The sequence below is a fragment of the Carassius gibelio genome, chromosome B2 (genome assembly GCF_023724105.1).
Source record: "Carassius gibelio isolate Cgi1373 ecotype wild population from Czech Republic chromosome B2, carGib1.2-hapl.c, whole genome shotgun sequence".
NCBI classification, from domain to species: Eukaryota; Metazoa; Chordata; class Actinopteri; order Cypriniformes; family Cyprinidae; genus Carassius; species Carassius gibelio.
The window spans coordinates 22494309-22637908 of NC_068397.1; the positions used below are offsets into that span (position 1 = coordinate 22494309).

A 143600-nucleotide genomic window follows, 5' to 3' on the forward strand; every position below is an offset into this window, starting at 1 on the left:
ATGTGTTCAGATGGCTCCGAGTGGAGGTTTGTAATTGCATTGCATGCAATCAGAGGATAAATTATGGAACAAGACCATGAGAATGAGGAAATAAAAATGACAAACTTCAAATCGTGGGATGACGGAACTTCGACACTCATAAATATTCAACTTCATCTCTTTCCAGGTTTGGTTTTATTTAAGGGTTTTACAGTATGATGCCAAAGAGGGTATTTTTCTCCCTTATGCAATGCTGCGTAACTAGGTTAAGCCAGCTTATGCATGGTGAATAGGTGTATCTAACTGATGCCCTCCCATGGACACTCAGGGGACTGGAGACTGCAGAGGATGCTATAAGAATGCTGCACATATTCTCTGCTTCCTCTACTACAGGTCTGCGAGTGACCTGACAAGAGTCTTTCGCAAATTGACTGTGTCAATATCATGCAATCTCTGACAAATTTCACACTGTTATTTACTAGATTCCAGCACATCAAGGTCTGGTTTGAAATACTTTGTTCTTTCAGATCTTGCCTGAAGCATACTATAAGCAAATGGATAAAGTGCTGTGTGTGTACATGCTATGTAGAGGCTAAAATCTGCATGTTCGCTACTCAGAATGGTACAGTTTGCAGAACTTGGCTTAGTTTAGCACCCTTTATTGAATTCATGTTTTTTTTTTTTCAAGGAAGGCTAAACCAGAAGCATAATCATTATACACTGATTTAACATGATGTCTTACAATAATAATTGCAACACTGAAATCTAAGAATAAATATATGCACAGATCTGTCTTCGCCTTTTTGTGTGACAGATCATTAAAAAGTACATCCGTAGACATGATCGATAGTCCCCAAGTTTTTACATGTGTCGACCTTACCTTGGTCCATAAAACCATTCAATAAGTCCCAATAAAGACAATCTACTCAATTTGAAAATACAGATTCAACAAAGCACTCAACAGTTATACAATAACTGCATTATCTCTATTGCTGAAGGACCATTTTCAGTTAAATAAAAAATATTTCTGAAGTTTTCAATGCAAACGAGTTAAAAGCCAAGACCTCACACCCTGCATTCATATGTATAATTTGCGTCACGTTTACCAACATCGCAAAGTCTGGAAACAGAAGTGGATCCTTTTTCCTCTAATGTAAATCTATGTATTTTAGATAAATAAAACTGTGATATAAAAATACTCATTTACAACATTGCTGGCTGCTCTTATAAAGGCACTTTAACAAATCTGAACGAGGGATTTCCTCCAGAGCAACTTGAGGGAAAATCGTACCATCGTACATCGCATGAATCCCTTTTCCATCTTACCATTTTCATTTTGGATGTGCAGCCTTATATCTGACATGTCTTAGAACTGATATGACCTCTCCAGCATATCAATGTAATCCATCTTTGTTTTGAGTCTAGCCCTCAGCTCAGGATAATCACTTTGGGTTTGATTAGGACATCCTGTCCTTGTCCCTGTGGTGGTTGTGATCATTTGCTTTTGTCTGGCATCCTGTTTGGCATGTGGATATTCTGAGGGAGGGTGCGTGTGTCTGTCAGGCAGGTTGCTTAACTGGGATGTTGTGCCAAAAAGACTGTCCACTAATCCCACCTTGGGCGTGGGACCTTGGCTATCAATGACAGTCGGGCAGAGTATTCCGTTTTCGTGGAAGCTGGAAATGTCACCACACGGTGCACCGACAGTGACAATAGTGTTAATAGGGGAGCTGGAGATCGCCATGGTCCACTCCTTTTCCTTCTCCACCAGCGTTCTGTAGTGCGATCCGCTCTCTTTTGTCTCTGAGAATGGATGCTTCTGCCCTGACTCCTCCTGTCCGCTTTTGTAAATGGGGTTGCTGCACATGTGCGAGGAAGGAGCACCGATGCTATCGTACACGTGATTGGAAGGAGGAGTCTCTGGTAATGTGGGTGGCTGCTCTGTGAATATTCCACATTCCATCTGAATGCCAGCCAGGCCCACTTCCCCTTGCTTCCTAAAGGGTAGCTTATCACGCTTTTTAAGAGCATATGCACAAAGAGCCGCAGCAGCAAAGAAGGCAGACACGAACAGAACCAGAAGGCTGAGAATGAGAACGGAGAGGGGTATGGCACCTTTTGGCGGGTGCGGCCCCAACTCGGGATACGTGGTGATAAGATCACAATCTGTTTCAGCGGGAGACAGCGTGGACTGTCGGAGCTCAGGGCAAATCACTTCAGAATTCAGAGAGCGTAAATCTTTTCCTGAGACCTGCTCGGGGGTCTTACACACCACTTCTCCAACTATGACCACTAAGCTCAGCGTGTCCAGCCACTCTTTGAGAGGGATGATGTCACAGGAGCAGTCCCAGGGGTTCTGATTCAGGTCGATCTGGACGACAGCATGCAGGTGTTCCAGAACGCCGCTGACAGGGAGGCAATGAAAGTAGTTGTTCCGCAGGTTCAGGCGTGTCAGCGAGGTACCTGCGAACGCGCCCACAGGCAATGTTCGCAGGAGGTTGTTGTTGAGAAAAACGAGCTGCAGGGAGGGCAATAAACTAAAGGCAGCCGGCTGGATTTCTCGTATTTCATTGTACTCAAAATACAAATACTCAAGACTGTGCAAGCCATGGAACATATCAAGAGTTAACTTCACAATGTTATTACCGTTCAGGTAAAGGCTTCTCAAATTAGGGAGATTAACAAAAGCCCCCTCTTGCACGTAAAATATCTGATTGTTTCCTAAGTGCAATAAATCAAGACTGGAAAAATTCCAAAAATCAGACTTGTAAATTCTCTGAATGAGATTTCCACTCAAGTAAAGCTTCTTAGCGTTCAAGGGTCGAGGCATTAACTCAGAAATGTTCCGAAACCCATTTTCCTTACAATTGACTGTCAAGCCAAGGTCATTAATATGCAAGTTACAGGAACATCCAATAGGGCAAATGATAGGTATAGGTGGCCTTGTCTGGTATCCGGCTACAGGTGGCTGATTAGGGAACACGCTGCGTGGTGTTGGTGGTGTCTTTGAGGGCCTGAGTCTTTTTGTTGGCTTTGGGGGTCTTTCTCTTTGTTCCACAGAGGAAACAGTGTTTTGATTGGGAGACACTATAGACGACGGCTTTGTAGGCCTCGCCCTCCCCGTGTAGAATGGTAAGTGGAGAATCCCTAGAATTGACTCAATCTCAGCTTCATTCAATAAGGGACAAAGTTCAATGCGTTTGATTTCTCTGAGGTCCTTTCCGTGGAGGTGGAAAGGATACTCGCATGTGATCTCACCAACAACTGCAGTGTATGGAATCCGCTCAAGCCAGGCTTGGAGCTGGATGATATCGCAGACACAGTTCCAAGGGTTCTCCTCCAACTGGATCTCCATGAGACTGCGGCCGATATATTCCAAAATCCCTTTATAAGTCAACGTCTTTAGTCGGTTGCCTCTCAAGTCAAGGTGCGTGAGAGAGACAGATCTGAAAAGAAATGCCGGCAGCATGGGTATTAAATTGTCATTAAGGATGAGCACTCTGAGTTTGTGGAGATTTCGGAATGCCCCACTGTCTATTCTCTTGATAACATTATAATCGGCCTGAAGGTATTCTAAACTCTCCAGTCCGAGAAATGTGTCATTCCGGAACACTTCCAGTTTGTTTTCGTGAAGGTACAACCTCTTCAGGGAGCTCAAACCATTGAAAGCCCCAACATGGATATCCTGCAGGGCATTATTGCCCAGATTAATGGCCACTGCATTGTTCAAGTGCAGAAAGCTGTTGAAGTAGAGCTTCCGTAAAGAGTTTTTCTGCAGGTAGAGCTTGAATGGTCTAAGCCATGACTGTGAGACTTGGCTAATATTTGTAAATCCTTTGCTGTCACAATGAACATGAAACAAGCCTTCCTTCACTTCGCAGTAACAGGGCTCAAAGCAAGGCTCGTCTATTTCTTCTGAATCATTAAGTAGTGGGATAGGAGTCGTCCATCCAAGTGCAATTGTGCTTAGCAGTGTAACCCACAACATGCTTTCACCAAAAGCTGGCAAGTGCATAGCATCAAGAGCTCCTTCACTGCACTGAAAAAAATACAACAGTTTTAGTGGTGGGAATACAGAGAGGATGATGAACACTGCTCAATACAAATGATGTTGACTTTTGACAAGTTAGTCGTGATATGACTGTAGAACAGGGGAGGTTATCATCTATACAGTATGACAGAGCAGAATGCAGCTCGGCTGCTTTGACTGCAGTTTTTTTCTGCAAACAATATACTCAAAATATAGAATAAGGCTTCAATAACCAATGTCAGCAAATGCACTAGAGCTTAATATTGACTTAAAAGTACGCCTGCTGCATTTGTTACAGTGATATTGAGAAGAAGCAAAATATGACCTAATCCATTTAAAGGCATCATGGTTCTCTAGAGGTTTCGCTTTAGTTTCTAAATCAGCTAATGACTCTGGAATATCAATTTGACCTCCATGGAAAATATTTCTTTCTCCCCTCCTCTAGGAGCACCTATTAGCTAATGTGCACAGCAGGGCTCTTAGGAATGTGATGTTAATAAGACCTAGGTTATATTGATTGTTGAAGGAGTATATGTCCATACAGGTCATTGAAATAATGTAGCGACCTCAGGCCGCCACTAATGCATGCAAATAATTTTATTGCGAGCAAAATCTTTAGGGTAACAGAAATCATTATTTTGCAGTTGCTGTACTTTGAGGTAAAGTATGATTAAGAAATATATATATATATAAAAAAAATCATATTCATATTTTGCAACAACACGGGACAAATAAATATTTGTAAGACAAAAGTTAAACTGAAATCCAGCCATTGCTCTCTTCAGACCAAAAGATCAGATCCAGTTCTGAACAGAGTATGCAACACTGACATATAAGGAAACCATTCAAGCACTGCATGAAAAAGCTGAACTTATGGAAGCTGCATACGATGTTCATTAGCTAACCAAGAGCGATTCACGCCATTATATTACGCTGTCAGAGACATAATTAACACATAATGATAATCCAATGCGCTAAAATGTATTCTATTAGCATTCCCCTTTGTCTGCCTTTACCACCGCCCGCGTCCGGATCCATTTCAGAGGCATTAACTGAGCAGAAATGTGCGCTACTCACTCAGGTTACTGCAGTGGAATTAAAAGAGCGGAAGATGGACCACTTTAAATGATGCTGCTTCTTGCCATGTCACCACCGTTGAACCGTTTCTTCTTCTTCTTTTCCTCTCCGCCGCTCTCGTGGTGGAGGCGAATAGGAGAGCCAAAAACGTGACAGGACTGCAATGTCTCAGAAAGGTTTGCTTTAGGATGCAGGTCCGCTCCCCTGTCGAGCGCTCAACAGTGAAGACAGCGAAGGCTACAGTTCAGCACCACTGTGAGGACTGATGATGAGCGAGATCTTAGTACGTTTCGGTTAGAAACAGTATGGAAAACTAAACCGCTTCAAGTGCGCAAGTTGGCATGGAAATAAATCACAGGATGGCGTTGCCTCGGACTTCGGTTTCCAAGTCAGATGTATTGTACCGAGCGCGCTCGCAGCCCTGCGATGAAACGCTCCAAATATGTGAAGATGATGAGAATAATATGAACGCAGCAGCCGGCGCGCAACACACCGTTTCAGGTTCAGCGGGGCTTTTTTTAACGCTCGCTCTCCTGAGACACGTTTGTTGGATTCGCGTTGATTTACGAAAGAAAGTAGTTGAGATTTTTTGTACCCGTGATGCGTAACGCGGGTTATTTACTTTGTTGTGTCACAACATTGTCGTTTTATTAAATAATACTGTAACTGTTCCCAGAGCGATGGGGCTTCTTGGGTTACTTATCCATCATCCTTCGCGGTATTAGGACCCTAACAATTTAATGAAACCTTATTTCGGTTACCATGGAAACATAGTGCCATCTGCTATTGCACAACAATGTGGTGCTTCATACATGGGCATGCTGCTTATTTTGGAACAGAGAATGAACAATGTTGACTTGGTGCCCACTTTTGCTGATTTCTCATATGGCATTTCTCATTAATCTTATAAATCACCAGTTAATTACTTCATAATGAGTTTGTCATTTGACAGTGATATGCATAGAGAAATAAATGCGATTTCTCATTAGATCATCTCGGTTTATTGTGGAACACACCATCTTCATCTTCATGCTTCATTTTGAGCATTAACTACTAAATTCCTCACATATATCCAAGTAATATTCTAAACACACGAGCATATCGACTTTACTTTTTCCCTTTATTGTGAATTTCCCACAGGTAACAGAGAATCTGAGCTAAAGCTAGTTAATACTCTGTCTCAGCAGCTCTCTGTGCCTTTGAGCATTAAAGCATTTTCCTGAAGATCCTTAAAAAAATCTTTAATGCCGTCACACACACAGATCAGCGCTACAGATCTGAAGATGTTCCAGTGAATTAGCTAGCGACAGCAGCTTCCCTTCTCTTCTAAAGCCTGTTAAAGGTGATTAAAGCACTGTTTCTCCATCAAATTGCTGCGAGAGTATTTACCCAAGCCCTTTGAAAAGGAAAAAAGCTGGAAAAATACAAACAAACAAATCATTAGGAATTCTGGGGTTGAAATTATAGGAAGGCTTTACATGACTTTATTCACTATATATGGTGCTGGACATCCATTGTTCTGCAGCCATCACATAGCTAGGAGGAAGAAAGCACCGTGATTGACAAGATAGTAATGGGGTCCAGAAACCCAGACGTCTCAGAAAACTAATGTCAGATTCTGCTCTAAAGCATATTTCAACCACCTTCAAAGAAACAATTCAATCTCCCTTCCATAATAGTATAATAGCCATGCCATTATTTTCACACACTGATCAGTTTAAGCAAGTAATTGTGTGTAATTAATATTAATACAAAAGATTAGCTTTGTTTGAAGAATGATTATATTAAGGATGCACATGATTTTCACCACCTTTGACTAATTAACAAATCACTTCAAGCACTCTCATTCAATTATAAATCCCCCTCACATGAAACCAACAAAACCAAATGTCTCAATTTGCAACAACTGAAGAGACACAATTAGCAGTGCAATTTTTCCAGCAAAAAAAATAAAAATCACGAGATGTAATCTGGTGGTCAGGCCATTTGAAGCTCATTTAGCCTGAAGCTGGTCATTAATTACCCAGAAGATGAAGAGCGTCGCTGCCACTGAGGTGCTGGAGAGGGGGCTATCTGGATCCACAGGTGCTGTTACTATTTAGTTAGGCACACCTCGTGGATACCACAGAGCAATGACCTCTCTCCGCAAACACACGGACCACCACCAAGGACGGCCAGCCTTGAGTGATAACCAGTGTTAAGCTAATTAAACTACCCTCCCATTTTAATTAGTATATAAATCAGTTGCCATGGGAATCTGTCCTTTGGAGTCCCCATGTAAACTCCTGATAGATTAAGTGCAGTGAAGGAAGGGTGCTATTTTAGAAGCCCTTTTAATACATGCAGCAGTCTGCACAGACAGACACTAACACATAAATGCTAAAATTATAAATTTGATTTTTTTTCGTGCTGTTTTTTTATATTACAATATAAACAGATAATTGTATATGCAAATCATATTTTCCATTACATACTAAAATTTACAAAATAATCAGCCTAGCAACAAGACAAACACTGCAACAATGTTACTGTAATATGAACACATTAATACTCATGTGCTCTGAAAAAAAATAGCACTGGTTGAGTTACCGGATATACAGTGTTGCCATGGACGACTGCAAATAGTAGGAAATAAATGACTCTGAATGATGTGACTGAATCTTGTGTAAAATCATGTTTTCATAAAACCATTCAGGGCCATTCAATATAGGGTGACTAGAGTAAAGTAGGACACAATAGCTTAATTAACTATATAGTATGTGTATGTAAATCCATTAAAAATCAGCATTCATTTCTAATACAGAATGACACTTATATATCCATAAAACATTATTTAAAGATCCACTTTATCTGTATTCTTTCTAAATATTGCACAGCTGTTACTTGGTGTTATATTAATCATTTTGAATTTGAAGTTATTTTGCTTGGAATTATTTATTTTTTTCACTGACATACTTTTATTATCCTTGGCATAAATAAATGTTTGCACGAGGGCTTTTTCAGTCTCATTTGTTTGCCTGTTCGAGTGCTTTTCTGGCCTAGCATTTCCTTGTCAAAAGCATCTTGTTAAAAATTGAAACGCACCAGACCTAAACTCAAAATGTTGTGACACAGCATTTCGCAAAACAGGAGTAGTGCTCCAAGGGAAATCACCTCTTATCATGTGAAGCACCATACTTGAGATGCTAAAAGATTACATCAAAGGAGCAACACTAAATGACGCAGAAAGTTTGCCATGACGAGAGCTCCCCCTACTGGCGGAGACCGTCTCACTCATCCACTACTAAACAATGCAAGCGTGTTCACGGGCATGTAATACCCACACAGGATTATACAGGGAAGGAATCCAATGATTATGATTATCTCCACTTGAGAGCCTTCCAATTGTAAAATATAGAAACAATTAACCAGAATTAAATTACTAAGCACAGATTACCTGTTCTAAACATCAGCAAATAAGAACCTTGCAAGAAAACCATCTATTCCTTTCATCCACAGCAGAACTCATTAAACACATTAGCTATGACTTAAGCATGGTCTTATCCACAGCAGCAGTAATGTGATATGCGACTGAAAACACTGAGTTAGCACTTAATAGTATTATAACGACAGCTCAGCATTCCAGTATACTGTTCCACATCTGGTTGTCTTGGATTCAGTATTTATCAGTCTCCCTTCACATGGTATGTTGGTAAATAATTAGAAATTAATAAAGATTCATAAGAACGCTTAAGCTGTGTCTGTGCATGTCAGTTTACTGTACAGCCAATACAGGCGGCTGGTCAGCAATCTAAGATATAATAAAACCAAATAAAATAAATAGCCTTGTTCTAAATTACTAAATAGCCAGAAATATGTATGTATCTGAGATATTTAATTACAATTCCTTAAATCAAAATTATTATTTTTTTTACTAATTTTTCTGTCCATTATATTACATGTAAAACTTAAAAGAGTTAATATTGACTTTGACAAATATATTAGCATGGTATATGGTAGTATCTTAAGACAGTCTTATCATTACAGCTTTTCTAAAGGTCATATGAAGTCATACATGTATTTGGGAGGTTGGTGGATAAGGTCATTTTATTATTATTATTATTATTATTATTATTATTATTATTATCATTATTATTATTATTATTATTATTATGTATATTACTAAGGGAAGGTGTATATTTAAGTTTCCATGAGATCATCTTCAGTTTTATACTTTGTAAATGTCTTACCAATCCTGTACATCATTTTCTTCAGGATGATTTATCTTGGATCAGTTCCAAAATCAATGTTAATACACGCTTATACTTAACTTTTAAATAATATAGATATATATCTAATATCCCAATATAGTCTCAGGCATTTATTAAAAGACAGACAGGTCATTTAGACAAGGCGTCATTACACAATTCTGCCGCTAATTTAGTAAACGGTTCACAACATAAACTTATGAATTGCTGAGACAGATAAAACAGCATCATGTATAGCAATGATGTTGGCCAATCAGAGAGTTGCGTTTATCTACGCCTGTGACATTTGACCAATCACAACTCTTGTTGCATAGATGCTGAGTGCTGTAAGGTTCGGCTGACCCACCATAAGGATAGCAGGTATGAGAATGCGATGAAACTTGATAAACTTTGTTAAATAATGTGATGGACTCATCGGGCTTGGGCATATCATGTTTTAGATAAATTATCTAATGTCGTTTGTTATCCATAGCAAGGTTGGATGCTTTTGGTTTATATTAAATTGTGTTACTATGTAGCAGATTAGCTTCATTGTAGCATAGTGGCGATGATACAAATACATATTGTACAAATATATGTCTCTAAAGTTAAAATATTCTTTCACCAAAAGCCAGATTCCTTCTGTCATTCAAGATAGATTACATAATGTATCTATTTTAAGGTCATCCTGTTTCTAATATGAGTATCGTTTCTTTTAGACTGATAAAGTCAGTATTTCTCTGTTCGAGGCTGCGCGTGCGTTTCCCGTTTTGTAGCACGGTCATAACCCGCCCCTTTCACCTCAACTCCAGTGCTAAAGTAGCATCATTGCTCAAGATGCCCCAGACAAACAAGTTCAAAAGTGCTGCATCCAGCAGTGCTGCTCAGTCTGCTGGTCCAGACCGGGAAGAAGCCCTCAGAGACCCCAACGCACCTCCAGGGGACAGTGGTGGAGAGGACAACCAGGGAGACCCTCAAATTGTTAAATCTCCCAGTGACCCCAAACAATACAGGTATACAAGTCAACATGTACAGATTTTAAACGCTGTTAACTAGGTACTATTGGTCAGCATTTGCCTCATTCTTAAAGTAACAAGTCACTGCTTCTAAAAGATCATTTTACAGTATGAATGTTACAGTATGTTGGCACCTAAGGCCAGGAGTTAACAGAAATATGAGATCACACGAGTAAAACACAAGCTCTGGTTGCATCTCTTGAGTGTGTAACACAACACTGCAGGCAAGTGCTGACGACTTTTTTTTTTTCTTTCTCTTTTTGTCCAGATACATTGAGCTGAGTAGCGGACTGAGGGCTCTCCTGATCTCTGATCTGAGTGGTTTAGATGGGAAAACTGAAGATGAGGATGACGAAGATTCAGAAGAGGAGGAAGAAGAGGAGGCAGCAGGAGAGGAAGAGGAGGGAGACTCAGGGGAAGGCACGGATGAGGAATGTGAAGAAGAAGGGGACAGTCAAGATAGCGACTTTGAAGAGCTTGACGAGGAAGACGACAGGAAGAAGAAAAAGGGATCTGAAAAACAGGTTTGTGTATTGCTGTCTAGCGATTCAGACACTGATACTGGTTTGTTGTTGTTGTTTTTTTTGTTTGTTTTTTTGTTGAACCTTTATATTAAAGCATTTCTTTTCAAACTGTAATAATTCAATATCCCTGTGAAATGACTTCTCTAATCTTTTAGTCCACTTAAACCCAGCCCCTTTCTTACAATCAACTTAACTCAAATTCCGCTCTTCATTCATCCTGACGACAACTGATGGATACTCCCCACTAAAAAATGCTATATCAGCTGATACTATAGATTTGTGTGTTAAGTTGTCTTTATCAGTATTGGATTTTATTATGGATTTGTTTTTTTAATTTAATGGCACTGTTACGTGTAATAGTTAGCAAATCTCAAATGAATATCCATTTCCTGTTACTGTACACTATAATGTTTTGATGCCTAGATTCACTTGCAGCATTTAAAATGACTTATCTTAGTTTGTAGTGGTTTTCTTAGAGTAATGCAAAGCTATTTTATCAGTTCTGATCAATAATATGGCATTAAATTGGCCATTACATAAAAATATCAGCTAAAGTGTGTTACATTATTTGCATTTCAGTGCAGTTTAATGTTTTTTTTTTTTTTTTTTTTTCTGAAATAAGTCTGCAGCGGCCCTTTGTATTGGGGTAGGAAGTTTCAGTGACCCTAATGACCTACCTGGCCTTGCACACTTTCTGGAACACAGTAAGTCACTCATGCATTTGTTTTGCCATTACTGTATTCATTAATGCTTTATTCTCAATGATAATGTTTAACTGAAACGTATCTCTCTATTTCCCAGTGGTGTTCATGGGCAGTGAAAAGTACCCTTCTGAAAATGGCTTTGATGCATTCCTTAAAAAGCATGGCGGCAGTGATAATGCTTCCACTGATTGTGAGAGAACCATTTTCCAATTTGACGTCCAGAGAAAACGCTTCAAAGAAGCCCTTGACAGGTGAAGCAGCTCTTAAAGATGTGATCTTATCACATCACCTCTTATCCTGTCCAGAATACTTAACGCAATCCTGTTGAGTATTTTTCTAACCAAAGGCATTGAAATAAAAGCAAATGCGATTATATGTTTTTAACCTTTGGTTATACATAACCTTTAAAGCATCTCTTTTTAATGTTTTCTCAGATGGGCTCAATTTTTCATCTGTCCTCTTATGATTGAAGACGCCATTGACCGAGAGGTTGAGGCTGTGGACAGTGGTGAGTAAAGCATTTATATTACAGATTAAAATATGAGTTGATCACTCAACTGTGCAGTTTAACAGCCTGATGGTCTTTTTTGTTTGTTTGTTTGTTTGCTACAGAATATCAGCTTGCTAAGCCTTCAGACTCTCACCGTAAGGAGATGCTCTTTGGCAGCCTAGCAAAGCCCAACCATCCCATGAGCAAGTTCTGCTGGGGTAAGCCAATCATGTTAAAAACTGCTTTAGAGTAGCTCCTGGGTTTATTCTAAAGTTGCTTTTTTATGGTCTTGTGATTGTTTTTAAGGTAATGCACAGACCCTGAAGACTGAGCCTAAGGAAAAGAATATCAATGTTTACAAGCGGCTCCGTGAATTTTGGAAGAGATACTACTCTGCCCACTATATGACCTTAGCTGTGCAGTCTAAAGGTAGGTACAGTATGCAGGACTTAACTTGGAAATGGAATTTCTAATAGAAGATGATCCTAAAATCTCTTCTGCTTCAACCTTCACAGAGAGTCTTGACACCCTTGAGGAATGGGTTAGAGAAATCTTCAGTCAGGTACCCAACAAGTAAGCTCAACCAAAGCCCTTTTTCAGTATTTGTAAAATGTGATAATATAAATGTATTTAAAGAGTTTCTCAATGCCATTCAGTGGACAGCCGAAACCTGATTTTTCAGACCAGTTGAGCCCCTTTGAAACACCTGCTTTCAACAAACTTTACCGAGGTATGCCATAGAACTTACTACTCAAGTGAGGTTTAACGAAACTCTAGAACTCAGTATTAATATTTAGTTTATTGTTTGTTGCAGTGGTGCCTGTTAGAAAAGTACATGCCCTCACCATCACATGGGCTCTACCACCTCAAGAGAAGCTCTACAGGTAAACCAGTCATGATTGCACTCTGTGTGGCTCCTTTTTATGAAAAAAAAAGTGATCTACAATAAGGTTCAGTCATTTTTACTGACACGTATTCAAAAAACATCTTTCAAAAGTTCTGTTAAAAACACATCCGCAGTATACAATATATCCACATCTTTAGCCATTTCACTGGGACTTTACATATCGATTTTGTTGGTCTTTATTGGAATGTCAATATTATTTCTTTTTATTTTACAATGCTTAACCGATGCTCTTTATGTCGGTCCTCAGGGTAAAGCCTCTGCATTACATTGCTTGGCTGATTGGCCATGAGGGAACTGGAAGTATCCTGTCCATGCTTCGGAGGAAGTAAGTCCTTTCTCTCCTGATTTGGTTTTAATAAATGACAAGCTGGTTCTACTTTCATTGTAACTAATCTGTACATGCAGCATAAATTTTGCACTAACCCCAGAAACTGAAATTTAATCTCTTTCTCTCTTTCTAGGTGCTGGGCTCTTGCTTTGTTTGGAGGAAACAGTGAAACTGGTTTTGATCAGAACACCACCTATTCAATATTTAGTATCTCCATCACTCTTACTGATGAGGGCTTCCAGAACTTCTATGAGGTCTGCATGGGTCACCAGTCTAGACATTGCATTGTTTTACATTTCTTTGATCCTACACTACTAGTGCATGTCCAAATTATGCACTACAGTATCTTAATATCCTTAAGATATTATATTGTTTTCACACTTAATGTCATTATAGAAATATGGGGGAAGCTGAGAAACTAACAGCTTTGCTAAATGTGTGTAAAATAGGATTACAAAGCCTCTGAGGCACAAACACACCCCTTTGCCATCCTAAATTATAACAGACACTTTGGTATAAAGTTTAGCCCCACTAATCTGGATGGTTTTCTTCATTCAGGTTGCTCACCTGGTTTTCCAGTACTTGAAAATGCTTCAAACCCTTGGGCCCCAACAGAGGTAGGCCCTTCATGTGAAGTGTTTATCTCGAGGAGGATAATTGCAGAACTTTACACATACACTACATTAAATAATGTAGCTTGAAAGATATCACAAAACATTTGCTTCTCTTTGGCAGAATATATGAAGAAATTCAAAAGATTGAGGCCAATGAATTCCACTATCAGGAGCAGGTAAGGTTATTTGTCAGCCTATGAGTGCTTAGCCGTTCCTCACCAACAATGGAGTGTTTTTGTATTTCCAGCTTTTAGAAATAATTTAAAAAGAGTTGGATGGGAGTATTTGTTTGTAGACACTGCACTCACAGTGATGCTTTTACAGACTGATCCTATTGAATATGTGGAGGACATCTGTGAAAACATGCAGCTGTTCCCAAAAGAGGACTTCTTGACAGGAGACCAGCTAATGTTTGAGTTCAAACCAGAGGTACTTGCCCATCACATGCAGCACTGAATTTAGACTTTTGGGTACACAATTGTGTGATATATATATATATATATATATATATATATATATATATATATATATATATATATATATTAGGGGTGTAACGGTTCACAAAATTCACGGTTCGGTTCGATACGATACACTGATGTCACGGTTCGGTTCGGTTCGGTTCGGTTCGATACGTTTTAGATACAGCAAAATGTAAAAACATCTCAACTTTTCAGAATGCCGCAAGCGCACCGCGGGTCATGTGACAAGAACTAACCAATCAGCTTCATCCTTTCCCGTAACAACGTTGAGAGCTCAGCCAAGATGAAGGATCAGCTGATCATAGTTGTATATGGATTGCAATTTTGAAATAAATTTAGTAGCAGAGCTACTGCAAGCGATTTTTAGAGCTGCAAATCCATTTATCCTTCGCTGAAATTTCCGCGTCTCATGGAGAGAGCACGTCATTGTTGCTTAGCAAAGACAGACGCCTCATGAGCGCTTCTGCCCGAGCGCTTTGGAAAGGAGGAGAAAGACGCGCTTAGCGTTTTCCATGCGTTTTTAGGCACGATATGTGAACGGCCCCTAAGGCGCTCGCTCACTCAGCACGCGCTGAAGGCTCGTTGCAAAATGTCGAATGCCTTTAACAGACCAGAAATATAAGATCCTAAAATAACCAACAGGTCTGGTGTTTGGGTTGGATTCCCTGTAAGCTATAGTTTCTAAATGCTGCAGGGATAGTTTGCTGCGTGCATGTTTCTCCTTTTTTTCGTCTTTTCCCAGATAGTACTGACGCATATATCCCAGATATTCCCGCTGGTGTTTTTTTTTTATTATTTTTTTTTATTCCCGCTGGTGTACCCTGTCATGTTGCAGATGCGACATACCGTTGTTTTTTTATCCACCACTCTCTTGCCATCACCATTATAGCTTAAAGGGAATCCAAAGTGCACCCAAACACCAGACCTGTTGGTTATTGGAGGATCTTCTCATTACTAGTCTGTTAAACGCATTGGCTATTTTGCAACGAGCCTTCAGCGCGTACTGAGTGAGCGAGCGCCTGCTGAGTAGCCTAACATAAACATATAAGATGGTGTTTTTTTCTTCTTCGGGAGTGTCAGGGGCGTTGCCTGTTACGTTGTTTGGGTTATTGGGCTACCTTGTTGAACGCATATCATTATATTTCTCTCTCTCTCTCTCTTTTTTTTTTTTTTTCAAATATAATTAATTACTCCAACGAACCGTTCGGTATACATAATGCGTACCGCGTACCGAACCGAAAGCGTCGTACCGAACGGTTCAATACGAATACGCGTATCGTTACACCCCTAATATATATATATATAATTTTTTTTTTTTTTTTTTTTCGCTCTCAGGTGATCTCTGCTGCACTAAACCTCCTCACACCAGAGAAGGCAAACTTGCTCCTTTTGTCCCCTGAGCATGAAGGCCAGTGCCCGCTCAGGGAAAAGTGGTTTGGGACCCAGTACAGTGTAGAGGGTTTGTACAATTATTATTATTATTTATTTTATTTTTTCTTCAGTTAAAAAGTACCATATTCAGGATCAGAAGTAAAAAAAAAAATAATAATAATAATAAAATAAATTGGTGTCTTAGAATCTGTGTCCGTATTAGATTACTCTGGAAGTGAAAGTGAGAAGCTAGTGTTGAATTGTTAGAAAATTTGTTGATTTACTAAAAGATAAAGATATTTTCTAAAAGGTTTTTAACCACACAAATATATATTTAATCATTTTAAAACAAGTAGCGGTGGTGCCAGTTTAAAGTGGAGAACTTGCTGTAGATTATGAGTCCGTGTAGCCACTGCAGCTGTAGAAGGATAATTGATGCCAAAATTAAGAAGTACTTTGGTTCTGTAGGAGCATGTTGGTTTTGAACATGATAACTGCAGGAATTGATAGCTGATATTAGTATATTAGTAGATTGAGATTGTTGTTACTCAAAAAATAAATTGAGTCCAAGCACAACAAGCAGTTTCCTACTGTTTAAGTAAAAAAAAAAAAAAAATGAAATGCTTTTCCTGAAGCTGACATGTTTATTGAATTATATTATTTCCTTTTTCAAATCTACTTGAAATGTATTCATAATTAATCATAGGTTTATCTCAAGTGATTCAGGAAATAGCATTAAGCATGTTCCTCTATATTGTGCAGCTCTGGAGATACAAGCACTTGTTTGAACCATGTTTTTTTCCCCTTACAGACATACAGCAGCACTGGAGAGAGCTTTGGGCAGGAGATTTCGATTTAAACCCAAGCCTTCACCTGCCTGCTGAAAATAAGTTCATCGGTGGGTGTCTTCAGTTGATGTATTTTAATGCTGTTGCTATGTCCTGTATCTGTAGCTTGTTTCAAGACTGTTTGCAATTATTCTTTTGTCTCTTTTCACCTCCAGCCACCGATTTCACCCTCAAAACCTCTGACTGTCCCGACACAGAGTACCCTGTCAGAATAATGAACAATGACAGAGGGTGTTTGTGGTATAAGAAGGACAACAAGTTCAAGATCCCCAAAGGTGTCATTGTATTTTTCTCTACACTCAATATATATTGTGTCTCCGATGTCTAATAGAAAAATAGATTGAGTGGGAAGTACCGAACCTCTGTGCTCAATTACCCAGCTCACACTTCTGTTTTCTCTCTTTTCCTACAGCATACGTGCGGTTCCACCTCATATCACCAGTGGTTCAGAAGTCTCCAAAAAAGTAAGCTGAAAATCATGTCAATACATACAGTCATTCGAGCAGATCTTGTAAATGCTGAAGCCATGGAAAGCCCATCTAGCCATTGGTGTGTCTGCTCAGGTCTTAGGAATCACTATCTCCAGTTCATATTCTTGTTCATCCATTTACCTTTCCATCTGATTTTCTCTTTGTTCTCTCGTCTTAACTCCACTTAGCCTGGTGCTTTTTGACCTGTTTGTGAATATCCTGGTGCATAACTTGGCGGAGCCAGCCTACGAAGCTGATGTAGCCCAGCTAGAATATAAATTGGTTGCAGGAGAGCATGGTCTTGTCATCAAGGTTAAAGGTTTCAACCACAAACTGCCGGTAATTAACAGGCACAAATCAGATTATAAGAAGAAATTGGTGTCTTTTTTATTTATATTTTTCATATTTTTTGCAGTTACTGTTCAACCTGATTGTGGATTATCTCGCTGATTTCTCCGCTGCTCCTGATGTATTCAGCATGTTTGCAGAGCAGCTAAAGAAAACCTACTTTAACATCCTCATCAAGCCTGAGAAGCTTGGAAAGTGTGTCTTTTAAATTTGCCTTCACTCCACTTACACTTTATATATGCCTGTAGCTTTTCCACTCATTGCTCTCTTGTCTCCTCAGAGACGTGAGGCTTCTGGTTCTAGAGCACTCCCGCTGGTCAATCATTCAGAAATACCAGGCTGTGCTGGATGGGCTCAGTGTGGATGAGCTCATGGAGTTTGTAGGCAGCTTCAAGTCAGAGCTATATGCTGAAGGACTAGTGCAGGGAAACTTCACTAGCACTGTGAGTATACACTTATACACTGCTTGTATTTGTTTTTCAAAGAACACTCCAGGCTCAAAATATCCCACAAATGCTGCTGATAGAGCTTATGGTGTATTAATGTTTACTTAGAATATTATGTAATGCTTGTATAAGTAAAAAAGCTTTACGTTTACTGTATATAACTGCAGTTGTTCTATTATGAAATATAAAGAGCTTGTGATTTTATTTTATTTTTTTGAATCCGTAGGAATCCATGGGATTTTTGCAGTATGTTACGAAGTAAGCACTTTTTTACCAGCTTATTTTGTGTAGCACTTTCACTATCTAAAAAAAAAATGGAATCAGATTCACTCTTTTTTTTTTTTTGGTCACTTTCAGCAAATTGCAATTCAAGAAGCTGTCAGTAGAGGTCCCTGTTCTCTTCAGAGTGGTAGAGCTTCCTCAGAAGCATCATCTCTGCAAGGTGAAGTCTCTCAACAAGGGGGATGCAAACTCTGAGGTCACTGTGTATTACCAGGTAAAACTTGTTCAGTGGTTTAGATCAAACATATAGGCATATTTACTTTTTATATATTGCATTCCTAAAAAAAGCAGTGGTTGTTCCTAATATTTTTTTGGTATTTCTTTTGATAGTCCGGTCCTAAGAACCTACGTGAGCACACTCTTATGGAGCTACTAGTGGTGAGAATGAGTTTTGGTTGCTGACTACATAATGACGGGGGTATAGATTACAGTAAACGTTATTGTAGCTTTATCTATGTATAAAAAACGTAAAAGAACAGCTGCCCCAGGGTTTTTTTTAAGCAATAAAGTAAGTCCCTCTTGCCAGATTCAAAAGAAGTTCTCAGTTACTGCTCTCTAGGGCGCTGAGCACACACATCTTCATGGCCATAAGCTCAACTCATCCACTTTACTTTATACTGAAGACTGACTTTGGATGCTGTCCAGTTCTCTGTCTTTCTCAGCAGTTGCTTTAAAACACTCTAAAAGGTTGAGCTGGCTCTCATTGTAAAGTGTAATGTGCTGTTCTAAAAGTTCAACGATTTATTTATTTTTGCTGGTGAAACACTGCTGATAACAGCTTTTGGAACGACAAATGTCTATAACTGGTTTTGTCTCTTTTTTTTTTTTAAAGTTTGTATTTATTTTGTCTGCATATTAAACTAAAACTTCATTAAAGAAACATTTAATATAAATTTGAAAAACCATTGGCTAATTATTGAGAAATTTGCCTTATATCAGTTAAATTCAATATCCGACTTCTGTGCAGTTCTAATGCTGTGACAACTTCTGTTTTCTCTCTGTGGCTCCTGTTGTAGATGCACATGGAGGAGCCATGCTTTGACTTCCTCCGAACCAAAGAGACGCTGGGGTAAGTCTGTGGCACAGAGACAACATTAAGACATTATCTTGCTCCAGTTGCTGGTTTTAATTAGTTGTACTCCATCTGTTTTCACAGATATCATGTCTACCCAACCTGTAGAAACACATCAGGTGTTCTTGGATTCTCAGTCACAGTGGAGACTCAGGCCACGAAGTTCAAGTGAGCTCTCACTGTGCTTTCTGGTTGCAGTTCACTGCTGCATCAGAATTATCTGATTTATGTGCTGCAGCTGCTGCCTCTTGACTTCAGAATCATAATTAACCTTTATCTCCACCTCTATCTTGACTAAATTGGAGTGTTACTTTACACTGATTGGCTCTCTTTATTATTTCTGACATGAAATACAGACTACACTTAATGTTAACAATACATCCAGGTATTTACAACATGCATAACATTTTATTGCTTTATAAAAGTCTTATGAAATGCTGTGTAAATATATATCAGGGTTACCACTGTAATAAATATAAGGGAATTGTGACTTTCCACAATTCATATAGCCCCCCAAAAAGTCTTATAAGTTCTTGGAAATTAATGTCGTTTCTAAAGTATTTCTTTAGGTAGAAACATTTATATTACATGTTTTTCTTTTTTTAGATTTGGGATCAGTAAGTTCCTGAAAAGAGTATGACAGGTTACACAAATTGTAAGCAGCATGACTGTGTACAATATTAGTAATAATAATAAATGTATCCGGTGATCATGTGACACTGAATACCGGAGTAATGGCTGATGAAAATTCTGTACACAAAAAATTATGTATTTAAATTAAATGTATTTTTTATCAAATAAATGGTTTTGGTGAGCATGAGCAAAAATGACTTCCGCACATAGAAAATTAAGGTAACCGTTAATCTGAGCTCTAATTGAGGTTAGATTGTGCAAAAACTCTTTCTTTTCTTTTTTCTGAACTCATTTTCTGCCTTCTAGCACTGAGCTGGTGGAGACAAAGATTGAGGAGTTTCTGGTGAGCTTTGGAGAAAAGATGAACAGCTTGAGTGATGAGGCTTTTAAGACGCAGGTGACTGCTCTCGTCAAGCTGAAGGGTTGCGAAGACACCCATCTCGGCGAAGAGGTCGACAGGAACTGGACAGAGGTGGTCACGCAGCAATACGTCTTCGACAGACTCAGCCGAGAGGTGAGAAGCCCTGTTGAACATGGGCAAAGTCTGACAGTTCAGCAATGTGTTAATGATGAATTGTGGGAATATACTTGGACATAGTCATATTTTTTCGCTTGTACAACAGATTGATGCTCTGAAACTCATGACCAAGGCTGAACTCGTGAACTGGTTCATGGAGCACCGGGGTCAAGGCAACAGGAAGCTCAGTGTACATGTAAGTTTACCGCCACATTGCTCTCTTGAGATTCATCTCTGCATTGAATCTAATTGAGAGTTGCTTTTTAAAAATTCTTCCGGCCCTTTTTTTTTTTACTCCGTTTTCTTCAATTAATACCCCTTAATACAGATAGATAGATCCAGTCCCTGCTGACCAAAATCTGGCATCTTTCTCCATTTATATTATTTTTTTTGTAAAGCATACTTATATATATATATATATATATATATATATATATATATATATATATATATATATATATATACTTCACTTAAAACTTCACTTAAAACTTTGAGATATGTATGTAGCTGTGATCATTTTTTTTTTTTTTATCGTAATGGATGAAATTATAGCATTATTAATGTATTTTAGTATATATTGAAATTAATCTGCTTGATATTAGTCTGCTAAGTATCTTTTTTAACCATTTCAAGTTTTAGTATTATCTTAATTTTTCAGTGTTTTTACTCCTTTTGTGGATTTTAACAAAAATTCCCAATTTTTAAAGAACTTGTTTCCTTTGTGTAATGCTTGTTTGTTCATATTTTATTTAGTGAATATACTATTTTAGATGCCAGTCTGAATGATGAATGGTTTCTTTTCAGGTTGTTGGTTTTGGAGTAGAAGAAAATGATCCTCCTAGTGAAGTAGAGCCGGGCGCTGGAAAGGAAGAGGAGGAAGGCAGTAAGATGTCATTGTATGGGGAGGTTTCCAAACTCACCTTCCTTCCTGCTTCCACTTTACTGGCCTCTGCAACTACCATTACAGACATCCAGGCCTTCACTTCCACCCTCAATCTCTACCCTTACCACAAGATTCTTAAATAAACGAAAGCATTGACTCACTCTGCCAGATGGCACACAAGCACGCACCCCCTACCTCCATCTTCCATCCTTTCTTCTCATCTACTCTGTCATACTTGAGCAAGGATGAGCAGGGGCCGGCGGTCTCCCGATGCTCTCGCATTTGAGAAACGAGCTTCAGCCATGTGTGCATTCATATAATGAGCCCTGCTGTTGAAATGACATTGCTGTGAATGTTGTGTGTTTGTGTGGGCGGGCGGGCATGGACTGGACTCAGATTGGGGGTCATCATAAACATGACTTAGAACATAAACATGACTTTAAACTACTCAGAATTGTGTATTTTATCAATAGGTCTGTGGTGTTAAGTTTGTACTAATAAATTTATAATGTTCTGACACTGTGCTGAAAAGTATTATATATATTTGAATGAAAATGCTTTTTATGTGGCCAGTTGATGATGCTTGATGCTGAAGATGTGTAATGATGCTCAGCGTTGGGCATTTGAGCATGCAAGACCAAAATGATGCTTCTCTTACTGCTATAGCATCATTCTGCATTTGGAAGAACTTCAACCTGTAAACTGAGCAATGGCTAATATCGCTGCTTAAATTCAGAATTTGCAAATTTATATTTATTAAAAGCACAGTGAAGCTACTAATGGACTGCATTTGAACATCATCTTTCATAAATCACCATATAATTGTTTAAATGTTAAAACACAAACATGGAATCAGAATGTACACTATTTACTAAATACACGGTTCTGGTTTTGTTGTACGTGATTCATTGGTGCATGTAATTCTGAATACCAAAATATTTGTATTCATAGTCTTATATGAAAATGTAATTTTATTTATTTTTCTTTGTCGCTGAAGCATTTTTTTCTTTTCAGCTGACGTCATGGAGTACGCATACTGCGTATCCTTACTCCTCCAATCGCCTCGTTCCATTCTGGTGCTAATATTTTTATTTATTATTATTATTTATTCCCGCATCTTCGGCGCCTTGATGGCGAAACAAACTCGAGTGTTAAATGTAAGTTTGCTGTCTGTGTCAAATGAGAGAAAATACATTTCATATGTATGGATCATAGTACGGATGCAAGGAGGCTTGCTAATGTAACCAGTGTTCGTTAGCCAGATTCCCGATCAAAATGACTCTTACGAGACTTTTCTTTTAATGAATAGTTCAAAACACGATTTTTAATTTAATCATAATCTGATACACTGAACTGCAAATGACAATTCTTTTATTTTGTCCGTAACGAATTGAAGAAAGTTATCAGTTGCACAACTGACTGACAACGTTTGATTAAAGACACATTTATTTATTGTAAAACAAATAATAATAATAATAAAAGCAATATTTTAACAACATTCAAAATATGTGCACTATATTATAAAATGTAGGCTATCGTATAAAATGCAATGGGGGGTGGACATGATTCTACCACTGCACCAACAAAATTCTAGAAATCATCTAGGCCTAAAATAAAAATCAAATAAGCTAGTTGAATGTCCTGTTTTATTTGATTACAAAAGTAAAATGTGTTGAAAATAATGTTTCATGTTGAGTGACAAAAATGTGCCATTTACAATAGAATAGCAAAATATTATAATCATGTAAACTGCAATGTTGGGTGTAATTACTGTAATTTAATTAAAAGTAATTAAGGGATTTCTCTTTTTTTTCTGTAATTTAATTACACATACTTTGTACTGTGTATTGTATATACCCTTCTAACTAAATACTTTGGTGAGTTAATAAGAATATTGGTAACACTTTAGTGTCCAATTCTCACTATTAATTAGTTGGTTATTAGCATGTATATTACTAGGATATTGGCTGTTTATTATTACTTTAAAAACACATATTAATGTCTTGTTGTGCAAGACTTTATTCTAAATCTTTAATCCTACCCAATTCTTAAACTTAACAACTACTTTAAGTATTAATAAGCAGTGATTAGAAGTATTGAGGCAAAGGTCATAGTTAATAGTTAGGTAATAGTGAGAATTGGACTCTAATTCAAAATGTGACCAGAATAATTTATGTAGTTATCGGTTATTTATTTGAAAGTATATATGGAAGTTGTGGCCTAGTGGTTAGAGAGTTTGACTCCTAACCCTAAGGTTGTGGGTTTGAGTCTTGGGCTGGCAATACCATGACTGAGGGACCCTTGAGCAAGGCACTGAACCCCCAACTGCGCCGCAGCATAAATAGCTGCCCACTGCTCTGGATGTGTGTTCACTGCTGTGTGTGTGCACTTTGGATGGGTTAAATGCAGAGCACAAATTCTGAGTATGGGTCACCATACTTGGCTGAATATCACTTTGAAGAATTAAAAGAACGTCCCATTTTTTTGAGTAACTTACCCAACACTGGTGAACTGTACATGGATGTGATTTATACCGAATGTGATGTCATTTTAAAAAGCATTCCCTCAACTCTCCAAAGGTGACCTTAGATTCAGCTGGAAATACGTTGAGAATTGTCACAGTGCCAACACTTACCAGGCACCACATGTGTTCTCCTTGTCCAGGCATGAGGCACATAGCAGCACACAGCAAGAGAGTTGATCTCTTTGTAATCCAGAATAGCTCTTCTCCTCTCACCACCCCGCCTTTCATTGTTCTGATCCTGCTGTCCTGAAGCGCTCTGTAGAGGTGCGGTACACTGGCTAGAGTTTCATCAGTCTGCTGAAAGCTGCACAGTTTAAGAGGGATCACATTTTAAATATTTTGACTGCCTTGGCATTCACTGGCTGCCTTTTGTAGTTAGATGATTAGACATCTCACTCCTGCAGGGTGTCTTAATTGATGATCTGCATAAATGGGAGGAGTTGTAAGAAAGGAAACAGGTGGATAATATGAATAAATAAGGCAGATATATGTGAAAAGTTCTCCTGCTGCTCTACAGTGAGTTCACTCAGCTTTACTCATGGAGCTGTGAGTCTCGCTGCTCTTACAGATCATGTTAAATATAAGAAGGACATAAATTATATGCGTTCCAGGCAGCAAAGCACAGGGAATTAAACAAGAGCTTCTGTAAGACAGGTTAATTGTTTCTGGCCTTTCGATACTGAGATAATGGCATCTAATGCTAGATTCAAACAGCCTAATTTAATTCATTTAATAACAGATAAATTTGTAGTTGTAATTATAACTTTGTGTGTGTGTGTGTGTGTGTGTGTGTGTGTGTGTGTGTGTGTGTGTGTGTGTGTGTGTGTGTGTGTGTGTGTGTGTGTGTGTGTGTGTAGAATTGCTCTGTTATGAATTTAAAAAGCTGAACATCATCATCAGCGCTTGGTGGTAAGTGATTACATGTCATTTGGATTACGGAATCAGATTCCAAAGATGTACTTGTAATTAGATTATATTACATTCCTACAGTTACTTTTTTATTGATTACATGTTAAAATGACACTGTGTGTGTAATATTGTTTAGCTTTGAATATTCACAATGTAGCATGGCCATGTAAATGTCACGTAAATTAATATGCAGTCCATTCTTTTAAATTTGGAGACAAAAGGAACTCTCAGTCAATTATACCATGTTAATACTTTACTAATTTAACAACACATTTGCATTTTCACAGTTCTCTGATATCAGTTAATGGTCACTGACATGCAGGTCAACAAATAAAATATCTCAAATGTGGAAATTTAATTATTTGATTAATTTTCATGTTTCATGTTTAAATGCATTTCATGATGTTCATAACAAAGAATGGAATATATTTAATTTCTCTTTGCTCTTTATGACAATAACCCCATTTAAATCTATAAACAATTTAAACAATTGGGGTAAAATGTAATCTAAATGTAATCCAGAAGTCGTCCAAATATATTATTAGGCCTACTTGAAATGTAATAATCTAGATTACATTACTGAATATATTTGTCATCATGTAATTTCAAAATAAAGATGCTTAAATGATTCCATAAAGAGCCTTACACATCTGAAGAACCTTTCTGTTTCACAAAAGGTTCTTTGTGGCGAAAGAAGATTCTTCAGAATATAAAAGGTAAGAAAGAGATGGTTCTTTAAAGAACCTTTGACTGAATTGTTCTTCTCTGTTCATCACTGCGAAGAACCTTTTAAGCACCTTTATTTTTAAGAGTGTAACAGACTACAATTTGCAAGTAATATACCCAGCATTGATTATCATTTATGCAAAAAAAAAAAAAAAACTCTACACGTCTACAAAATATATATTTGTAATATTTGTATACTGTTACATGTTTTAAGAGTCTTGTTTAAGACCTTGACATGCTTATCGAGGTGGCATTTTAATTAAATCACGTCTAAAGACATAGTGTAATGCAGTCAGGAAGGAGGGAATGGCATTCCTGTGTCGTGTGTAATATTTAATTAGAAAGATGTCAAATAACAAGTATGGAAACTTTGAACTTAAGCACTTTCCCTACATTACATGCATTGCCACAGATGAGTTGAGCAGGCTCTTAATCTCCTTCATACAGCTTTGTTACAGATACCCTCTGTTGGTACTATTCTAATTTATGCAACAAATCCCTGCTAGCCCTCATAATTAAATCTGTCAATGATGTGGCACCTTGCTGTGTGTGTGAGCACACATGAATGTGCATGCATGCATATGAGGAAGAGTCTGTGATGGGATTTGCATATGTGCATGTGATTGTGTATTAATTTACGTCAAAACCTAGTTAATCTTTCCACATTTTGCATGTTGCCAAAAACAAATAGAGAAATACTTAAAGGGACAGTTCAGTTTTGTCCAGTCATGTAATATGAAATATGCAATATAGAATCAGTAGACCAAATAAATGTTTTTTAAAAAGTACATTTTGAAGATCTATCTGCCAGTTTCTTGCAACAACACTGATACATGAAAAAGTCTGTTACTTCTTAATGCATAATTTATATAAAGTGGTTAATTTGGCTTGGATATGTTATTATTAAATATAATAATATTATTGTTGTTGTATATATATATATATATATATATATATATATATATATATATATATATATATATATATATATATATATATAGTTATTTTGAGATAGATAAATAGCTACAGCATGAAGAATGTATTATGTAAATTTTCAAGAGTCAACTGTCAGTTGTAAAAATAAATGTAATACAAAAATTAGGTGTTGTTAGGTTGCCATCAACCAAATGGTTTGCAGTCTATTTTACTTTTATGTAATCAATCGATTCTTTTAAACTATGATTTCATTCAAGCCTCCTGATTTCTTGACTATTATAAACTCACAAGCACGTTTCTAAAAGATAAAGCCATGTGTCGTGAACGCTGTCACTTTTCTCTCTCTATTCTGTGGACAGTGGTCATGTGAAACATGACGCACGCTCATAGGCTGACGCTTTGCTCTCCTAACGTCTGTAAAGGTGTGGGTTCGTTTCCTGACCCTTTCCGCGCGTGCAGGATCATCTCCTCGCAGGCTGTTGCATCCTCCCGAGGGACAGCCTGCACATTACATACCGGTCTCTGATTCGCAATCTGTGTCATGCCACTCATTCATTTGCGAGCTCGGATGTGTTATATTGTCTCTCACAGCATACTCGCGGCTGTTCGCAGGGATACTACGGAATTACATCCGCGACAAATGATGATGTGACAGCCATCCGTTCAGACAGATAATAAAAGCTCGCTGTGCAGTGGACGCTGAATTTCTGCTAACGAAGCAAAGCCCCAGACGAGCCTTTCCATACAGTAGTGTGCACTACTGACAAGCATCAGTCATTTGGAATAATACTCTGCACGCTGCATTACAAACATTCTGGCAGGACGAGAAGCTGGTTTTAAGGTAACTGAAATGTCCTTCTATCCACGTGTGCTGAAATGGTCTGATTTTGATTTTGCAGTGTAATGGAAGTGTTCAAGTGCCAGTTCAGTCTGTAAATGTGTCTGGTTAAGGATCCTGGTGTGTGCTCTTTGTTTGCATGAATGATAATAAAAAATCTTACACACATATAGTTGTAAGCAACAGCCATGAAAGTGGGGACACTACACAGAACCATAGGATACAATACATTCATGAAAGTGAGAGAATCCAAAAATAGGTTGATGCTGGCACCAGTTTTTTATTATTTTATTAGCCTATATATATAGTCTATAAACACACACACACACACACACACACACACACACACACACAGTGTGGTTACACTATCCTGGATTAAGATATTTATTTAAAAGAAAAAAAAATATATACAATAAATGAATGAATGTTCTATTTATATAAAGTAGTTAAACGATCCTGGATTAATATATTTAAGTTGCATGTAATTTAATTGTATACTTTTTTTTTTTTATCTATCTCTGTTTTTATACATAATGGCTAATTCAGCCAGATTGATCAAAGAGACGATAGATAGATAGATAGATAGATAGATAGATAGATAGATAGATAGATAGATAGATAGATAGATAGATAGATAAACATTTTTGTGATGGTTGAGGATGATAGTAGTCATATAATTCACACAGAGCTGTTGCTTTTGGCGAAAAAAGTCATGTTTTCCTCAGGGGGAAAGCATATGTTTTCTGTTTCTAGTAGACATGACACATACACAGATGCTGTTTTAGTAGAGACATGATTTCTAGGCCAGTGATGATCTATCTGCCAAGGGGGCCTGGCGTGTTTGGAGCACTTTTTCAACTGTTTGTTTTGCTGGATTAACATGGCAAGCTCTCCAGCAGTGTGCTCTTGTGCTCTTGGCAGATGTCCTGCTTGAGGGAGCATGTTTGTTTGAGTCAAGCTACGGTAAACCACGCAGTCTGAAGTTTTAAAGCCTCACTGTTAGTTGCCTTGACAGGGGAGAGCCTATCAAGGGCTTTTCTGGGAACAATTCTTGTCTGTTGCAAGAAATGCAGTTGAAAGCTAAAGGACGATGACAAGTGTACATGAACATGACGTAATACCACTATGGTTAAAGGGAAAATGATGGAAGATTGTTAGTTGTTTACTGTAGTATTTAAAGGAATACTTCCAAATACCCAAAATATATCCAAAAATGAAAACTTGCTCACCTTCAGGCCATTCATGATGTAGATAAGTTTGTTTCTGCGTCCGAACATATTTGGAGTTATCACCTTTTTTTATCTAACTAACGGCTTGTGAAGTGAAAAACTGCATGTTTGGTAAGAAAGTGTTGTAATGCTAAATTTCTCCAAATCCGTTCCGATGAAGAAACAAACTCATCTACTTTTTGAGTGATCGTATCCTTTAACAGGACTGTAAACTTCCATAGACAATAAAGGAGACATATGACCCCTAATGTTCAGATAAGATGGCGATTAAGTTGGAATTCTAATGGTATAAATTGACAGGATTGCATTTATTCTTTTTAACAAAAAAAAAACCCGAATGATGATACTCGTCTTCTCTCTGTTCATTTTTTTAAATCCATGCAACTGCCCCAGATTTCGACATAAATATATTCTCTCCATACACAGCAGAGATGAGTGCTTTTTGAAGAGAACGGGGTGAAAAATCCTTCCTTCACTACCTACCTAAATGGCCCGGTGATGGAAAAATATTGTTATAGGAATGATATTTGAATAATTGAAAAGGGCCGACTTAAAATTGCAGGCTTGCCTTGATTTCAAGTGCAAAGTTAGAGGCTTCCTCGCCGAAATATTCATGCCATTATTTAAGAGTGGATAAAACAGGGGAAGGGATTCATTCGAAAATGATCAGAGCTCCTGCCTCTCCATTTCACAGAGTGAGAACCGGCTCTCATGGCTGTGGAGAAGAGATTCATTTTAATAATGAAGAAGGACATTCACCTTACTATCTCCCCACACAGTTGTTAAGTGACATCATAGATCAGGCCGACAAGCTGTGTCAAGAGAAGCCTCTCAGCATTGTGATCGCGGCGGTTTCTGTTTGTTGCTGACTTATGTAGCACACATCAAAAACAAATTACAATGTGTTTATGGTGAACAGAGCACTGAGTCATCTGCTTAGTATTGCTTGAGCTATCCAAAGTGAGAGCTTTAATACTTACTGCTGAGTTGGGCATGTGCATGCTTCATTGCGTTGGCATTTGCACTTTGTATGACTTGTAAACAGTGATTTAAAAAGCTCTCTTTCTAGCAAATTTATCCATTAGCATGCCACCTAATGTACTTGAAGGTTAGTTTTGAGTTTTTGTCAGTGGTCATGACTGAAATGTGGGAACATTCAAAAAATGCATTTAATTTTATTATTCATTTTGCGTTACTAATTTCTTGTACTGGAATTGTTGTCTTCTTATATATGTCAAGTCAGGACACATTTATTTGTATAGCACTTTTCATGATGTTAATGTTTATAGCTTAATATCTTTATGGCTTATCGTCACATTTAGCAGATTGGGGCTGGGTGATAATATTTTACATCTTACAATGATACAAGCAATCAAGCTTATATCTGTAAGCAATTCAAGCATATATATGTGTGTGTGTGTGTGTGTGTGTGTGTATCAGAGATGCTCACAAGTCTCTGAGCTAGAGTCCAAGTCAAGTCTCAAGTCTCTGAGCTAGAGTCCAAGTCAAGTCTCAAGTCTCTGAGCTAGAGTCCAAGTCAAGTCTCAAGTCTCTGAGCTAGAGTCCAAGTCAAGTCTCAAGTCTCTTTATTATATTAAGTCTCTGGTTATAATAAATGTTGCATCATGTACAGCGACCCATCCAAGCTGCTTAGAACACTGCATAGCTATATATAAGGAATTCAAAGTATGTAATATGTTATTATGACAACTCTATCTATTAGCATACAATATCAACTTTGATTTTGGTATATAATCAGTGTAAACAGGCTATTGCAACATGACAAAAACACCAAGAATGCTTTACTTTTAAGTTAATATCTGTATTTTGCATTTATGGATTCAGTAATGGCCTTCTGTCTGTCCTGGCTGTATAGCCGCACACCTCTTGTCTGGCTTAAGAATGAACAAAGCTACGCTGACTTATGTTATTCATACAATACCTATTCACAAATAAATATCAAAAACAAAGCCGGCTGCAATGAATTTCTGTGCAAAACAGCTTTTACTACAAACACTTCCACACAAGAACATTGTTATCACACAAGAACATTTTGATAGAGAACCAAAAATATTTAAAGCAGATAAAATTAGAATAAATAAAATGGAAATGTCTACATACTATTACTACTGTAAACTTTGCAAATAGGACATCAGCCCCTTCAAGTCAATGAACAATAACAAAGTGGGCTGCAATGAATATCTGTGCAAAACGTCATGGCTCCGCTCCTACCCAATGACAGAGGCACGCAGGTTTTTTTCCACTGCAGTACTCACGTGAAGGATGCGTGCACAACTAATAACTAACATCATCACGCTATAAAGGGTTGGCCTGCGCTGGGTGCCCCCCTCCCCCTATAACTGTTCTGTCTCGCGGAGTTGCTCATTTGTGTGCATCTGTGTGAAACACGCGCTCTGAAACACGCATAGGAAAAAAAAGCGACAGAAAGAACGGCTCCCCTCCAGCCGTGACTCGGCTCCCATCGTTCATGTTTATGAGCCGTTCAAAAGAATCGGTTCGTTCGCGAACGTCACAACTCTAACAGCGAGCTCATCTGACGTTTACTAAAAATTAACATTGTTCACGAGTCCCGGAGCTCGAGTCCGAGTCGAGTCTGAAGTCTTTCGAGGACGAGTCTCAAGTCGAGTCTGAAGTCACTGTTTGTGCGACTTAAGTCGCACTCGAGTCCGAGTCTCAAACTCGAGTCCCCATCTCTGGTGTGTATGCTGTAAATATATGCATTTTTGCCATTACCTATTAAAGATTCAGCTTAATACAGTGTATATTAATTATTTTTTTTTCCAGTTTGATATAAAATTATTTTTTGCCAATGTTTATGCCACAGTACTGTTAAATCAAATATTACTTAAAACTACGTCTTGCTATTATTATTTTTTTAGCAATTATCTTCTCCAAACCAAACAGATATTTATATAATATTTATGGAATAAAAACTATTATTTATATATGTGGCCCTGGACCACAAAACCAGTCATAAGTAGTACGGGTATATTTGTAGCAACTGCCAAAAATACATTGTATTGGTCCAAATTATCGATTTTTCTTTAATGCCAAAAATCTTTAGGATGTTAAATAAAGATCATGTTCCATGAAGATATTTTGTAAATCTCCTGCCATAAATATATCAAAACTTAATTTTGGATTAAGTAATATGCATTTCTAAGAACTTCATTTGGACTACTTTGAAGGAAATTTTCTCAGTATTATGATTGATTGAGTGTGTGTGTGTGTGTGTGTGTCAAGTAAGTTTAAAAAAATCTGTTCCCATTTTATTATTTTATTATTAAAGTTTTAGTTTAGAGTCTTTTAGTCTTCTTTACTCTAGCATTTGTACGCAGATTGTCTGTCTGTCCCCCTAAACCATGAGCCTCATGTCCATCATTTTTTATTGTCTCCTTTTGTGCTTTAAATAAACGCCAGTGAGTTAAGTGAGGTAGCGGCAATTGCTGAATAAGAACCCAGTCAGCAGCTGCTTTATAGCCTGACATCTGAAGCTGTCTCTTGGTTTGTCCTTGGGGCAGGATGTGTATGCTGGCCGTCCTTAAATCAGGCAACAGAAACCCGCTGGCATAAACAGGCCCAGCTGGAGAAAGAGGCTAAAACTAAAGTTGCAACATTATAGGTCTGGGGGTTTCATTTGAGGTTTCATTTCATCATGAACTCTATAAAATGTTGTGTTTTTATTCAATTTTGATTTTAAATTGGATGTCTTGATAAAGGGATGTGGAAAATAGAATACGAAATTGAAGCATAGCTCTATTTCAATCAGTCCAGGAGACATTGAAGTTGAATAACCCAAATCTTTAAAGTTGATAATGGTGAAATTAGTAAAATGAAGGTGGCCTGTGAACAAGCTCTCTCTGGTCATCAGTTTCTCAACCATCTCCAAAACTCTGACTGTCATTGTATTTGATACGATTTAGGTCAGTCACTACTGTGATTCCTTTAAACAGTTCCTTAAATATCTCTCAGTGACTGTGTCAGAGCCCATTGAGCTGATCTGAGTGCTTCTATACATCAGGTAGTGTTTAATATATGCATGTACTGTCAGTTAGTCACTTGATATTATAAACGGTCACTTATGCAATAACTTACAAGACAATTTTCCTGGAGCAATCTGGTTATAAAAGGGATAGTTCACCCAAAAATATATATTATGTATTCCTATTTTCTCACCCCTAATGTATTCAGTGGAAAATAAGAGAAGATATATTGAAAAATGTCTAAAATCTGTGGGGTTCAATATTTATTTATTTATAAAATTCATACAGGGTTCAGATGACATGAAGATGTGTAAATGATGGTGAAATGTTAATTTATTTCATAGATAGAATCAGTTATGGCATGTTACATTTATATTTAGTCATTTAGCATCCACTTTTATCCAAAGTGACTTACAAATGAGGACAATGAAAGCAATCAAAATCAACAAAAGAGAAATGATGCGCAAGTGCTATAACAAGTCTCAGTCAGCTTAAAATAGTACATGCAGCAAGTTTTTTTTTATAATAATATAACAAATAAAAAAAGGATAGAATAGAAAAAGAATAGAGAAGCTAGTGTTAGTTTTTTATTTAAAGAAAACAAGCAGTAAATGAGTGCAAGTCTGAAAGGGGCCCTTTTTTTGGAAGAATAAAATTATTGTAGAGATTGCTAGAGTTATAGGGTCAAATAAAGATGGGAGAGATGTGTTTTAGCTCATTCTTGAAGATGGGAAGGAGGATTCAGCTGCTCGGATTGAGCTGGGGAGGTCCTTCCACCAGGATTTTTTATTTAAAAGCACATATGTCTGAAGTAAAGAAATTTAGGTAAAGGGGTGCAGAAACAGTGGTTGTGTTTTATGCAAACATCAATGCTTTGAATTTTTTGTGAGCAGCTATTGGTAGCCAGTGCAAATTGAAAAACAGAGGTGTGACCCAGGCATGACCTGGAAGACCTGCCAAAAGAGCATTGCAAAAGTCCAGCCTGGACAGAAAATAGCTTGAACTAGAAGTTGTGAAGCATGTTCCGAAGTAAAGGGTCTGATCTTCTTGATGTTGAATGAAGCAAATCTGCAGGACCGGGCAGTTTTAGTAATGTGGTCTGAGAAAGTCAGCTGATCATCAGTCACAACTCCCAAGGTTTCTGGTTGTTTTTGAAGGAGTTGATGTACCTAAATGGATGATGAAATTGTGATGAGATGATGGGTTTGCTGGAACCACGAGCAGTTCAGTCTTGGCAAGGTTGAGTTGAAGGTGATGGTCAAGAAATGTCTGTTATACAAGCTGAGATGCAAGGAGTTATTGTCGGATCATCAGGATGGAATGAGACGTAGAGCTGATTGTCATCAGCTAAGCAGTGATATGAAAAGCCATGATTCTGAATGACAGAGCCTAGTGATGCCATGTAGACAGAATAGAAGTGGTCCGAGAATTGAGCCCTATAGCACTCCAGTAGTTAGATGTTGTGACCTGGACACCTCACCTCTCCAAGATACCCTGAAGGATCTATCTGAGAGTTAAGACTCAAAGACTGGAGTACGGTTCCTGAGTCACCCTTTGCCAATAGGGTTGACAGGAGGATCTGGTGGTTAACCCTGTCAAAAGCATTGGATTGATCCAGCAATATACGTACCAAAGAATTGGAATGTGCTCTTGCCAGTCTTAGGGCTTCAACAACTGAGAGCAAGACAGTCTCAGTTGAATCTCCACTTCTGAAACCAGACTGGTTGCTGTCGAGGAGGTTGTTCTGTGTGAGAAAGGAAGAGACTTGGTTGAACACAGTGTTTTTGCAATGAAAGGCAGAAGAGAAACCAGTCTGTAATTCTCTAAAAGAGATGGGTTAAGTGTGGGTTTCTTAAGTAGTGGGGTTATACAAGCCTATAATGTTAATGATATCCCATGTTAATGAGAGTGGTATCCCACAATGATATGAAAGGACTATTATTATTCATTTGTTTCCTGTTCTGGTCTAAAAGTCAGGGAACAATCCACAGTTTTAAAAAAAATAAAGAAAAACAACAAAGTGACCTGTGATAACAAAAATACATTAATATAAAACCTCTGACTTTCAAATTCTACTTTCAGCTCCCAAAGAGAAACTGAACAAGATCACTCTAAATCCTTTAAGAAAGCAGCCCACTGTAGGAGAATTCTCCACAGTGAAGAAGGATTATGAGAAAAATTACGCTGAATGGGGTTTGATTTCTGTCTCTTTTTCTTCTCTTATTATGCCCAGTGGTTTAAGTGTATGTTGTAAAGGCTAGAACTGCAATTAGAGTAAATGAAAGCTCGGACTGTTCTAGTAAGTGCCCTTAGGGCTGTCCATAGAGAGTGCAATCTCAGCTCTTTGCAAGTTGTTTTCTATTAGCGCCACGCTGCTGTGCTTGTTTTGTTGCAAAGCTGGTGTTATCATAAGGCATGAAAATTAGACTGTTGAGGGAAATTAGCTGTATAATAGTCAGACAGTGTTCAAATCATCAGAACTTGTCAAACGGGGTTCGTTCAGTGCTAGTCATTTATATTTAGCATTTTCTAAACCATGGGACATTTATTTTGTCCTATTTAGCTTGTTCAGTGACATGAACCATCTTGCTGCCACTTTAAATAGTGATATATGAGGTTATTTACACTGAGAAAACAACACTGCCACACTGAAAAAAACACCGTAGTTGCTCACCAGCATACTGTATTTTAATTCTGATGCTGGTGCCCAGCATAGAATGCTGATTTTTGATTTTCCTACCAGGCATCTTAGCTTTACCAACACAACTACCTTGAAATAAACAAGCCTGCAAATTCATATTGCAGACTGGTCTTTTTAGCAGGTTTTCCTTTCTAGCATTAGCTTAGCTAATCTTTAGTGTTTTATTAATGCTCTTTTTTGTTAATGCTGGTCTTCAGTTTGCAATGAGCACATGATGACACTTCTCAGAACTTCCCTCTAAGGAGTTTTGGACATCTAGGACTTTGGAGACATTAATGTGACTGACGTCTTCACACTAGACACTAAATTAAGTTCAGTGTTGATTTGCTGTCATGTTTGATGAGATTTGACTTTACTTTTCACACTGCAGACATATTTGTGTCGTAAACATGTGGAACGCCCACAGCTTTATTGGGCCTGGTGTGCAGTCGGAAAGATAAGAGGTCAGACAGAGCTGCCAGATAAAAAGTCCATAACTTTTCTGGAGCAAGGTCAGGGAGGACACATGCCACACTCTACCAGAGCTCTTGAGGGGAAGTGTCATCATGTGCTCCTTTAAAAAGAAGCAGAGGGGAAGCTATGGAAGTAAGAAGAGTCTTATTTTTGGCAAGGAGTGATATAGAGAAATTAGACAAGAAAACTGAGCAGGTGAGGGGAAGTGAGCAGGTGGTGAGCAGTTCTGAAGATCTAAATATGTCTGTGTTATATAATATTATATCTTAAATGTTTGGGTTCAGTAAGATTTCGTTTAAATGGCACCTATTATGAAAAATTCACTTTATAATTGTTTAAACAAATGTGTGTTGGCAGTGTTTGTACACAACCAACCTATAATGATAAAAATCCACACACTCTTGTCGGTGCCAATAGCCTAGTGGGCAAGCCAAGTATGTCGATATATAGTGCTGTTGCACTATGGGTGTCCCGAGTTAGAATCCCAGCTTGACAGTGGCGGATCTAGAGATTTTTTCCTGGGGTGGCGAAGGGGTGACATGAGGTTTCAGAAGGGGGGCCATGGACACTATTCATAATTTAAAATGCTACGGTTTTCACTGAATGTGTTTTGTTCTCTACACTACATTACATGGAGATGTAGCGGGGTTTTTTCTGGGTGTGGGTCTTAATTTGTGAATTGTGGATCCTTTCTCTGTGTAATCAGTGAGCTAAACTAACGTTAGACCCTTATCTGACCTGACGATCATAGAAAATTCGATGAGACAACAAAGTATTGTGATGTAATTAACGTAACAATGTGGTTGTTGCCGGGTTAATTGTCTGCTTATGGACTTTTTCGACTTTGTGTCAAACTTACCTCTAAACTCACTGCTAACTGCTCACCCTCTCTTCTCCGAGACACTGCGTACTGCAGACAGATGTACTGTGCAGCCTGCCCAGGCTGCCCTGCTGCCACTGACTGGTGAAATTTTGCAGGGGTCGCTGCCGTGCTGGTGATGGGTGAAACCATTGTGACTGTGAGGGGAGGGATTCTAAATCTGCGATTTCTGTTTGAGAGGAGTTTGGTGCGGGGATCCTTGGCCTTCAACGTGTAGGCTATGAACATAAAATATACTTGATATTATAAAATTATAAAATATTATAAAAAATATTATCTGATTTATAAATGGGGTGGCAACAGGGGCAACACCCCGTAGATCCACCTCAGCAGCTTGAGGACATTTCCTGATGTAAGTAATTCATATAATGTTAAATATCATTCCAGTATAGTGGATGAGCACGAGCTGATAAGCAGAGCGAGCTGAGTGGAGCTTGTCGAGTGAATATCTCACAGACATCACTGGAAAGTTTATACAGGTGCATCTCAATAAATTAGAATGTCGTGAACGAGTTAATTTATTTCTTTCAATCAGCTAATCAACTCAAAACACCTGCAAAGGTTTCCTGAGCTTTCAAAATGGTCTCTCAATTTGGCTCACTAGGCTACACAATCATGGGGAAGACTGCTGGTCTGACAGTTGTCCAGAAGACAATCATTGACAGCCTTCACAAGGAGGGTAAGCCACAAACATTCATTGCCAAAGAAGCTGTCTGTTCACAGAGTGCTGTATCCAAACATGTTAACAGAAAGTTAAGTGGAAGGAAAAAGTGTGGGAGAAAAAGATGGACAACCCACCAAGAGAACCACAGCCTTATGAGGACTGTCAAGCAAAATAAATTCAAGAATTTGAGTGAACTTCACAAGGAATGGACTGAAGTTCGGGTCAAGGCATACAGATGTGTCAAGGAATTTGGCTACAGTTGTCGTATTCCTCTTGTTAACCCACTCCTGAACCACAGACAACGTAAGAGGCATCTTACTTGGGCTAAGGAAAAGAAAAACTGGACTGTTGCCCAGTGGTCCAAAGTCCTCTTTTCGGATGAGAGCAAGTTCATAGAGTCTGGAGGAAGGGTGGAGAAGCAAATTGCTTGAAGTCCAGTGTTAAGTTTCCAAAATCTTTGATGATTTTGGGATACAATGTCATCTGCCGGTGTTAGTCCATTGTGTTTTTTGAAAACCAAAGTCACTTCACCCGCTTACCAAGATATTTTGGAGCACTTCATGCTTCCTTCTACTGACCAGCTTTTTGAAGATGCTGATTTCATTTCCCAGCAGGATTTTGCACCTGCCCTCAGTGCCAAAAGCAGCAAAGGTTGGTTAAATGACCATGGTGTTGGTGTGCATGACTGGCCAGCAAATTCACCAGACCTGAACCCCAGAGAGAATCTAATGGGTATTGAAAATGAGAAACAAGAGACCAAAAAATGCAGAAGAGCTGAAGGCCACTGTCAAAGAAACCTGGGCTTCCACACCACCTCAGCAATGCCACAAACTGATCACCTCCATTCCAAGCTGAGTTGAGGCAGTAATTAAAGCAAAAGTAGCCCCTACCAAGTATTGAGTACATGTACAGTTAATAAACATACTTTCCAGAAGGCCAACAATTAACAGTACAGTGCATGTGACGCAAATTACATCACCAAAACAGCACGGACGTACTCATATAATATAATGAGTGGTTCCCTGCATTATTTTAGGAAAATATTTTATGATTACAGTATGCACCTTTAAAATGAACAGTGAAAGTAACAAAAGCGTATACAATACATTTTAACAGGTATAATTAAGTGTGGAAATAACTGAAGGAAATATATGTTTGCTAACTGGAGCTTTTATTATGGCACAGTCGACCGCTTCCGCTCCTTACGGTTGTGCGTATGTGAAAAAAAGAAAAGCAGCCTGTTTTATCACAATAGATACATTTGAAAGTTCTGTTACAATGCTACTCTGTGTGCTCGTCACCTGTCTAATAAAACGCACAACATATTAAAGCGTCTTTGGTGTTTCCATGTTTTCTACAAAAAAAAATTTGCTTCTACAAAACAAAACGGTCTGTGTCACTAGTTAAAATTGCTTATTTCTCTGGATTTAAACATTCTTCAGAACATTTGGGATAATGTAAGTTCACAAGTCAGCAAAATATATAACAGTGTTCTAATGGTTTTGGATTTATTAATTAATAAATCTTGCATTTTGTGCCTTTAATAATACACAGATCTAATATAAACATGCAATCTTTCACATAACCAACTGTGTTTTTTTAACGCATGTTTTGCATGCATGTTTTTCTATAAATGTGTTTGTGTTTGACCGTTTAAGTGCAAGACGGGTTAAGACATGACAGGTGCTTTTTGTGCGTTTGCTTTAGATGTGTGTGCTCAGAAAATGGTATATCCAATGGTATCTCACGACCAATTCATATGTATTTTACGAGGTGGCTAATTCGTACGACCTCACTCATTCAATTTTGTGACAGGTAAGTTTAGGGGCGGGGCAAGGTGTAGGTCATTCTTACAAATTCATACAAATTGTGCAACTCATAAAATATGTATGATTTAGCAAAAATTTGCCACCTCATAAAATATGTATGGATTGCTGTGAGATTGGGCTGGTATATCAGAATTTTAAAACTCATGATTTTAGCGATAGACATGATAACCAAACAGATGTTTTTTTTGGCAGAGTATCAGCGGTGCGAGCTGTAATGGCACAGACATATTCTGGAAAAGGGGGCGGAGAGCAGCAGTTAATTTGCATTTAAAAACACATGCATACATCCACTCAAAATAGTCATTCTCAAAATGATGTATGATGTAATAGATAATCTGTGGAGTATTTTGAGCTAAAGCTCCATAGACACATTCTGGGGACACCTGAGACTTATATTAGGCCTACATCTATTTAAAAGGAGCATAATAAGTATAAAATAAATTATAAAGTGATAAAAATATATATAATGTTAGCATATTAGTGCTAATGTTAGCACATTATATACATCAGTGTGTGTGTGTTCACTGCTCTGTGTGTGTGCATTTCGGATGGGTTAAATGCAGAGCACAAATTCTGAGTATGGGTCACCATACTTGGCTGAATGTCACTTCACTCACTCATATTAGAATGATTTCTGAAGGACAATGTGGCACTGATAATTCAGCTTGTATCATCACAGGAATCAATTATATTAAAAAATATATTAAAATACAAAACGTAATTTTTCCAATACAAAAGCACATTTTCATAGTATATGCTCAGCTTCAGGTGTGGCTTCTGTGATGCTTTGGGAGTGTGAAGATGGCTGACGTGTGCTGATGATGATCTGAAATATAGTGGTGACTAGAAATGAAAGAGGAAAGTGAGTAGAAGGAAAGGAACGATAGAATGGACGAAGGAGAAGGGTGGAGAAGTGGATTTGGGGAGAAGTGGGTCCGCAGCCCTAGGTACCATGGCAACGGAGATATACGAGCATCTGTCCATTGATCTGCAGACTCATTGGTGTAATAGAGTGAGCCAGGTGATAAACGAGCACGCTGACAAGGTCTGCGCCAGGTCACACTTCCTTTTGCAGCACATCTCCGTCGACATCTCCTCACACGCCTGCATAATATACATGGGATGGTTATCTCACATTATGCACGTTCCATGAATAAGTAAAGGAAAACATAAAACAAACAATCTCTCAAACATATTTGGGGGACGGGGAAGCCGTCACAGCTTGTGATTCTGAGCTAAACTCAAAAACACTGAAATGTAATCTGCACAAATGAATGGTATGGTAGTTTTATTATCACAGTGTTCATTGCACCCTGTGGCTTTAACTTTTTAGTGTGAATAATTGATTATCCATTTACAAAAAATCTCTCCGGGGAATTGAGGACCAATTTAATGCATAGCTCAATTTAATGGTTCTCCTTTTTTGGCTTCAGTGTACTCTGCAGCATGGTTTTATCTGTAATATGGTTGTGGAGTATGTAAGGTCAGACACACATTGGGTGTAAGAAGAAAAAGACAAACCACATGTAGTAAAAAAAAATTTGGCTGTAGGAAAGGAAGTCAAATCTAGCTTTCAGTTAAAAGATCACCTGATCACCTTATTGGTAAAATCTTCATGGGGTTTAATTCAGAGTAGCATAATATTCTTACAAGTGATGTGAAGTTCTGTTCATTTTACAGATCTTTGAATCTTGTTTGTCAAACTGTAACACTCTGCATTGAAGTCATTTTGCTTGTTTGAGCAGTAAATTTAGAAGTAATTTAAACATTTAAAGTAAAATGTTACATTTTCAATAGCCACATTCCTCCAAAAGAATCCACGTTCACAAATGTTGCTTATGCAGTTTCCATAAGACCAGTGAACAAAAAAAATGGACCAAAAAACTAAGGAAACACTCAGGTTACAACAAACACAGGTTACAGAGTCTGTGTTGCTTTAATGTGACAAATAAATGAAAGGTTATGCATGAGCGTGAAAATGAACAGATTCTCATAGACAACTCATGTCACAAAATTAACAAAATGTTTTTGAAAGACCCATCACTATTTCTTTTACATATGATTTTTGAAGCACTTAGCATGTTAGGGGCCATTCACACAGGAAACGGAAAAATGTGGAGCGCGAATAGTAGAATTGGAGAAAAACCAGGTCTTGATATGTAGTTTTTAAAAGTTTAACTTATTTTACCTTGAACAGCACAAACTTGAAACTTGACATAAAAGACATAAGCATGGTCATATTAGATAAGACTATTAAGTAGGCTTATTATTTATGGGTAAATAAGGTGCTAAGATGTACCTTTTAGCTTTTGTATCTCAGGGTTCATCCCCAGTGACACCTTTTGCACCTTTTTTAGTGTACAAACATGGTTAGCTGCATCTTGCATCTATAGTGTTTGAATAGAAAATATCAAAGGACATTGTTTTCATACGCTGCAGTGTTTGTTTTGTTGCAATTGCTTTAAGATAATATATGAATAAAACTTAAATAATTTAAATCTCAGACTCTTTCGTTGAGTAGCTGCTACTCCATTTTGTGTCTATACATTTATTTATTTAATTAATGGCTGACTGCATTTATGCATTACGTAAGCTTGGTATCCTCGTTCTAGTAGATAACAGAAAATAGCTGCATTGGAGTGTTGCCAAGATGATCACCAAGTGAGCGGACTTTGGATTTTTGTATTGTGTTCAGAAATGCCATTAAATTTCACAGTTCAGTATTGCCAGAAATTAGCACATGAAAATACTCGGATAAACAATTCTCCAATTCCCACCCGTCCATGTTATTCAAAGGGTTCTCAGTGTACTTACAGTGACCTTGTCCAGCCCATCAGCTGCATGTAATTGTCGGAACGTCTAACAGTGGTCCATTGCTGTCCGTGTTGCCATGATAGGGGGGTTTGACCTCCAGCAGCCCACTGAAAGATCCTACAGAGTTGAACTGCTGGCAAGCAACACAGGGGACAGGAACACACTGCTTGGCCACATTCCAGGGAGAATAGATGGCACATTGCTTTTAACAGCATTAGTATTCCACCATTTCTGTATATAACTTAGTGCTTTTACTCTGAGAAAATGGAAAGGAAGAGGACGTTTTTGAACCAGATTTTGAACCAGATGAGCCTGGGTTCTGTTTAAGGGGACATTAATTATTTAATATTTCATTTGTTTCAACTGTATCTTAAGTCCTCTATAGTAATGTTGCTTTTAAGTGTATATATTTTTCTCATTGGTTTTCATATAGTACTTTATGTCAGGCTTCGAACCAAAAAGTTAGGATAATATTCTCTTTATGTTGTCCACCATGTTTGCTCTCTCTGACCATTTTCTGCCAGTGGCTTCTATTAAATTATCCTTGATTACATGTTTATTGCCTTGAATTATGATCATGGTATCATGATCTGTAAAAAATTTGAAATGTCTCCAAACTTAATGTATGCTTACAATCTTTGTAGATGTCAAAATCTCATTAACACATTATCTTAGTTGAATAAATGAAAACAAATGTAATGTGTATCTCTGTGGTCCATACAAGTAGATTGTGTCGTGGTAATTTTTGCATATCTTTTATTGTACTGCCTCCTTCTGGACGGAATTGTTATTGTTGCTGTTATACTATTGCTGAAACAGAAATTTTTTGTAAAAAAATCTACCATTCACATCACGTTTCACTTCTTCTGTGATATCCAGAAACTGTACAGCCGAGTATCTGCAACCCATGAGCCGTGTGTCAGGAGAAGCAGCAGTACAAACTCTCTGTGGCCTGTCTTCCTCTCTGCTCTCTTCTAATGTAAGTGCTGAGCGCAATCCATCAACGTGTTTTTGTGTTGTCAACTGTTTTAAGTATCTGTCTGTTTTTACATATGGAAATGAAGTTTCAGCGAGACAGTTGATTCCCTCTCTTTTATTCTCAGGGTTTGATGGAGATCTGGTCGGATGACAGCTGGAACTGTTGTCATAACCGGAGGAATTCTCGCGACAGTGATACTACTGTGTATCATTGCAGTGCTTTGTTACTGTAGACTCCAGGTAAGCATTGCATTTACATTTCATTGCAGGGTTAAGGAGCCATCCACACAGAACATGTTTTCGCATTAACGCAGAAGGTCTCACTATGAGTCACTATTCTAAAAACCCAAAGAAAATTCCTGAATGTCGCATCAGGAGCCATTCACACAGTACAGGTTATTGACTTTAATAACAAAAGACACAGGGCTGATGAATTGGAAACAAAATGCAGAAGCTAAAGATGTGTTTTTTAACACTTTAACTTGAGCACCATGTTTTTTAGATCAAATATGTATGTCTATTTACATTGAAAACAATAGAAAAGCAGTGCAGTGAAATGCAAAAACCTGATTTGTGTGAATGAGCCAAAATTGGTTGATCTGTTTAGTCTGTTGTCCTAAAACTCACTAAAAATAGCATTTTTAAGAATTCCCTTTAAGAATTTCTAATGGGGTTTCAGATTTAAAATTACATATCTTTTAGGATTACCAAAATGTTTTCAGAATTCACACTTATGATTTGCCTTGACTTTATATATAAAAGTCTCTTCGAGTAGTGCTAACCACAGATCCTTTTCTATCAATATATTATGACCCCTAGTAAAAAAGTAATATACATACATATACATTTATTTCATACTATGTATAGTTAAAATCTATTAAAATATTTACAGACATTTCGTTTGAGACTTACGGATATAAAAATTATAATTAAACCTTATGTGGAGTACTACTTGTGCACAATGCACATTTCTTAATATTAAGTCTAAAATTTGTTTTTACTTCGCTGTTGATGAGGACTGTATGATTTTTGAATAATATAGGTATTTAAATACAAGAGATTTAAAATGTACTGAAGTTTACTGCAATAGTTCCACTTTAGCATATTCAGATGTACTTAAAAATACCTTTAGGTGGACTTTAGCACTACTTCCGCATAATTAAAGTGCATTAAGTACAAAATTAGTTGCAAACAAAAAGGGATAGTTCACCCAAAAATGTTAATCTGTTAATCTGCTTACTCTCCATTTAGACAAAAAGGTTCTTCTATGGCATCACGAAGCACCTGTATTTTTAAGAGTGTACCAACACAAAGATTTTTTACTAAAACCATTGCAGTCTGTCAGTCCTACAATGGAAGTGAATGGGAATCATGGCTTTGAAAGTCAAAAAAACACACACAAAAAAAGCTAATTAAACCCTGCAGCTCGTGATGATACATTCATGTATAAAGACACAAACCGAACAGTATTTATATATTTATTTTTACCTCTGATTCACCACAATGTCCGAACTATCCTGAGTAGGTTCTATTTCTCAAATGGATCCTTGACACTCTATCTACAATCTCAATTAGGTGTGTCAATAGTCCATTTGAGAGATAGGTGGCTGTAATGCACTTATAAGTCTGCGATCCGCCGTAAAGCAAGAAGAAGAAGTCACGCGCCGTCTGCTAAGAATGCACTCAGGACTGTTTCGGACATTGTGGTGAATCAGAGGTAAAAAACAATGATTGTTTTGTGTCTTTACCCATCAGTGTATTGTCACGAGTCACAAGGTTTAATTTGGTTTAGTGTATGTTTTTTTTACTCTCAAAGCCGTGATTTCCATTCACTTCCATTGTAAGACTGACAGACTACAATGGTTTGAGTTAAAAATGTTTGTTTGTGTTCTACTGAAGAAACAAAGTAACCTTGGATGCCCTGGGGGTGAGCAGATAAAAATAACATTTTTGGGTGAACTATCCCTTTAAGTATTCCAGTTCAGCATACTAAAAATACAACTTCAGGGTATTTTTATTAAGCACATACATTTTTAAATGTATTTGTCATATACTTGATTTCAAATACATTTTAGTATATTTATTTTTCACTAAACTCAGTTTTTAGCTACTTGTTGAGTTAAAAATGACCTCATGACTGAACAGCTCTATTATTTAAATAACTAAAATCCATTGCAGAACCATTCCGTGCTCAAAAAGGTTCTGTGTGTTACTCAACAATTTGATGAAGATCTGCGTTGAAGGCCCAGTGTCTAATCTAATTTCCTCTGCATATCAAACCGTCCCTCCATCCTAGTATTACTGCTGTAAGAGGAATGAGTCAGAAGGGGAGGCAGGCTCAGTCGCAGATCCTCAGCCACAGTTCGCCTGCAACGCATGCAGCGCTCCGGGAGTGGACGGGGCGGCCGTCACACCTCTCTCGCTGCCCTACGACCCCGCTTCGTCTCACAGCTACTGTCCGACTTGCTCACCCTACTACCTCCGTGGCACGGATGAGATGCGGAATGGCGGTGAACGCCTGTCTTACATGCCCACTCACTATGAGAACCATGGGGCCACTGCCCTTGGTCTGGCCGCCATGTACGGCCCTGTGCTGAGCCATCGCAGTACGCCAGACTTTTACACCAATACACGAGCCATCAGCACTGACGTCTGACATTCACAGACCCTTAGATGGACCCAGGGACAGAGCTGCTGGGGCAGTTACATGTCCACATGCCAAGAGTTAAAAAGACCTACGGGATGCCATGTTATTCTTCCACGCAGGTCTAAGGCCATCTTTAGTGTTCCATTGTCTTTTGTTTTACCTGCTGTTTACCTCTTATCTCTTCTTCTCGCACATCCATCCCTTTTGTGCTTTGAGGACCATGTGTTATATGACATGAAGTGTTTGTGGAGTTTTGGGCCTTTTTAATTTAAGTTTTAAAGGTTTAATGCAAATAGGGTGTTTTATATATCTGGACAAGACAGAGATAAAGCATATATTGTAGTCAGAAAATCAACCCAAGGAAGCTTTTTAGGCTCATCACAAGTATTTTGTTGTTTATTGTGACATAAAAAGCAAACGTTCCAAACTAATTTTTTATAGCTTTTAAAAAAAGTATCTTTGTTGAAAAGAGCATGACATTCAGTTTTAACTAAATATCCCCTGATATACTGAATCTTTGTCTTTGAAAAACTTATTTTAGGATGAGAAATTAAACAAAATGTGATTGTCTTCATGTATGTTGAACTGTTGGGAAAATGATAAATGAATAACTGATGATTATTATATTGGTCAGTATATTTGAATAAATGTGTCACATTAACTAAAATTCACAATGGCACAGAGTTATCAGCTAATACTGAGGTTGGATTTTAAATGTTAATTCTTACTTTTTTGTCCATATCCACTACAGACTACAATTAAGAGCTTTTTAAAGTAGCATTTTCAGAAATGTCCGAGCGCATATCATTTTCAAATTTATATGCAGCATTTTCAGAAATCTTCTGAGGCACTGAGAGGAAATGACTGGAAAATATTGAAAACATTTCATTATCTTGTCCCTGTTTGTATGATATTATGGAAGTGGAAATTATACTTATCTACTACGTTAACAATAGTTTCCTTGTCTTTGCAAATGTGTTTATGTAAATTCTTATATTTTCTCACATACTTGTTTCAGTAGCCATTGGTTTATGAATTGTGCATTCTGATGTCTGTGTTCACTCTCTCTGAAGCACTGTTTGTTAGGTAACTGGATCATATTACAAATCACAGGATGACACTTCTCTTTTACATGTGAATACTTTTTGCCAAAAATGGGGAAAAAATATTTAAGTATATAAGTCTATGGTTTAAAATACTGAGGAAATAAAAGAGTAGCCTATTGTCCACATATTTCACTGAATGCTTTTGAATATAAATGAAGCATTTATAAATGCCTGTAGAGTTTTATAAAATTGGTAAATTGTGATCAGAGTAATAAAAGCCATTTCACATCGATACAAATACATTTACATAAAGATCAGATTATTTCAATGATTAAAATGTTTCCTGTCAAGTCTATATCTATCTGTATCTAAAACCTGACTGCCAATGCTATATTCTTCTATATTCCTATTCATGGAGATGCTTTGGCACTTACCATAAAAAACTGGTTGACAAACGTTTTAAACGATTTAACATTTTCACTTTTACTCCCCATTCACTGAAAAAATGCTGACATTTTGTGATAACGTCCCAACTGCACATCATATATAGGGTACGTATTTCAACAAAAGTACAAAATTGACTCTGAATGCCAGTGTGCCTTTTTGTGTTCACTTATTTACTTAACAGCTAGCAAAATATGATGATAGTGTAATTAGACAGAATCAATAGCAAAAACATTTAAAGGGGTTTTGAAGCAAGTATATGAAATGAACATTTATTAACACAAAATAAATTATCACTATTATTCTTATTATTATTATTTTGTCTTTTTTTCTATTTGAAAAAAATATAATTTTATAAATAAATATAATTTATACCTGTGATGGCAAAGCTAGATTTTCAACAGCCATAATCGTGCTAATTTTTTTCTGGATGTTTTTAATCAATAGAAACTTCAAAAGGACTGCACTTATTTGAAAGAGATTTTTCCAAACAATCTGAATGTTTTGCTCTCAGTTTTGATCAATTTGATATATGCTTGCTTAATAAAATTATTAATTTCTTCAAAAGAATCTTAATGACAAACCTCTGAATGGTATAGTGTACAGAACCACTGCTTGAGGAAACACATTTTCTTTACTTATCTTACACTTTTCTATTTGTAGCCTGTTCTTTCACTTTTGCATCTTAAAGTGCTGCATTGGGAGTGCCAAGAAGGGCTGGGACTGCATTCTCTCTGTGTATTGTGTTAGACTACTTGAAGGACCAGTTTAAGATCTTGTTAAACAAATAGCTGTTTCATGCATTTCATTTGCATTGCAGTTCAGCAAATGTAAAGAATTTCACTCTCAGCATGATGAAGCTTTCCTCTGAGTTTTCAGCCATAATAAGCAGCACACTTAACACACGAATGAGAGAGTCACTCTCCCTGGAGAAAGTTGTGTGTTTGTTTGCTTCACAGGATCATGACGAAACCTGAAGACTGAGACGTGGTGCCTCCTTCAGTACAAGAACCTTTGAACACCATGACACTTTGCTTCTTGTCTTTATTGCTCTCTTCTCCTCCCTTCTTTCAATTATTAATAACATCCTCCCCCACTTTTGTTCACTTTTGTCTCCTTCTCTTTCCCCCTTATTAGTTTGCCGTTGTTCAGGCTGATGAGCACAACAGATTATCTCTGTATAACAGACAAAGAAGCAAACAGAATTTTACAAGAAACTAGTGCTTTTTAACCAGTTTTGATGAATAATATCTGCATTATGCTTCCCTGAAACTGCAGTGAGATGATTAAAAAACAGTTCACAGCCTCCATCTATCCTGCTGAACATAAAGCGGCCAGATATAAGCAGCTTAAGGAATGGAGGAATGTACTGGCACCTGCTTGTCCCAGGAAAACCACAGTGTTTTTGTGTAAGAGGCGACCTACAGGATTACAGCAAGAATTTCAATTTCACAGTCTTTAGCTCTGAGCTTGAACATGCAGTCAGGCTGGCTAGCAAAGTCAAAAATATATCTGTTCCAGGTCCTGCTTGTGTTGGATTAATCATTTTTATAATATTTAACTGACTTCTGCTTTAGCAATGAGGAAATTGTGTGTGGAAATTATTTGTATTGGATGCTGGACTGTGGAATAATATTGTAAGGAGAATAGGAGCAGTTGGAAGAGTTTTGGTACCTGCTTATTAGGTAAGTGAAGATACAGGGGACAAAAGGTGGACTGAAACGAATCCCCTCCCATAGTCTTGTGTTGGGGCAGGGCTTGTGTTGAGACAGACAGTTAAAGACTGAGTCCTGTCAAACCTGTTGTCATTTCTCCAGACAAGTTTAGCTGCCTGCTTTGAGTTTAGAGATCGCTTGCGTTCTACTCAACTGCCAAAATGATGGAAGAAGTGTCTATTGCTGTGGCCTATGATGCCCATACTTTTGACCAGATGTCCGAGGAGGAGATCCTGGCTAGTCTAGTAGTGGAGACTCTACCAAAGCAAGTGGTAAGTTCAGCAGCCTTTGACCTCTGATGTCTGTCACGTTGATTCAAACCTGACATGCTGGAATTTTTAAGGCGTAGCACTATAGCATGTTTTGATTCAAATCTGTCTACAGCAATGTTGAAATATTACCGCAATCAATATCATTTGTAATCATTTATTTTTAGCGATCGTATACTCCTTGGTACTTATAAGAACATATGTGTGTGTGTGTGTGTGTGTGTGTGAGTGTGTGTGCATGCGTGTGTGTGTGTAAAATAAATGATCTACCTTAGTGTTAATTTACCTTTTATAATTTTTATAAATTTAGGTATTTAATTATATATATATATATATATATATATATTAGTGTACTTATAAAGTAATAAAAATTCTTATAAAATTTCAAGAAATAAAGCTCTTATCAATACTGAAATCATAACCGTATAATATGTTACAGTACATTCATTTCATGCCTTTGAGAATTGCACACCTATGATCTGAAACGTCTTTGAATCTTCTTTTTGAACAGGTTCCCTCTAAAAAGCCAAAATTAAGAGATAACCAAGTGCAGCCAGAAGACCCACTCGACAGGTACGAGGTAAGATAACACACCCTGGCAAAAACAAAAGCTTCTGTCTTCATCAACAACACAAGTCTTTCAACATTTACGCCTTGTGAAGATTGCATAATCATGCATTGGATTTGAGATCTTTGGCATAAAAGGATGCTTTCTCTTTCCAGAGAGAAAACCTTAAGCTTCAGGAGACCAGTTTGCGCCTGGAGCAGGAGAATGATGACCTTGCACAAAAACTCGTCACCAGCAAGATTGCGCTGAGGAATGCTCTAGATCAGGTCTGTCAAATTATCACAGGTCAAGCATGTCATACGCAACAGGCCAGTTCATCTTCTGTTTTATTTGGTGTGCATGTTTAGATACATTTGTTGTGTTTTTCAGACCGAGGACCAGGTGGATGAATTAACCAAGGAGCTAATGAAAACCAAACAGCTTCTGATGATTACAGAGGAGGAGAAAAAGGGAAAGGAGGAGGAGGCTACACAGGTGAGCTTTCATGTCACTGATGTCCACAGTCAAGTGTTTGGATAACCTCTGGCCTTGTGTAAAACACTGATGTGTTCAACAGCTGAAAGAGATGTTTAGGAAAGAGCTGGACAAAGCAGAAGCAGACATTAAGAGATCAAACAACATCATTGCCGACTACAAGCAGGTAAACATGGAACTAGATCTCTACACATTCAGTGAACATTACTGAATTTAATGCTAACATTCAACCCAATTTATTGCATCCTTTAGATTTGCTCTCAGCTGAATGCTAAGCTTGAAAACCAGAAAGCTCAAGCAGACAAAGAGCTGGCAGTTGTCAAGGTAGGAATCAGACTGACTTCAAAGGACCTTGACCTTAACCATTATTCTTATGTTAGTAGCATGATATTTAATGATACATGTAACTATTTCAGAGCAAGATGCTGGAGTGCGAGCAGTGCAGACACATCTTTAGTATGGATGGATCAATTCAGCTGTGCTCTGAAAATGAAGAAAGCAGTGTTCAGGATGAAGTCAAAGCCTCTCTCAGAGAACAGGTCCAGGTGTTAGAGAAAGAGCTGGCTCAGACCAAGCTACAAATGGTGGAGTCTAAATGCAAGATACAGGTAAGGCAAAATTATCTTTTTGTTATTATTAACACTGTATGGAAGTATTTCTTAATTAACCAAGATAATTAATAAATTAAATGAAATAATTGGAGGTGGAAACTTTTATATACATCACATAAAAAGTAAAAATAATTACTGTATAAATATAAAAAACTTTATAATAAGGTTCAATTTTGTTAATATTTGTTGATGTATCAGATATCATAAAGTAATAACAAACAAGATTATACAGCATTTATTAGACTACCTGCATGTTATTTTCTGCATATAATACATTTTTAACATTTCAAGTTGTATAAATTTACAGTAGTTTGTATGTTATGAATAACATCACTCAACTCTCAGAAAAAGAAAGATACAAAAGCTGTCAACAGGGTGATACCTTTTCAAAAGCAGCATACGAGTACCTTATTTACCCTTAAACAGTGCATTGTGTACCTTCAAGGTACATACAGTATCAGTACCTGAAGTGTTATAAATACCTTAATGGTAAATATTTGAAAAGATAAAGCCACAATGAATACCTTTATTACTGTTCTGAGAGTGAACAATGAGCCAAAGTAAATTTTTTAACATAGATAAATGCTGTTTATGATACCTAATCTATTAATCTCATGATACCTCATCTATTACTTTATATTAAAGGTTCAGTAAGCAATTTTTCAGATACATTATTCATATTTTAAATGATTAAAACAAACACCCGCCCCTAAACTAACAAACATGCTACATGCAACAGGCAAGACAATCAACCCCCCCACCCCCCACTCCCCACCCCACACACATCAAGACTGGACACACCCCTTGCTGGTGATTGGCTACAATGTTTTAGGTTCTCTCTGATCCACTTTTCTCAGAAATCACTTACTGCACCTTTAATGAATTGAAGATTATTGTGTGTTATTAATGTGTCTTATCAATGACTTTAGATTTATACTACAGAATGTATTTCACTTTTTCATCATTTATTCGTCATCTTGATTTCTTAAGGAGTTGGAACACCAAAATGCAGTTCTGACGAGTGAACTTCAGGCAGCTAAAAACACGTGGCTCAGAAAAACTCTGGGCTCTTTCAGGACAGCTGCCAGCAGCCATCAGAACTCATCTCAAACAGATCCTGCCTGGAGTCCCGCTCATAACCCCCACTCCAGCTGGGTCACCAGAAGGCTCTCCTGGGCCCATCGAGAAGGGAGAGCAGCCAAAGTATGAAAAGGTTAAGCATACTGGTGGAGAAGAAAAGTATTCAGTATGAGCACTCCTGAAATGAGTCTCACAAATTATGAGAAAGCTATTCCCTCAAACAAGCGGACATTATAGATCCGCATGGTTGCAAACACTGGGAATGAGCAGATTCTCGAAGGATGGGTGACAGCGGGAAACAATATCTGCCCTTCTAGAGATGAGCGCATCAGATCAGTTGCTCTTAAGGCAATCTCACATGAAGACTATATGAAGTTTTTGTATTACTGCGTTCAAATATAATGTATTACAAAAATCATCACTATTATAAGTGTTTTGCCAGTTAACCTACAAATTGTGTTTGATGTGGTAACTTCTAAGTGAAACTTCTTATTGAAGTTCACCAAATCCACCTAACTAGTAGGTTACATCAATAGAATATTTTTGAGGGTTAGATCAGGTACTAATTTTAAGGTAATAATTTAAGGTAACAGTTGTCTTCTAATGCTTTTATGGTCCACTGTTGGTACTGTACAATGTGAATGCATTTCTTTCATTATCTTTTCCAACTCAATGAAGTAAGGACAACTATCAATGTAACTGCATTAGGGCCTTTATTTTAATTCAGGACTATTAATTGTTCACTCAAACTGCCAATAAAGCTTTGAATATATTAGCCATCTGGTTACATGTTTTGGATTACACATACTTTGCATGTTCAGAACAGAGCAATAGAAGAAATCAACGGACCTCATAACACAAAAATAGAGATGAGCTTGTCACCTAAAATAATGTAAACATGTACAATGAAAGAAATTATGTTAATATATAAATTAATAACCTTTAGGTCAGACAGGGAAATAAGGCTAAGCTCTACTCTTCTGCATTGTAAAGATCATCAAAAAAGCCCTCAGCGGCTCTGAGCATCTGCACCACAGCATTTAGAAGCAGCATGTCAGTTTGAGGGTCTATTTCCAGTTCTTGGCAGTAGTTTTTCACTGGGACCACAGCAGACAGAGACACTCCAAGCTGAGTGCTAACCTCCTGCATCTGTCAAAAAACAGTGCATCAGAAATACTAAAGAACAAAATGTGAAACAAAATAGTGCAGAATATCAATTCAAGTCATATATTAATTTGCACCATTTTGTTGATATAGTGGCTTTGGTAGACATTTTTCAGGTCTTCCGCCACTAAAGGACAGGCCTCATCCACCTTAGTCACCAGAACGAGCTGAGGAATACCTGAAGTACAGAACAAGACATTATTCGATATGTTATCAAATCCCAGAGACTGCATTGCTATCCTGTGGGTGATTTAGCCCTAGTGGGTACATTTTTATGCTAGTGGTACTCTCAAACCCCATAAGAGATGCTCTTGAGCAAGGGACTTATAGGGACAGTCCATCTAAAAAATAAAAAATCTTTACTTATGTCATTCCAAACCTGTAAGCAGTTCTTTCTTCTGCTGAACACATAAGAAGATAAACTGAAGAATGTTGATAACCAAACCTTTTGTTGTTGTTGTTGTCTACAGTGGAAGACAATGGGAACTGAAATGGTTTAGTTACCAGTATTCCTCGAAATATATTTGGGTTCCACTGAAGAAAGTTAGTCATACAGATATGGAAAGACATAAGGGTGACTAAATGAAAACAGAATTTTCATTTTAGGTATTCTATACCTTCAAACTCAGGCTGCTCTTGTAATAAGTGTACTGTAAATTGAATATCCATAATGTAAATGACACAATAAACTGTTAATCTCTCACCCAGCTGGTTGGTTTTCCTTCGAAAAACTGCAAACTTGTCGACCATTTTGTCAGAGAGGAGCTTGACTTTGCTGATGTCAATCACATACACCACACAGTGAATCCTGTCCTTCAAGCCAGGAGATTTATTGAAATGAGGGGAGTCAGGCTGTATAGGCATCGATGGGTTAAACTGAGAAAGAAACATGTAGAATATCTTTAAATAATTAAGATGTGAGACAGAAAATATTGAATTAAAAATGCAATTAATTACAATGAATGAAAGCCCTTAAATATTTAATTTATGTAATTAACTAGTAAAACATCAATAACATTGATCACCCTTTACCTAAAGTTCTCACCTGATACCTGTCTTGAATGTGGCCCTTCAAAATGTTGGCAAAATCATCTACATCCAGACCGGTGTTCACACCCTCCTCCAGACCCATCGAGTCACACAGAGAGAAGGGAACATGGCTGACACCGCTGCCTGGCTTGATGTAGTAGGTACGAAACTGCATGGCACAGACATACACCAATTATTTTCGAGTACATACAGAAACTTTGTATAACTAATACTTCGCACAATATTTCACTCCATCAGAAAACATCAGAAGTGGACAAATCATGTGTACCTGAGTAGTCAAACTGGTACCAGCAGTGCCAGTGTTGGCCTGCATGCTCACGTAACCCTTGAACACAGAGTTGATGGAGTTGAAGAAGCTTGATTTCCCAGCACCAACAGGACCCACCAGTAGAATCCGAGCCTGTTTGACTGAGCTAACAGAAGGCTTCCAGCCAGAGATGGTGCTTAATAGCACCTTCCTTCGACTAAAAACATTATCATTTTCAAATTTTCAAATCATTTCTAGGAAAACAGTAAGTCAGGAGCATTTAAGTAAATGAAAATAGAAAGAAGTAACAGAAGTAGCATCTATACTACTACAGGAGAGAGTGATTTTGGTTTACTTTACTCACTCAGAGTTCCACTGCACATTTCTCCATGGTTTCTCCATGAGTCCTCCACAGTCTGGTGAGAATCCAAACCAGAGCACAGAAGTTATTCACACCATCTTTTCTGAAGCGCATTACTCTCTCAGAAATTATCTGAAAAATAGCACAAAATAATACAAACCTTCCACTCTGTACACCTCACATTCTGTCAGCTGTAAGTCATTCCCATGCATCTTTTGTGGATCGAATTGGTATGTTCCTGGATTACTGTAGACGGTGGCTGTGTTATTGTAAAGAAATATCAAAGACTCAAAGTATGGACCATTGTCACTTAAAGAATACTGAGGATTTCCACTGACCACACGCAGAGGATCTTCCTTCATTTCTTTCTCATTAAAGCTAAAGAGAAAAGCTTTGTCATCCAAAATATTTTGTCCTGTCTGTGCAAAATTTTTGCTAGTGAAAGCTCCGAAAACATATCCAGAATTATTGTAAGCTACAATGACAGTTGGCCCCTGCATATTGCACTTTTGGTGAAATGTAGTGACATTGTATCCATGCACACTGGCTTTGAACAGCAGGCTGAGGTTGGCATGGTTAAATAATGAGCAGAGCTTTTTCTTCTGCCAGTTATTCAAGCTGGATGTCACTGTGCTCATAATGATCTGAAAAACATTCAATAAACATGTTTAAATCATGCTGTTATGATTTCAATTTAAAAGTATTTTGAAAAATATGTAACTACACATAGGCTACAGTAAAGTACAACGTATAGATGTTTGCCTGCTTCCATCCAAGCTCATTTGAAAGAATTAGTAGCCTAAGTAAAGTTGGCTAATTGTATTAAACATGCAAAAGAAATGTATTAATTTAAATCAACACACCTTGGTACAAGACGGCTTATTCGTCTTCTTTCTTTCACTCAGTCGGTAACTGCGCACCAAAAGATAAGACTTTCCTTTTAACAGAAACGAAACTTCCGTCGTACGTCATAAAAATAATACGTCATATAATGAGTGGCGGCGCAGGATTGCTTGGTGTCAGGTTACAGAAAATCGTTTTACAGTGTAAAATCGTTTCTAGATTAAATACACAGATTTACTTAATATCCATTCACAACGGTGTATGTGACATTTGTATCCCAATTCCAAAATGTTTTATCGTGAACCTTGAAATGCCACAAACCACGCTCTGCAGTCGGTCTCATTGGTCAACTCTGTCATGGACTCCGGTTATCATGGGTGGATTCCATCACGTCAAATACTAATAATATAAAATGTCTTTATCTGAACCTAAATAGAACCTCATAAGTGACTTACTTGAAATGATAAAATTAGGCAGCAACCACTGATCTACCTTAGACTACACCGGACATTGTTAAGCTAATGTACTCTTAATATGCATAAAAATACACTGCACACATATATATTTGGTAAAACGGTTAGATTTAGATTAATCTATCAACTCTATCTACCATATTGGCTGATTGTTTTCAGTAATTATGTCTCTATGCATTTTGTGTTTATCTTATCATACAGGCAAAATAATCAGCACAGCATTTACAATTACATTTTAATGTTTTAATTCATATCATTCATATTACATATACGTATACACACTTTCCTCTATGTGAGTGTACTGTAGCAATACATGGATTCAAAATTATTTTGCACCCCACAAATTTACCAGTCTTTTTACAGAACTCAATTAAGGAGATGCATCTAAAAAATAAATTAATAAAGGCCAGTATGCCCTACAGTAATCAGTATTTAACAGAAACACAGTATATATACGGTAGATATTAGAGCCTCTGCACTGCAGTTACAAGTTACTGTATACTTGGTATGTCAAGCAGTTGGCACTTCAACCAAACATAACATTTCCAAATGGGATGAACTAAAATATATGTTTCATGCCATCATATTTCTACAGATTTCATAGTGATATTCTAATATAGTGCACTGCATTCATACAATATTTGTGTGACTAAGTGAATAGATACTGGTCCCCAAACAGTCAAAGGGACTGGGAAATGTCTTAAATGCCATCCTTTAAGACCATCCCAAAACAAAGTAAATCTCAAAGTATAAAAATAGCTCTCTTTGTAATCATGTTGTGTAACCTGATCTGTATGGACAACTGAAATAGAAATATCTGTGCCATCCTCAATCCACCCTCTACTGGCACTGCTAATTTATTTGTCTGTCTGAATGACTGTTTTTAGTGTTCTTCATGCACAGGTATAATGTGGCAATGCAATTTGAACTCTGGGCTATGTTAAAGTCTGCAGTATTTAATTACGACTATTTTTGCAAATTGGGAATCTAGTAAATACTCTTATTAATAATGAACCAGTGTAGTTATACTTCTAGAGTAAATACATCTATGGGTGTTGATTTAATACTTGTGATTTTACTGTGTATGTTAGGCCTTAGCCTCCTGCTAAGGAATCTTTCACAAACACAATATTATAAATCATCTGCCAAGAACAAACAAATCTACAGTGGTAAAAATGCGTATTTGTGACTTAAAATAAGCATGGGATACACAAATGTTAAACACAAAAAAAACATTACTGTCCATCTAGCAGAACTCTACTTTACAAGCGGGGAAAGTCTCCTCCTGCATAGCCACAGTGCTGTTACTGCCTAGGACAGTAATTCCCATTTGCTGTTGTTTTTCTTGGGTTTCCCGGTACCACTCATGCATCATCGGTGATTCAAACGTGGGAATCAGGGTCACCTGGAAGATGATAGAGACTAGGTGTGTGACAGTATTCCCTTAAAAATTGGTAGATTTTATAGGTGCATAAACTCTGCATTTAACTTGCATTTTTATATATTAACCACAGATGGTGATAAAGAGACCAGAGTTCTGTAGTGGATCTAAACTGAATTCTGTCACATGTATATACTCATACATACCGGCACGTCATCGGGCCATACAGATTTTCCCTCTAATAATGCATCCAAAATGGACTTTATCAAGCCTTCCTTGAGTGTGTCATCCCCACTTATTATGTAACAAGACGATCGCAGGCGGCAAAAGAACTCAACATCAATAGTTGAAGCTGCATAGCTTGACGGAAAGTAAGCCAGGTCCAAGTATATGGAAGTGCCAACTTTGCTACCTGCTGGTGAATCAAGACACAAGTCAGTGCTAAATAAATGTGTACTAGCATACAAAAATGAACAATATAAGATCAGTTTAGACCTGTTGTGGATCTTTTAGAAGTGGAGCCTGTGCTACGACTAGCCATTATGTCTCCTGCTGAGCTGCTTCTCGAACCACTAACAGATGTACCCTGACTTCCAGCTCTGGTTTTGGTGCCTTGTGTTGAAACACTAGAAGATGTCCTCTGTGTAACTCCTGAAGCTTTTCTGCCTTTTGTTGCAGACTTTACACTGCTAACAGGATCAGGCATACAGGCATCAGGCTGAGGGGGAAGAGGAGGTAAGTCTTTCACAGGTACGGGTGGGGGATCATTTGGCAAAGGGTGATTTCCTCGGTAAGAATTCAAACCATCGTTTAGGTTCTGCGTTTGCAGCTGGACACCACCTTCTTCATCAGAATCCAGAAGTCCGTCTACTGAAATGGATGGGCAATCCTCTAAACCCGGATGTACATCTGAGTCTGTTGCCATTGGGAAATAATCACTGCTAGAAGTAAGAGGAGTCTCCTGAGCTGGATGAGTAGCCTTATTACCTGAACATGAAGGTGGAAGGGGTTTAGCTGCATCTTGGGAGTGGTCACTATCATCAGAAAGGTTCAACGGGCTGGTGTTACTAAAACCTGGTGAGACTGGATCCTCTTGATCCCCAACTGGTTTGAAATGTTTGAACTCACATGGAGAGACCAAGCAGAGGTCAACATCATGGGTAGTATCAAACAATTGACCCTGAGGTCCGGGCGGACACCCATCTGGGCCATCATGAGGTGCCCTCTGTGTGTGAGGATTCTTTAAAGACAAAGACATCCCTACTTTGAAATCAGAACTGACATGGTGTCCATTGGAATAGGATGTTTCGTCTTCATTGGTGGACTCGCTCACCGTTGGCAGCACTTGTTCAAAAGACATTGACAATGACTCATCAACCTCAGTGGACTGCGGTGAACTTACTTCTGCTGGCATTGAGTGAGTGGTGGTAACAGAGGGAGATATGTCAGGCATTATATCTTTAAAGGAGCTAAGAGACAGGAAGCTAGAATGCTTCTCTCTGGAAGAAGTTGAGATGCTCTCTTGGTTACTTTTAGGGCACCCAGACTCTGAAAACTTGGATAATCCCATTTGTTGGCTCTCTGAACCCAGACACATCTTAACCCCAAAATTACTATGATCTTTTGAGGCCCATGTCTCTTCAGGTGACAAGTGATAAGGAGTATGGCCAGCACTATTTGGTCCTGATCTAGGAGATGTTAGCTCTAACGTCTTTTCATCAGGACTGACACAAACTTCTTCAGGCCCATTTGTTGAAAGATTATCTTTCAAAGCCCCTTCAAGCAAAGTATATTCAGTGGGAGTGAGGTCTAAATTTACACAGCGCTCATTTTTTATTTTGACAGAGGGTCTTGCAGATGCTGCAGCCTTGCTAGAGTCTACTATGCTACTACACTGAGACTGCACACTACCCGTTGAGACATTTTTCAGGTTCCCAGAGTCAACAGTTTGCTTTTCCACAAGTAATTCATGTTGCTCTTGATCCATTTCCAGAAATGCTGATGTCATATCTTCTGGTGAAGACAGAGAGCGATTTACATCTTCTGAGTCTGTTGACAACTTCTGATTTTGCTGCTCCTTGTTAGATTTAAAGTTTTTAGCTTTGTGCTCAGCCTGTTTGTTCAAAGTTGCTTCATTTTTTAGATTACTGGGCTTATTTGAGTTCTGTAATCCAGGGGAGGTTTTCTTGATATCTTTCCCAAGAGACTTTCTCTCTTCGGTTTTGCTATCTAACTTTGGTCTTCTCATCGAAGAATCCTTGCTACCTAACATTTTTTTATGTCCATTTTCTTGTTTCTTTGAGTCTGATATGTTTGTTTTTCCATTGCTTCTGTCCTTCAAAGAATCTTTTCTTGTAACTTGTCTTGAGGATTTATGTTTCACATTGCTTTCTACTGATTTCAGCTTTTCTTCACTTTTTGGATCATTTCCATTTATGCCTTTGGTTTTTAGTTCTAGATCTCCATGAAGAGCTCTGTCCTTTGAAGCACCATTGCTTAGTCTGGATTCATTTTTGCCAGATTTGGGACTATCCTGACTGTCTGCAACTTTTGGATTCTTTTCTGATTTTGATGTTTCAAAATCTTTGGAGCATACTACAGGCCGCTTTAGAAACTCTAGATGCTTCAGTCTCTCCAGACCATCCATTATCTTCCCTTGTGGTGTAGAGCCAGGGAAGAGGACTCTGATGATTTTCTCTATTGGGTTAGCAGGATGCCAAACAAGCAAAGCACATATAGAGACCGAAGAGGTTAGGTGACCATCTAAACTCTTTGATTTGGAACTATTATCTGGCCAGTTATTCATGAAAGACTCTACTTCTTTGCTACGTTTCACTGGATTTAGGATGTAAAGTTCAAGACATCCCACTCCCATTTTTTGGAAGAGAATAACTGGTTCTATGGAGCCACTTGAATTTCGTAAAAGTGGTTCTGGTGAGATCTTTAGTTTTTCCAAATGCTGTAAAATGAGTGATGCTAGATCACTGCTTCGTAGTATATTAGGATCACCATGAAGTTTTTTAAGTCTGTTAGGGGCATTGAGGAAAACCACACCAAGCTCTGGAGAGATTAGATTCTTTGCCCATTGCTCCTTTTCCTGTAAGACAGTTTTATTTTCCTCAAGCTCTGCGACCTTCCTCTCCAACAGGCTGTTAACTCCTGGCAGGTTGTCTGTTCCAATATGTGTAAGCAACACTGAGTCAACACGGTCCAAATGTCTGACAAGCTTCCAGAAGCAAGAGCGTGGATCTGCTCCTCCATTGACCAAAACATTGAAGCCATTGACAGCAAAAAAAGCACAGTCGCCTCTACCGCCTGGAAAAACATAACAGCAAGGACGGCAAAGCTTGAGAAATCCCACTGTCCCAGGAGGCTCTAAGAGGTCAAATGGAGACTGTGGCTCTGAGGACTCAAAAAGGTGGTCCGTGAACTCCTGAAGGCCCCCCATTTTGGGAAGTACCATTAGAGGATTCACCTTAATATCAATAATGTCATGTATGTTGTGCTTTCCTAGCACAAAGGTTTTCCATTTGCCAGTTTTAGGGCAGCTTAAGGTGAGGTTTGCCTTGCCATGTATGCTAACAGAATTTGAAAGAGCTTGAATCTGTTGGAAATGTACAGAAACAAGGCATGAATTCAAATATATGAACACAATTTTTTTTAAACTATTATATTACTGTACAACAGAATCATTTGTAGTGCTCAGGAAATATATATTATAAACAAAGCTGGACAGTTTTAAGTTAAACAGTTAAAAGGACATTAAAAATATTGGAATACACATTTCCAGTACGACAAACCTCTTCATCTGAAAAGATATGGATGAAATCATTTGGAGTGAACTGGCCCGTGTGCAGAACCAGATCACCGGAGTCCTCAAGAGACTGTCCTGTGAGCACCAGCAATTTGTGTCGAGATGTGGATGATATCAAGCTGTGGATCTGAATTCCAAAAAATATTTATAAACTATGAAAATAATCAAGTGTATATTTAACTTTTTTTTTTAATTATATACATATTACATTTAAATTAAATTTCAATCTGTTATTACTGTAAAACCGTGCCTCTAAAAATTATTACAAAGTGATACAAAAATTCATCTCAAAATTTGAGATTAATCAGTTTCAAAAATATAAATTGGATATTGTGTCTAATATTGCCAAGGCACTGTATAATTTTAGCCCTAACATATGTAATGTGACCCTTTAATGTCATTAATTGATTTACATGTAATACAAACAAATGCAATTTAAGAACATAAGACTTTCAGTCACACACCTCAGAGTAGAGAAACCCTTCAGATGGATTTATTACAACTTTAATGTCCAGTACATCTGAACTGAAATGAAATGTCTTCTGACCTATGATGGGGTTGTTGGGAGACAGACAAATTTAAAAAGGGAATTAATTAGAATAAGCATACAAATATGTCATACATATGTGCATTTTTCAATAGCAAACATTAATGCATTGCTAATCTACCAATAAAGAGGAATGCAAAATAAGTTCAATCAACTACATTTGCACTGAATTTTAAAGTGGAACATTCTACAGTGCAAGAACTTAAATATTTAGATATACCGGAATCTTTTTAAATCATCACTTGAAAGTGTCTGATGCTGACAGTCAGATCTCAACCAAAGTTTTGCAAATGTAAACAGTTTCTCTGAGTATTAGAGCTCCAAACCTCTATATAATTTGTCAGCAAAATTCACTTTCAAAACTACTGCAACAGAATGTTCCAGAACTGTTTTTCCACAGCAGCCAAAGTCTGAACAATTGGTAGAAAGCACTTCCTTCCTTCTTTCTGCTGTGTCTACTGAAATAACAACCTTTACCGAATAATAGAAGCTGTACAGAAATTGCAACTGGGTGCAGTTTAGACAGTTCTCATTACACAATATAAATATTAAAATGATAATAAATAAATGATTCTCTCCCAGTAAAAAAAAAACATATTTCTGTATGGCTGTAATGAACAAGTATTTATTGGGTTCCTACATGTAAACTAAGCAAGAAACAGAAGCATATTAGTACCATTAGCATATTCTGAATAGTCTAATGCAAGGCTATTCAAATCCTGTCCTGTAGGGCCAGTGCACTGCAGAGTTTAGCTCCAACCCTGATCAAACCCACCAACCTGTGATTTTCTAATGATCCCAAATATATTGATTAACAGGCTCAGGTGTGTTTGATTAGTTTTGGAGCTAAACTCTGCAGTGCACTAGCCATCCAGGGCAAGATTTGAATAGCCCTGATCTAATGCATACATGCTCATTTTCTACTTTTCTTGTGTTTGCATGACCCATAATTCTTTGAGCTTATATGCATGTTTTCATTTTCATATTGGCTTAATAGGACTATTCCATTAATTACTGGAATAATGCTGCACGTCTGATACTGTATGGAGCTTTGCTGGGGCTGAACTACACAGTTTCTTCTTGGTTAATTCTTAAGATCACATCCCACACATATATCAAATGCAACAAAAGATAGGCCAGTATTCCTTAAAAGTGTTGCCTATTGTACTTGAAGCTCATGTCAATCACTGCAAACCCAAAAGAAGGTGACCCTTACCTCTTATGTCTTTGGATTGATAAGAGGAATGCTGAGAAACAAAGAGTTTCAGCTGCTTATCCAAATTACACACTGTGAGGTCCACATCCCATGCACGGATACCTGTGTTAAGGCGATGCAAATATATGTAAAAATTAATATAACTCAATACATCAAAATGTGTGCTAATGTATTTTTTGACACTTGATGTACTGGGTTTATTGCAAAAACAATAAATGTTGATTGAAATGAACTGCTTTCTAAATCCCCCCCAGAGAAAAAGCACTGCAGTCAGCACGTAACTGAAACAAAATGTGAGACACAATGTGGCTTTCAGAGACAAATGAGATGGTTGGCTGACTATCCCTCAAAAAAAGACCTCGTTTTGTGGCACTGGTCTCTGTACTCATGAAATATAAAAGCCTCTGAACAGCATGTTCTCATCATTTGTGACCAAAAAAAGAAGCCCACTCATCACTGCTAGGACTGAAATAAGAAAACATCTAACATTGTTGGTATAAATAGCAGCTAAATCAGGTATATTTCATGAAATGGCTAGGAAGGGGTGGACTGACAATAAACTAAAGCAATATTGTAATATTCTAAGTAAAATTGAAATCTGGCAAATTGCTCCTGTGTGAGGCAAAACCTAAATTAAAAAAGAAAAATTCTCTCCGTATTTACTTTTATTTTATTTTCCTATGAACATTTAATCATCTTTCTTTGTAGACAAATGTCCATGTTTGCCTGATCACTCCCATGGAGACAGGCTCTCACAGTGTTTCGATTGCCCACACATCTGTCAGTATCTGATATGTTGTTAAAGCCTTCTGTAGTCACAATAAAATGGTACCCAAAAGTCACTTTTCTGTTACTGTTATTGAAATCTGTTAGACTGTCTTGCAGGAAAATCCATGTTAAGCTCGTAGCTGTGTTTTGTAGCATGTAGCTGGTTTTTCGCTGGTGTAAGATGATTATTAATTGGCTAGCTTAGACCAGCTGGACACCATTGTTTAAAAAAAACACAGCTAGTTAAAGGTAGAATTCTCATCAGGTTAATGATGGCCACTAAAGTTACATGCAAGCAAAAACCGATCGCTGAGGTGGGTGTAAACCATAGGGTGTAAACATGCGCCGTGTCTAAACTGTTGGGCACCCTGAAGAACAAAACGACTTAAAATATTTCTATATAAACACTAATCAACAAGTAAAGCAAATAATGTAGCTAAGCATACTAGAGGGCTGATGCACAACGAGGCTATTTTTGATGTTTACTATCTGGATGCTAAAACACTGCAGTGCAGAGAAGAGCTGCACGAATATTCCCAGAGCATGGTATTATTACTTTAAACTAGGCCTACATACAGTAACGTTACGTAGGAAAGATTGTGGAACTATATTGTGTAAATAATAATAATAATAAGTGAAAATAATACAAATGATCATTTATTGCTGAAGACGAGAGATCTTGTCTGGCGCAATAATCAAGACTGTGATTGTGTTTCATCTCAATTCACCAGGCAATCGGTGAATCTATCAAAGAATTAAATATCCAAAATGCTCGCAACCTGTCCTATACGAGATATAATGAAAATCTCTAATGTAATATGATAACGGCATTTATTAACTGTGTTGTTATTCATTTCTTCTAAATCAACATTTGAAAAAAAAAAAGCCATACCTCGTTCAATCTCCACCACAATATAGTCCAGTATATGCGGTCTATATAGCGCACCGATTACAATCAACATCGAGTATTTGTCATTGCTGAATCCAGGATGGGCTGTCAAGTCCTCTGATTCCATCGCTGCCGTTAGACCCGACGCCATGTTGGAAAGTTATTCTTATGATGTAATACACAAACAATCGAGCATTATTGAAGGAACAGGCGGATACTTTGAATGGAACTGAAGCTGACCAATCGAAGTCAGTATTCAGACCACCTTGTTGCATGCCTTGTTAAGGAATGCATTTAACAGCCTATATAATTATATGAATTTGTAATAAATAAATAATAATAATAATAAAAAAAAAAAAAAAAATATATATATATATATATATATATATATATATATATATATATATATATATACACACACACACACACACACACACACACACACACACACACACACACACACACACTCAAAATAAGGAAAGCAAAACAAGTAAGCCATTCAGTATTCATTCATTCATTCAAGCCATTCATGTCTTTATTTTACATTTCCGTGCATTTACATGGCAGTAATATTTAAAAATATTACCCCCCCTCCCCCCCAGATATCCTTTGTCTTAATAAAGGCATTTTGAAATAAAAAAAAGTGGCATGAGGTTCCTTGTGGACAACCGCATAACTTGCCAACTCTTGCATCTTTACATACTGCACACTGCTCACCTGCATCACACTTTAGATGTACACTATGAGTAATAAAGTGGTCAATGTAATAACAGTACATAAACAGAAACACATATTGCAGTGTATGATGTCATGGGTAGACTATACATCTTATATGTAAAATCATTACAGCATAATGTTAACATCTTTGTTTCCATGCATTTGATTTGTCACAATATGTTCTCATTTTTTTTGTCAACTCATATTCTTTTTAAATGATTCAATTCAAAGTGGAAAAGTGCAGTGAACTAACTTATAATTTTACTTGAAAATCAAAGCCTATCAGAGAATGAAGTCACATAATTATGATTAAAACAATTTTTACATGAGGGTAGAATTGGAAAAAAAAGTGTAAATCTTCTCCATTTGTGTGAAATGCTACATTACCAAAGGAAGTATAGGCTAAACCTTTTTCGGGTTTGTAGCAGTTGTTTATTTTTTAACTTCTCAAGAACCTCTTGCAGTACCTCCATCTGTAAAATAATGACAATTTTTAAATCCATTTCCTGAGATTATACAAGATGATTGGTTCTTCTCGTTTCTCTTTCCAGTGCTCCATCATGAAAGAAAGGGAAAAATACGTAACTCACCAAATTGTTCTCATCCTGTGTTTTTGTGGCACTCTCCAAAGAGTGACGGTCAAGTGAGTCATCACAGCTTTTGAGAATGAAAGACAGGGCAGAAGCAGCAGCAATAAGGATGATCCATCCACTAACCATGATGCTGAAGGTTTGCTTGGTCTCCACAGCAGAATATTGTGTGTGGTTTCATAGTGTGATGAAGAGCTGCTTTTTGTTAATGGATTCAACATCACCTGCCGCTGAATTCATGATGACGACCCTCAGTGACACGTAAAGCTCATGCAAGGGCATATTCCCATATTTCTAGTAGTTTATGAGGGAAAAGATCAGCTGATTTCCTGATATTGCAGATGCAGTTTGTATTCTTACTCTGACCATGTATTCTGTCTGCTTATGCCTATGTTTGTATTATGTTATAAACCACAAGTTTCCTTTTACAGACTCAGGGACCCCACCCAAAATTTCAGAAAATCCATGGACCCCAAAAAGCTACATTTTTTCGGTAACAGTATACAATAATTTTCATAAATACCATAAGCATTTTACATAGTATAGGTCCTTCTTATTAGTAGAGGTCATATAGTTTGAAAACTATAGGAACATTTTATTTGTTGTTCAGGTTTTTACATCTATATGCTGTTATGTTATGTTTGAAGTGTTATTTAATTTCTTAGTTGTTACTTTTTAAAGAAACTTCTATATATTTAGTATTAGCCTTTAATCATTGCAATACCCTCACACACCCGCAGGGGTTGACAAACCTCTGAATAAAATCCTAAACAACTGGGTGGCTCTTTGGGCTGATAATCTAAGTAAATCATTTAAAACATATTTTCATTATCATTTTTAAATTAATCAACTGAAATTAATATATGTTACTCAAGATATGTGACAGAGGATTGCATGGTGTGGATGATTGCGAGTCAATCCCATATTGACACTGATCTGTCAAGGAGGAACAGATGATTGGGGGCATGTATGAAGAGTAACCAGGGTCAGTGGCCTTTCTTCATGTACTAATGAGAAAACCTGTATGGCACAGACCCAAAGGCAATAGATGTCTGGGGTGACAGAACATTGATGAAGTAATTCTAACCTAATTCAGAAAATTAAAAATAAAACTTTCATTTTAATCCCACTTTAAAACTTCTTAAACTAATTACTAAGTACATGTAATAATGTTGTACAGTATGTAAATATAATGATAACATAGGTATGTGTATGTATATATCACAAACACGCACACACTTATTGAGAAACATTGAAATGCTTACGCTACATTACTTTATTTATTTATTTACATAGGCCAGATGTTGTTTGCAAAACATAAGAAATAGCTTAAGTATAGATTTAAAAAGTCAGAATAACTCTCAAATATTTTAATCAAGTGTGTGAATGTTGATATTATATAAAAACTGAGAAATATCAAATTGGAAATTTATATTGTGTACATGAACTACGAGAATTGAATCATCGGAGTTATTTATTGCTATACTATTTTATAATGGCTACTAACTTTCACGATCATTCTATGGAGCGAGGTCTTTTTACAGAACTGAAGAGCTATAGCTGACTCTGCTAGCAAGACCATATTAAAGTCACTTGATAAAGGATTAAGATGATAAACACGTTGTCAACAGTTGATTCATGGTCCTAAAAACTTTGTCAAACTAATTTTATTCAACTGATGTAATCATGACAGCTCTGATTGAGCAGATTATTATCATGCAAACTGATTTTCCTCTAACAATCAGGTAATCCTCCCCTCCGTGTTTCGATTCACAGCTCTCCTTTATTTTGATGTAACGTTACGCTAACACATTATCACTAGCATAACATTAAAGCTGAACAGTTTAAGAGTAAGAGAGTATGATATCTAATCATTTACATCGAAACCAACTAAGTTAGTGTAATATTTAAATGAAGTTATTCGTTTTGATGTAATCACTGAATCGGTACCTTCGTGATCATCTTAATTTCTGAGGTCCACGGCATGCCCACGCATGTTCCTGTCCTCGTGCTCAGGCCTCAACGAGAAGGTAAATATCTCGCCACCAGATGGAGCGCTGGACAAAGATTACAGTAACAGGGGCTATCAATAAATGCCTTTCAAAATAGTTCAGAAAATTGGATGACTTTTGCATCAACCAATTAATTACGCAAACATTAATAAATGTGTATTTCTCATTTGAGTCAATATATGCAGATGGTTAAGTAATGCATTTTAGCATGTAGCAGTCTCATAATAAATTCATATTATGATGCATTATTTTTACTAATTATTTAATGTGCAAACAGAGTCTTTTGCAAATACATATAGCCTATATAAAATTGTGAGATTGACAGAAATGTCAACTGCAAAATAAACAATAAATAAATAAATGGTAAAGAAAATGCATGGACAAATAATATACCTCTATATTATCATATATGATCATATATGTGTTATCTTTTAAAAGGTTAACAATATTTAAAAACTCAAAGGGTATACTTCGTGTAGGCTGGGTTGCAGTTGACAAAAAACAAACAAACAAACAGGATTGCGGAATTTCATAATGAAGAATAGACCCTTGATCGTTCGTTCCTTACACAAAGACAATTTCAGTTGACACAATACTTCACACAATAGGAGACTCCATAGAAACCTCATGTGCCAGTTAGCGTGAGGTTTCGGCTGCAGTTTCAACCACGCCTACTACACTACTCCTGCTTTAAAAACACCGGCTCTCACAGCTTCAAGTCAAACACGAGTCGAGACAGTGACAAAGAAAGAGGTATCTGAGCAGTGCGAGAGAGACACCACTCGAAATCTCTGTGGATTACTACTGCCTTCAAAGATCGCCGTACTACTCACTGGAATTATATTATCTTGAGGAAATTTCGATTTCTGGATTATTATAAAATTTAATGACAAACATGACTCTGGAAGAAGTTGTTGGATGCAACAGCACTGACAGAAAGTAAGTTAACGTTACTTGTTTGTTTTTTAGCATTTCAAAGTCTCAAAAAATATCTGTTTTCATTTTTAAGGTGTTTCGAAAAGTTAAAACTGATATATTATTTTTCTTTAAAGAATGGAGACTGTAAGTGAAGCTCTTGAAGAGCTGCTAGTAGCTGCACAGCGACAGAACTGTCTGACAGTAGGAGTCTACGAGTCTGCACAGCTCATGAATGTGTAAGTATTGTATTCAGTCCACAATATAATTCAGTGATATACATTAGACCAAACTGCAAAAAACCTAAGTGCATATTAAATTCAACGCATTTATTGACTTCTATAGGGATCCAGACAGCGTGGTCCTCTGCGTTTTAGCGACCGATGAGGAGGACGAGAATGATGTTGCGCTTCAGATCCACTTCACGCTCATCCAAGCCTTCTGTTGCGACATCGACATCAACATCGTGCGCGTCTCCGGCATGAAGCGTCTGGCACAGGTCCTCGGGGAGCCGCTCTCCACTGACAGCAACGCCAACGAACCAAGAGACCTCCACTGCATACTAGTAACTGTAAGTATTAATTCTCATATTACAGATAAACGTAGCCTATAACATTTGGGAGAGGGGTGCAGTTTGTTCATATAGCATTTGTCGTCGTTAGCCACCTTTGAACTTTTTAAACAATTTTTTTTTTTTGGGGGGGGGGGGGGGGGTGTATGTAGCCTTAATAGCCTATATTCTAATGAAGAATGACAGTTTTGCCACTAGACTCTAGAATTGTATTTAGGCCTATACTATTCATAAAGACCTGTTGTAGGCTACTTGTAAGACACCCACTCTCCCACCCCCACCGTAATTCACACCCTTAACACAAACTGGGTTAACAAGCTATTGTCAAACAAGATATAGAATACTAATCATATTTCGTTCCTTCTCACAGAACCCACAAGCCGAGCATCTCAAGCTGAATGAAGTGGGGAGTTACTGTAAGGAAAGCCGTTGCAGGAACCAGTGGGTGGCCTCCATTGCCCTGCAAGAGCGTTGAGGTGCCATGCACTGAAATGTGCTGAAGAGAACCAGGACATTGATGTCGTCCTTCAACCGTCATGAGGACATACTCATCAATTCAAGGGGACTGTCTAAAAGTCCATTACGAAGCTTCCACGTCCATGATTATGGAATTCTAAGTGTCAGAGGATACTAGAGACTTTCGTCCACGTTCCTCATATTGCATGATCGGTGGTGTCGCCCTATGGAGGATGAGCACCAGGGTGGTCGGTGGACTTTGATGCAGCAAGGATGATGGGGGATCCGGACCGTGGCGGATGGCTGCACTTTGCACTCCACGTGGGGAGAGAATGAATAACACATGACTCTGACCTGACAATACTGTGATGGGTCTATACAGGAAAAGAAGCTCTGTCTTAAAGAGAGACTGCTATTTAAGGACTGAACTGTCTTAATTTTTATTTATGCATAACACTGATGTCATTCACGACAAATAATATATTTGGTTATTTATACATTTACAAATGTTTACTTTTTTCTTATGAAATAAATGTTATGCTTAATGATTGAAAACGAACAGTCTGTGTTGTGTTTTTTATGCCAGATTTAAAAACAGAGTGCATCTTGGACATTATAAAAACTGTCACATGTGCTGACATGAGTTCAGTTCAGAGCTCATAACAAAAACAAATTACTTAAACATATTCTTGCTTCCTCATAGTCAACTATTATCATTTCATGTTATTTTAGGCACAACAATAAGGAAGAAAGGGACATAAATTGTTCTGTGGGACAACAGACAGTTCTGATTAAGAGTAAAGAAATATTATTACCAAGAAGATAACTGTTCACATATTGAAACCTGTTTTTCCCCCTCCGGGATCATAAATCATTCAGCCTAGATGCAGCACAATGTGTACAAATGAAAGAGGCTCCTTATCTGTTTCTCAAACACGGGTTTGTTTGCAAGACGTGCAAAATGTACATGAGGGCACAACACTGTAGATAGACATTCTGCACTTGCTTTTTTAATATCTTCCTGCATAAAAGGATGAAAGAACAACTACCACCAGACAAATCACTACAAACTCATAAAATGCTTAGCAATTCTGATTCACTGATTGATTCCAATACTGCCAGTCAGGCAAAGAACAAAGTGGCCAAAATATGAATTTATTAATTTTTTTGCACGTTTGTGACACAGATCTGTTATAAATAACAATGTAAATAGCACAAATCATATGGAATCAGATTTTTTTTATACTGATTTGTGCCACTTCCATATTTGGTTCTAAATCAGATACAAGTCGTAATGCCACCTCAGTATGAATAGTCATATCAGAATGCATGACTTTTGTGTCACTCTCTAGATCAACATTCACCTGAATCCTGAGCTGACAGGATTCAAGAGTTTACATATATTATTGATTTTTTTATTCACTCGATTAATACTGAAGACAGGTAGTCATAGGATGCGACACTGAGGTGTAAGTTTCTACAGTAGCAACTCCATACAAGCAAAACTTCAAAAAAACAAACTGCTCTCTTTTTTCTCAAACTTGTCTTCATCCTTCTTATCACCTGCACACAAATTACCTGGCTTCCATGGTACATCACTTCATAAATTCTTCCATGTTTCATTTCATATTACAGCATACTTGTGCTGTCTTGTTTTTATTGTTTTGTGCGTGCAGTTTAGTTTGGGAATTTCACACTTGAATCTAATATTGTCCACATTTAAAAAATAATGAGAACACCCAAACAAATCAGAACTGAGCATTAAGCTTTGCAGTATGAACATGGCAAGAGTCATATAATGATATTTCTTTCAAAAGAACAATCAGTGTCTTTATAGACTTGTCATGAAAACATGCACAAACATCTTATTAGTCACACACTCGTGCTGTTCTTCAGAAGACCAAAAAAGTAGCTTGATCACTCTGACTTCAGTGACCTTTTCTTTGGTGACTGTGAAAGGTCAGGCTGCCTGCAGGCCACAGAAAACATGCACGAGGGGTCTGCTGTGATGATTGTCTCATTAACTTTGCAGACAGTGAAGCAGATGGGATGAAAGATTCTGCCCTTACTGCACGTGTTAGACCCCACATCTTCAAGACTATGGGTGTGCTCTCATTTCCCACAAGATTGCATTGACTCACACCATATTCCCTTAAACTCCAGCTAATACGTCTGGAGATGATTCCACAACTTTAGCAATATGAAGTGAATAATATCATACGGATGACTCAGAGACATCTACATCTGCACAGGCTGAGTATCAGTCTTCTCTTGAGAAAATATCATGCCATACAGAAGGGTTTGAAAGGCAGGTCTGTATTTTCACAGGGAGCCATGTTCTCACATGTGGCAGTGTTTACAGTTTTCTTGTGCCAAAAAAATGTTCACTTACTGAACGAGAGGTTAAAAAACAAAACAATGGCACAATTCAAGAGCGGTGATGAGAAGAAAGTTAGTGAGCAATAACCCCCCACTTTACGAAGTCATCAACAGGGGCCATTGTTTGGGAGGGTTAGATCAGTTAACAACTGACAGATATATTTGTATCTTCATTGTAAAAGCCCGAGAGAAAACAGTGTTTTCTGCCCCAAGGCTCTCGTACGTGCACAAAGCCGACGTTGACAGGCTCCTCTGCAGACAGACATGACTAAAGCATGGTGCGAATCCTGGGCGGCTGCTGGGCTAAGCTGCGCACTTCAGGGCTGTGCTGACGTCAAGCCGGAGGGAGAAAATAGAAGAAAAACAGGAACAGAAGGCTCTTATTTCCATGGCAGCAATAGCACAGCCCTTTCACAACGATACTCGCTATACCGAGGTAACAGCCACTGCTATGAATAGTCTGGCTGCCCGTTCTATTCTTAGACTGAGCTATATTTGAGCATGTCACGGACTCAAATATTCACTGAAAAGCAAAAAGTGGAGCATTGTGGGGTTTTGACATCAGATATAAACATTATAGTCTAAATCTGAACACGACACATTAGAATTATGATGTTTTTAGTGTGTTTATTCATAGGGCAGGCTATTCATGAAAATCATAGGCTGATCAACAGGTTTAAAGATTATTTCCCAAATTTATTCCAACAGAAAATATTCAAAGCGCTTTATAAATATACACCGTATATGTTGTACAATATAATGAAGAAGAAAACATATGTAGATCAGTGTTGGAAGTAACAAATTTACTGTACAGACATGAATTAACTTTTTTTTGGTGAAAAGGCTTTTATATTTGTTATAAATAGAACTTCTTATATTAAAAACAATCAAGCCCTGCTCGTATTTAAAATTAACATAACGCATTACTTTCCATAAAAAGTAACTAAGTAAAGTAATTAGTTACTTTTTTAGAGAGAACTTGTGTTTTAGTGTTAAACTTAATTAAGACCCTTAAGAATCATATCAACTTGTGGAAAATAGGCATCCAATGATCCCTTGAAGTCATTTTACTTAAATCATACCCATCTTAATTAATTCCCTTCATGTTTTTAAGCACACCCAAAAATGAAAATATGCACAAAAAAAGGGTACTCATCCTCAGGCCATAGTAGATGTGGATGAGTTTGTTTCTTTATCAGAATGAGAGTCCAAACAGCTGATAAAAACATCACAATAATCCACAAGTATATATGTATAGGAAAAACAAGTATATGTATGGGAAATTATATATACAATAAAGCATTTATACAAGAAATATTGGATAGAACCATTCAAGATGGTGACTATGATTACCTGCCAAGGGACTGCGGATGAAAACTAGCCATTGGCTAAATTCGGTACAATGCATGAAATGGAAACATTTATGTTAAATTGTACATGGTCCCTTTTCAAATAAATTTGAATAATAATAATAAGATGTGTGAAGGATATTAATCTATTGCTCAGAAAATATACTTGTCAAACATAAAACATAACAGATTCGAATGTGCCATGCATAACTGATAACTGGGGTCAGAACGAGTGTCATGTGCACCCTCTCTTTCTGACACACTAATGAGTTCATGTGCTCTGCTGAGCCAAGGTCAGGGGGCGAGAAAAATAAGACCCTCTCATCACTGCGTTCATTATGCAGTCCACTTTTGTGCAACAGCAAACAAAGCAGTCACATGACTTTTAATCCTCACAAGAGATCTAATGTCTGCACGTAAATTCAATTAGTTCTGACTGAATGTCAAGGTCTGTTTAACAATAGCCTTAAACAGAACTGCACATTTGTACAATTCATATTTTATTTGAAAGTGCATTAATATAATATTTACCTATATAAGTGTTCTTAAGCAGAGATAGTGGCCATATGGGAACTAAACAAACCTACACTCCTAAAATAAATGGGAGGTTTTGCAATGATGCCGTAGATTAACCATTTTTCCCCAAAGTACCTTTCAATGAACAGTTCCTAAAAGATCTACAAGATTTCTTAGTTTTAATAATCTAAAGAACATTTTGTCCAATGGAAAGATTCCATGGATGTTAGAAGTTCTTCATGGAATGCCAATTAAGAACAATGATTTTTAAGAGACTTATTTTAGACAATACAGGTAAAGGCAACAGGTATCAACTGATAAAAGAGTTGAACTTGCATCACATATCATTAACCATTAAATCCTAATGGTGCATCAATCCACCTACCCTTCTCCTTGACGCAAACACTGGGCCAGTCCTATGATATAAATAAACTCATGAGTATATCATACACAGCTTTACACCCCACATTTCCTGTTGTCACCACAGCATGTTTCCTTTTTACGACACTGGAGATGAATGGTCTGCAAATATGGAAGAACCGAAAAAGAATAGCAACACACCACTTGCATGGATGTTCTGCGACTGAAGGGAGCCACATTAAAATCAATATAAATTGCTCTTTTTATTCAACAAAAGCAAGGTTATATAATACAGACGCCAAAAGGTGTATCATCAAGATCATAACTTGTCAATTAGAGCCTACTTCAAAGAACTTTTCCATTCTGGGGTGAATATTGTATATAATTTGCTAGGTTAATTATTGTCTGTATTGTGTGTATAGACAGAATGGTGCTGTATTTTATGACTGCTTATTTTCTGTGAAGCCATCGAGCGCCGACTATACCTTGATAAGAGCACTCAGTGGTTTCTTCACTTCCTTTAAAGTCTCTCACTCAGGAAACACCATATCTGTCTGAGTGAGGGTTACCGGTGGTAAAAGAGATTCATTCATTAGTCACTCTGTGCCTTTAAACTGAAGCTGAGAACATGTTTGACTCCCTCCTGTGACTGATTGATTAGCAGAAGTTAAGTGCACTGGAGCCAGTGGGAAGTCAGACACACACCCGTCAGGCCTGAGCCTGTAATCTGACAGCACACGCTGCACAAACACAATGCCACACACAAAGCCCTCATCAGATGAAGTGGGTTGCAAACTAAACTTAATTTAGTGCCCACCTCACCAAGACACAGATAATGTTTATCAGCTTTAATCAATGTCAAGAGCTGTTTGCATTCTCTAAATGCAAGACCTCAACAAACCAACCTGTTTTTTTACTTTTAGTTGTATTGCACTTCCAGTAATAAGCAGATCTAACTTAGGTGTTGCCCGAAACAAATCAATCATGCAAACATTTCTAAAGCCACGTATCACACTCATATGTAAAAGCAATTATTAGGCTCCTGTTTCCTCTGCAGAAATCAATCAGTCTGGGGGCAATCATCAGTGGCGGAGAGAGACGACAGCTAATGCCAAACCTAACATTTCTGCAGAGCTCAGGGTCAGAACCACAGTGGCAGAAAGGAAAGCAGTCACAGGTTTTAAGAACTAGTCCAAACACAGTGCACAGAAGCTGTAATTATAGGCAAAATTAAGGATTTTTATCTTCCAACCTGTTATAACTGTCAGACTTTTAATCAGATCTGTAGTGCAATGCACTGATTATTGTGCATTGTATTTGTAATGTATCGGTAATGTATGGTTAGATCAGAACCATGGACTTGCATTAATTTATGCTTCTCAGTCTGAAAACATTTTATGCCAATATTCATGAGTATGACTTTAAATGTCAACTAACCTTTCCCTTGCTCAGGGTTAAATAAATATTGTTATTTGCCCCGATTACACTGCAAGAGAGAGAGAGAGAGAGATGGTAAAATGCTTAAGTAAAAGCTTGGCAATTGATTTTTTTTGGAAGAAAATTACATTAAGAGGCTAAAAATATATTTTAAAAAATAAATATATTTTTATAAAATATGATGGAATACTATCTTTGTGTTATGTAACATACTGTAAAGTTTAGAATTATAAAGAATACAAATTTATGTTGCTAAAATTATATCTCATAGTTGTAATATTGCTACATTATTTATTTTTTTACTCAAAATGTAACAGAATTTTTGTGTAAAAAATTAATTTTATTTATCACACATTTTATATATATATATATATATATATATATATATATATATATATATATATATATATATATATATATATATATATATAAACAATAATATGAAACGCATTTACATCTTCTTATTTAGCTGTTAGCAAACCTATATTTTCTCTTCTTGTCTTCTTTAAGCACTGAGTCAAAGGCCACCTGATCAGTTTAGGTCATCAAAGGCCATCTTATTCAGTGAGTCTCTCCAAAAGTCTAAGTGTGCAGGTAATTTTACCAGTGCTTTCTAACGAGAGATAAACAAGAGGGTGGCTTAACCTTTGTTTCCTGCTGTTGAGTTGCTCTGAATCATCTCTAAACCAACTGGAAGTGCAAGGGTCAATGTTTTTATAAAAAAGTCCAATAATGGTAAACAAACAGGCAGACAGATGCGTGCAAACATACATTATACAGTACTAATACATTAATGCTATTTTGAGGGTGGAGTAGAATCATGTTTACAGTGTTTTGACATTGTTTGATACAAGTACAAACCCGCAGTTCCAGAAGAGAGACACTAAATACTGTTCAAGCGAAGTTTCATTTCTGCAACGGCTCATTCAGACAACAGTCTGTTCAATAACCAGAGTGACTCAATTCCACAAATCAACCATGAGTAACAGCTAAAACTTTTTTCACCCAGCTGAGAATGGGTTGAAAAGCATATTTACAATGTTGACAGCAGGTCGTCTGAACCTCCCTGACTTGCTGGCTCGCAGCCAGGCGTCTGTGTGTATCGGTGTCTGGGAGACTGCATGATCCACAACGGTTCCAGCCCTGATCACGCAGTCATCACAGCGACTTAACAAACCTTCAGCAGCCCCAGCTAACTGTCTAACTCCGGCAGACTCCAGCTAACTGTCTGGCTATGCAGGTAGTTTCTGCACTCAAGAGACAAATTAGGCAAACAGGCTAGTAATAATTGTAGAGCCTCCTGTCTGTTATTTTGCTGTCTGTCTAGTGCATGTGCAAATACAGGCAGAATATGAGAATTACTTTGAGTTGTATCTTTCAATTATACTGACATCCCACAACACAGTGTCCATTTTAAAGATGCCAGGAGATGAAAAACTATAAAAATATCTTATAAAGCTTAACTGAATGTACCCAATGATATATTATGTGCCTACAGATTGGTTGTGCTCTAGTACAGAGGTCTCTCTCTTTTCAAAATAGCAAAAACAAGCAGAAAACAGGATTACAGCTAAAGAGACAACCAAATTACAGAGTTGTTTCTTTTTGTCTGAGCCACGTAGGCACTTTTTGACAATATCATTACAGAATAAACAATCTGAGTAATTAGCCACTCCTCGCATTTGGACTTTATTATTTTTTTCAGCAGTCATTAGTCTTCAGTGTCACATGATTCTTCAGAAATCATTCTGAACTGGTGCTCAATAAACATTTCTTATTATTAGCAATGTTGAAAACAGTTGTGATTCTTTGATAGAAAAAAATTAATTAAAAAAAACAGCTTTTACTGACTCATTACTAAACCCATAATTTGGAAGGGTAGTGTAAATACATCATATGCACTCTGCTTATCAACAATTGATTATTGTTACTGAAAATGCAGTCATATTGCAACTTCACTGTAAGTCCAGGGAGTCTCCAAATGTACACTCAGCAGCGCATGCACTTTTTCTAGAAACGGTCGCTAATATTACGTCATTCGTAGAGCTAACAGGAAGTTGGCTTTGCATGCTGAGCTGAAAAGAGTTCCAGATAAACTGCGACAATGCACAGAAAGAGGGAAGTGGCTCTTCTTGTTTCTTTTGTACGAGAGGTTAATCCTGCGCTGAATACAGATGGCTGGGGGTGACAAAACCTGGCTCAGCATGGCACAACCACTGCAAAGAAGCTTCATTAGTCAGTTACTGGCTGCACAAATTTAAATTCAATGCATCTAGTTTAAATAAATGCTTCAAACTAAACCTGAATACTAGATCTAATACTGCTAGAGATCTTCAAAGGTGCACTTCAAAGACAGAATGCATTGCTTTCGTAGTAAATACTCTGAAGTGAGAAAGAGAAAAAGGAAAAGAAAGAGGGAAACCCGAGGTCAGAATTCCACACCACACTGTCAAGCGTTGCATTCCATGCATTCCACATTCCAAAGTTCACTGCAGGAGGCCGGTTTACAGTACTGACTACACCCTCAAGAAGTAACTGCTTGATATGCAACTGCACAAGTCATATTGCCTCCAGAAGATTGTGCAACGTTTTCAGCATTCCTGTCATGCATTAGAAGACTTTGACCATGCTAATTGTCTTATTTCATGAGTTTAGATGCCTTTATTTAATTCAATGTTAAAGGCTCCCAAAGCCTTGATAATCGTCTTGTCATTTGGCTCTTTGCCCCAGGTGTGTCGGATCTGCCTATTTTTCAGTGATAATATTAGCAGGACTGCAGTGAATGATTGCATTAAGAATGACTTGTTTCACTTGTTGACTTTTCTGAAGTGGCTTAATACATGCAAAGTGACCAAACACACCCTCATACTGCAAGCAAATCATAAATCCAGCATGAACCACACATTTGATCCTAAGGTTTTTAAAGTTCAGTGTAAAATCTCCAAAAATAATTTACTTACCTTCATGTCACCCAAAGCTGTATGGACCAATTCTCTCTATCAACTAGCTATTAGCTATGACTTTTGCCTCAATAAACTCATAATTAATGTAGATTAATAGTAAGGTAATTATTAAGTTTAGGTATTGGGTAGGATTAGGGTTGTAGAATATGGTCATGCAGAATTTTAAGTAGGCCTGATAAAAACAGCTAATATGCCAGCAATATGCATGCTAAAAGGCAACTAGCTAATCATGAGAACTGGTCCCTAAACTATAGTGTTGCTTTATTTCTTAATTTATTTTCTTATTTAATGTTTTGAAAAATGTCTCAGTTGTTTTTTCTTTCTTTCTTTTTGTACCATCATTTATCAGAAATCCATAGACATGAACAAAGGAAGTGTCACCACAAAACAGATGTACAGCCATTTAAATGCATGAAGTATCATGTTAAGACATTTTCAGGTATTTCCGTTTGTACATTCTTATAATTCTTCTTACATGCCATTGATGTGGTTGACAAACTCAGTTTCTAGACACATGCCGTTACATGTCTTACTGGCGCATAATTGTTAACTGTTATCCATATATGGGTGTCATTCATAACAGAATCTTCCTGGTATTTCATTGTCTATGTTAATAATTGACTTGACTCAGGATGATGGACATACTTTATCTCTCCGTCTTTTCAAATCATGCTGTAAAGCTGACATGAGCTTCAGAAGAACTGCCATCTAAGGTAGTTTGTTTTAGACCATACTTATTGGAGATAATTTAAAGCATACTTGATTATTGCAGAGATTATGAAAGTGCCCTTTGTGGACAGATGGAATCCAGTGTAGAAGATTGTTGGTTATTGAGCAGGAAGAAGGTACTAATGTGATTCAGTGTCAGCAGGGGAGTCCTCATTATCTGAAGCCCACCTTATCTGCAATGAGAAGGTTTATAGATCGTTTATGTGACCTTCCATGTGCAGCTACTGATGGTTAGTAAGTCTACTAGTAATACTGGAATTATGCATAACAAATTAATGTTTGCTTTGATTATCATAATGGCACCTCAAATTTCCGAAGCTATAACATGACTCAAAGGATGTTTTTTTTTTTTTGTGGCACTTTTAAAGCACAGCCTCATTTAGCCACTTTTTAGCAACTGACTTTTTAATCCATGGTAAAAGATTTTAAAAAGTCACAAAGGGCTATAACTGAGGTATTTTTTATTTTATTAAGTGTGAAATTGTCTTGAATTTGTGTTGTTTTCAGAGATTTCAGGCATTTTTTTAAAAATCCATTGACGATGTGCCAAGAAAGTGCTAAAATGCTAACTTGCTTCTGGGTGTTGGCCTACAAAATACATCATCCCTGCAGCACTCTATTGTACACTCAGATTATTTTATTTTTATTTTTATTTATTTTTATTTTTTGTTGGTTTTGTTTTGTTAGCCAATAGTGTTATGATGGCTGAAAGGTCATCATGTGATCTGATATGTTGGGCCCCTTTAGAGTGACCCACTTTATTTAAAAAAAGAAAGAAAAAAAAAAGCCTTTTAAAGCATTATGGTACATAATTGTACTAAAAGTATAGTTTTTTTTTAGTAATTCATTTTAAATGTGAAAATTACTGTCATAACAATATTACTGTCATTATGTTCAAAATTATATTAACACATCTGACAGCACTGATGCATTGTTTAAAGGGCTAGTTTACTTCAAAATAAAAATGATCTCATCTACTGACTCTCATCTCGTTCCAAATGGCTTTTTTTTTCCTACAAAACATGAAATAAGATATTCTGAAAAATGTAAAAGGATCAACAACAAAAAAACATGCCCTCAATGTATTGATAAAAACCACTGAAATACTGATTTAAATATATTCTTCTGTGTAGCGAATGCATCTTGAGAATGCAGAATTAGCATTACAGAAGTAGCGTCTTTTGTAAGGTCAAGGTAAGGTAAAACAATTTTTCCCCAAAGGATTACTATGAAGATGAGAAAATGAGTTTGTAAGGGAGGATGTGCCTGCATGCCAACTAGAGGAAGGCCTATTGTGAAAAAAGATGATTAAAAACATGCTGAACTTGAGGAAAACAGCAAGCAAATCTAAATTCCAGAGCTTTTGTTTCCAGCATCTACCCATGCCCATCATTTACTCATGACTTTAGTAATGCATGACTAGTTAAGGCTGCAGAGGATAGTAGTTTACCAGAAATGCATTTTTGTCACGAGACTTAATGGATTTTACAGGGAGTGCCAGAACGCACAATGTCAAATATTCATAACACATCTTCTATAGGAAACTGTAGGTGGAGATGGAATGTGGCATGACAGAAAGCAACAGTATTCCTCTTTCAGTCTCCCCCTCATCCTGTCTCATCTGCCCCCTCCAAAATCAGGTTTGTGCAGGACACACGACGGGCTCGGGGAATGTCTGCTTTGATCACCTGATAGTGTGATAGTAGTGTATTGTGTGTAGGCTGACGTAAAGCCATTCAAAATACCACCACCGATAAAATCATGCAGAATGCTGACCGAATGATTTAGTCATGCTGTACAACCGTTCACTTATCCGCACAGCACGAGGAAACACTAACACACACTCTACGCTCTGCTAGTTGCAATGAAAGTATGAATCATCAGCACACTCTATACTGTCCATACACATGGCAACTGTTCGAGGGGTGTTGCCAGGCAACATTACTGAACGTTTGCAGTGAGACACAGGACGTCTGTGCACTGCTGAGGCTGCTAGTGCTGTTGCCCAATGCACAATCCCTTTTTCCGATTTTCCGAATTTTCCGATATTAAAAGTATGGCGAATATCAATAAGCTTAAAATTATTTTAATATTAATGGATGATAGACAAATAGATGACATGAGAAACATGCATGAATTATTTTGTCAACAAAATAAATAAATAAATTGTAATTCATCCTATAAATTAATTTAGACATTACACGATTATAATGTATAATATGAAAAATTGACATAAGTGTTTTTACATTATATGTGTCTTAAATAAATGTAAAGATCTTTAAATGAGTGTTAGATGATAGCAACAATAAAATATCCAATATCAACCAATAAATCCAATATAAAGTATATTAAATAAAAAATGTAACTAATTTAAAAAATAACTTTTGGTAGCACTTTAGTTAAAGCCTTTATGTATAATGCATTACAAAAATAGTTTAAATGCATTGATTACTCCTTGTAACTCACATTATAATGCATTGTACAATCTCATGAATAACTGTAACCACAGTTTATGACACTTTGTTACACTAGCCGTTTTAAATTTGGTTAGAATTACAACAAGATATTGTGTAATCGTCCCCTTGGAATTATAAGGTTCTATCTGACATTTTTGTCAAAATTGAGTTATTCACATATTCTTATTCTGTGACAATTTATTTACATTATGTGATGTTTTATTTTAAGTTGTGTACATTTTGGGATTATTTATTGAAAAAACAAAAAGGTTCTATCTACACAAGTCTATGGAACACAAAAACTTTAAAGCTCAATATCTCAAAACTACTCAGAACACAGATAGAACCTTATAATTCCAAGGGGACGTAATATGCACATTATGAATAATTATAATGCATTATAAACTTTAATAATAATAATGAATTATACATAAAGGCTTTAAGTGTTACCAAACTTGATATCTTTCAAAAAATGTCAACATAAAATATATTAAAACAATATAGAAAACAATTATTTTATATTGTTATGTTTCACATGAATAGATAAATGGTGAGTATAAGAGACGTATTATACGGATACATTATCGATATATAATACATCTTTAGCATTGTACCTTAATATGAATATGCAACTAGACTATACGTAATCAAATATTTCTAAGGATTTTTATTCATTTTTTTGTTGACACTGAATCAAGACACACTATTTTCCAAAACGTGTTCTAAAAATTCTTAAATGTCAAAAAAGTTACACAACCCTCTGCTTGACTGCAACTTTGTTTTGCTCTGTTTTGGACACTAAGACAAATTTTCCAGCATCTGCAGTGCAGTAATAGTAAACAAGGCAAGCATGCATACACTTGCACATGCTCACGGATCAGTCTTAAGCTCTTAAGACGTTAAGTATTGCTTTGCAACTGCGTGTTAATGATACAGACTCTATCCTAGCAAACCAACACCTTTGCAGTGTGCAAAACAACAACAGTTGATGGCGGTCACTGTCATTTTTCAGCCACAAAAACACTGTCTGTTCTTCATAATCCCGCTTGTATTTTTCAGGCCCCACCCTGCTGTTTTCTCTTTAGAAAGATCAGCTATTTTTGCATGGATGTTTAGTCACCTGCAGCTGATTACAAGAGTAAATGCGTGCCAAATCAAAACAAAGGACCATGTTTCCATAGTTGACCTCAAGCACACTTTTTTCTTTCTCTCTGTGTCCTTTGGTTGTCAATGTCTGCACACACGCACACTCCAATTATGTAACATCCCCAGTTTCATGTACCACCCTGAGCTCTGTTGTCCTCCCCTGAAAAGAGCAGCTGAGTTGGGAGGTGTTTTGGCCCTGCCCAGCACTTTCCTTTAATGTGTATTTGACACATGCTCGGACTCCACTCCCTCCATCCTCACATGTCAGGGCAGAATACTACGAGAACACCGTCACACTCACTCACATGCTGCTCCAGTTTGTTTACATCTACTGGCTGCTGGTTGGCTGAGTCACTTTGGCTTTTTTTAAACACTCAGACTGCTCCAATTTCACTTTTACACTGTTAATTTTCTTTCGTGTCTTTCATAAAAAAAAAGATGTATGTGCATTGGTGCAAATATGACCTACCAAATCTTGTGCTCAAAAACGGAGATCTGCAGACTTGTTGTACAGATGGCTGTCTTCAGGAATATTTGTGCAAGCCAGTATTATGTAAGATCTATTCCAAAAGGTGCATAGCATGAATAAGATGAATAAGCATTGCAAAACATGTGCACTTAAAGCTGAAGTGTGCAGGTTTTTTGTTGCTGTTGTTGTTTTTTGTTAAGATTAAAGATAAACCAATTATCGGTTTTTCACAGATACTTCAATATCAGTTCACAACAATGTATCAACAAAAAGCATCATCATACATTATATATTCAAGCTATATTATCACAGAAATAGTTGACGTAATATTTGAGCTAAATGATTATTATAATTAGTGCTGTTAAACAATTAAATGAATACAAAATAAAAGTTTGTTTACATGTGTGGGTGCTAGATATATTTTTTATGTATATATAAATACACATGCATGTATATATTTCAGAAAAATAGGTTGTTTATATATTAAATGTATTTATAATATACATTTTATTAACATAAATGCTAAATATTGTAATGTAAATATTTTCAATATATACACTGTATGTGTATATGTATGTATACAGAGAACACATATTTTATGCAATCAACTTTTGCATAACATTACAACTTTATTGAATGTGATTAATCGCGATTAATCGTTTGACAGCACTAATTTTTTATATTAATCAAATATTTGTAAATAATGTTCATATTGCTGTAGTCTAATAATTAAACCATACAGAAAAACAAATCAGTATTTTAACTACACACACACATATATATATATATATATATATATATATATATATATATATATATATATATATATATGTATGTGTGTGTGTATACACATGTAATATTTTTATTATCACAGTCAAGCACATAGCTATAATAAACAGATTGGCATCATTGCAGAGTAACATTTTGTCTTTATTTTATTTCATCTACTTTTTCCGATATCATCATTTTTAAACAGCAATATCCACAAAATATTAACAGTGTGCAAGAAAACATGATTTATGGCACATCCGAGAAGAACAATTACAAAAAATAGATATATTTCTTCATAATCAAGGCAGAAAGATACATATGCATACACAGGAAAAAACACAAAGTAATGGCACAGGCTGAGATTGAAATCTACTGGCTAAGGACTCAGCTACAGATATTACCCACACAAAGCCTAAATCTCACCTCTCATGGTCATGAAAGAGCTCAATGGTGTCTGAAGTCGAACAACGTTTGGGAACGAGGAATTGAGGTTAAGGTATCACGGCCTCCTCAGCACCGTAAGTGTTCTCGCTGCGCGAATTAGAAACGGACACACTCCCTCGTCCTGACAACAGGTCTCACTCGCCGCAAAATGACTGTGGAGTCTAATTAAACCCGAGAGCGGGGCAGATTTTAGCATACTTCGGGTAAACGCTATACTTTGGAGCACAGTGTATCCCAACACCGTGAGTCAAGAAGGTGGAGAACTCAAGCTTAAACTTAGCTTAGCTGACTTTCACAGTGTTTGCCCCAGTGTAATACCATCAAACCTGGTACAGCAAGTTTGTTTGTTAGCTGGTCAAAAAACGTTTGTAGTGCTAGCTTTATTTTAGCACTAGCTTGCCGCATTTGAGCACTTCGCACGTATCCAGAAAGGCTTCATCCTAATGTGGACTACTAAGTGACTCTTCCTTTGCGATGGAAAAGTGAGACTTAACAGTTGCATGGATTCAAACATAATCCTTTCTTTTTTATAGAATACGGTTCTTTATCTCTTGAATTGTCCATCTTTCTTCAGTTATTTTGAAATGAATAAGCCACTACACTGCTCAGGCTTAACAGGAAGTGATGTCGCTGGAGCAGCTTTGTCCACTGATGGGCAGCAGCGTGATTTTGTCGATCGCTGGATGAGTCAGGGCACTCGTGACCCCCACAGGTCTTAGTCATTCTTAATACAGGAGCTGATGACAGCATCCCATTGGCCGCGAGGAGCACAGGCCCCCTCTGTCCCACTACGAGTCCATATTTTCCAGCATTGGAAGTAGGACAATGGGGGAATTCTGTTTTTAGCACTCAGCTGAATACTGTGAGTGACTGTTTGGAGACAAAACCATCACTCCAAAAGATTGTGCATCATGTGCTGGGTGCACATGGGACATTCAGAGTTGTGGCTTGACCTTGCCCCTCATCTTTTGCATGTGACTGCTCAGGCTGAGGGCCTGTTGCACAACACAGCACATCCTGCCCTTTAGATAGACTTAACAACACAGACCACCTCGTGAAACGTGCCTCGAACAACGCCTTAAGCACCTTGCGTGGGCATTGTGTCAACAATCCATTCCACATTCCCTCTCAGGGAGCAGGTCACCCAGTCACATGTACAAGCGCTGGAGCCATCCATCAATTCCTTCGCTCGCATCTTTTGCCTCGCCTTAAAGAGGACAAACTGAATGGTTAAATATGAATGATGGAAGAAACGGAAATATTACACAAAGATTACAAAAAGATAAAACATCCACACAAAAAAAAAGAAAAAAGAAAGAATGCGCTTTAGTTATCAAACACTGTACAGTTTCATACTCAATGACCAGATTCCATGTTTCCATAGAAAGAAGAAATTGGAACAAACAAATCCAAACAGCTATTCTCAAAGTTAACACCTCTGAACATATCCAAAAGAAAGTTTATACATTTTTTTTTCCTTCTGTATGGATTTTACAATCAAGTTTGGTTTCAGAGAAAAAAATAAAATAATAAAATTGGCCTTAGCAAGGGCTCCGACTTTAAAATGACTCAATTTTATGGGGCGTGTCCGAGCCTCTGCTATATTAAGATGATAAATATTCATAATGATTTCATATATTTGATACCTCAAATGTTGTTGTTTTTTTGTTTTTGTTTTATTAATACCTCAAATAATACGCCTCATTTTTTTTCATACCGAACTGCACTTTATGAGGGGACTGAGAAAGATATTTTTAGGTAAATATATTTTCAGTGTTGTATAAAATTATTCCTTTATAACTCAATGTTTGAGGATTCTGAAATATAGTATAAAGACTAGAAAAAAAAACTAAGCATTAAGCCTAATGAGCCTTTTTTTTAATCGATGAAAAGAAAAACTACAGCTCACAAACCACTGAGAAGAGAGAGAGAGAAAAAGTAAAAATAGTGGCAACTCTGGTTAATGTCTTGAATCCCTTTGTAAAACATGAAATGTGCTGTTTTAATAAAGGTAAGCATACCTGGATTTAATTTTGGCCATACAAATCTAAGATGAACCTTTAGCTTGCAGATTCGACATAACAATGCAGGGTTGATACCGAACAAGCGTTTACCACAGTGTGACTGGGCTAGCCAGCTAGTCAGTCGGCATAATCATGACTGTCTTCCTCTACTCTCCACCATCACCTATGGTAACAAGGTCAGCTGCTGCACTGAAAAACATGCTGGAGTATCTCTCGGTGTAATCTTTTGAAATAGTTTGCTGAAATTCGAAATCTGCCACCTCCAGTTAAGTACGTCTATATGCATGAATTTAGACAGGCGTGCTGTGCAGATTCATTCATATAGATTCACTCAACGCCGGGCTACATGACGCTAAGTATTCAGATATCGCCCCTTTTTAATTTTACAGAGAGAGTGTGGCATTTTATTTTCTGGAAAATACTGTGGGTCCCAGGTAAAAAGAAGAGTTGGACTGAATTGCCCATTGACTGGGGATGGGCAGCTGTTAGACTGGGACTGGGAGAGCTGGCCTAGACAGAGTGGCTATAGAATAATGCAAGGCTTCTTGTCTTTGAAAGGATTCTCGGAGGTGGGAACCCCCACCAGCAGAGGGTCACTGCGGGCATGCTGCTCACAGTAACTCATCAGGTCTGCAGCAGCCTTAGACACCTGGGAAAACAACACAGAGAGAAATGGTGATACAGAGAGAGAAAATCGGTTCATTCGTTACCATATGCAATAAAAAACTGTAAATAATTTAATTTCATTTTATGCAATTTTACTGTAAAACACTATCAAAATCAAATTTGTACATCAGGGCATTTTGTGTTACATTTTCTCTTATTTAGTTAATGTTTTCTGCATTATTTTCAGGATGTGTGTTAAAATAATGAACCGTGTATGACCCTGTGTATAGTTTATATATGAATATTAGTCATGATTTATTATGGACAGGACACTTAAGATGAACTCCGATTCATCATATGGCTTTCTGTTGTGCAACCTTTATATTATGGTGTTTTATTTTAAAGGTATAGTTCACCCAAAACTGAAAATTCTGTCTTCATTAAATGCTCACCTTCATGTCGTTCCAAACCTGCAAAACTTTTGTTGATCTTCAGAACACCAGTTAAGATGTTTTTGATGAAATACGAAAATTTTAACTATGTCCTTGCTACCTTGGGTTAGAAAGTGCTAAGATTGATCAAAAATATCTTAACAAAGGTCTTACGGCTTGGGAATGATCTGAGGGGGAGTAATTAATGACAGAATTTTCATTTTTGGGTGAACCATCCCTTTAAGGTAAAATCTAGGTTTAAGTTTATAGTCATGGCGACATTATATCACTTGGAAACTCTTTATTTTAAGGTGTTATTGTTACACGCTACATGTACTTACTATTATAATAACAACAAATTATGCATAATTACATGCAAGTTACCCTAAGCCAAACCCTAAACCTAACCCCAGCCATATACTAAGTACATGTAGTTAATAATTAATATAACTCAGTACTCAAATAAATAATTACACTGTAACAAGGACACCTTAAAACAAAGTGTAACCCTATATGGATGTAAGGTGTAAAACAAACAGGCACCTTGTAATACCGTCATAGTGTTCGGACAAACACAGCTGCTTTTTTTTTTTTTTTTTTTTACATAAAATTGAACAGGATTATTCAAACCGTTTCCCTTATACAACCGCCATGCTTCCATCTTGATTAAAAAGAAAATAAACATTGCTTTATAGAGAGCATGTTACACAGAATAATGAAATCTTGTGTACCTTAATACGTTCGAAGCCTGCCTCGATCCTCAGCTGCTCCACCAGCTTCCTTGCCTGGGCTATGTTATTAGTCGTCGACATTCTCTGCCATCGGTTATCGTGCCACGTAAAAGGAGAAAATTCTACAACAAAACAAAAATGCAATAAGATTAAAACGGAAGCAGAATTTAATGCATATACAGTATCACATATAGACAATTTATGTGATAAAGGAGATAAAATACTTCTTGATGTGCTGTAAAACTCACTACATACCCTTAGAAGACATTAACCCCTGTCACACATACAGTCTTTACTGGTAAATTACTGGTGTGCTGTAGAAGTCTTAATATTTAGAATCTCACTTGTTTTCAATCCATGGACAAAAACAGTTGATAAAAACAGGTTTAGAATGACATAAGGGCGAGTACGCTGAATTTGTATTTTTGAGCGAAAGAATCCTTTATAATCATGCTTGATAAAAGTCAGGTCTTCACAATAGTTTTAGGTATATAAATAATATACATGTAAATCTAAATATCTGTCTGACAGCTCTGACTACACAACTACCCAGCAACATCAGTTCAGACCACCCACTTCAGGAGGCCCACCATCAATCAGACTGACGGTACAACTAAAAACAGGTGCGTCTGTCCTCTGAGGCTAAACACAGCAGCTTATCTTCTCCCTCCTTGTTTTAGGACCAAGTGTTCTTGCAAACAAAATGTGTGGGGACAGACGGGCACACACCCATAAAATAAAAAAGGTTAAACAAAACTGAGAACATTTTTATCGTGATTTTGAAGAATGCTTTTTAACACTGCGGTCCAAAACCCTGGAACACAAGTAAATTTCATTGTAAGGATATCTTTTTTAAATATGATCTTTTGTGTTGAACAGAACACAAAGTCTGGTTTGGAACAACATGAAGGTGATTACTTTACTTTAATAGCTTCATCGCATAAACCGCTTTGAACGTGACATGTCAGGAGATACAGGAGATTTCATACAGCTGCAACCTCCAAAAGGTCATTTTAAGAACCACTTAGCAGCACCAAGTAAATTGTAATATCAGCACGCCCACAGAGAGGTGACTATCAAAGCAACCGCAGAAACACTGGAAACACTGGAGGCAGTGAAAGGTTTGGTTCTTTCTAGAGACAAACACGCTCCTTGTACGCCCCTCTCCCTTTTCTCCGCACGCGCACTTTCTCAAACCAGCGCTGCACCCCTGGCATTCCAGGACGTTCCTAGAAGGGGCCATAGTTCTAAACATATGTTGCTTAGTGCCTGGGCTTTGTCTTCCCACAGCAAACACAGTCTCTTTCACAGATCCGTGTGCTGCGTTCCAGGAAATGGGTACAGCAGCCCTGCATACATAAGTGCAGAACTCTAGAATACATTGGCATATTCATTCAAACACACAGTCTCATAAAGGACGATGTCTCTCTGCACAGTTTTTTCCAACCACATCTTCCTTTCTGCAAAAGAAAACCCTCACAGGAAAACTGCAAGATTTGGATAGACAGAGCCATAGTGTGTAGTATAGGCTCCATGTAGGCTGCTGGGATTTAATCTAATCTACTGAAAAGCAGTAAGTTTTACATGCACAAAAGTGAGACACGTAGCTGGTGTATCTGGGTCTGGACAAGAATTTTCCAACTGATATTTGCAGTTTGCAACTAGAAGTGTGCTTGATAATTGTGAATCAGCAGAGATGCATCATACTTCTACCATTACAACAAACAACAAATTTGAATACTGCACAAGTGCAGAATAAAACAAGGTGGTGCATTACAGAAAGTGTTTATATGTGCAGTTATTATCAATCTACAGCAGGTTTTGTGCATCATCCATGCACAGTCTTCATCTCATCTGTGTAATCAAATATTTGAAGGAAGAAATGCATGATCAACATACAATCGCATTATCAAGATTTGTTACTTTCCTTATGCAAAAGAAGTGTTCTTAATTGAATTCTATAGTGCACTTCTATTGCACTTCAAATCTAATATATTAAAATCTAGTATAGTACATTGTTATGCTTTAACTTTTATGCTTTAAAACTGTACACTTATTTGGATGTGTAGATTAACTTTTAATTTTAATTGCAGTGTGTTTTTTATATTGCAGTCAAATTTAAATACATTGGAGCTTATATTAAAAATACTTAATTGCAGTTTCATCATTACAAATCTGTAATATTAAAATTTACACAAGGTATAAGCTTCAACAGAAATGTGACATAATTAAAGCCTACTACAAATGTTGTCATTACATTCGGCAGTACAATTTAATCATATTTCAAAGGCAATTTTAAAAAAGAGACAAAACGTCTGACGTTAGGGGGTCAAAAACACTCAAAAGTTTACTGCATTTAATATAAATAGAACTTTAATATATTTTAATTCAATTGCAATTGACATGCAATTAGGAGTTTGAAAACAGTAGTATATTCTTTTAAAGCATATTTATAGAATACATACAGTACTCTCTTTTTTTTGTTTAAGTTTGTTAAAGTATACTTTTTCACAAGGGGTTGTGTGCTCACAGATGTGCCTTTATGAAGATTTTACAACATGCTTACTCTACAAAAAGTGGATTCAAAAATCTGAGAGGTTTAGACCAAGTCACAAAGCACCACAGAGTGTGCTGAACTCCCTCTGGATCTTTATTTTCTCTTCAGAGTCAGTGAGGATTATTAACCCTTATCCAAGACTTACACACATACACACTCCTCATTTTCTCTCTCTGAGCTGAGACCAGGTTTACATGCAATCACATCTTGCTTCTTCACATAACTGTGTGGTCTGCAGCGCCGAGGAGAGTCTCCAAAACAGGCGTCTCTTTCTCCACTCTGTGGCATTCTGATCCAGTGAGGAAGAGGAAGGGGGCACTGGAAAACTGTACCCCACCCTGCAGTCTCTGTTCCCTATTTTAACCCACACTGAGCTTTTTCATATTCACCAGCAATTAAAAACTATATAAAAATACAGAGCGAATAGATGAGTTTTTTTGTCAGCATAAAACTTAAAAAAATGCTACAAAAACATGTTCAGTGATCATGATACCTAATGTGTTAAGAAACTCAATCTGCTACCAGTAAATGCAACTAACAGACCACACAACAATCAAACATTCTTCCCATACTTTTTTTTAATTCTGACTGCTTTGGTATGTCTCTGAAGCATCTAAAGGGCATTGATAAATTCAGGATGCAGCATGTAAACAGTGGTCAAGTGAGAATGTGAAGTATGCAACATTCTGTTTGGTCACAAGTCTGCTCTGATACGTGCAGCTTTGTAGGCAGACCTTTTTTTTCTTAAGTTCAAAGTGAAGCAGCAGTTCCCGTCAGCTTTCCAATCAAGCGCCAGCATTAAATCAAAAAGCCCCTGCCTCTAACGGACACCTGGTGGCAACGTGCCGGCTCGCACAGTGATCTCACAAGCCTCCAGATGCTTCCTACATTCCCGCTGTCTGAGCTCTCAGTGGGAATACCGTATATGACTGTTCTAAACAAGGAGTGTGAGGAAGGAAAAGAGGGGAGAGAGAGAGAGAGAGAGAGAGAGAGAGAGAGAGGAAAACAGAGAGTTCTGGCCGTCAACGGCCCATCAAGCCTGTCCAGGAAAGATCATCTCATAAGCAACTTCCAATGAAATCGGAGTCTGGTGATTCTTTAGGCCACTGGAATTTGTGCTTGCTCATTATAGAAGCTTGTGAAAATAATAGCTGCTTCATTATTTCTAATACTAGTTAATGATGTATTTAGACAGCTTTTTTGTACCAAGCTATTTTAAGAATTTAAGAACTTAAACTATCAATTTCATGAGCAGCAAACACTGGTCATTTCTGAATTAAAGCTGATGGCTGTTCTAATTTTTATGTTAAAATATGTAATATACACAACTGTTTAAAAATGTGGGGTTGGTATAATGTTTTTGAAAAATGTTCCAAGGCTGCATTTACGTGATCAAAAATTTGTGAAAAAATGTAATTTATTGTTGTGATGGCAGAATTTAGATTTTTTTTTTTTTTGCAGTCTTCAGTTTGCTTGTTTGTTTATTTCTTTCTTAATGCCAATCCAGCATCTTTGGTGTGAACCAGTTAATCCATAGACAAGTTGATCCATACACAAGTCTTGTCTTTACACACACGTCAGGGGACGATTTCGAATGTTCAGTTAACCTAACCTGCATGTCTTCGGGCTGTGGGAGGAAACCGGAGCACCCGGCGGAAACCCACAGAGACACAGGGAGAACATGCAAACTCCACACAGAAAGGCCTTCTTGCTGAGAGACAACAGTGCTAACCACCGAGCCACTGTGCTGCCCTCCAGTCTTCAGTGTCACATGATCTTTCAGAAGTCATTCTAATATAAAGATTTGGTGTAACATTTCTTATTATTAGCATGTTGAAAGCTGTTGTCCACCTTAATGTTTTTGTGGAAACCGAAATACAATTTCTCCTGATTCACTGATGAATAAAAAGTAAAAGCCCTGAACCATAATTTGCTAACAGCTGGTTGGTTGCATGGGGATGCAGCATTTGACTGGACAAAAATCTGTGTCCAGAGTGAACCATCAATATTTTTGGGCAGTTTTAGTAAGAGAAAAAGAAGATTAAGAAGATTTTAGAAGCGAAAAGTATGCTAAAAGTAAATTATGACAACAATCAGGAGTGAATACACATGTCGTAAAAGCCAGCTAACCACAAACTATTCAAAGTTGAAAGTAAGTGGCACATCTCTACTAAGAAAAAGCAGCAACATCAAAACATGTTTTGGCTTAGCACTGTGTCCATTTTAACACAGCAACATTTGGCCAACAAGTAGCATGAGGTTAAGGCATGACTGTATTGTTTTTTAAACCAGCTGCAGACAGAGAGTGTGCAAAACATTCATTATTTTTCTAATTCCTGAGTTCATTATGAGTTCACAGAGTTGCAATGCTGCACCACCCTGACTCCAGATGATCAACATGACTACATTCCCCACCTTTCCTTGTTCCTGACAGGCTCAGTCAGCTGCTGCAGAGCCTCTTACAAGAATCAGAAACTGAAAACACCTACAAACTTGTTTAGCAGCACGCTGAAATGCCAGAAGTGTTTTCTTCAGCTTACAGGATTTTCCAGCAAAACAGCACACTCGAAGTGGGAGGGGAATGAGGGGCATGGAAGGAAAACGAAAGGAAATGAATGGGATTTTTCATCTCCCAGCTGAGATCAAGTGACAAAGTGTTTGTTCACGTCAGCATACATGAGCACACAGGGGTCACAGAACGTTCCTGTGCCTCTATCTGTGTGTGAGGGTGTGACCGGTGGAGAGACACTGAGACAGACAGACTCATGACCAGGCAGACAGATAAAAAGACATAGGCACAAATGACTGAAGTGGGTGGAAACTCTTTGGTCAAGCTTATACAACGTGTTCCCTGCAGAACCATTACTAATAGAGTTCTGGCAAACACACGCGGCATGCAAAAACACAAAGACCTGGTAAAAATAGCATTATGGGACTGTCTTCTTTACAAAATGTCCCTAGCACTAATATGGTGAGCTTACAGTTTAATTATGATGATGGTGACGATGATATTGAACTCTTGAGGTTAGGGACTGGTTCAAAGTCGCCAACACCCCACTGAAACATTTGATCAGACAGGTGGAGCTGGCATTGCCGGTGTGTGCATCACTCCGTGGTACCTACACAACCCTGTCAAAACTTGTTTAACAAAAATGCAGACAAAAAAGGGATTTGAAAAGATCTAAACAGCTCAAGTCGAGCCACTTTTTTCGAGTGAAAAAGGACTAAGGAATGTGTTTAACAGTTGGAGGAATTGTAGGAATGCTGTCCTATGCAATTTATGTTAAATGTTACATGAAGCTATTGTGACCACAAATCCTGTTTTCACAACACATGTAAGCCATAAATACTCTTAATGGGATCCTAATGCAACATGCAACACGCTATAAAACAGGAACCTTCTACCTTCTTCTCCTTGGTGTACAGAGAGCAAAAAAAAAAATGACTGTTGCATTTTAAGGCTGATCTATAATGACTTGCATATGTAGCCATTTTAATGTGTTTTGCATATGGAGTTTGCTTACATTGCAAAGATATTTAAAAAAGTAAAAAGCCATATAAATTACATTTTAACATTACATTAAAAATTTTGGGATTTGTCTCTTATGCTCATTAAGCAAGCATTTATTGGAAATATTATTACAACTTAAATTAATTCATTTTAAAAAGTAATTTATTTTTGTGATGGCAAAGCTGAATATCCAGCAGCCATAACTCCAGTCTTCAGTGTCACATGATCCGCTGGAAATTCTACTATGCTGCTTTGGTGCTCTTAATAATCTTCTCATTATGAGGATGTTTGCATCTGTAGATTTTTTTCAGGATTCTTTGATGAATATAAATTTCGGGAAAATGTTTGAAGTTAAACTCTTTTATAATATAATACCTCTTATAATATTATAATACTTAATTTATTCTTAATTTATTTTCTTAGATCAGCAGAAATTCAATGGAAATAAACAAAACTAAAAGAACAAGTCCATATATATGAAAAATAGGGGTGCTCCGATCACGATCGGCCGATCGTTATGCGCATCTCGTCAGTAAAGCCGGTTTTCTAATCAGCGGTTGATTCCATCAGGTGCGTGATTTCACATAGAGCAGCTGTTACTACACAGAGCCGTTGTTAACTGAGAAGATGCGCCAAAAAACGCTGAAAATGAAGTGGGTTTGCGCATCTTCTCTATTAACAACGGCTCTGTGTAGTAACAGCTGCTCTATGTGAAATTACGCACCTGATGGAATCAACCGCTGATTAGAGAACCGGCTTTACTGACGAGATGCGCATAACGATCAGCCGATCGTGATCGAAGCACCCCTAATGAAAAACCAACCAACATGCATTGTTGCTTTGTTGCTTTTCAACATGCTTTTTTCAAATAGTATTTACAATCTGCAAACAGAACTTGTATGCAAAAGACATGCAAACTGACAACCACTGACACTTTACAGTAAAAGGTTTACTCTGTCAGCAACAGATACTGAAAATAGGGGAAAGGTTAAAAGTACACAACACCCCGTCAACAGACAATGCCAGAAAAGCAAAGAAACTTGTTTCCCTCCTGCCTTAAGAGGAGCCACCAATTTTGCACAGTCTGCAGAGGCTGGGGTGAGGTTAAAAAGGCGGGCGGGAGGAAAATTGAACAAGAACCTTGCACCTAAAAAGCCTGGTATGAAGGTGACAGGACAGGAAATGCATCTAGTCAAAACACAAAAGAGCATGTGTGGGAGAGCCTTACCCTCTCCGGATCTACTTCATAGGTGACTTTTCTTCAGTCATGGATGGAAAGAACACGGAAGCATAAACTGTGTTTCTGCAATGACAAAACATTTATGTTGCCAGAAAACCGGATCTAGAAAACCTCTGAGAACCTCTGCGTGTCTCAGGAAGGTGCATGAGCTGATAAACATCAGCAAAACAAACTGCAGCGTATTGCCCTCTTCCTATTCTGAGAACTGAGTATTTACGAGACGGACCAAATCAACAGCCTTTTTATGATTCACTGAGCTCCAGGAGAATATAAGTCAGTCAGATCCTTTGTGATTGAGAGAGTCTAGAAGCGGGAGATTTGGTTCACTCACCGGGTCACTCACGCAAACATGTGGTTCCAGAATAATGTGCGTGCATATTGGACACAAACAAGGCCTTTGAGGCTAGAATCAGAGCCAGGTGCCTGGCAATTAACCATTGTGATCAGACAGTAAACAAGCATACAGGGCAGAGCAGAGAAAAGTGACTAACAGGCCTCTTTCACAACAACCGACTTCCTCCCCCGGGTCACTTCCATATAAGGTCAAAGGAAGCTGAACAGACGGAAATGGGGAACTCCTAAGGGGTGCAATGCAGCTTCCAGTAAGTATGACTGGCATTTATCTTGGGGATTCTGAGCCGATGTGTCTATTGCCTAATATAGCATTCTGTCTGTTTTTCTGCTCCTTGGAGTGAGTAGCCGTTTTCACTGGAAAGTTTGCAGCATGTTGTTCAAACGTTCCACATGTATCATTTTGAGCTGTGGAGAATGGAGATGTGTGGTGGAAACATTAGCCATGTTTTCCACAATCTCCTTCAGCAATGTGCCAGCAACGGAGACACTGTTTGGACTGCAAGAGTCTGAGATGAGACACTGTGGTTGGTTCTGTTCTTGTGGGAATGTACATGCGTGGAGGTTGGGAGATATTTGAGATGACGCGAGACATGTCTTTTCAAGGCAGCCGGTGACGCAAGAGCAGAGTGCATGTCTTGCCTCGTTTGCCCTCTGATAAAACTACAGCACTGTCCATTTCTAGCTTAAAGTCACCATGAAATCAAAATGAAAGACTGCAGTGTTTTATATATAAATCATTTATTTGTGCACATAAATATTATATATATATATATATATATATATATATATATATATATTTATAAAAATTCCTTTGCAACGACATGGGAAACCAATTCTGTATTAGTCTTCATAACTGATCATGATAATTTGATAGTCGTTTAAAAAAAACTGAATGAGATTTTAGAAATACATAAAGAATTTGCATTATTTTTATTTAAATATATTGGAATAAATTAGCAATGCACAGTATTAAAATTTTCCAATGCTGACAAGTGGATAAATATTTTCATCTTATGGTCAATAACTGATAAATGGCAGATATTAATTCTAAACTATTTGTCTAAATAAATTACCACCCAAACCTTAAAAAATAAACTAATGTTATAATGCTTAAATTCACTTGTAACATTTTAAACAATCTATAACGTAAAGTATGAAAATGGATATTAATTTTGTTATTAAAATATGGTTTTTTCAAAGATTCAATTTAAGTTAGGGTAACGTTAATGTTTACTATTGTTAACTAAAAAATACATATATTTCAGTAATTGAAATAAAGCTGAAATAAATTAAAACAGTAGAAAAAATGAGAAAAATGTACTAAAATTACCATTAGCTATACAGAAATATAAAAAGAATAAAAATAAAATTATAAGAAAAATATTAGTATATATTTAATAATAAAATAACACTGGTCCTAATAAGTATGCACAGTTAAATATATGTCTATATGTGTAATTTCTACTGATAAAATAAATCAATAATTAGGACCAATAACCGATATGGCACAAATATATTGTGCACAGCTAAGATAAAGTGTGGCAGAAAACCTGCAAAAGGATTAGTAGACTTTAGAATGACTATCCAAACTGTTCAAGGCTGCAAGCAAGGCCAGTGATCTTTGATCCAGAGTCTTGTATTCTTACTGGGAAACCCATCCTCTTTCTAAATCTGATAGATTAGCTGCAGGAAGTGACAGCGTGCTGTTGTGCACTGCTACAGAGCTCGTCTATCTCTCCAAACAGTGCACCAGATGACCTCTGTGCAACCTCTGTGACATCTGACAAGTGGCATAATTCTGCTGACACCCTCCTTCGCTGACCGCTTTGCTGCTTTACTCGAATCTGCACCCCATGACGCACATTATACGCATCTCTTTCCAAGCTCTATATACACAAACAAGAAACATAAGCATGGTTCAACAGGCAGTTCACCTCATGTTCTGCATTCCTCCTTCAAATATAAATACAGACCTCTTCCAATGACTACGGCATGGTCATGAGAGAACAAACAAAACAAAAAACTTTATTGCATTTTGAGTCACTTATAGCAATGAAAAGCTGCAATGAAGCCACTGATGGAAAGTGTTCTACTAATGTAAACAAACATGCACTGGGCATTTAAGCACCTGCGATTTTTATGTAAGCTAATTGAAGATGAAATATTTTAGAAACAGTTGAGGCCAATCCAATGCCAGTAGAGCCCACAAATTAAAATGGTGACTTGACATCTAACTGTAATAAATACACTTAAGCACTAAACCTACCAGACTAAAACAAAAATGTAAATTAAGTTCAATAGAAATATACTAAACTAATAATATGGACATAGCAACATAGCTACAAAACTAATAAAAAATATGAATAAATAATATAATAGCATATACTGTATTTTCCCAAAAAAAATTAAAAAGATGCACTGTGAATAAAAAATAAATAAAAAAAAACATATTCCGTTTATTAAAGAAAATATGATATACAATACTAAACTAACACTGATCTGCAGATTGCACCTAACATTAAAATTCCTCCACTTAGATTATTTTATTGGGTTAGCCGAGTTCATTGTTTTTGTAAAATATCCATCTCATGCATATGTATACAGACCAACAAAAGCCACAGTTCCCATTCAAGGGTAACTGATTAATTTATCTGTCGAGTACAATTCACAAAATGATTAAAATGCCTCCCCTTGGGTAGAGCAAGTCATTATTGTACGAGAGAGACGTTTCCAACTGAAGCAAATGGAATCAATTGCACATGACTTGTAATGGAAACAAATCTTGATAATTAATATGAGAGGAGTGAAGGCAGCTTCATCAAAGTGAAAATTCACTAATGTCACACAGTTTTATAAATGGTGACCAAGGGGGAGAGAGAACGAGACGGTATGTTCAGAGTCGGTCTGCGGTCGCTCTCGGCGTCTGCCGTCACCTAAAACAGCAGGGCATTAGAGAGATATACGGCAGGGCGTTTCACACCTCTGCCGTGAAACTGTGGAAAGCAGGCGGTTCACATGCATGGCAGAGGATTTCTGACCTGGTCGTTGCTGGACTCCTGCTGAGAAGGGCTGCTGCAGATATCAGCTGCACAGGTGTCAAACCTCACTCCTGCTTTCCCAAACAAGCCACCCTCACTGAAAAGAGTCTACTTCTCTACCACAATAGAGTTAATAGGTCTGTTTACATGCGAAGGCTGCTAATGGAAAGGCTGCTAAGATGATCCAATCAGATACGCTATCGGGACAGGTGACTTAGTGCAAAGTGTTTTTTATTGTTGTTGTTGCGGTGAAATGGAGGCAGTCAGGATAACTTCCTGTAAATGGTAAAAAAAATACAAATAAAAAAATCAATTCCCTTCTTGCATGCAACATATTTCCTTGACTTGAATGAGTAAACAAATGAGAGACTGTCTTTGAGCTTCCTCTATTGCAGGACTACCTGTAAAAGCCTGATCAGGTGCCAAGAGTGCTGTTGTTTTTTAAAAGCATTATCACAATAATTTGATAGGCTTGATTAAAAAAATGAAATAATTTTGAGATAACATTTCAGCTTGTTTTGAATGTGTATAGCCATCATAAAGAATTTGCATTAATTTAAACAGGAATATTTGAATAATAAAATACTTTTAAATTATATATAAAAAAAAAAAGTTTAATTTAAATAATGCATGCACGCCGTAATTTTTATAAATAAATTGAAATTGAAATCAAGAACACAATATATTTTCTCATAATAGGTGAGAAAAAAAAAAATTATCATGCAACCTTAGATCAAACCGAAACCTATGAAAACTGGTTTTCCTTGGCTTGAGCAGTTATGTATGAACACTAAACCTTTGGCCTTGGTTTGCAGAACAGGACTCAGTGTTGGGAAGCCACACCTCTTCTCTTAAATCTTCCCCATGCTGAGGACGTTTACGGAGTGTGGAAAGCACTAAAATTAGGTCAGTGCTCCGGGAGCTTAACCTACTTGCTAAAGTACAAGTGGAAAACTGTATTTATCACCAAACACCAGCAGACAGCCTAGTCCACGCCAAGACTATTATCTGAATATCTGCCAAGCCTTTAAGGGTATTGAAAAGAAAAGCAGAATAATTAGTCATTTCATAAAAGAGAGGCAGGCATTAGAGACTGTTGTTTCAAGTGTTTGGCTGTAGGACTGAAAAGTGTTTTGTGTGTTGGTGGCAAAACAGCCAGGTGTCAGCTGCAGCACCCTGTTCCCGTGATTGCGCTCTGGGAGGGGAAAAAGCAGCCAGGATCCCCCGTCTAGTCATGGGAAGGGTCAACTTGGGTCAGACTTGACTCAAAGACTCAAAGTTGAGTCTTGGGTGCCAGTTTAGCCAACACAATATCTTCCACTGCATGACTAGCCTCAGCACATCTGCGTCGTTTTTAAACACCACATGAGAAATAATGCTTGAATGTTAACTGTTCATAAAAGCATCTAGGATGACCTTTAACCTCCTTTACAAATTCTTACTGCTGAGGAAATTTCCTAAAAGACACCGTAAGATTATATTTAGCTTTCCAGTCATAGATTCATCTGTGCTGGATGAATTATTATAGTGCTAACAGTACATACAGTATACTGCTTTTTTTTTTTTTTTTTTTTTTTAGATAAGTGAAACAAAGACTTGTTTTTATTTTAATATTTTACATAAAACATTTTCCACAGTAAATTTTTAACATCCATTATTATTTTGTTGTATGTTATTATATATGAAATATGTTACAGTAATTTAATATAAATTAATGTTATATTTATACTCTCATTTTATATGCACACAAACGTATTAATATACAACAAAAGCAAAATGACTTTAGTTATTTTATAAAAAAATTAAAATTACACTTTTTATACAAATGTCTCCAAATGTCATCTCTACACAGCCTGATACAAAGAAAATAAAAAACAAATAAATAAATAACAGTGGATATCAATTTCAGTTAATTTGCCATGCTAGCAATAGAAGGTTAAGTCAAGAGCATTGCACTGAGGGATACAGTAATCCACAGTAATCCACACAGGTTTCCTCGGGTTACTGCACATTTTGTCATCCAGGCATGCTATGCATACAGAAACTTTGCATACCATGCACAGTAAACATACTTCAGAACGAGCTGTATAGTAGTATGCAATTCCACACATACTCTATACTCGTAACATGCAGCCACAATGCAAAACAGCGCAGAATTCCCAAGAACACTGAAACACTAACAAACAGCCTGTGTTTGGATATCAGCTGACTTTCACGTTATACAGCTGGTTTAGTCGGAAAGGTGAGAGAATGCTCATGAACTTTGAGTTCATTGATGCTGAAGTAGATCCAGGTACTAAAGGTTTAGAAAGCAGGACAGACAGTAGCCTACTGCTAGTACACTAGACAAGAAGCTCAGAACACTGATTATGTTATCAGATCAGCCAGAACATGGCATGAATAAAAGATTTAAATGTTTGCTATGTTCCAGATCTAATCAACTTTTAACATTCAGTGTGCAACTCATATCAAACAAAAACTGGATAAGCTTTAGTTTTCCAAGGAAGAATCATTAAAATTCCAATAAGAGGAATGTTACAAATAAAGCCGCATTCCTGCAACGCTTCGGTAGTTCACTGGAACTTACAGCCATTCAAACCATTCAAAACATGTGTCTACCCTCTAACCATCAGTCTATGACCACAGATATGGATGAAACTTTCATGCAAATATATAATGGCAATGCAAACAGAGACCAGGGCAAGTGGGAAATATTTTATTATGTTCCAAACGTATTTATAGCAACATTTTATTGGAATACAAGCATGCTGCTTATTATACATTGTGTTGTTGTTTTTACATTTTCCAGCAATACATTTTTTTATAAAAAATATACAATTAAATAAAAATTATATGTCTAATAATAATTCTATGTTTGTCATTGATTGTTATTATCATTATATAATTACATATTTTATTTATTAATATTATTATTATTATTTTACACAATGTATTTGATTATGAATACTGTTGGCTCTGTAACAAATTGTTTATGTTCCTCTACTGTTGTTTTCGGTAAATGCACAGAATGTAATGTAGATGCACATTTAATAATATTATTAAAATTGACAGTATATAAATCTTAATATTAATAATGCAACTTCAAGATCTCTGCAAACATGCATAGCCTACTAAAACTGCATTAAATAAGATCCTATATAAGAGGAGGAGGAGTGATGGAGGCGGCAGTGCGCGAGTAGTCAATGTGCAATGTCCTGCACCCCCAGCTGCGAAGCATGAGCTAGAGTGGGCTGCACACACACACACACACACACACACACACACACACACACCCTCCGCACATGTAGGTGAGAGTGGGAGACTGATCTATATGCTGGGGAGTATGTGAGCACAGCAAAGGGAGAGGCAGAAGGAGGGAGTGCATCAGCAACCGTTACTCACTTTCTCCCACGTGACATTCCTCTTTCAACGACAAAAACGAAAGCGAGCAAAGAGCAGCAGGAATGCGGCCAACAGTCGAGCTGAATAGGGATTTCTGAATGCTGAGGAGCTTGTGAAGAGGCAGTGGCGAAAATAACGTTTTCTAATGCCACAGAGTCCACATCACACACATGAATCATTATTTTTGGATAAACTGCTGTTTGTGCTTGCATCTCCAGTGCTTGTCTTAGATGCAAGCATAATATATAGCATGCTATACAAGCGGCTACATTATCCTGCCATGTGGATCTTCAGGGAAATGATTTAAACTGTTACAAGACAAGTGCAATCCCAGGAGATCTACTGTCTCTGTGAGGAAGGGCAGATGAGGAATATGAAATGATGTGAATGTCGGTTAGTCGAAATGTTTCATCCATTCTGCTGCGAACTGGAAAAGAAGCTGCTGACTCATATTTTGAAAAGCTCACTACACAAATAGCACAGTCATCATGACCCAAGCACTTTTGAAGCTTCTATCTTGCCAAGCCTTTCATAACACCTTCAGCTCTTTCACAACAGAGAGTAAAAGACTTAAGTGTGGGGTACTGAACTACAGACCACACATCCATCTGTGGAATAACAACCTTCTTTAGCTTGCAAAGGATCACAAAATCTACCACATTCTGTAGCTATTTTCAGCACTGCCTTTTTCATATTTTTAGCATTTGAAAGGCTAAAGTGTTAGACTATTTCAGCAGAAGATGTCACATATGTAATATGTTACACTTGGAATTATCCAACAGCTTAGTGTTTAGTCTGAAAGTCAGTGCAAGACATTCATTATTATCTATCACTCACTGACAGGCTTCTAGTCAGCGTATGGCAAAAACAGAATGACCACAGTCCCTACAGTATATTTGCTGTCTTTCTCAAAAAACATCTCTAGACAAAACCAGACTGAAAAATTCAGACTGAAATATCGGATGGTGTTTTCCCTAAAGCATGTTTTTCCAAACAGGACCCCATACTTTCCCCTTACCCACAGTCTGTGAGTCAGTCAGCTGACGCAAGGCAGCAGGAATCTGGACTGGGGTTTCATCCGTCTAGACTGAATGCAGAATGTAACTGGAGACAGAAAGGCAGTGGAAAACAAAAGCAGAGCCACTGCAGTGAAGTCCTATACTGCCACTCTGTGGTGTAGCATACATATGGCACTTACATATGACTACTATACACTTTAGATGTATCTATACTGTATAATAGTAACATATTACAAATATCAAATGGTGGTTAACTTTGACTTTACAACTGCAAATGTACAGCAAATATTTCCAAGATATTAAGTCAAATGTATTATATAGGCCTAAATTATATATCTTTTAAGCATAACATTATAAGGAAATAAAACCTTTCAGTCAATTTTCAGTGTTTGGTGTGTCCCTTTTTCTTCCATTTCAAATTATTTCCAGCTTTAAAATCAGGTCTCAGATTCACGGACTCCACTATATCAATACAGAAAACTGTGTATCTTAGTTATTCATTTCCATGCTCTAGTGTGACATCTTCTGCATTCTTAAAATTCCAAAAATATTCATTTTAAAATATTCCATGTAGTAAGAACAGACCTATTAGGTCTTTTATCAATAGACAATATAGCACTGCTGTAACTAGAAGTTAATCCAAAGCAAAAAGACCATTGAAAACTCCTATAAAACGGTTAATGTGTGTGTGTGTGTGTGTGTGTGTGTGTGTGTGTGTGTGTGTGTGTGTGTGTGTGTGTGTGTGTGTGTGTGTACACACCTGCTTTAGTGTTTCACTTTATGGCTTCATCTAGAACAAATAAACCAATATAGCTATAGCTATAAAGGACCCCTAGAAATACTACATAAGCATGTATAAACTAACAAAAAGACTAGTATCATTAACATTACAAAAAAAATGATGATAGATAGATTCTCCTTTCGTTGTTTGACTTCTAGACAAATCAAACAGTATCTGAATCCCTATATTTTATCAAATGTGCAAAAAGCATGTATATTACAAAGAATATGCGATTTACAAGCAAGTACACATCACATAAACTGTCTATCAGCAATGAACCACAAGGAGTACTCATCTGTCTCGATTAACAAAACTGAACTGTGGACCTGGGTGGTTGCTATGGATACAGCTCAAAGCAGAATATGTGCACGAATCAGAGGAATAGTGTTACTTTGACACCCTCGTGTGGTCAAAAGTGGTCATGCTGCATCAGATTCCCTGCCAGCTGGAGTACAAACCTCTGCATTCATATTCAGATCAGTATAACTTTTATTTGGACTTTGTCTTACCTGGATGCTGGAGAGGCTGGAGACTTAAGCTGGCTCAGGGACCTGCAGGCAACTTCACTTGTCTAGAAAACACAAACACAAGGCACAAATCATTTATCAGGACAAGTAAACATCCAAGCAATGTGTTATTTACCTATTTGAGTGGTTCCAGCACAGTAAAATTACTTTTTATTAATGAATAAAAGTAGCATGTTTTAATTTAAAAGTGATATAACAATAAACCAAAATAATTCACAATTAAAACACTGTTTAATGATATATATATGAATTGTTAACTATATATATAATATGTCATAAAGTCCACAAAGGATCAGGGAGTGATATATTAGGGAAAAACAATCAATTTGTTCACCAGGGGGCAGTGAGCTGATGCAAGGCCACTAACATCATTCATATAATACAGATTAGGTCAGAATTAGCATTATTGCAATCTTAATCTACTTTCAGTAGCTATGCAGAATTAATCTGCCCCACCACCATCTGTGAGGTTTTGTTTTTATCCCCTATAATCGTGACATGGAAATATGCTCAGACAGGCTTTAACCAAGCAAGTGTACACATACTGTAAATTCCAGCCTGTTTTCACTTGGGTCACTGAAAACCTTTACTCTTGCCCTTTGCAACTATTAATGCCATTTAATGTTTGAAAATCACTGACTTTTATTACACCACTACAGCATAGTGATAAAAAAAAGACATGAAAAATATACAAGCTTAATAGACTTTTGTATTAATAGTTAAACATTTCACAATAAATCAATCCTATAAATATGCAACACCGCATTAAAAATAAAATAACCCAACATATTTATAGTCTAATCATAACTGGCAGCAGTTTTTGTCATACAAAGTTGTACACGAGACGGTGAAATAATGTGCATTACAGCTATAACCATTATTCATGTTGTCAAAACAAACATTTCCAACCAGACCAACCAGAGTAGAATGAGAGAGAGAAATCAAAATCTATGAATAATTAATCTCATCTTATTCAGTGGAGTATGATGATCCTATCCAAGCAAAACAAAGTGGCCACCTTCCACATTTCCCCAACCATCTGTTACTGTATTCAGAAAATGTAAGTACTTTTTTATTATTTTTAATTAGGGTTCCTATGGAATTAGTGAGTGGAGTGAGCTGGTTCTGTAATTAGTGCACAGGAGCAGGTCCAGATGTAATTACATTCATGTCCCTGGATGCATTCACACTGGAAAAATACAGCTCGCTTCAACCCATCTGATTAGCTTGAGAAAATTGATTTTAAATACTTTATGACTGGTGATTCAACAATATATATAATCAATATATATATATACACATACATATATATATACACACACTACAACATTTCTAAATAACATAGGCGTATATCTATATCCACTATCTACACACACACTACTAAAATACATATACTAAATAATCTTTCACAAAGCATGAGGGTTGAATAAAAACAAAGCCAATATGGAAACATGCTTTTATATTGTTATGTTTGTATATTAGAGGGAGGGGGAGGAGACACTTGCACCTGCACTAGTGCACTAGACAATGTGACATATAACAGATGTGTAGTAGCATATGTCAGGTGAGTATACAGTACACAGTATTACGCGCATCTACAGGACATGACATGGCAGGCTGGACTTCTGTAGCAAATCTAACCAAACCCAGAGCACTGTGTACAAGCACACTGTGAATATTGTGGCTCACTATGGTAATGTTGCCAAAACTATGATAATGGCTTGTCATCAGGTCAATTTCTATAATAGGTAAACAGGAGCGATCCATCAGCTCACCAAATGTAGTACTTTCCATCGACCAGAGCAACTCAAATACTTCATTTGCTGAATTTACTTGCGCTTTCTGTTCAGAAGGAACCTGGTTCTTTAAAACCACTCAAGAGGTTTCCCAATAAAGGAGAACTATGACAACAAAAATGAAACTTCTTGGCATGCATAACGAAATGCACATTATAATACAACAGACCATTAGAGAAGTGCTGAGTGTAAAAATATGATTTTCTTTAGGTAACAAGCGACAAACTCAAAGTCTTTCAAGAGTTCGATGTTGTATTGTTCTAAAAAAAAAAACTACAAAACTATCTTGACACTATCTAAATGTAACTAAACATTACTAGTACCACCCATACTAAGTAACTAGATGATTTTTGCCATATCCACATTTATTGTAATAGTCTTGCAAAAGGAGGATGGATATGCCCCCCAATCAAGTCTGGTTCTTCTCAAGGATTCCCCCTGTTCTTCTAAACATTATAGGGTTTTCTGTTCCTTTGCCCCAGTGGGTTGTTCACTAGATATTTTGTAGAGCCACTATGAACCGAGATCTATGGTAAAATTATATATATTCCTTTTCTATAAAAAGTAAATGGCCTGTTAACTATGCACAAGCCTGTAGCTAAACTCCAACATGATTGTAAGGAAAAGCAGGCCCCTGTGGAAGATGGTATTTGTGCTGTTTGGGAGTTTTTGAGCTTTTTCAACACCAGAGCTGTATTACTGCATTCAGACAACATTTTATCATGAAATCGTCACATTAAATCATGCAGAAGTGTAGTCAGTTGCATATCTGCTATAACGCAGAGCATTTGGCTCCAGAGCTCTGGTGCTGCTGGTAGGCCTTGCTCACACTGATGGAAAGACAATGCGGGCATTTTGACAAACGGTACGCTATGTACGCCTCCCTGCCTACAGCTCTGAAGACTACATCAAACGATGTATACAATGTCCAAGCCCACAGTGACCCGGCGCTTTAACTATCAGCCACAGTATAAGATCAAATATAAGGCTTAAAGGTGTTGACAGGAGGCGCAGGAAAGCTGCTGCTGCTTCTCGCCTGTTAAGCTTTAGTTTGAAGCGAAGCTTGATTCACGCAAACACACAAATGCCCATCGCACATCGCATTTTCCCCCCTAAGCAGGCATATAAAATATACAATCTACTACATTACTGATAAGAAGCCCACTCCCCATCCCACCCCACCGGACAAGCCTCGGAAAATTCAAGCGGTTTCGGATTCGTGACACCGGTGGAGTGGAGCGCCTAACGCAAACGAACCGAAAAACACAGGCGTTTCTGCAAAGCAAACGGATGCTCGGTTACAAACCAGAAGGAAGGAAGAAAATAAGAGCTTGTTGTATACTCACCTCGTCTACAGTGATAGTGGAGGTAATTTAAAGGGCCAGGTTCGCGCAGATTGTTACCCCCCCTACCAAACAAACACCACCCCCTCCGTGCACCAGTGTCCACCCAGTCAGTCCCCCACCGCTGGTGACAGCGTTCTCGCACACAAACTTGCTTTTCTCTCCTGGGAAAAAACCGAGTCGGTTCTGAGTCAAATAAGGCGGCTCTTCGTTAAAATCGAAAACCAATCAGTTTCGCCAGCTCTGCCCTCTCCACCCTCAACGGGTGCCAACGGGTTTGGTTGCGTCTGTCGGTGAGCTGTTTCTCTGCTCGATGGGATTTTTGAGGTTTTTAGCTGTCGAGCGGTCGAAAAAGCAGGTTTTACGCAGAGGTTCATCGACCAAGTCTTCATAAGCAACACATTTTGGCGAACCGAACCCGAGCCCGTCTTGCACCGCAGTGTGCAGTAACTCCTGCTGACCCAAGAGGGCGCTGGTGCACAATGTCTGCTCACACCGACAACACATCTGCAAACACGGTGCTATGGAAGAAGGGATTCGTTGTTGTTTTTTTGTGCACTTTAAAGCAGAAAACAATTTTGTATGTTTTGCTTTCTGGCAGCAGTATTTAGATACTTTTTCCAGTTTAAACGTTGTTTAATAATCTTTCATTTGATAGGTCTATTTGGTTTAATTTGACTAGTTATATATCTCTTTTTTATTTTTCTTTACGTTCCAAGTGCTATTGTTCACATTTATTCATTTGAACTAACTGATATCTGTTGTTACTAGTATTAATTATTATCAGATACTAGTAAATAATCCAATACTTTTTCAGTTTCACTAGTAGGCCTATGCCTGACAATTGATTAGATAGCTTCTACTAGTACCTAGTAGTAGCATAGGAATACTAGGAGACAAAGTTTTATTCCAGCACTATAGCATCTATGCATTTAGTCCCTTTTTAAGATTTTTAATAGCTGTTGGCTAAACCAGTATTTATTAATTAGACACTAGTGCTAGGCTACTAGTTCCTAGTGACTAGTCATTATGAAGAAAAGGTATTTCCTGCTCCATAGATAATATTTATTTCTAGTTATCTTAAGCTTATCTATTCCAGTACTTTTTATTGGAGACTTGTATCTATCCCAGTTGTTGTTGGAATAAGTAGGCCTACTGGCAATTAGTAAACTATCATTGTAGTTACTGGTAAAGATTACTGAAGATTATACTATTGGATTACTTACTAGAAATTATTAATTAAGTTCTAGTAACAATATAAAAATAGATAATTATGAATAATAATGTAATATAAAAACACAGATTTAAAATATACTACTTGGTGGCATTGTAAATGGAAATTGTATAAAAATAAAAATCTGCAGAATAAAAAAGGTACTTTTGAAGAATGTTGGTAACCACACAGTTCTGTTAACCACTGACTTCCGTTCCAAGATTTCTCAAAAAAACATTTCTCAAAATATCATTGTTTGTTTTTTCACAGAAGAAAGTCATATATGTTCATAACAACATTAAACTGAATAAATAATGACAAAATGTTCATTTTGAGTGGACTCTCTTTTTAAATTTCTTCTCTCAATGTAGTTCAACTGTGCTATTCTATTGGAATTATTTTTGCATACACACCTGCAAATACAGGCTTTAGCGGGATGTGTTCTGCTTCTCTGAGTAAACCCTAGGTATGAGTTAGATGCAGTAGGTGGATCTGTACCTCCAGGCAAATTTGGCACTTGGCACCAGATCAGAGTGATCCAGCCTTAATCATAAAGCCCTCGGTTCTCATCTGAAATGGGTCTTTCAAATCTTTAAAAATGCAGGACAGTTTAAGAGTAATTTTTGCCCTGTGGCAGTTATAAAGACATAGTTATTATTTAGTGAGGCAGCTAACAGTCTAGTGGACTGTTAATCTAACATAATACCTTCATAAGCACAGTGGGGGTTTGTTTTCTATACACTGTAAGTCTAAAAAGACAAACAGTTTTCTAAGCCACATGAAATTTTAAACTAAAAATAATTATGAAATGCATAAAAACTTTTTAACTATATTTGTTTGCTTTGAGACACTCTACTCTTTTATTCAAGGACTATGTGGACGATTTGCCTTTTCTTTCTGCCTCACGTCACAGCCTCCCTTAGGAGCCCCAGGATTCTCATTGTGCCTTTGGATTCGCAATGGTCCCAAATTATCTGTGCTAACATTTGACTTGGCACAGCACAGTTGCCATATTTTTACAGTGTGATGTATTTATAGTAAATGGGAATGGAAAATAATTTTACTGCATTAGCGTTATGTCCTCTGGAACATGAAATGTTGCTGATGGCATAGTATTTTCTGTATAATTTTTTCTCATGCTTTGAAGTCACAGATCTCTCTGCTCCCCTCTCTCTCAGATAGCAGCGGTCCATCTAACAGTCTGCATGCAGACTGCAATACTGCTGAGAAAGAAATGGGGTGGTGCAGTTGTTGGGAGGCGGGGGGCAAAGAGAGAAAGAGAGAGAAGAGAATGAAGCAGTGGATCACAGTCACGGGAGAATTGATTCATGCAGGTTTCCCAGCAGCCATGTTTTGCTCTTTGCTGCTAGTTTGATTCTCAAAACATTATAGTGAAGCTTCTGTTCCAACCTGCCATGGGTCAGCCGAAAGTGTAGCATTCCTAGTCATGTTTCATCTGGAAACCAGGTTTAGCACATGGGACTACAATCAGATGTTTTGAGAGGGGAAACAGACAGACTTTTCTCTTTCATTTTTTTATTATGAAAATCAATTAGCAGATTTATTAGAGAATATTTGCAGGTATATCTATACATATATATTAGTAGTTATTTTCCTTCATTTTGGATGCGTGAGCACAGCATACCATGTCTTAGGAAAACTATTGCTAAAGGACATATCATACACAGTAGTAGCTAATATCTATAATAATAAAAATGAAAAACGTTAGTAAAATATTGAACAAAAAAGAAAATAATAAAATGCTGTGTTGAAAAGTCACTTCACAGTTTTGTTGCTTGCCTTCATGCTGGCTAAACATCAAGTGGGACCATGCGTAGTTTGAATTAAGAAATAGAGGTCATCATTTACATACGTTTCACAGTACATTCCATTACCCTTAGGCATTTAAAGTGCTCACTGTGTAAACCAGATTTAAGATACCAACTGTAAAATGCATGAAGATAATATAGATGTACACAAAAGCCCCCTGCGATTCCAACCAAACACATGAAGAGCTTTGGATGGAATTGTGTCCATGTCTGTAGGTTCATCCGACAAGAGTCAGTGAGGATTTCTTTACAGTCATATTCTTTACATACAATTTACAAATATTTACAATAAAATGTGCATGATATGTGTTGAAAAAAAGATTTTATACACAGAACTGATGGGCAGTGGCATTGCTGACGCAAGTCAACCGAAAGGCCACTCTACAGAGAGCGCAGACTTCCCATGCATGGAAAATGCGAGACGCTCTGCAGTTTTCCTTTCGTGCAGCTTGCAGAGTCTGATGATATCAGCAGTGTGACTCATACGCCAGCTGAGTGGGCTTTATAGAGATTGGACACGTAGATCCAGGTATAACGGGTTCGAATACAGTCACGATAGATGGATGAGGCGTTGTTCTGAATTTAGCAAATTACAAAGCCATAAATCAGCAGAACTCTGATGAAAGAGGGGATTTTTATACTGATATGACTGCATAAACCATGCAGAGCAGAACTGCTGTCACCAGTAGGGAGGTGGTAAATTATAGCACCATTTAAGGGGATGAATGTGTTGGTGGGGCATCCAGGGAACTAATATTAAAATATTAATCATATAAATCAATCAGAGTTAACAGGCTGAGTCATAATATTAACTGACAGCAAACCAGAAACTATAAATGACTGATGATATTGGTTTCTGTTCTATTGCAATGCTTGTCACAGTATATCATTAGTATATATTATAGCTGCTGTATAAAGGGGGTGGGATATAATACTCTTCTACTTATTTATTATGTTAGTTTTCTACCTGCGCTAAAATAATTGGGTGAAATGTTAAAATTCATATCTGAGTGTTTAATACCCTTCTTTTTAATAAGTTGCTTTTTACTGATTATAATATGTCATCAAAAATGCTTAATTTACAAGTCTAACAAAATAAACCATATGAATTTCGGTCTTATTTGTATTCGTTTTCTGAAATGTTGTTATGTAATGCTTTTTTTTCTCTTTTCTGGCGTACCCTGTTCAAAAACTAGCAAACCAGCATAACATGGAAAAACAATGTTGTCCTGAAAACATATTAAAGGGGCTCTTTCTCACATCAGTGTACAAAGGCAATCAGCTGGTTGGATAAAAATATAATGCTATACAATCACGGCCCTTTGAAGCAAGAGATTTCTTTTGTCAAAGGCTGATTTGCAGTGTGATTGCATTCTCTTACCGAAACTGAAACAGGTTGGTGGTGTTCCTATAAGGGTCACTGAGAACACGAAAACTGAATTGTTCCAGCCCAAAAACTCCTGTAATGGCTGGTGATGTAAATGTTCGGTTTCTTTATCCTAAAACTATTATAACTTCGGGTGACCATATTATATATACTCTTTGATGTTCACATTAGTCTCTACAACTAGGGTAGAAGACTTGCTTCCTCAATTTAGTTTTGCTGCCAAAATGCACCTCCTGCAATGCATTCATTTACTGATTGACTACATTTGTTATTGTCTCAGATGAACAGTTATAAAATATGAGCAGTTCATCCTGAGAAACGTAAAAAAGAAGAGAGAGATTCTGGCTCACTCTAAATTATTAGGGAGGCCAGAAGTGTCTAAATTTTGAGCAGCTGAACACCAGAGATGATGATGGTGCTGATGATTACATAAGCATGTGTGCATCTGCGTGAAATATGAAGAGTCTTTATGCTTTCAGATTTTTGATCTGCTTTGATGTCACTGCAGGTAATCATTTTACAAAGCATTCTATGGTATTTTGCTAATGTTTAACAAAATCATTGTCTTAATTATTGGTTGGTATTTTTTTAAGATATAAAGACATGCAAAAGTAATCCTCAAAAAGTTATGAGGACAACAAATAAAAGTGGATTCTACACAACCTGTAATAAAGTATTAAAAGGTGGTTTGACTATTTTGTTATATAGTCTCAAACTGATGCTACTTACTCAACATTTGATGAATACATGAAACAAAAGTTTAGTTGTCATTGTGCAAAGTCTTATGTCTGGATACCATCTCAAGGTCGATATGAAGCCTGACTGCTTTATTCAATAAAAATGTTTGCATCATGAATTTAAAAAGGACTGTTTAGCAAGAGATTGCTGTCTGAATTATTCTAAGACATAAGAGATTTCTGTAATAAAAACAGAGAAGGCAATATGAATGGGCCAGTGCTTATTTAGGCCAAAGACTGTGGTGAAGGATGAAATTTAAGCTGTCAGTGTAAAATTGTTATCGGAAATAGGCATGAAATGTCAAATAACACCATTTCCATTCATTCCCCACCCCCTCAGTTCCTTTTCTTTGTTATTTTATCACTCTATCTCTCTGTGTTATCTCACCATGTCTCTAACAAGCACTCTACATGACGCTGCATTTCCCTTTCAGCTTGTCAGCCCTGCTTTGCTTCCCAGAACGCTTGCCATCGATGTTCAAACTCATGTTCCTCTTCTTTTCCAAGTTGAGAAGCTCCTGGAAAAGCTCAGTGACATTGTGGTTAGTCTTCGCCGAGGTCTCCATGAAAGCACACTTCCAGATCTTGGACTGGGCCTCTCCATCCTCGGTGTTCACTTCCCGTTGAGTCTCATCGCTCTTATTTCCAACAAGCATGATGGGGATGTTCTCTACGTTGCCTTTGATAGCAAGAATCTGCTGGTATATGGGCTTTAATTCTTCCAGGGATTGCTTACTAGTGATGGAGTAGACCAGGATGAATGCGTGCCCTTTGGAGATGGACAGACGCTGCATGGCAGGAAACTGGTGGCTGCCGGTGGTGTCTGTGATCTGCAGGGTGCAGACGCTCTTGTCACAGCTGATCACCTGCCGGTATGTGTCCTCCACCGTCGGGATGTAGGTGTCCCGGAAAGTGCCTTTCACAAAACGGAGCACCAGGGAGCTCTTCCCTACGCCCCCTGCTCCAAACACCACCACACGGTAGTCGTTGCTCTGCTCGGGCATCTCGGGCCTTCAGCTGTGCCACTTGCTTTCTAGACCTAATAGAGGAAAAAAGAAACATTTAGATGACTGTGAATTGTACAGGGGCTTTTGAACATTTTCATTCCAAGTATCACCAAATTTACCCCTCAAATAATTTTGGGTAGAATCAGAAATCAGAGTTAAATTAATACCAAGTAACAAGTTAACTGAATAGAACTTTAAATACTGAAGTAGAAAAACTGAAAAGTAAAATACACTCCAAGCATCACTCCCGAATGTTTTTTTAGAATGTATAAGGACCGTCTTCCTAAAATCTATATATTTTAATGTACCCATTTATTTTAAGATTGATTAAATTGATTCATATTAAAACAAACATCTTCTAAAATGAGTATTTTTCTCAGGATCTTATGTTTATGTTCAGTTATTTAACTTTAATGGCAATTAAATTTTCTTTTCACTGCCATTAAAGTGAAATAACTGAACATAAACAAGGGAACTTGAGAAAAATGCTCATTTTAATTTGGTAAAAGATTTCAGACGGCACCTAGAGGCTTTTGTATCTGAACTCTTCATATATAACATGTGACCCTGGATTAATAAAATTTTTCTTTTATGCCAAAAATCATCTGGATATTAAGTAAATATCATGTTCCATTAAGATATTTAGTAAATTTCCTACCATAAATATATCAAAACTTAATTTTTGATTAGTAAAATGCATTGCTAAGAATTAATTTGGACAAATTTAAAGGCAATTTTCTCAGTATTTAGATTTGTTTTACACCCTCAGATTCCAGATTTACAAATAGTTGAATTTTGGATAAATATTGTCCGATCCTAATAAACCATACATCAATAGAGAGCTTGTTTATTCAGATTTCAGAGGATATATAAATCTCAATTGCGAAAAATTGACCCTTAAGACTGGTTTTGTGGTCCAGGGTAACATATAAATGTAAAATATTTGACAAAACAATTGTACTGTATTATATTGTCATATAAATAGTATTTTTAACATTTTTATTTAAAATATGCTTTATTTACGTATTAACTTAAACCTTATTAAGGATTTAAAAATCCTCAGTAAAACTCTTTTACTTTGCACTTGCTTTTTTGGTTACTTCTTTCCCCCCAAAACCTTTAGCTTATTTATTTAAAATAAATAAAATATTAAATATAAATTATTTATTTAACATATTCATAACAGTTTTCCCCTTTAGCTAGTGAAGGAGACAAAGTTTTTCTTTTTTCCACAAAACTACACAAATATTTGTTTTATTATCTTTTATTTTTAAATCACCAAGGCTCTCAACACAATAAAATACTGTAACTGTAAATAATCTCAGGATTTATGACCAAGGTAAATGTGTTAAAAAATTTATAATCACATTTATTAATATTTTAAAAGTGAATATGTTAATTTTAAGAAGCCTTAAAAAAAGAAAATCATGAATGTTTTTTCCAAAAATACTTTCCGCAAATCCTCTAGCATCCACATTGTAAAATGCTAAAGTACATTGTTAAGCATGACACACAGGACAGGAATGATTGAAAGCAAAATAAAAATTAATCAATCACCAAACATGCTGATGAATGCATGGTTCTATTTCTCAAAATGAGTAGCCATCTCCACTATGAAACCTCACGCCTCAAAAAATAAAAATAATTAAATAAATAAATAAATATAAATACTTAAACATCACATTTATTCTGATTGGCTGTCAATGTGTCATGTCACACAGTGTGTTCAATACATACACACTGTGTGACCGGAAACATTTAATCACATATCCTATTTAAATCCATTATGCTTTAAACATTTATCATGATCATAATTTATTTACTGGATATTTATCTAATTCAAAATTATAGGTATGATCCACAAACACGTTTAGAGATATTTTGCTTCTAGACAGGACTCAAGTGGCTTTTCTAAAGAAAGAGACATGAGTCTTGTCATCCATCATGCTATTATGAAATCACGATGCAACTCATCATAATGTATCTGTGCTTTGCCCTCAGACAGACTCTTGCTTTCGCTGCAGTTTATAGCAGTGCATTATTTATTGCCTCAGAGCCAAAACAATCATTCTAAACAGTTTTCTGCTCCTGAGCACTAGCATTCAGATTGAAGCACTATGTATCAATCTGAAAGTAAAAGAGGTTTTCGATTTTTTAAATACACTTTTATATGTGCAATTTAATGTTTGCATGAATAATTTAGTCCAGACACAGACCATATCCATCAGTGTCAGCGAACCATAAACATAAAACACACATCGAATTGTGTATAGATTATGCAGAAGCAAGCAAGAACACAACTTCCAGGCTTTAGACTGATTTCAACTTCAGTGGTCAATACCTCAATTTCACACCAACAGATGAGGGATACTGAAAGACACCTCCAATGAAACTACCACAGTTCTATCCAAGTTTCTGCTGAACTTGCATATTCCTACGATGGCAGACATGACAGACATTATTTGTTTCAGATACCTTTAGCTTATTATAATACAACTTGATTCAAAGCTATATTGTGATTATTGTGTTTATTTCATTAGTACTGGTAATTTTATGCATTTGCTCAATGATACAGTGTCTGTGCTAGTCTTTTTAAAGTGATGTATGTGCACACTTATAAAAATAAATGCTTTATAATTGACATCTAAGTTTTCACCCAACAAATAGAAAATTTTGAGAAATTTAGCATTACATCACTTGCTCACCTATGGATCCTCTGATAAACATCTGATAAAAACAATAATCAACCAAATAATCAACATCTCCATTCCATTAATTTACATCTGGATAAGCTGAATGCTGACTGTTTATAATAAACAAATCCATAATTAAGACATTTTAACTTTAAACAGTTGCTTCTGGTCAAAATACAAGTTCTTAATCGACAATAATGCTTCCCCCAGTGAAAAAGTCCATCCCCTGTTGTCCTCTCACATCAAAATGCCCCAACATATTTATTTAAAACTATTCTAGATTGCTTTCACTAAACGGTGATTGATGTGTGCATATTTCTCTCCTGATTCAGACAAAACAACTTTGCCATTGCAGAAAGTAATATTATGGATAGAGGACTCATATTTTACTACAAACACACAACTTTTTACTTAACAAGAAGTTAATTGTTGGACAGGAATTGTGCGTTACTTTGGATTATTGCGATGATTTTATCAACTGTTTGTACTTATTCTGACGGCACCCATTCACTTATAGAGGATCCAGTGGTGACCAAGTGATGTATTTCTAAATTCCTCAAAATCTGTTACAATAAATAAACAAACTAATTTACATCTTGGATGCCCTAAAGTGTACATACATTGGTAACACTTTATAATAACTGCATGCTATTAATCATTAGTTAAGCATTAGGAAACAGTTAATTCATCATTTATAAAGCATTAATTGACATTTATAAGCAGTTTATAAATACAGATATAAATGCTTTATACCTGATTTAAAAGCATATCTATAATGTGTTTAATAATTGTTTTTTCATACTTTATTAATGATCAATTTATCATTTCTAAATTAAGTATAGCATTATTTACACACCAGTTATTAAGGAGTTGTCAATGGTTCATAAGATCACTTAGAAATTGTAATTAAATGATTAATAAACTATTTAAATGTGCATTCATACATATTTTTATTCAGACATATAGTAATAGTTACTTATAGTGTTAATAAATGGTTTATTAACATGTATTTCTACTGTAATTCACGGTTAATTCAGGTAGTTATAAAACATATGTTGTTGTTAGTTAACTATTTTTGTGAGCTCATCTAAAGTGAGGACTATTAATGCCTTGTAAAGCTTTTACAAATGAGATTTAAAGGCTGTTAATATTTCTATGTTCTGTATCACTGTGTGGTGTTTGTTTCCGTTTTTTGTTTAGAAGATAACTGAGCCTTTAAATATCCTTTATAAATGCTTTACAAGGCATAGCTAGACTCACTTTAGATGAGCTCACATAAATAGTTAACTGACCACTACTAAATGCTTTATAACAACCTGAATTTACTACATTTCTTGTGATCTTATGAATCACTGGCAACTCCTAAATAACTGGTTTGTAAATAATGCTATACTTCATTGAGAAATGATAAATTGATCATGAATAAAGTATGAAAATACACATTATATATATGCTTTTAAATCAAGAATAAAGCATTTATATCTGTATTTATAAACTGCTTATTACTGTCTATTAATGCTTTATAAATTATGAATAATCTGTTTACTAATGCTTAATTAATGATTAATAGTGTGCAGTTATTATAAAGTGTTACCCATACATTTTCAGCAAATTTTCATTTTTGGGCGAACTATTCCTTTAACATCTATGGAATCTTTCCACTGTATAAACCCTTTTGGAACCTCCATTGTCTGATGAAAAATGCCTTGCATAATTTTTACTACAGTTTTAATGATTGTACAAACAACTACACAGTGAATCTGTATCTTGCCTATGAGTGATCTAAATGAATGTTCGTATGTCAATTCATGATTTATTTGAACATTCTGCAAGTGCAAGGTTCCATAAAGATATTAAATATTATGAATTATATGATGCGTTTTTATCATTATTTGGTGTTTTGGTGTAACAGAATATATGGATATTCTTTAATGTTCAGAAATCACATTATTTTTCAAATACTGTACATCATTATAAGTGTACTCTATGCCCCGCCTCTCTCAAATGCATCGTTTTCTACAAAGTCCCACCTTCTGACAAGTGCAGCCTTCTCTGATTGGCCAACTGACACAGTGCATTGTGATTGGCCAAACACCGCAAGCACTCATTGGAAATGTAACACCCCTTTCCATAATCACGAGCTTCATCTTTCAAAATAAATGTAGAGACATACACACAGCATCTCCCTGACACGGCTTCTTCAACACTAACTGCGGTTACTGAAACCACACCTTCTTTCTTTGCGTGTACATCTGCATGGCATTACGCAAATATTTCCACAACGTGAGGTAGAGATGTGGGGCCGTGTTTGAATGAGCTGTTATTGGGGGGGGCATGGCAGAGTCTTAACTTTAATATAGAATATCTCTTTGGATTTGAGACTTTAGTCTTTGCAACTTTACAGATCTCCTTCATGCACCAAGAGCTTGTAACACTCCAAAGAGAAAGAAAAAACTTAAATCGCATCATATGACCCCTTTAATGCAAAATCCAGAGTTTTGAAAGTTGGACATCCTATTACAAGTGATTACTTTTCTTTTTTTTTGTCAAAAACGTTTTGTGTCAGAAAAATCACATCAAGGTTCTGAAAATAATTATAATAATTAAAAAAACTATGTGAAACCAACGATGTCTCTCAAAGCTGGCTTGCTTCATATTTTCATCCAGCTTTGTGACACCAGGCTACTTGCACTCAGGGCTTAAAGTGCAGCGACATGCTTGGCAGGGTGCAGCAATCCCAAGAAGCCCTGGTGTTTCTCCCCCCCTCTCTCACACTCTGCGCGCTGTCAAATCAATGAGCAGAGGACACTGAGCCTTTGATCAATGCTAGTGTCTGCGGATTTCAGGCCTCTGACAGGCTTGTGCCCCCCTCTCGCCCCTCTTAAGGTGTCACACTTGTTTCTGTGCTGTGATTGATGTCAGTCTCCCTTAGAGTGCTGTGTTATCTATTCTATAAGTCCTTCGCGGAAGGGCCGGAGAGCCACTGAGCTTATTAATGCTGTTACAGCGTCTCGTTACTCTAGCCAAACTCTATTATAGATTAAGTTTGGCACGAGGAGAGATTATAATGCATGTCCCTCATTCAAGGTTCTCCCAAGCTCTCTCACTGCAATGTGCTGATGCTGCCAGATTTGGGAATGACCTTGCTTTTACTGAAGTGAATGTGGAATATATCACTCAGACATTAGGATTCGAAATGTAATGTTTGCTGAATAGCACACAGGCGCCGTGCCTCATATTTTTAAACATTCATAGTAAATGGAAGTGCAGGCTCAGTAAGCTGGCGATTTTGTTTGCAAACCATACACTCCAGGACCATGCACACAAAAGTCGGAAACAACAGTATATGGACAAATGACCCTATTTGCTTTCTGAGCTTATTGTGAGCAAATCATTGGTGCATGTTATTCCAAACAAATTAAAAGTTCTTCGTAGCCTTGAATCAATATGTAATAATTTGCTGTTGTTTTGAACAACTTTCCTTTTCTGCTGATATCACACTGGCCTCGCTGGATAATGTTTACTAATAGGATTATTTAGGAGCTATTTCAATAAACTGACATTCGGTCTGGGCAAGCGATCAAGTTTACTCTCTTGTTGTTAGATGCTGTGACTACACTTTCTAGATACAAAAAGCATCTTTCTTGAGCATCTTTCATTTGTATGAATTATTATTATTATTATTATTATTATTATCAAATTTTAAATCACATACATTCACTTCTAAATGTCACATTATAAAATAACAAATTGTGAACAAGGGTTCACATTGGTGAATTTGAATTCAATTAGTAATGGAAGTAGCAAGCAGGATTCAGAATCGCAGTTTGTAAAGAAGAAAAATGTAACAAAGGAGAATTCAAACAAAATAATTAATATTTTTATAGGAATTATAATCTTTACAAACAACCACTGACTTTTACCTATCTGAATTATGTGTCTAAAAATATTATAACTAGTTTTTGAAGCGATAATTAAATATTTTGGGTGAGTTACTACATTTATTAGACATGCAGTAGAATTGTGACGTAACAAGTGATAATTGCACTTTCAGTTTAGAGAACGTAAGAGTGTTTCAGAAAGCGGGGCAAATTGAGAGAGAAAACTGTAAAAGAAATTCACACTGTGGATTGATAGATTTCAGTTTTTCTACTTGAAATTTTTCTCATTTAATTCCTTGTTTCACTTGCCAATTCTTCATAGTTATGATGTTTACTAGCAATTTCTGAGTAAAACTTCTGTTTGCACAATATTTTTTTCAGTGTAGATAGATAGACAGACAGACAGCAATAGAATGACTGATAGCTGCATTTAGCTGTTTTTGAAGCATGTGAACAGCCCTTTGAAGTGAATCACTGCATTGGATTCCATAGGACACCCATCAAGCCGAGTCCAGCCTGAGTCTGCTCTAATCTGAGTCAGAAGCTATGCAGCATAATACTCTCTAAAGAGTGACCTTTTCTTTATCAGTCAAACCAGGCTTTCACTCTGCCATAACTGGCAGTTCCATTGTCATATCCCCATGGATACATACTGTTTATTCTACTGACGAAACAAGGAATTTCTGTTCAGAAATTACTCTTATCCTGTGGGAACCAGATATGCCTCACTTTACTGCATGCTAAATACACTGACAGGTCAGTGTTCCGGGAAATCAAACTTGAGTAAGTGTTGGTTACTGCATGTGCAGACTGAAAGAGAAAGAGAGAGTGGGACAAATAGGAAGAGGGAGGGGTACGGAAATGGACAAATAGCCTTGGTGCCATTAAGTGCATGACTTAATATTATGTCATTATCTATTTCTTCCGGTGCAAATAAAAGCTAAGCAAACTGGGTTTTGTAACTGTGATCAAAATTGATATTTCTAAACAATAACCAATTTAAACAACAACAGGGCAAACAGATCGATGAGTGTATATACGTGTTTTGTTTGGTGGCAGTTCTGATATAATATCCAGATGCACTGCAATAATGAAGAAATTTAATTTAGAAGTGTTTTTTTTTTCTTACTGAATACAAAGAATTTAAAGGGATAGTTCACCAAGAAATGAAAATTCTGCCATCATTTATTCATCCTCTTGTCCTTGACTTTTCTTCTATGAATTCTGAATTTACATATTACAGTTCTGTTTGTTAGTTTGTTTGTTGGATTTAAAAAAAAAATAAAAGGTAATTGTGATCATGCAATTCTGAAAAGATAAGTCTGAACTGTAAGATAAAACATTGAGGGGAAAAAGATTCTGAACTGTGTAATAAAACGTTGCAATTACTTTTTATGCTTTTTATTCTGTGGTGGGGAAACAACAGTATTGCAAGATCTAGATACTGATAATAAAAAAGCCAGATATAAAGTCACAATTACCTTTTTTATTCTGTGGTGAAAACAGACTTCCATACAAATTTGTATGACTACTCTTTCTTTCAAAATATCTTTTTTTGTGTGTGTGTTTCACAGAAAAAAAGAAAGTCATACATGTTTGGGATGACACGGGGGTGTATAAATAATGGCAAAATTGTAATTTTTAGGTGATTTACTTTAATTTAAATGCAAAATGCCCATCACTCTATAAAGTTATTATTGTCAAGAAATCACTGCTGGGTCTTTATTCCACAGATGTGTGTTTGTGTATAATAGTGTTTACAGTATAGCAGCTAAAAATTTGGACTCATAAGGGGAGCAGGGCTACAACCTATAAATACCCCATATACCATCTGCCATCTCTCTGAGCCAAATATTGCTGGATTAGCCCAGACTCACTCATTCAGATGTGCAGGGGCATAAGAAAATGCATTGGATTTTTTTTATACAATATACATACTGACGGGGCAAAATTAACCTTATAGAGCATATTTAATAAACACTTGACATGCTACATTTCAAAGGAATAGTGCACCTAAAAAATGCAATTATGTCATCTGTCAACTGTTTTTGTTTATGCAATAGAATAGTCAGTAAAGTTAAACTGACATCTTTAAAATATATTTTCTTCCACTTTTTTGTGTATTACACAGAAGAAAGAAAATCATACAAGAAAGACATTATGGGCAAGTAAATAATCACAGAATTTTCTGTTTTGGGGTGAATTATAATAATAATAAAGGATTTTAATATGCATAAAACAGTTTTGCAGAAAGACAGAAAGACGGTAATCATTAAAATCATTTAAAAGTAACAACAAGCAACTATCAAAAAAGTCATATGTTAACATAATACCTCACACCATTTTGGCACTCTCCAAACTCATGATCTTAGAACAAATGACTATACATGACAGCTTCAGCAGACTAGCTAATTGCTCTGTTGCATTTACCTTACCATAAGTGTTCTGTAGTTTTACTGTCCCTGCATGCCAGCATTGGAAGAAACCTCTCTCTTGCTCTTGTTGATCACTCTGTCAAACAGATTGCTCCTCTGTGGACTAGGCTTAGAGGCTAATCATTGCGCTTTACCTCATCTGCCTGCTGAATGTGCTTCCAGTGACCCAATTCAAAGGATTTAAAACTCCCAGCATGCATCCATGCCACAAAGCAAAGCTCCGCAGCTGAGGGACAGAGTGCATGAAGGTCTGATATATTAGCTCAGAGATCATGTCAGATCTTTGAACTAGGTAAAGACCCCTGTAAACTGCAGTTTATCCTAAGATGATAGAAAGGGTTTTTTTTTTTTTTGTGCTTGATCCCTTATACTGGCCTACGCACTGACAGACAACCTGCATCTTGAAAACCTTAATACTTAGATTTACATTTAAACATTATGCTCAAATATTACAATGCCTTGGGGTGTAAGGAGCTAAATCAAATGCATTAATTGTCCTCCACAAATTAACTTGATTGATTTACTATCATTTGCAAATGACTGGAGGTTTGCTGCCTGATAGCTTCAACATGTGTGTGGTTGAAGGCTGGTCCGGTTGCTTAGTACCTTTTTTCCGTTAGCTGCTACACCTCAAATTAATTGTTAATAACATTGCAGCTCTCTAGGCAGAAATTTTCCCGGCTTTAACTGGTGAGGTTAAGTGGGTGGTAAATGTGTATGTGTTTATATACTTAATCGGTTAATCTCAAATGAGCATGCTTATTAAATTCATCATAAGCATTTCATAAATTTCAAGGATAATTGCAGTCTTTATGAGAATGAAACTTGATCTCCCTTTGAGCTACATCGGTCTTCCAGGTAAACCTTTAATATATTTAAAGAACAAATTAGTTAACACAGATTTAGACAGATTTCTTAACATGGGGTGTAAATCAGATAATATGATCTGAGATTGATACTTTTAGCAAGTTATATTTGCTGATACCTCAAAACATGCTGTGTTACATTTGCTTTTTGATTAGATTCAGGGGTCTGGAATTGATATAATTAATATTATTTGACTTTTTACATAACCAGTTACATAACTGACAAATGTACCTAAAATATAACATGAATATTTAATTGAACTCCCGTAAAATAGCAAATCCAGTATCCCAACTGGGAAATTTACACAAAATATATACTTAAACTTTTTAATTAATATAAAACATAATGATATAATTAATCACCTGATGGCAGCTCATTATTGGCTTGTGCAATGAGAAAAGCAACGACATCAGTCAAATAGCTTTTTCAGTCTGAAAAATTTGAAAATCTAGTATCGACTCCAGCTGCTGAAAAAAAAATGCATTTATATATAAAATGTTTTTTATATATATATATATATATACATATATATATATATATATATATATATATATATATATATATATATATATATATATATGAAGCGTTTCATTGTTACATCATTTTGTTTGGCGTTTGATTGATCCATTAATCCATACTGATGTATTGTTTCTCCCCTAATGTCTAGTCTATATTACAGTTTGCTCTGAAAACAACCATTCATTTCCTTGTTTACATCACACAGGAGGTTGTGGCAACTAAGTGACATTAGTTTTCTTGGTTATACATTCTGCATCTGTCAGTGAGTGCACATAGAAGCAAAGCCTCATAGTAGTGGACTAAAAGAAGAAAACATCTTGTCAAACTGCAATCCAGGCCCAGGCTGTGCTCCTAATTGGCCTGCTCACCATAAGCTCTTGCAGGGTTCTCTCGGCCTGAGCTCAGAGTTTTTAGGAGCAGCAGAGACCAATCTGTCACTATAGATTTCTAAGAGAAAAGAACAGGCCCGATATAAAGTAGACTCACCAGGATAACACCTCACCCCTCAATACAATAATACACTCTTAAAGGTGTCCTCAGTACCCTATACCCTTATAGTGCTAGGGGGGCCATAAAGTGCACTCATTTAATCCCACAATGCAATTTAAAGGTGAAACAAACATACACTCAACAGCTAGCCACTAAAGTTGGGGTTCTCAGCTCTGGCCATTGAGGTCAATTTTTCTTGCTCCAACTCAAATCAAACACACTTTAACAAGCTAATGAAGGTCTTCAGGATTATTAGAAAGTTACAGGCATTATGTTTGATCAAGGTTGGAGCTTAACTCTGGAAGTGGACATAGAGGGCAAGAGTTGATAACCCCTGTGCTAAAGAATACCCAACCACTGTGAAAACGCTGCCGAATGTAATCTTGCACCTTGAGAAGATGGTCTCCATAGCAGCTCTGGTGATGTGCTGTTTCTATGTGCATTTATGCTTTGATTTGAAAGAAAACAGCGCATCCTTGTGGGGCGACTGATACAGAAGAGCATTCGCAGCATAAGGTGATGTTGAGAGACACATGAGGAGACTGTTGACAAAGGAATTATTGAATAAAGTGTCATTTTAGTTTTATTCGCATACAAAAGTATTCTCGTTGCATCATAACGTTACGGTTGAACCACTGATGGCAGATGCTTTTCATACTTTTTTTGGACCTCGACAGTGTTATCTTCTTGGCAGTCTATGGGACAGTCTCAAGCCTTCCAGTTTTCATCCAAAATATCTAAAAATTGTGTTCCGAAGATGAACGAAGCTTTAATAAGTTTGGAACAACATGGGGGTTGGTGATTAATGACTAAATTTTAATTTTGGGGTGGAGTATCCCTTTAAGCATTTTTTTCTATGCCTACTACTTAAGTTGTCATCTCACCTTATTGCACATAACATTTACAGCTCTTTTTATTTTTCCAAATGTACAGCTTTTATTTATCTGCAAAACTTTTTAATTAGCAAATAATGACTGAGTGCACATTTAAATCATAGAGGCCAGATGAGGTGAGGATGTCTAAAAAGGCTTTAACATCACTAATATTACTACTTCTGTTACTAATAAAAGCATAGGCTACTGGAGAAGTGCTTCCCCGTTTTCTCATTCAGCTCTTTCCAGCATTCTATTATTGCCTCTGGTGCAATACTAAAAACTGATGCACGTCTATGAATTAGTCTCCATATAAATTGCTGGATTAGAGTCCATTATGAGCGCAGCCTGCTGCATCATCTTCCGCAACAAGACTACCATGTGGGTCATGCATTGGCTCTGTACAATGAAATATTATTATACTAATGCACCCAAGAGGACGTCAGCAGCGCGCGGATCCTCTTTCTCAATGTTCACATTGCACAACCAAATCAGACCCTTTAGCACACTATTGCTATACGTCCAGACGTTTAATGATGCAAAGTGACATGAATATAGCCTACATACATTTCCATTTAAATGGATGGCAGATCTGCTGGTTTACTGTTTGTCGCACACACTCGTGCGTTTATGAAACATTGAAAATTAAAATGTATATACTATGTAAAAGCCATTGCGCGTGTAAATGGAAATCCACAAGACTGCAGGCAGTTTGCACTAGTGTATCTTATACATTTTATATCATCATGAGGCCAAATGTTGGACACACACAGGAGTAAACTATGAGTTCAGCGTCACCATATCATACGCAGTCGCAGCCCGTTTCATTCATAAAGAAGCGACTCTCCAACACCGGTGGTGCGACGATTCACATGCCTTGATAGGCTAAGTAAAGCCAGGTTTTATGTAGATTCGTGCTCAATATTTTTTCATTTGTTGTTACAGCACATGCCATCATGACAGTCATGGTCAGTGCATCTAACGATTTCCACACAAACCGAAAATGCTGCAAGTATTCAGCATTCAAAGTCTAAACGAAAACTGTTTAACGCTTGTCCGGGTTGCTTAGGCTGTTCTTTGTAAAAAAAAAAAAAAAAAAAAAAAAAAATACACAATATGCCAAAGACACTACATGAATGAATTGCTTTCAAACGTCGGCGCGCGATTCGACTCACCTACCTGAACTTAACGTTTCCCGCGTGACTGATCTCTTTGAATGACAGGACAGATGAATGGCAGCCTGCGCTAATAAGGAACTAAAGCATTTTAGACTAATAATGAAAACGTGATAGAGTCCAATCTCAACGGCAGTGCTCTCTCTCCCTCTCTCTGTATCGCACTCACAGATACACACACACACACCCCTCCTCAGAATCTCCACTTGCTTCAGAAGAAGGTGGGAAATGTTTAACATATTGCCTTTGGTGGACAAATAGAAGCACCTAGAGCAGTCTCTCATTTTACTGAAATATAATACAAACTACTCCTAAAATTCTGTACAAACCTAAAATTATTTAACATTTAAAGCACTGAAACTCAAAATGTTAGATGTTTCCTAATATAAAAAAGCCCAAATATAAAAATGTAAACATAAAATGTATAAAAATGCAAATAATTTTAAATGATTGCATTAAAAAATGTTTTTATAAATGTTAAAACATTTAAATAAATATAATTAAAAATAAATTAAATTGTTTTTTTAATAAACACTAAATCTAAATAGACTTTTTATAAACAAACGTACATTCAAAATAAACATTGCAAATAAATTAATTTTAAAATACATAGAAAATAACTTTAAAAATGCATTCAAACAAACATTAAAAAAATAAAAACAACAATTAAAAATGTAAATTAACACTGAAAATTTAAATAAACACATTTAAATAAACATTTAAACTAAGGTAATTCATTTAATTTTTCTTTTTTAAATACAGCATCAAAATCTAAAAATTATCAAACCATTGAGGTTCCTCAGACTGCCACTATGGCAGAACCACTTTAAACGTGCCTCAAATATTGTGTACTCAAGATATTTCATTATACATGTTAAGTGTCTTAAATAGAGGTTTTCCATAGGGTCCAGGCAGTGTGAAAAAAATTTAAGGGATCCCCTAATGGTGTCTCAAGTACATTTTAATTTTTACAGTGTTTTGTGCGCCTTCTCTCTGAACCTGGAGATGCTTTGGCTGTTGCTAACAAGGCAGATAGAAGAATGTTAGTCCCTGTCACAGACTGAATCTTTGTGTTGAATCTTAGTCGAAGATGGTGATAATGGAGCTTCTTGCGGCAATTCCATTTTCTTCGTCTGGCAGGCAGCTAGACTTGGGAAGGGTGGCCCATAATAATCTCAGTTTAATACAATAATCTTTCAGAAAGCACATTCCCGTAGCTGCCTGAATATTGTGTATAATACTTAACAGTTATTGGTATCAAACAGCACAATTACACAGTATCAAACAAAGACCTCACCAAGTAAAGAACTCAGACCAGTAAGCATTACATCTGTATAAACTAACACTGGGGGTTCATTAACCATGCATACTCTTTTCATGTCGAGAGATGGAGGCGGTAGACAACCAAATATAATCACAACAGACAGGCTGGGGTGTACAGTTTGATAATAGCTTGCAGGAAGCAGGAGGCCAGGCTGCAAACAGCATGTGGATATTAGTCACCTCATAATAATGTCTGCCTTTATATTCAATACTCTCCCATGCTTTCATGTCTTTCCCTTGCAAATTGAAATAAATTAAATTGTGAAAAGCCATGTGAAATACTAAGCAACAACAACACAAACAAAAAATTGGTTAGGCTTTAGAGCGGATGATTTAAGTAGCCTAAGCAATTTGTTTATTTCTAGGGGGTATTCAGACATTTAATTTTAGGATATTCTACAGTGGGCAAAGATATTTTTATGCATTTAAGCTCCTCTCTACTGTACAATGTGATTAACTAATTAAAGATTCTGATTTATTCTTGGTCTTGACAGATAACATCAGCTGTCACATTAAATCAGCGGTACAGTTTGTCTCCCTCTTCCTGTAAGAATCAGTACTACATTGCCAAAAATGGATATACATGAATACTTTCAGTTCAGGATGTTGTTCATTTCTTGTTGGAACTTTCTCCCTTTTGATTATCCCTTGCCTGGCCCATTATCTCAAAAAGTTTAAAGACAACCTATACTGAACCTGCTCTTAAAAAAATCTAAGTGTTGAGTATGAATAAAATGCTTCAACATTATAACCATGGCTCATATGTCAGTGAACAGTTTACTTGCTACTGTAACAGGTGCACTGAGAATAACATCTCCACTTCCATTCACATAGTCCTCTTACAATAAAAGGTAACCTGAGAACGCTGTTCCACTAGAGCTCCGCTTTTAAATGATTAAACAATCATGCACACCCTTGTTTACTTCTTGCTCTGAGTCCCAGTGGTACACCTTAACTCCCACTTGCACTACAACTGTTGCCTCACTTGAACAAATATTGCATATACTGAGTGTCATTGCCTAATTAAACACTATGGCAGATACTTGACCTCTGTATTTGCACATATGGTCTTGCATATTAATATCCAAATGCATACACTCTAAAAAGGTACAGTGTTGAATTTTTTTCTTTTTTTTTTTTTTTGCACCAAATTTTCAAATAGTTCTATCTCAGCCAAATATTGTCATATCTTAAGAAACTATGCATCAATGGAAAGTTTTTAAGATAACAATCCTTGTGATTGGTTTTGTGGTCCAGGGTCACACACACACACACACACACACGCACACACACACACATATATATATATATAATGTAATACACACAACGTTCTGCTGTTTTCATTAATGCTGTAAAGAAACAATCTTCATATCTTGATATAGTACTGTAAGAGACTAAAAAGGATACTGAAACAAATATTTGAAAACAGACACGTAGTACAGCAGGATGTAATATCCCAGGTTTGTCACGTTCAAATGTTCATGCTATCCACAGCATATGTATTCTGAGCTTCTTTCTAATGTACAGTATGAAAAAATATTATTTCAAGCACTGCAAATATTTACTGCATGTTTAATTTAAAGGTAAATGGTGCACGGACTCTTTTTTTTTCTCTCCATCAATAAGAACATCAAATGACCAAAATAACCACTAACATTACACACTTTTACAATATACACATCAACACCAAAGTTTGTTAGTGGTTTATTTTAATGAAACTCTTAATAAGTTACATAAATTATTTCAAGACTAGACAATCCAGGCTTCACAAACGTCACATAGTGAATTCCTATCTTATCGAAGTTAATCATTCACAAATATGACAATTCAGTTTTTTGCTGAATGTTAAACTTGTGACAGGTGTAATAAAAAGAGCAAAAGTACACATATTATCTATTGTTTCCAAGATTTCCAGTTATAAAGAATGACTGATGAAGCAATGACCTGTTTTCTTTTACAGAACATTGCAGCTTGAGGAAGTAGAAGTCGTCTTCTCAGGTTCAGCATACTGAAAGGGTGTAAAATGGTTTCATATTTCTCTGTCTATATGGAAAAAAAACTGATTAACATAACAGCTTTGTTGCAAAACAGTTTAACATCCAAAAGGAAATATTACATGGCTTCTAATACCCATGTAGTGCTTTGATACCCTAACTCTGTTTAATATTACACTGCTAATAGTTATTCATAGCAAGGCTAAAACTGGAATATAAAAATCAAGGACCATGTAGAGTTATAAAAACAAAGTGCACGTGAAGCTAAAATTGTGCCTGGAGTTTTAGTCAGACAACTTGTTGCACTCAAATTCTTACTGTTACTCTGCAGAAAAAGAAACTACACTGTCCACTGCATGTGTATATATATATATATATATATATATATATGTGTATGTATGTATATATATACACACATATATACACACACACACACAGACTGTATTTCCAAGCTGCCCTTTTTTTTCGGGTGTCATTTTCTTTCCTAAATCCATAATACAACAATGACCCAAAACAGCGGTCTACAAAATCAGCCCCTATATTTACCAGTCTTAATCTCTCATCATGACATCTTTGATTCATAACCCTCAATTTGCACTGCATACCTTTTCTACTCAAATTCCAGTAGAAATTTTTAATGCCCCCAACAACCCTGACTTAAGAATCCAAAATGGCTGCTCAGTGCATCAACAGTAAGTCAAACTGGTTATTTGCTCTTCTGTATGTCCGTCTCTAATTAACAATATGTACTTTTATATGTTTTAATGATTGGTACTGCTAACAATAGACACTTTCATTTTAGTTTTATGACTTGTACTGGAGCAATGGCAACTTGGGTACTCAGACCTCAGACCTAAGCAGTTCATACACTAAATTACTTCCTGTAGATCCCTGGAGCCATAATTGGGCCACCTGAGACACCTACACAAAACTGATCCTTCAAAAGTCTGAAGTTCAAGACCATAAATATCAGCATAAATGATCTGTTCAAGCCTAAAAGCACATTATACAAAGGAAGATATGACATGGAAAAGCACACTAATGCACAGTTATCATCCAGAGTCAGCAAATTCAAAATCGTATACCAAAACATATGTCGGTCAAGGATAAAACAGATATACTAAAAAGACAAAAGTAAATAATTTTTCCTAAAACACAAAACTAAGTTCCAAGTATTGTAAGAAAAACAAACTATTAATACAAATTTAGACAATGTTTATATATTTAATATATATATTTATTTAATGTTTTTATATTTAGGCATAGATCCTTCCAGTTTAATTTATTAAAAGACAGTGACTTCAACAGTTCCTTCATTGGTCAAAGTGCTAAAATATAGGACGAACAAAGAATAGTATCCCAAAAACATTTGTGGACATTTAAGAAATTCAAGAACATTTAAGGGCCGTTTTCGGGTGATTGTGCTGCCTGGCTCAGATGCAGTTAGTGGGTTAGTGACAAACAATATGGCAGCCAAAAATAAAAAGGCAAATGTAAACAAGGCTCCTGGTAAAATGATTCTTCACATCATTTCCCTTTATCACTGTTCAACAAAGTGAAGCCTGTTGGAAAAAGGCAGAGGAAAACAGAACTTGAGTTGGATCATGAAGACTGATGCAAAACTAAATAAGTCAAGTATTACAGAAGACAGAGCCACTAATTTAATAAGAGACAGAGTGAACTGATGATGGATTTCTGATGACAGGACGTTATGGTTTACCTTCCTTTGCCACACTCTTGGCCTTTCCACTCAAGTCGCTGACAACATTGTCGAATGCTGCTTCATGTTTGAGGAAGAAAGGTCTCACCATACGTGTGTATATGATCTGAGCACCATTCCAGGAGACCGGAACCATGCACCACAGCAGAAACAGGCACTGAAATACATACATGTCAGCTACACATTTGCTGCCAGTGTTCAAAAATATGATTTCTATTTCAAATAAATGCTGTTCTTTTCGCTATTCAAACGTTCAATTCAATAAACAAACTAAACATGTATCACAGTTTAAAATAAATATTAAAAAAAATAATTTCAGCAAAACTGATTTCAACATTTATAATAAGAAATAGTATTAAAATACCAGATCAGGAGTGATGCCTTTTTAAAATAGAACATTTTAAAAAGTAATATTTCACCATTTCACATTATTATTTAATAGCTACTGTATTTTAATGTATTTTAAGTGGAATTAAAAAATATTTTAATAATAAAACACCTTACCTTCCCAGCATAGTAAAAGGGAAACCAAAAGAGGAAGATATCAGAGAAAAATTCAGCTACACTGAAGAGTCCATAAACCACCCAGTAGATTAGCCATTTGGTGTCATCTTCTTTATTGTTGGTCTCAATGGCTTTGATGCTGCATGAGAAACAGAATAACATGTGAAAACAGGCCAGTCATTGTGGGCTGCTCTCATTATTGTGCTGTGCAAACACATCTGTGCGGTTCTCCAGGTCTAACATCTGCCCCCAATATGCATACTAGACATTTGTGAAATTTGACATGTCATGCATACTTACGAGGCATACGCTGGGTATGCAAAACCAATCAAGTTGCAGAGAAGGGATGCAGCATATCCAAATAACAGATAGAGTGACACAATAGATACTGCACCTGCAGAACATACAGAGACACGTGATCACTGCCATTGATAAAATGAAGAAGGGCATTTAGGGTGTTTGGTGTCCTAACAGGATGCAAAAAGCACAAATAAAGGCTGATTTGTGTGTTTATGTGATCATAGGGAAACATGTCTTATGTAGTCCAGCCACTGCAATTCTGCACAGACACTTGAGAACATAGGCTACTACATGGTTAAAAATAACCCTTCAAGCTCTTGGGAGCGGCTAGAAAAAAATCAGATATGATAATGGCACTTAATAGATCATTTGCTGGATGTTCCTCAATAAAGCAGGGTTTGTGTGTGTGTGTGTGTGTGTGTGTGTGTTAAAACAAAGAGCTGCAAATGCAACAGGGAAACGTCAGATAGCCCTCGGGGTAAAAACTGATCGTGCGGCATCGGTTCTTGTCACACAAACACGCGAAGCAGAGTATAACTAATGTTTGATTTTTGGAAGCAATTTGATGAATCGAGTAAACCGATTCTCAAAACCGGATTACTCAACGAAAAAAAACTGAATCAGCTTCAACTATTCATCGACTCAATCTATGAAGTGTCGGTTAATAAAATCTTAATGTAAAACTTTAAGAAACAACAAAACGTGTCTACAGTTGAACTTAGAGAACACAATATAGCCTACCAGGTCATGTCGGGGAACTAGTAATGATATAATTATTAATCTCAGCAGAAAGCAAAAGATCCGCTGAATCGTTGTTTTGTTCAGAGTCCCCACTTTAAAAAAAAAAAAAAAACAATCCGTTGACTCGGACTTTCCTTGTCTTATCATTAGCCTATGACTCCCAGAGCCCTTTGCACCCAGATACAACATTTAACAAGTCTTTAAGGGTAACACAAACTTAAATCACGTATTTAAAGAATAAGTTCATACTTTTATTAAGAAAATCAATAGATTCAATTGTAATGTTTACAAAGAAAACATTTAAACTCACACAAGCCCAACAAAGCCTGGCAGCTGATAGCCAATACAACTTAAATACATAGGTTAATGTATTCCTGACTAAATAATTAAAGATGCTGCTTCCAAACCAAAAGTCTAAAACCAGTCACGTTACCTGTTGCAATGTACCGTTTCTGAACTCCAGTTTTTTCCTCTAAAACCGCTAGAAAATCCGTTACCACATTCTTCTGCTTATAAAACGCTTCGTGGCGTTCTGTAACACTATTGAACATTTTGTCCTTCCTCGTTTATAGTACAGCTAAATGTAGTGACCACTGCCAGAGCTGTAAACTAGTTTTTCAAGCCAAGCAAACCCAATTTCCAAGCAAACTAAAACTAGCAGAAAGTTTGTTTCCTTTACAGCAGCACAGGACTGGCTCATTACAGGCGGGTCTACGGGGACCAATAGAAACTAATAGCACTGTATGATTCCGCCTCCCTCACAGGTGATTACGATTCTGTTGAAATGCTACGTAAATGTTGCTTTTTGACTGAGAACACAATAGCTTTGAAGGAAGGAGGCGTTTAGCAGATCTTTAAATTAAAGTATGGATTTCTTTAATAAAAAAAATAAAAAATAAAAAAAACCCACCCCTTGTTGTACTGCCTCTCCGTTTACCCTATGGTTTAGCCCACTGCAGTCCTGTTTGAAGTCCTATTAGCTGAGAGTCAAAATATACAATTTCTAAATTATAATTTAATTAATTAAATTTTAATGTTTAAGTCAATCCTAAAGGCTGTTTCGCCACGGGTTCCCTCAGCTTAATTGTCATTGTCACTCTCATCAGAAGCTTTTTTTTAATTCTCGTTTGACTTTTGTTTGTATGTAGATTTAAAAAAAATCTAAGGGAACCCTTGGCTCCAACTGATGAATTACATAGCCTATTAACTGCTTCAGTGGGCTGTATAAGATGAAACCATCTTGTTTTACAGAACAATGGAGTCAGTCAGGGATAATTTGTTTAAGAGATTAATATCTGGATTTCATTTTACTATATCCTTATTCAACACAAAAGCTTTCAGTGGTGCTAAAACCCATGATGATAATCTAACCAAATGTATTAGTATAATTTTCTTAGTGAATACAATCTTATTGGCAGGTGAACTCTGTTTATTATTATTATTTATTTATTTTTGGGGATATCTTTCCACCTATACTCTTCACAGCAATTTATGGAGAGAGTGATAAGCCAAATGAGTGTCATATATAAGATGTCTCACATTAAGAGATAATCACTGTGTTTACTGGTACCACCTCACCTTTCCTCAGACCCATGTCTGAGCAGCAGTTTGTAAAAAAAATCATAAAATGTTCCATTCCATAATTTTTAAACTGGTGTTTTATAATAACAATTCATTCAGCTCTCAGCCAAAGCAGGGTCTTGAGTTATGACAGAAGCAACTATACAACTTATTGATATGAGTGAGATTATCTAAAAAAAATGTTTGTTTTTTTATTTAAAAAAAGAACATTTCCTCACAAATAATAAAAGTCATTTTATTATTAATTTAACTCATAATAATAATAATAATAATAATAATAATAATAGAATTCTAAAATATAGATTTTTATTTTTAGTAGGCCTATCCAATATTTATAATAATAAATGTTTTTTAAAGGAATGCTTTTTTAAATTAATGCTTTTTTAACTCATATTCTTAAAGGGGTGGTTGACTGTTCTTCTTTCTAGGCTTGATTGTGTTTATGGGGTGCAGTCTAACATGTTTTCATGCTTCATTTTTTTTTAAATGCATTATTTTTTACATAATTTACCACACCAGTCCCTTCTCTGACAAACACCTCGATTATTTCCTTTTATTTAAATCCCCTCCCTCAGAAATATGCAATGGGCTGAGATTGGTCAGCTGGCTCAGTGTGTTGTGAATCGCTTAACTGCCTTGAGCGCGTCTGAACATCCCATCCCTCAGAGAGAGATGCTTTAGAACTTTGTTTTTTTTTTTTACTTTGGGATCCATTAGAAGACTTTTTTAGAACAGACTAGTTTTCTCTTCCTCTTCTCTACAGCAGCACACCATGGCCACGCCCCCTTTGTTGTGTGTTCCCGTGGGCGGGGTTTATCTTGGGTTCATGACGTAACGGTCCTGGGAAGAAGCTCTTTGTAGTCCCTTACCAACCGTTTTTGTAGGCATTAAACTGCCAGAATTTTAAAATACGATATCTCAGTTTGCACTGAACTTTCAACAATGCAACTTATGCTCAAACAGAAACATTACACACTAACTAACGTTAAAAAAGTGAAATCGCAATCAACAACCCCTTTCATAACGACGTACCAAAGAAGTTTGCTTAGATTTTGACTATGATGATTTGATCATATGGTCATTTATCCAAATGACACATATTATATACTACAATAAACTATATATTATACTATATATCAATCAACTTTTATTCAAGACATAGGTCCATAGAGACAACAAAATACACATATATATATGTGTGTATATATATATATATATATATATATATATATAAAACAATAAAAAAAAACATTTAAGGATGATGCAGACAAGGCATCATTAAAAAACATACAGGCTTTGGGTCCAATGTTTCCAAAAGCAAGATGTATACCTTGTGTCACTCTTAGAAACATCAGCTATGGACACAATTATCATATTCTTAGATGCTGTTAGCCTGCACATGAATCTATACATAAGATTTCTTAAAACAGTGTTAAAAGTGGGTACATTATTATACACAAACATTTCATTGGCACTACACCACCTAGGAATTTTAAGCACAATTCTCAGTGCATCATTATAAGCCACTTGAAGTTTTTTCATTTTCGACTCACTAAAATTACATCACAAGTGGGCAGTAGAGTAGGTTTTGAAGAGTGAGATTTTAACATCAAGTGTGCACATGTGGAATTTATGTGCCAGCATGTTTGCCTGCCCATACAGTTTTCCACACTGACGCTGCACATCATCATTATCTTCATCATCATCACAGAGGTCATCTCTTATCACATGTCCCAAATATTTCGTTTTCTTTACAGCCTCTAGTGGTTCACCTGCCAATGAGAAAGAAGGATAGACACTATATAGGTCTAACTATATAGCCTACTAAAATAGTGGGACAATTAGCTATAAATGGCTGTTACATTTTATCGTTATATAAAGAGAAATTAATCATTAAACATTTAATGTGTGTCATATTACCTTAAATTACTGTGTAGAAGTTCAATTAAAACAGCACCTAAAATAAAAAAAAACATTTCATTAAACCAACGTTGTTAAAATGAGGGACATCATGAACGAAGATGAACGCCCTCCCCTGGCAAAATGACAGATGTTTTAAACATGAGCAGCTAAAATATGCAAGAAATATGTGCATAAGACGTTTTTATGAAACCCAGTTAGGAGGTGTTTAAAAAATGAAGATTAGTGGCATATTGCAAGATTTTTGATATTGACACTAATCCTACCTAACGTCGATATCAAATATCTGTCAATATGTAGGAACAATTTAACAAATTTAATGTAGAAAATTTAGTCAAACACATATTCAGGTGTGATTTTCTGGTTTACCATCATCTAATCATTCTTATTTAAATTTTCCATGAAATACTGATTCTTCACAGGTAGTTTATTTTATTTTTTTATCAGGCTTTTGTTGTGGTCATGTTAATCCATTTAATCCTCCGACCAGTATTAACACACCTCTGGGACACACACACACCCCTCCCTGAATTTATTTGATTTAAACTCGCTGGGTGTCTGAATTGATTGAGACTATCATGTGTCTACACATCCCCTGATTGCTCACAATGCCAGAAATGTCAGGCATGTGTTCCCTAACTCTTAAAGTCATCAGACCAAATAACAATGGATAACAACACTATGTTGTGCCTGCAGAGGATGTGCTAATTGTCCAGAGGACTTGATCCGCTTTCCACAGAATTACTTTTTTAACTGATCATTAGCACTGCCATTTGGCCAAACTGTGTGACAGTACTCTGTGCTATCTCTTATATAGATTTAGAGCATGTGTACATTTTATGGTCTTAAAAGCATATAGAGTTTTCTGATTGACTATCTACTACTGCCATAACGTGCGTTTACACTCTGAGTTGAGGCTGCCTGTCAAGTCACACTCATGACTAATGACTTTTCAGTGTCTCCATTTCTGTGCTTTATGCAGGGCAAAATGCTGTGACGTCAAAGCAGTTGCAGGTTTATGATTCAGTCAGTGTATATTTCTGCTATATCTGATCGCACTTGAGAGACCGCTGTATTTGCCTGTGATGGTCTTCATCATTTCATGAAATCAAGTCTTCATTTGGAGAAATTCCAGCCTCTCAAGTTAAGTCTACGCTAAATCCACATGTTGTGTGTGTCAGCTTCCTATTGAGAAGTCAACGATTTTTGTACGTACACCATAAAATAGTCCATACACTGTAAGATGAATACTGAAATTTATTTGAATACAAAGATACCCATATGCGTCATGCCCATTCATTCAAACTCAGATTTATGAGCCAATTTGTGGATTTTAAATGCAGCTTCCAAAAGACAAGGGGGGGGGGGGTGTTTTAAAAAGCAATTTATTCACTTAAATCTTTCAGGGACACAAACAATCCACCACAGCTTTGTATACTGATTTTGTATTGTTTTTTTTTTTTATGATGGAGCAAGCAGGGGTTTGGATTTTGAGTGAAAACAGAACTACTGCATGAACTTCTTTAATTACTGACTTGTAAAATAATGTACATACAGCCAGGCGATATGTATATATGGCAAAATTTATGTATATGTGGCAAAACTCATTCTAACATGCAAATGAGGAGTTTTGGTCATTCATGTCCTCATTCCCTGCACTCTCTTATCACATATAAGGTCTTCCACTGCTGTCTGGTAATTAAATCAATACCAGACCACTGTACACGCTGATGTCGGAAATGCCTGTAGAGTGCAGTGACAGAAATCCTATTAAGGCATGACGTTCAAACTAATAAGGGGCATGTCCTTTATCTCTGAATAGCCTCCACCCCATGTGTTCTTAGTAGAAGTAGTAAAAGCTGGCAAAACTAGGAACGTCCTTCTCCCATGTGAGCTAGAAAGACAAACTGACAGTATTTTATTGCTTTTGACTCACTCTGCTGAACTGCTCCTATTCCTTATATGGTCTAATTGTATGTATGTATGTATGTATGTATATATAATTTATTTATTTTATTTTATTTTTAATCTAAAGGAGTATCTAATATATAACATATTCCTTCTAAGTCTGAGCTTTAATGTGTTTAGTTTTGAACTATAACAAATTTGGAGGAAATTATTTAATCATGGCTGTTTGCTTAAATATGATATGAACTGTCATCTAATGCGGTAATACATTTTTTCAAGATTCTCTAATTTTGCTAGATGGGCCTGGGTATAACATACTAGTAACTCTTTAAACTTTTTAAAACCTATTATATTCATCTGGTTTGATTACATAAAACAATGTTTTGGTTTATGTTTAATGTCATTATTAACTATTTAAAACAAATTGGAGCTGTGGTCTAGTGGTTAGTGCAGGTTTCAGATTTTCTGCTGCTCATGTCGATTTGAGCCTGTGTCATATCCCTTACTCATTCCTCCCCATATAGCCATGTCATACTTCTTGCAATGTAACCTTTTTTAAAATAAACCATAACTTTTTTAACTCATATTGTTTTGAAACTGAACCCACACTGACCTTGTATTTTAGGATTAGTGCTTCACCCCTTTATCTTTCCACAGTCAATGGCCTCCAGACTCTGACTAGGTTATTTTAATACCCTTATTCCTTGTAATCGTCTCTGACTGTGCTGTTGTGAAGGCATGGGTTTGGATCTGTACTTGATTACTTAATCTGTTGTTAGAAAAGGTTTACGCAGAATCGCTCTCGCAACACTTGCTGCCCACACAGGTCATAGCATGGATGAGAACCAGAGCAGCTCAAGCTCATCTTCCCAATGCCATTCCCCTCCGGTGAGCCCCTTGAGAAACATGGTGGAATATTTCAAGAACCTTATCAAGAACTCAATACCTCCAAACTTTCGTGAATGGGTAAAGGATTACTGCAAAAGGAACGGCTTGCTCACCTTGTCAGTGTTAGCAGTGATGTCGGGTTGTGCGGTGGGATTCACGTTAAGAAGCTTGAACTTGTCAACACAGGTAATGTGGACCATAAAGCTTCAAATTTGGTATTGTTATATCTGTTTTGAGTCCCAACATCAGCAGTGGAATGACTATTTTGAATAGAAATTTAAATTTTTGTGGGGGGGGGGGGTTATTATAAGAAAAGACAGGTTAAAAGGTTGCTCATCTAAAATTCTAATTGTTTGTGGCTTATAAAATGAATGCACTAGTAGCTGAATGTTAAGTACAGTCATTATAGTAACTGAATAAAGGAATCTTCTGGATTCAAGCCAAGTCAAACTCTATTGGAATGTTGATTTGCAAAGACAACCATTTAGACACATCATTAAATAATATAAATGTTTACAGGAGATTACTTAATGCACTTATGAAAATCTATGGCATAAAGCAGTGCACCAGGACAAGTACACACAGTAGTCACAAAACCAATATTCATGTCTAGCATGATTTTAAAAAGCACTTATTAACATTGTGTGTGCAAATTTATATCTATTTTCCACAATATAGTCAGAATTACCATAAAATACATATACAAATGCATAAAATGTTAGGTACATCAGAAATTAATGTCAATAAATGTCAAGAACAGTAGTGCAGTTGCTAAAATGACAATATAGAAGACAAATAAAACAATGTAACAAGATTTTGTGAAGAAGAAATATAATATAATATTTATTTATTCACAAATCTTAGTGCTGCTACTTGAGGATGTGACATCTGGCTTTTGTTACCCATAAATAAACTCCAAAGAGCTTACATGGTCAGCTAAGGAGAATCAAGCATAACTTAGTAAGTCAACTGACATAATTCTCCAGGGATATTACAGAAATAGTAGCCTAAATATATTGAAAGTAATTCTAGGGGAGTTTAAATGTTTGAAGTGAATTCAAATCTTACTTAAAGACGTGTTTTTCCTTTTCCCTCAGGCAAAAATCTACTTTTCTTTTCCTGGAGAACTTCTAATGAGAATGCTGAAAATGTTGATTCTTCCTCTCATCACATCCAGGTAACTACACACCATGTCGCTGCTTTTCAGTTCTTCACTGTAATTCAAGATGTCAGTATTCATGAGAACAAATTTGGGCTTTATTTGATATTTTTTGGGAAAAAACAACAAAATGAAAAAAAAAACAGAGAAAAAAAAAACCTTTTTGATAAATAGTGGAATAGTGTATTGTTATAAGGTATATAGAGTCTAAAAAATAGTTATTTAAAAAATGTTACATATTATTTAAATTAACTGCAGTAAACCTATATTAAAATAAAGCAATAAGGCCCAAGAAGCCATGGTAAATTTTGCAGTGAATTTCTAACAACTAAGGGAAGTTGTTAGACAAAGCGTTCTACAACGTGCTTTAGCGACGTTAAAACGGTTATTCCAAATATGTAGCAAGGTTTCACAAAATAAAACAAAGCAAAAAAATGTTTACAATATTCACAAAAACAGTATTATTCCGCCAAACAATGTAGTTCCTCAGAAACGGTTGAGGTTGCAGCCAGCAAACCCAGACGTAAACAAAGTAATTTACCACAGCTTCAAGCTCAGCCAATCAGAATCAAGGAACGGAACTATCCGTTTTATAATTAAAAAGAAATGTGTCTGCATTTAGGTGAGGCAGTTATATGTGAGATATTTGATGTGATATTTATAATTATTTTATGACTGAAACACAAACACTTTCCTCACAGTTTAATGTCTGGCTTGTCTGCTATGGACACCAAGGCCAGTGGACGTCTGGGCCTTCTTACCATCACATATTACCTGTGGACTACCTTCATTGCTGTAATTGTGGGGATTATTCTGGTACTGATCATTCATCCTGGAACCGGTACTGAAAAAGAGGGACATAAAGCCTCCGGAGGGCCAGTGATGACCTCTGCTGATGCCCTGCTTGATTTGATCAGGTAACTTAACAGTAAAAACCGAAGCTGCCTCATGGTTTTTGACCGAAACAGTATAAGTGGGAGGAGACAGACAACTTTAAAAAATATAAACAGGAAAGGACTGCTGTAGAAAAGGAAGTCCCGCCTTTCAGTTAAAACAGACAATAGCTTATTGGTATAGGTGGCACTTTGTTTATTTGCTCTGCAAATGGGAATACACATTTGCTGAAACCTGAAAGTTACAGTTTCAGCATTTTCTGTCAGATATTGATTATTTCAAACATGTTACCGGTATTTATGTTAGTTTCTCTGTTCAAGCAGAAAGAACTTTTCATTCATTTCAGTTTTACTGATCAGTCAAAGAAAAGTCTTGAACTTACATAACCACTTTCAAGCTGCAGTCAAGCTTTCGAGGCTTAAGCTTCCCTTTCGCTCTATCCTGTCACTGGACAGAAGCATTGGCATTAGGTATATTTAGAGAGTCACCCACGAGGATGTGAATGACACGGCTTTTCCTGATTGTGAAACATGCTCCTGAGCTCTGGACCAGATTTAATTGGATTGTTGTCAGGGACGCGCCAGTAGAATGTGTACTTTATAAATAAAGCATTAGCTGATAGCCTCTGTCCTCCCATTCTTCAGGCTGAGATAAATCACACTAGCTTTGTGACATAACCTTTCACCATAGTCAAATCAAATGATTCTGAAACAAACAAAGTGTCATTTTTGGCATGTATTGGCGTCAGAAAACAGTCTAGTAATACTCGGGATAACTAACCATTTTGCTAAAAGGTCCAGGATTGTTTTAAATCTGTGGACTTATGTATGACAGATTTTGTGTGTTTTTCCAACAGGAACATGATTCCATCCAATCTGATTGAAGCCACATTTCAGCAGGTGAGAGAAACACATGAAGACCAGAGAAATTAATATTCTACAGTGTTTTGTATCTAATCCTAGTCCATCTGTGCTCTTCTGTTTCAGTATAAAACAGAACTTGTGCCCAATTTTAAAAACAGTGAAAAATCATCGCAAGCCAACTTTGTGTACATCATGCCAGACTATGACAACCCCATGATGGGTCACCCAGTGTTTCTGGAACTCACTCCTCCTCCTGAAATCCACTACAAAATTGTACCAGGGAAAAGCAATGGGATGAACGTGCTAGGAATCGTCATTTTCTCTGCCACTATGGGTGTGTATAGCAGACAATTGTCTTATATTGCACTATGACCCTGCAGAAAAGATCATCTTAGACTAGATTATGCTAGTTACTACTGATTTGGGTTTGTGGTCAATGGTGACAATGGTGACTAGATTTATTTAAATTTAAACAATTTAAATCAACATGTAACTCATCTTCTGAAACATATTAACAAGAACACGTGGAGTGGGATGTAATCCATTGCATCAGGAATAAGAGGGATTTGGGATTTCTATATATAAAAAAAAAATTCTAAATACCATTCAAAAGTTTGGGATATGTAAAAAAAGAAAAAAAGGTAGAAGGTCCCTGATATAGATCATGGATTACCATTTGTTTATGTTGCAGCGAGCTGAAAGGCTGTTCATGGGGTGAATACATA

The 143600-nt window shown here is 36.8% G+C and overlaps 11 protein-coding genes across 18 annotated transcripts in view; 5 read left to right on the plus strand and 6 right to left on the minus strand.

Moving 5' to 3' along the window:
- Window positions 1-622: 622 nt before the first annotated feature.
- LOC127951285 (SLIT and NTRK-like protein 3) lies at window positions 623-5642 on the minus strand. Its single transcript, XM_052549093.1, has 2 exons — window positions 5087-5642; window positions 623-4018 (listed from the first exon to the last, which is right to left on the minus strand). The coding sequence occupies exon 2, from the start codon at window positions 3992-3994 to the stop codon at window positions 1346-1348; it is 2649 nt and encodes an 882-aa protein (XP_052405053.1). The 5' UTR covers window positions 3995-4018; window positions 5087-5642; the 3' UTR covers window positions 623-1345.
- A 3903-nt stretch (window positions 5643-9545) lies between these two features.
- On the plus strand, window positions 9546-22024 carry LOC127951286 (nardilysin). Of its 2 annotated transcripts, none has more exons than XM_052549095.1 (31): window positions 9546-9693; window positions 10125-10325; window positions 10597-10852; window positions 11475-11556; window positions 11654-11807; window positions 11991-12064; window positions 12169-12264; window positions 12353-12475; window positions 12562-12619; window positions 12703-12776; window positions 12861-12930; window positions 13201-13278; window positions 13415-13535; window positions 13840-13898; window positions 14017-14071; window positions 14220-14324; window positions 15710-15833; window positions 16557-16643; window positions 16749-16868; window positions 17006-17057; window positions 17252-17402; window positions 17479-17606; window positions 17692-17854; window positions 18084-18115; window positions 18215-18353; window positions 18470-18517; window positions 19156-19208; window positions 19296-19379; window positions 20151-20358; window positions 20468-20557; window positions 21166-22024. In XM_052549095.1, the coding sequence occupies exons 2-31, from the start codon at window positions 10150-10152 to the stop codon at window positions 21385-21387; spliced, it is 3282 nt and encodes a 1093-aa protein (XP_052405055.1). In that variant the 5' UTR covers window positions 9546-9693; window positions 10125-10149; the 3' UTR covers window positions 21388-22024. The 2 variants fall into 2 exon arrangements, with proteins under 2 accessions (XP_052405055.1, XP_052405054.1); XM_052549094.1 differs by having other exon boundaries at window positions 9621-9693; window positions 10032-10325.
- A 4713-nt stretch (window positions 22025-26737) lies between these two features.
- Window positions 26738-47038, plus strand: LOC127951291 (protein FAM163A-like). Its single transcript, XM_052549102.1, has 4 exons — window positions 26738-27180; window positions 42631-42730; window positions 42855-42969; window positions 45026-47038. Exons 3-4 carry the CDS (start codon window positions 42877-42879, stop codon window positions 45383-45385), a joined length of 453 nt encoding a protein of 150 aa, XP_052405062.1. The 5' UTR covers window positions 26738-27180; window positions 42631-42730; window positions 42855-42876; the 3' UTR covers window positions 45386-47038.
- Window positions 47039-48022: 984 nt separating this feature from the next.
- Window positions 48023-52358, plus strand: LOC127951290 (rab GTPase-activating protein 1-like). 2 transcript variants are annotated; one of them, XM_052549101.1, is made up of 9 exons: window positions 48023-48551; window positions 48684-48853; window positions 49362-49430; window positions 49574-49684; window positions 49788-49892; window positions 49975-50058; window positions 50145-50216; window positions 50309-50500; window positions 51494-52358. In XM_052549101.1, exons 2-9 carry the CDS (start codon window positions 48743-48745, stop codon window positions 51710-51712), a joined length of 963 nt encoding a protein of 320 aa, XP_052405061.1. In that variant the 5' UTR covers window positions 48023-48551; window positions 48684-48742; the 3' UTR covers window positions 51713-52358. The 2 variants fall into 2 exon arrangements, with proteins under 2 accessions (XP_052405061.1, XP_052405060.1); XM_052549100.1 differs by lacking the exon at window positions 48023-48551 and having other exon boundaries at window positions 48598-48853.
- Window positions 52280-55429, minus strand: LOC127951289 (interferon-induced protein 44-like). Of its 2 annotated transcripts, none has more exons than XM_052549098.1 (8): window positions 55269-55429; window positions 54566-55049; window positions 54409-54460; window positions 54066-54261; window positions 53793-53945; window positions 53452-53623; window positions 52825-52925; window positions 52280-52732 (listed from the first exon to the last, which is right to left on the minus strand). In XM_052549098.1, the coding sequence occupies exons 2-8, from the start codon at window positions 55041-55043 to the stop codon at window positions 52556-52558; spliced, it is 1329 nt and encodes a 442-aa protein (XP_052405058.1). In that variant the 5' UTR covers window positions 55044-55049; window positions 55269-55429; the 3' UTR covers window positions 52280-52555. The 2 variants fall into 2 exon arrangements, with proteins under 2 accessions (XP_052405058.1, XP_052405059.1); XM_052549099.1 differs by lacking the exon at window positions 55269-55429 and having other exon boundaries at window positions 54566-54664; window positions 54744-54878.
- A 513-nt stretch (window positions 55430-55942) lies between these two features.
- Window positions 55943-64578, minus strand: LOC127951288 (microtubule-associated protein 1S). 2 transcript variants are annotated; one of them, XM_052549096.1, is made up of 7 exons: window positions 64340-64578; window positions 62680-62781; window positions 61381-61463; window positions 60903-61043; window positions 57598-60706; window positions 57309-57517; window positions 55943-57126 (listed from the first exon to the last, which is right to left on the minus strand). In XM_052549096.1, exons 1-7 carry the CDS (start codon window positions 64485-64487, stop codon window positions 56968-56970), a joined length of 3951 nt encoding a protein of 1316 aa, XP_052405056.1. In that variant the 5' UTR covers window positions 64488-64578; the 3' UTR covers window positions 55943-56967. The 2 variants fall into 2 exon arrangements, with proteins under 2 accessions (XP_052405056.1, XP_052405057.1); XM_052549097.1 differs by having other exon boundaries at window positions 57309-57514; window positions 64340-64574.
- Window positions 64579-68368: 3790 nt separating this feature from the next.
- Window positions 68369-70156, plus strand: LOC127951292 (growth arrest and DNA damage-inducible protein GADD45 beta). Its single transcript, XM_052549103.1, has 4 exons — window positions 68369-68594; window positions 68708-68809; window positions 68916-69141; window positions 69512-70156. Exons 1-4 carry the CDS (start codon window positions 68542-68544, stop codon window positions 69614-69616), a joined length of 486 nt encoding a protein of 161 aa, XP_052405063.1. The 5' UTR covers window positions 68369-68541; the 3' UTR covers window positions 69617-70156.
- Window positions 70157-84310: 14154 nt separating this feature from the next.
- Window positions 84311-108427, minus strand: LOC127951293 (guanine nucleotide-binding protein G(I)/G(S)/G(O) subunit gamma-7). Of its 3 annotated transcripts, XM_052549104.1 has the most exons (4): window positions 107980-108427; window positions 104820-104881; window positions 88409-88530; window positions 84311-87289 (listed from the first exon to the last, which is right to left on the minus strand). In XM_052549104.1, exons 3-4 carry the CDS (start codon window positions 88487-88489, stop codon window positions 87164-87166), a joined length of 207 nt encoding a protein of 68 aa, XP_052405064.1. In that variant the 5' UTR covers window positions 88490-88530; window positions 104820-104881; window positions 107980-108427; the 3' UTR covers window positions 84311-87163. The 3 variants fall into 3 exon arrangements, with proteins under 3 accessions (XP_052405064.1, XP_052405066.1, XP_052405065.1); XM_052549106.1 differs by lacking the exons at window positions 104820-104881; window positions 107980-108427 and adding an exon at window positions 99109-99231; XM_052549105.1 differs by lacking the exons at window positions 104820-104881; window positions 107980-108427 and adding an exon at window positions 95705-95822.
- Window positions 108428-110708: 2281 nt separating this feature from the next.
- On the minus strand, window positions 110709-127233 carry LOC127951294 (GTP-binding protein Di-Ras1). Of its 2 annotated transcripts, none has more exons than XM_052549107.1 (2): window positions 127085-127233; window positions 110709-114181 (listed from the first exon to the last, which is right to left on the minus strand). In XM_052549107.1, the coding sequence occupies exon 2, from the start codon at window positions 114144-114146 to the stop codon at window positions 113550-113552; it is 597 nt and encodes a 198-aa protein (XP_052405067.1). In that variant the 5' UTR covers window positions 114147-114181; window positions 127085-127233; the 3' UTR covers window positions 110709-113549. The 2 variants fall into 2 exon arrangements, with proteins under 2 accessions (XP_052405067.1, XP_052405068.1); XM_052549108.1 differs by lacking the exon at window positions 127085-127233 and adding an exon at window positions 123159-123252.
- Window positions 127234-131612: 4379 nt separating this feature from the next.
- On the minus strand, window positions 131613-134371 carry LOC127951296 (receptor expression-enhancing protein 6). Its single transcript, XM_052549109.1, has 5 exons — window positions 134096-134371; window positions 132922-133015; window positions 132622-132760; window positions 132118-132274; window positions 131613-131959 (listed from the first exon to the last, which is right to left on the minus strand). The coding sequence occupies exons 1-5, from the start codon at window positions 134211-134213 to the stop codon at window positions 131925-131927; spliced, it is 543 nt and encodes a 180-aa protein (XP_052405069.1). The 5' UTR covers window positions 134214-134371; the 3' UTR covers window positions 131613-131924.
- Window positions 134372-139868: 5497 nt separating this feature from the next.
- Window positions 139869-143600, plus strand: part of LOC127951297 (excitatory amino acid transporter 5-like) — a 7853-nt gene continuing 4121 nt past the window's right edge. Inside the window, exons 1-5 of the mRNA XM_052549110.1 lie at window positions 139869-140145; window positions 141057-141136; window positions 141820-142035; window positions 142869-142911; window positions 142999-143209. Coding sequence (XP_052405070.1) covers window positions 139906-140145; window positions 141057-141136; window positions 141820-142035; window positions 142869-142911; window positions 142999-143209 — 790 coding nt within the window. The 5' untranslated portion in view covers window positions 139869-139905. The remainder of the gene's footprint in view (window positions 140146-141056; window positions 141137-141819; window positions 142036-142868; window positions 142912-142998; window positions 143210-143600) is intronic.

Bases quoted from the DNA above. Each gene is read 5' to 3' on its own strand.
- LOC127951296 (XM_052549109.1), bottom strand. From the start codon at position 134,213: ATGTTCAATAGTGTTACAGAACGCCACGAAGCGTTTTATAAGCAGAAG. The intron at 132,275-132,621 runs GTAAGGTGTTTT...TATGTATTTCAG, and splicing joins CCTTTTACTATGCTGGGAAG to TGCCTGTTTCTGCTGTGGTG. The intron at 131,960-132,117 runs GTAAACCATAAC...TTTTTCCAACAG, and splicing joins CAAGAGTGTGGCAAAGGAAG to GCTTCACTTTGTTGAACAGT.
- LOC127951286 (XM_052549095.1), top strand. From the start codon at position 10,150: ATGCCCCAGACAAACAAGTTCAAAAGTGCTGCATCCAGCAGTGCTGCT. The intron at 16,644-16,748 runs GTGGGTGTCTTC...TTTCACCTCCAG, and splicing joins TGCTGAAAATAAGTTCATCG to CCACCGATTTCACCCTCAAA. The intron at 16,869-17,005 runs GTGTCATTGTAT...CTTTTCCTACAG, and splicing joins CAAGTTCAAGATCCCCAAAG to CATACGTGCGGTTCCACCTC.
- LOC127951285 (XM_052549093.1), bottom strand. From the start codon at position 3,994: ATGCACTTGCCAGCTTTTGGTGAAAGCATGTTGTGGGTTACACTGCTA.
- LOC127951294 (XM_052549107.1), bottom strand. From the start codon at position 114,146: ATGCCCGAGCAGAGCAACGACTACCGTGTGGTGGTGTTTGGAGCAGGG.
- LOC127951292 (XM_052549103.1), top strand. From the start codon at position 68,542: ATGACAAACATGACTCTGGAAGAAGTTGTTGGATGCAACAGCACTGAC. The intron at 68,810-68,915 runs GTAAGTATTGTA...TGACTTCTATAG, and splicing joins TCTGCACAGCTCATGAATGT to GGATCCAGACAGCGTGGTCC. The intron at 69,142-69,511 runs GTAAGTATTAAT...TCCTTCTCACAG, and splicing joins TCCACTGCATACTAGTAACT to AACCCACAAGCCGAGCATCT.
- LOC127951289 (XM_052549098.1), bottom strand. From the start codon at position 55,043: ATGAGCACAGTGACATCCAGCTTGAATAACTGGCAGAAGAAAAAGCTC. The intron at 53,946-54,065 runs GTACACATGATT...TGTGCCATGCAG, and splicing joins GTACCAGTTTGACTACTCAG to TTTCGTACCTACTACATCAA. The intron at 53,624-53,792 runs GTGAGAACTTTA...TTTCTTTCTCAG, and splicing joins ACATTCAAGACAGGTATCAG to TTTAACCCATCGATGCCTAT.
- LOC127951293 (XM_052549104.1), bottom strand. From the start codon at position 88,489: ATGTCGACGACTAATAACATAGCCCAGGCAAGGAAGCTGGTGGAGCAG. The intron at 87,290-88,408 runs GTACACAAGATT...TTGTTTTCCCAG, and splicing joins CAGGCTTCGAACGTATTAAG to GTGTCTAAGGCTGCTGCAGA.
- LOC127951291 (XM_052549102.1), top strand. From the start codon at position 42,877: ATGACAGCTGGAACTGTTGTCATAACCGGAGGAATTCTCGCGACAGTG. The intron at 42,970-45,025 runs GTAAGCATTGCA...CCTCCATCCTAG, and splicing joins TTTGTTACTGTAGACTCCAG to TATTACTGCTGTAAGAGGAA.
- LOC127951290 (XM_052549101.1), top strand. From the start codon at position 48,743: ATGATGGAAGAAGTGTCTATTGCTGTGGCCTATGATGCCCATACTTTT. The intron at 49,685-49,787 runs GTCTGTCAAATT...TGTGTTTTTCAG, and splicing joins TGAGGAATGCTCTAGATCAG to ACCGAGGACCAGGTGGATGA. The intron at 50,217-50,308 runs GTAGGAATCAGA...TAACTATTTCAG, and splicing joins AAGAGCTGGCAGTTGTCAAG to AGCAAGATGCTGGAGTGCGA.
- LOC127951288 (XM_052549096.1), bottom strand. From the start codon at position 64,487: ATGGCGTCGGGTCTAACGGCAGCGATGGAATCAGAGGACTTGACAGCC. The intron at 61,464-62,679 runs GTAAGGGTCACC...ACCCCATCATAG, and splicing joins TCAATCCAAAGACATAAGAG to GTCAGAAGACATTTCATTTC. The intron at 60,707-60,902 runs GTTTGTCGTACT...CATTTCCAACAG, and splicing joins ATATCTTTTCAGATGAAGAG to ATTCAAGCTCTTTCAAATTC.